At 38.8% G+C, this 144179-nt stretch overlaps 4 protein-coding genes across 16 annotated transcripts in view; 2 read left to right on the forward strand and 2 right to left on the reverse strand.

Annotated features, from left to right (window-relative positions):
* Positions 1 to 8872: 8872 nt before the first annotated feature.
* On the reverse strand, positions 8873 to 94455 carry CFI (complement factor I). 3 transcript variants are annotated; one of them, XM_066384802.1, is made up of 14 exons: positions 94297 to 94455; positions 67215 to 67262; positions 58851 to 59130; positions 56277 to 56430; positions 43722 to 43903; positions 42387 to 42500; positions 42132 to 42242; positions 37074 to 37097; positions 29038 to 29073; positions 26805 to 26917; positions 26535 to 26638; positions 16171 to 16448; positions 11236 to 11340; positions 8873 to 9205 (listed from the first exon to the last, which is right to left on the reverse strand). In XM_066384802.1, exons 1-14 carry the CDS (start codon positions 94351 to 94353, stop codon positions 8988 to 8990), a joined length of 1824 nt encoding a protein of 607 aa, XP_066240899.1. In that variant the 5' UTR covers positions 94354 to 94455; the 3' UTR covers positions 8873 to 8987. The 3 variants fall into 3 exon arrangements, with proteins under 3 accessions (XP_066240899.1, XP_066240900.1, XP_066240901.1); XM_066384803.1 differs by lacking the exon at positions 37074 to 37097; XM_066384804.1 differs by lacking the exon at positions 67215 to 67262 and having other exon boundaries at positions 94297 to 94452.
* A 3558-nt stretch (positions 94456 to 98013) lies between these two features.
* LOC136405346 (protein FAM200C-like) lies at positions 98014 to 107839 on the reverse strand. 5 transcript variants are annotated; one of them, XM_066384662.1, is made up of 3 exons: positions 107735 to 107833; positions 102232 to 102389; positions 98014 to 101183 (listed from the first exon to the last, which is right to left on the reverse strand). In XM_066384662.1, exon 3 carries the CDS (start codon positions 100508 to 100510, stop codon positions 98564 to 98566), a length of 1947 nt encoding a protein of 648 aa, XP_066240759.1. In that variant the 5' UTR covers positions 100511 to 101183; positions 102232 to 102389; positions 107735 to 107833; the 3' UTR covers positions 98014 to 98563. The 5 variants fall into 5 exon arrangements, with proteins under 5 accessions (XP_066240759.1, XP_066240758.1, XP_066240760.1 ...); XM_066384661.1 differs by having other exon boundaries at positions 107668 to 107764; XM_066384663.1 differs by lacking the exon at positions 102232 to 102389 and having other exon boundaries at positions 107735 to 107839.
* Positions 107787 to 122865, forward strand: GAR1 (GAR1 ribonucleoprotein). Of its 7 annotated transcripts, none has more exons than XM_066384666.1 (7): positions 107787 to 107911; positions 108435 to 108638; positions 110454 to 110608; positions 111167 to 111226; positions 117490 to 117634; positions 122139 to 122216; positions 122593 to 122865. In XM_066384666.1, exons 2-7 carry the CDS (start codon positions 108443 to 108445, stop codon positions 122604 to 122606), a joined length of 648 nt encoding a protein of 215 aa, XP_066240763.1. In that variant the 5' UTR covers positions 107787 to 107911; positions 108435 to 108442; the 3' UTR covers positions 122607 to 122865. The 7 variants fall into 7 exon arrangements, with proteins under 7 accessions (XP_066240763.1, XP_066240762.1, XP_066240761.1 ...); XM_066384665.1 differs by having other exon boundaries at positions 107902 to 108016; positions 108431 to 108638; XM_066384664.1 differs by lacking the exon at positions 107787 to 107911 and adding an exon at positions 108027 to 108164 and having other exon boundaries at positions 108431 to 108638.
* A 4547-nt stretch (positions 122866 to 127412) lies between these two features.
* RRH (retinal pigment epithelium-derived rhodopsin homolog) overlaps positions 127413 to 144179 on the forward strand; it is a 19392-nt gene continuing 2625 nt past the window's right edge. Inside the window, exons 1-5 of the mRNA XM_066385189.1 lie at positions 127413 to 127589; positions 135593 to 135783; positions 137939 to 138038; positions 138526 to 138679; positions 139574 to 139742. Coding sequence (XP_066241286.1) covers positions 127484 to 127589; positions 135593 to 135783; positions 137939 to 138038; positions 138526 to 138679; positions 139574 to 139742 — 720 coding nt within the window. The 5' untranslated portion in view covers positions 127413 to 127483. The remainder of the gene's footprint in view (positions 127590 to 135592; positions 135784 to 137938; positions 138039 to 138525; positions 138680 to 139573; positions 139743 to 144179) is intronic.

Below are 144179 nucleotides of genomic sequence, written 5' to 3' on the forward strand. Positions count from 1 at the left end.
TGGTGAGGGTGAGCTACACTGTTCACAAAAGTTAAGGGATCAGGAAATGTGCAGATACTCTAGTACTTTCAGCATTTTGTATAGTGCATTTTCACCAATGAAATGAAAGTTGGTTTTGCATCTCATTTGCATAATTGAACAACTTTCTTATACTTATCCTTTGCTTTTCTGATGTTCTTATTTAATAAAAAGAAACCAAATGCTTTTTTTTTTTTTATCACTTCATATTCATTTTGAAATATCTCCTAATTTTTGTGACAGTATAGATGCTGGTATAGAAATTCTGGAAGAAAAAAGGGGTTTGTCAATAATTAACACTCCAGTCAAGGAAGAAAGTTTTAACACTTGAATGCAGTTTTTAAATCTTAGGGAAATTACTGTTTTCTTATTCAAAATATTTTGTAACTTGATAGCTCCAGTGAGGTTTCTTTGTATTTTTTTCCCCACCGCTCTGCAACATCCTTAAATAACAATTGCCAATAATTTTTACCGGAGCTATGGATATCCCGTTATTTTAGTATGCTGCCAGTTTCCAAGAATTTTCCAGTAACACCTGGACAGTATCTCAAATGTTTAGAATAGGTGTAGCCTTTCTGTAAGAATTATGGATAAATTCTAGGTTGGTGTTTTGTGTCTGTAACAAGCTTCATGGGTTTATAATAATTGTGCAGTGCAGAATCTTAAGAATAATATCCCTCTGTGTTGAGAGCTTACTCTGTGCCATGCATGCACTTCACGATCATGATCTTTCACATTCACAGCAGGGCTTTACAGGGATGCAGGCTTTGGGTCAGTTAGAAAAAGGCACCTCTCTCCACAGATAGATGTAGCTCACCCCCAGACCCCAGCTTTACTCAGACCTTCAGCAGGGTGCCCTTGGGCTGTAATCAACTGGCACCATAGTGGAGGAAGAGGAGAAATGTGACTAGCAGGTATTATCCTTTTTTGGTGGAGTTGAAATGCAGAGTAGTGACATGGCAGTATCCAAACTGAAGCCTCTTTCTGCCCTCACAAGATGCCAAAGATTGTTTTCCCTTAACTTTGGGCAGCACAAGTCAACACATTTGGGAAAAGGAACATACACAGATTTATCCTCTTTAGCTTTGTGGAGTATTGGTTTTCTTTTTTCTTTTGTTTAGAGAGAGAGAGAGAGTGAGAGAGAGAGAGAGAGACAAAGACAGGAAAGGAGAGAGATAAAAAACATCAACTCCTAGGTGCGTCACGTCACTTTAGTTGTTCATTGATTGCTTCTCATTACATGCCTTCGGGGTGGGGGTTTCCTTTAGGCTCAAGCCAGCGACCATGGGATCATGGTCCCATGCTCAAGCCAGCAACCCCATTCTCAAACTGGCGAGCCCGTGCTCAAGCTGGCAACCTCAGGGGTTTGAACCTGGGACATCAGCATTCTTCTACCCACTGTTACACCACTGGTCAGGCAAGTATTGATTTTTTCATTTCTAAAATGTGCATGTGGGACTGGATTACTTCTGAGGTCCCACTACCAGAAACCTTACACCAGGCTTGATTCTTTCCAGTCTTCAGAGAAACTACCTGGTGGGGGAAAAGTCTCCTAAAAGGAAAGACGGAATGTAAGGTAACCTAGTTATAGCCCTCAGTTACGGAAGGCCTTCCTTCCTTTTTCCTTTTTTCTATATGTTTGCTCCTTGGTGATCTCATCTAATTTCTTATGTCTTAATTATAGATAGCCTCAGCTTCGTGAACTAGGTCTTCTGTTTCATTTCTCCTTAGGGATTAAATCTTCAAACTCCAGTTACTTGGCTCATAGAGCTGTTCTCTTTTTATCTCAAACAGATCTTTCCCACTGTATTCCCACTGGAATAATCACCATCTTTCCAGAAAACAAGATTCAAAGTTTTGTCACATTTTCTTCATATTCAATCATTAGATGTTTGTTATTCTGCTGCAGTAATTCCAAGATTTGCTTTTTCCTCCTAATTCCTGCTGTCAGACACCGGAGTTTGGCATGACCACAGGACTATCTACACAATTTGCAGGGCTCAGGACAAAACAAAAATGCAGAGGCCCTTGTTCAAAAATTATGAATGTCAAGGTGTTGACAGGAAGGCATCAAAGCAAGTGTGGAAACCTCAATTAATCAAGGGTCTTCTGCATCTATATATGCACATATTTGCTCCGATTGACCAAATCACGTATCCACCTTCATCTTTTCCTCCTAAACAGCGTAAAATGTTTGAAAAGAGCCTCTTTTATACGCACTTTCATTGAATCAGAAAAACCTGTTGTTTTTGTGACAGACACTATTGGTCTTCCAGGTCTTTCCTGCTAGCAGATGGCTAATTTGTGTATAAATGCTTTGACTCAATGGCAGGAGCGAAAGCCAGGAAGCCAGTTAGGACATAGTAAACTAAGTAAGACCTTATTATGGTTTGGCTCAGGCAGGGAGCAGTGGAGGTATGAAAAGTGGTCACATTGTAGATATAATGATGGTAGAGCCAACAGGATTTACTAATGGACTGAATATTGTATATAAGGGAAAAGAGATATCAAGGATGACTTTAAGGTTTTGGCTTAAGTGATTAGAGGGATAGAGAGTTCTCACTAATTAAATGAGGGCCCCAGAGGGGCGGATTACAGGGAAAATTTAGGAAATTAATTTCAGACATGTTTGAGAAGCTTGTTCAGAGATACGATGGGGGCTAGAGATGAAGTCGGGTCTGACCTGTGGTGGCGCAGTGGATAAAGCGTCGACCTGGAATGCTGAGGTCGCGGGTTTGAAACCCCAGGTTTGCCTGGTCAAGGCACATACGAGAAGCAACTACCACGAGTTGATGCTTCCCTCTCTTCCCCTACTTCTCCCCCCACCTCTAAAATCAATAAATAAAATCTTTAAAAAGAAAGAAAGAAACTTGGAAGCACCAACATAGAAATGGCTTTTAAAGCCATAGGCCTAAATGCAATCCTCTAAAAAGTGAGCGTGTAAAGAAAAAAAAGAACAAGGTCTAAGTCGTGGGAAGCGGAGGAACTGAGGCCCGGCGTGGGAGACAGAGCAGGAGCGGCCAGTGCAATAGGGGAGTTCCGTGTTCCCGTATATCTAAGACAGCCGCGGACTCAGCTGACGTGAAGGAAGAGGAGGACTGGCTATTGAGCACTGGGTTTAGTAATGTGGAGGTTATTAGTGAACTTCACAAGAGCAGTTTCAGTGGAGTACTGGGGACAAGCACAGTTGTAGTCAAAAGGAAAAAAATAGAAGAGGAATTGGGAAAAAGCAATTATAATCAATATTATCAAAACAAAATTATGAAAATATAAAACGTGCCATACTTGTGCTGATTCTTGTCTGAATCTGAATGAGTGCCCTGGAATGTGATCTTCTAGGTAGTTGACACTAGGCAATTGTAAGGATACCAGTCAGCTACCCCTTTTAGAAGCCCCTAATGGTCTCTTCTCTGTAGAAGGATCATCATGGATCATGATTGTATTAATGAGGTAAGAATGCAAAACGTATTGGGTTTAATGTAAAATATTAACTCAGAATACTTGGAAACTCGAATATTATGTAATCCTTTGTGTTATTTGAAATGACCCAAAATCAACAAAATACATAAGGGCAGTTTCAGCCCTGACCAGTTGGCGCAATGGTAGAGCGTAGACCTGGCATGTGGAAGTCCTGGGTTTGATTCCTGGTCAGAGCACACAGGAGAAGCAACGTCTGCTTCTCTACTCCTTGCCCTCCCCCTACTCTCTCTGCCTCTTCTCCTCCTGCAGTCATGGCCAGATTGCTTTGAGTGGTTGGCCCAGGTGCTGAGGATGGCTCCTGGAGTCTTACCTCAGGTGCTAAAAATAGTTCAGTTGCCAGCATCAGCCCCAGGTGAGCAGAGCATTGGCCTTAGATGGGGGGTGCTGGGTGGATTCCAGTCGGGGTGCATGTGGGAGTCTGTCTCACTATCTCCCCTCCTCTCATTAAAAAGGGGGCACAGTTTCTATTTTTTAATCTTTCCCAGTGTCTTCCTAAATGATCTTAGCAGGGTTATTGTGATTAAAACTGTTCCAGCCATAACAATCTTTGCTTAGTGCTTAGGTTGGAAGTTTAGTTTCTATAAAGGGGCTCAAATTAAGGGGAAATAAATGATATAGATTTAGCCTCTGCCAAAAGAAATCAATGGCATGAATAATTCTCAAGCTAGGGCTGAAGTGAAGGAGAGGAGATGGCTGCACCATATCCGTGAGCACGGGTTGATTTCATGATACGCTGAGGATAATGGCTCTCTGCCTCAGAAGGTCTGCCATTAGCAAATTTGATAAGTATCTTAGTCCATTTGGACTCCTGTGACAAAATACCACAGACTAGGTGGCTTATAAACAGAAGTTCATTTCTCGCAGTTCTGGAGGCTGGAAATTCAAGGTCAGGGTGCCAGCATGGTTGGTTTCTAAGAAGAGCCTTCTTCCAAGTTGGAGACTGTTGACTTCTTACTGTGTCCTCACATGGTGGAAAAGGCATGGGATCTCTGGGACCTTTGTTATAAAGACACTATTCTCATTCATGAGGGATTCATCCTCAAGACCTAAGACCCCACTTCCTAATACCATCCCATTGGGTATTAGGAGTTCAATACATGAGTTCGGGAGGGACACAAGCATTCAGACCATAGCAGCCAGGGAGAGAGATTTCCCACAGAGAGATAGAAAGGAACCCACTTAGGGGACATTGCAGCGCTTTAGACCATCAGGATAAACCCATGTGTGATTTCTCTAGGTAGGGTTTCTGGCTATTTCCAAACATGGTTGATTACCAACCTCATATTTTCTACTGCACATGACACATATTCCTGAGCTCCCATAGTTTCAACATTCCCCTGAATAAACCTACTTCTGTTCCTCTCTTTGTTTCTGCAGTGGCAGCACCAATCACATCATTATCCAAGAGAAAACCTGGGAGTTATCCTAGACTCGTATCTCTCTCCCTGGTGCTTTGTCCTCTCTTCTGTCCCCAGTGCCATCTATCCACTCCTTTACATATCTAGAATCAGTGCCATTCTCCTTAAAAGTACCCTGCTCTAGTTCCTGCCTTCATTTTTCATTTGGTTTACTCCAATAGTCTCTTGATTCTCTCCCCTCTTCACCCTCCTCCAATCCACCTTCCTCAGTGGACTTTCCAAAGTCCTTCAGTGGCGCCAACTCTTTGGCACGAGGCCCTCCCTGATCTTTCTCTCCCTCCCCAGCTCCCCAGCTGTGCCCTGGGCTTCAGTCTCACTGAACTGCTCTCCATTCCCTTGTGAGATTGGCTCCTTAAACCACAGGGCCCTGTGTTTGCATCTGCCTGGAAATTTCTTCCATAATTCAGATTAAACTCACCTCTGGGGAAGCCTTCTTTGATACTTCAGGCTGATTTGTGAGTCTCCTATGAGTTTTCCTCACCATTAGACTGGGCCAAGTACAGCATTATAAGTTCAATTTCTGTCTCCCTTGTGAGACTGTGAGCTCTGAGGCCAGAGTTAAATGTCAGGTGATGGCAGAGCTCCACGTCTCTGAGCTTTGTTCGTTGACCACCATCAGGAAGACCGTGCTAACTCACAGAGGCAGTGGTAGCAGGGGTCAAGCAGCAGGGGCCAGTGCCCAGGCTCAGCAGTGAGCTGAACCCGGTGCCTGGGACCTGAGCTGGTGGCACTGGAAGTCTCCGATGAGCAGTCCTGCAGCAGTCTTTGAGCATTATGCCCAGATGCACAGCCTCCAATTTCTGGCTTTCCTGAAAATTCTGTTAACTGCATAATATATTTGAATAAACCAGCCTTTGTATTAAACCAATGATTGGCTTCTCTTTGCAAGTATGAGCTTCCACACAGTCCCCTAGCCCTTTGAGTAGTGAGTTTTTTGTTAACCCTTTGAGTGAGGACATACATGAAAGTTCATACTACTCAAAGGGCTCAACAGAGAGCCCTGGAGCCAGGTCATCCCACTCCTGCTGTCCTTAGTCTGTGCCACATGGAGTCATTAGAGCAGCTGGCTCTTCACTTCAGACTCTACCCTGGTCTACTCTGTCTGCTACCAAGCCTCCAGGTTCCAGGTCACTGTGCATACTGACTGGCGTGGTCCTTTGAGTGGCCACAGTGACACTCCTTCCTACGTCACCTAAGGGTGCCCCATATGTTGGTTTCCCAGCATGAAGCTTAGTGCTCTGTCTGTCCCATATGCAGATGTCTTCTAAGTTGCTACATGCTCCAGGTTTGCTGAATCAAGAGAAGGTGGTTTTAAAACATGCCACAAATTCTTTGATACTTTTTGGGCAAATGAGTTTGTAAATTTTGTATTTTTTGAGTTTTCTCACTTTTATTGTTAAAAAATCGCGCTGGGCAGCCAGCCATGTGTGTGCTTGCCCTCAGAGCAGGGCAGTTGATTGCAAATTGGAGATTACTTTCCTGCTTGGGAGAGCCATTGTTTTTGCTGATGTTTGCTGGAGGAGGGGTCTTCGTGGGCCTAGGTAGTTTTGCAGAGAGAACAGAGAGAATGCAGGGTGCTAAAGAAGAAGCCAATTTTGTGCAGAGAGAGAGAGAGAGAGAGAGAGAGAGAGAAAGAGAAGGTGTGCAGATGGGGAACCAGAGCTGAGGGGCTTTGGGAGCCCTACTGAGGCTTGTGGGGGCCTTTGATTCTAGGAGAAACTGGAAAAGATTCTCCTGGTTGTGGAACCAGAGAATGCATCAGGACTTTGGAAGCTCTGAATGAGAAGGAAGTGTTATCACTGCCTGTTTGCTCATCGTCCAGTGCGAGACGTTAAAAAAGGAAAGGCCCACCATTTCTTGGCTCCACTGCTTCTTTACCATCTGTCTGAATTCACTGAGAACCTGTATGGCCACAACGGTGGTGGCCACTGGCCCTACAATACTCCTCCCATTAAGAGATGAATTATATTTCCTTTCTTTGAATCTATTCAGGTCTTTGTGATGGAAGGCTAAGTGACTTCCAAGGCTAAGTTTAGAAAGTTTGTACAGGTGCTTTAGGTTCTTCTGGGACACTTATCCGTGTGGTGTAAGAAATCAGGTGATTCTGAGTCACCATGTGGAGAGACCATGCAGAGAAAGAGTTCTAAAAGTCCCAGCTGAGTCCTCCCAGCCCAGGCACCAGATGTCTGAGTGAAGGAGTCTGAGATGACCCTTACCGCAGCCCATCCATCTGAGGGCAACTGCAGGAGAGGATGGAAGAACTGCCACTTGGGCCCAGGCGGTTCCCAGATACAGCAGCAAAGTAACAAACCATTGTTACTTAAGTGACTGGTTTAGAGTTCTTTCTTACATGGCTATAGATAAACAGATATTCTCCCGCATTCAGTGACAAAGGGAGTTAAAAATCTGGGCAGTGTTGGGAGAAAGGAGGAATTACTGTTTCATGAGCAGAGTTTCATTTTGGGAAGGTAAATTTCTGGAGATGGAGAAGGTTATACAACAATGTGAATATACATAATGCCACAGACTGTATACTTCAAAATGTTAAAATTTTTATGTGTATGTTACCAAAATTTTTAGAAAGAAAAATAGGCAGTAATCAATTTTGGAATATATGTAGAAACAGGCATTTATTTCAATTATTAAAAGAGCTGGGCTCTACCAAGGCCTGGACCCCAGGAACTAAAGGTAATATTTATGTAAATAATATACTTCTGCCTTCAGGTACAGCTGTGCTTTAAGAAAATAATGCTAAAAGTGGTAATGTGGACTCATGGAGCACCTTCTATGAACCAAGTGGTAGGGATGCAGAAGAATGAACATAGTCTCCTTGTCCTGTGTCTTACGGTGCAATGGGAAGCGGGAGACAGACAACAACAGAACATGTTGGCTGATGACTAGTGCTATGCTGAGATTAAAGCAGGGTCATGTGATGGAGCCTGAGTGCCTCCTGGAAACTGGGTCCACAGGGGAGCTCTGAGTGGGGGTCGGTGCCATTTACTAAGGAGGGAGGAACAGGTTTAAGCAGGGTCGGATGTTTGGGGTGGCCATGTTTCTTTTGAAATACTATGAGATAGATACATAGGTGGAGATGTTAAGTTCGGAGTTCTAGGAAAGGTCACAGCTAACAATGTGAATTTGTGAGTCATTGGACTGTGGGTTGGGTTTAAAGCTGAGTCTAGATGAGGTCACCAGGGAAAGGGCACAGAGAGGAAAACAACCAGAAAGCACAGGCTGGGAAGGAGGCTGAGACCAGCAGCCAGAGAGGCAGCAGGCCAGGCAGGAGAATGTGATGCCCTTGGGGGCTGACTGTGAGGTTTGATACAAAGGATGTTAGTAGTTGTGTGTGGTGTCTGTGGAAAGGGTTAAAGACAGGGTCAAGGAGAACTTGTGTGATGAGGAACAAAAGACAAATTTTTCAAGAACTTTTAATTCTTTAAAAATTTTTTTTAATTTACTGATTTTAGAGAGGGAGAAGAAAGGAGAAAGAGAAACATCGACTGGTTGTTCCACTTGTGCATTCATTGGTTGATTCTTGTATGTGCCCTGACCAGGCATATTGGGACAGCACTCTAATCAACTGGCTACACAGACAGGGCAAGAAGTTTTAATTCTTAAAAGAGCAGAGAAATGGGACAAGAACTGTGAGATCAGTTATTTCCCTGTGACAGGTATGATACCAAATATTTCAGTGTGTTTTCTCAAAATTTCAGGTTTCATTTAAATATGGAAAATGAGACACAAAGTGATAATAAATCATCCAAGTTCAAGTAATTAGAAGGTGGTAGAATTAAGGTTTGAAAGGAGGCTTAGGTGACTCCAATGTCACTCAATGGAGAGATAATTAAACCCCATTTCTAATAAATAAAACATATATGCTTGACTAAAATATTTATTTGAGAATTACACAGCAGAATTCCAATATGGCATAAACTTTGTAGAGAACTTTAAAAATATCCAGTAAAATTTGCTTTATTTTTGTCCTAAAGAAGTACTAATTGTGCAGTATCATTTTAGTTAAAATGGAACTCTCGAGAGAAAAAGAGTGGAAAGAAGAGAGAGAACACAGTTTTATATATTGTACTGAGAAATAAGAGGCCTTCCCACATGATAGGAAATCCAATCAAAATAATTGGCCACTTTGGTATAAACTCCTGGGAACTCTGATTTCCCACATTGTTCACCCCAACTCACAACACCCCAAACATAAGTCACATTGTTGGCATCCTGACAGACTAAGGGGCCTCCAGAGTCCCCTTTACAGGCATCGATGGAACCGTCTTCTGTACCTGGGAAAGACAACAGAAAAGGAAAGTCACACATTCCCTTACGTTTGTCAAGGCGGCCATGCTGCCTTTCTGCCTCTTCCACCAATGAGTGTGATGGCTTCGCCTCCTCACACTTTCCTAACAGGAAGGACACCTCCCCCTTGCAGACCCCGGCTGGGCCCTCAGAGTTGTAGCACTGTGGGCTGGGAAATAAGTTTGTTTTCTACTCATTCTCTAAATTTAGCAAGTGCTCTCCCGGCTTTCTCTACTCTATGTAGGTATATATTATGATGAGATTGCCTTCTAAAAGTACATCAAATGCTGACTGGGAAAATAATAGGATAGCTAGTGCTTACTGAGTGCTTTTATATACAGTATTAGTTGTTTGTTACTTTAAGCCTCACCAGGACCCTATGAGGAAGCATCATTACTATCCCTACTTTAAGATGAAATAAGTAAGGCATAGAGAGATTGTAAATATTCACCTCTTGTCCAAGACCATCCAGCTAAGAAGCGGCAGAGTCTGGACCTGGCAGCCAGACCTCAGAGCCTGTCCTCTTCACTGCAGTGTTGCCTCTTGGTAGCTTTTGTGCTATTCTTTCCTGTTGTCCTCTATAATCTTGACCTCCATTTTAAGATGAGAGGGCACAAGAGATGGTCTATTTACTTTCCTCTCACTCTTAAGACTTTCTAAGATTTTAAAACCACTGTATTCAGGAATTTATAAAATATCAATAACTTCCTTCCCTGTGATACCCTACTTATAGGTGGTTTCAATAAAGCATCATAAACGTACTACCTGGCTGGTGCCTGGCCTTCGGGTTACCACCCAAAGTATTAGGTATGGGCGTTGGCATCACTAGCATATCAATGGAGACAGTGGCAGGTATAGTAAGAAGTGCAGTGGGATTTCTGAGGAGGGAGAATTTAATTGCAACTGAATGCATTTGAAGTGAGATCATCTGGATTTTTATTTAGAAGTTTGGGTTCTGATCCTTGTCTGTAAGACTTTGGACAAATTATGTAACTGCTCTGCATCTTAGTGTCCTCATCTATTAAGAGCCTCAATTTTGTTTTTCCTTAAGTGAGAGGAGGAAACATAGACTTCGCATGCGCCCTGACCAGGATCCACCCTGCAACCTCTCCTGGGGCTGGCACTCCGACCAATCTAGCCACTGGCTGGGAGGGAGGAAGAGAGAGAGAAGGGGAGAGGGAGGGGAAGAGAAGCAAATGGTCGCTTCTCCTGTGTGCCCTGATTGGAGATTGAACCCAGGAGGCCCACATGCTGGGCCGATGCTTTATCCACTGAGCCAACTGGCCAGGCCCAAGAACCCCAGTTTTGCTCTTAAGGAAACTTGCTCAAGGTCACATAAGTATTAATCGGTAAAAACAAGGATGTAAACTCACACAGTCTGTGCTCTTAGTCCCCTTGCTATACTGCTGTATAATAGCTTAAGGAAGGTTTCACCTTTTACTATTAGAATGAGGAAACTTGAACTACAGGGGAGGGACAGCCAGAAGGCCAAGTGAAAGGGTTCAGGGTCCTGAGCAAGGGGCTAATTCGATGGGGAAGAGGAGACACGTTTCTTAAGGAGTATATATAAAAATATATCAGAGAGCCCTAGCTGGTTGCCTCAGCGGTAGAGCGTTGGCCCAGCGTGTGGAAGTCCCAGGTTCGATTCCTGGTCAGGGCACACAGGAGAAGTGCCTATCTGCTTCTCCACCCTTCTCCCTCTCCTTTCTCTCTGTCTCTCTCTTCCCCTCCCACAGCCAAGGCTCCACTGGAGCAAAGTTGGCCTGGGTACTGAGGATGGCTCCATGGCCTCTGCCTCAGGTGCTAGGATGGCTCGGATTGCAGCAGAGCAATGCTCTAGATGGGCAGAGCATTGCCCCCTGGTGGGCAGGCGCATGCGGGAGTTTGTCTGTCTGCCTCCTCACTTCTCACTTTGGGGGGGATATATATATAAATATATTCTCTGATTATATATATATCTATAATATATATATCAGATATATATATATATCAGAGAAACCACTTAGTATATACTTACCTGCACATTCCATTTCATTTTCAAAATACCGATCTGGGTAAAACTTAGAGCAGTTATTTATTAGGTGAACTTGGCCCCATTGAAGTACATAGACTTTTTCATTATCTAAACAAAATGGGAAAACAAATAAACATTTAGAAGATACAAATGAGAAATCTAAAAACTTAGTCTTATAGATTAGTAAACCATTAAGAAGATAGATAAATATATATATTCTTAAACACATATATGAACTTTTGAGGATAATTCACTAGCATATTTAATCCTCATATCTTCAGTTTCTATATTTGTCTTTCATTTCATTTCATTATTTTATTTCAGTTTTTTAGTGAGAGGAGGGGAGGCTAAGACAGACTCCCGCATGCACCCAGACCTGGATCCACCCAGCAGGCCCACTAGGGGGCAATGCTCTGCCCATCTGGGGCCATTGCTCTGTTGTAACTGGAGCCATTTTTTAGCACTTGAGGCAGAGGCCATAGAGTACCCAGGGCCAACTTGTTCCAATTGTACCATGGCTGCAGGAGGAGAAGAGAAGGAAGAGAAAGAGAGAGAGAGAGAAAGAGAAAGAGAGAGAGAGAGAGAAAAGCAAAGCAAGAGGGGGATGGGTGGAGAAGCAGATGGGTGCTTCTCCTGTGTGCCCTGACTGGGAATTGAACCTGGGCATCCACATGCTGGGCCTATGCCCTACCACTGAGCCAACCAGCTAGGGCCTATATCTGTCTTACTAAAAATAGTCAAGGGGCATTCTGAAGTCACAGTCTTTAGTCCACAGCTGGGTACTCTGAGATGAAGGAGACAAACTCCTTCCCTCTGGTTGCCTAGTCCAGTGGGGGAGTTGGGTAGGAATCAATCCAGGTTTTCTCACCTGAGTAGCTCCTATTTTTTTAGAGTCGTTTATTCCCTTGAAAATGCTTGTTAGAATGAAAACAACTTTTAATTTAAGAAGTTAAAGAAAATACATACGAAATTATCAGTGTGTATGTATTTTTGTGTATCTGTGAAGTGCTCCATCTGAGTAATCTGAAAGTGACTGAAAGAGGATTCAGGAGTTCTTTTTCATTAAGTTAGAGATTTGGGGCTTGGATATTTTGGGTCCAGGGAAAGAGAAGGACCAGATACGGTTGCTGATTGACAGTCCAGGGAAGATGAGAAAAATCTAAAAATGCAGGGCGAGATGTCTCTGGTGTGAGGAACGAATCTTTGTCTATCTCCCCTCCTCCCTTTTTCCCAGCCTGCAGCAACTTGGATGCTCTAGGAGGGCAGAGGCCAGGCCTCTCATTCACTGCTGCACCAGCACACAGCCTCATGCTAGCACATAGTAGTTGATTAATAAAAACTACATAATTAATTCATACATCAACTCAGTAATTCAGTTAAACACTAAACATGACAAATGACTTACCTTCTCAATTAATCTATAAGCTACCTGGGGACAGAGCTCTCTGGCTTCTCCTGAGAGGACAGCCCTACTTAGCTAGCATGTGGTGAGCACCAACTGAGTAGTTAACGACAGAACTAACGTTCTCATCTGGGAAGCAGAGGGAGACAAACCCACCAGGGTACACAGCAAATCAGTAAGGAGTTTCTTTTTTTTCTCCTTTGTCTAAGCTTCAAGTTAGTCTCAAGATAGCTATCTTTCTGAGGATAAGAGCTTTTTAAAAATTTGTAATTTGTCACTTCCCCTAACTCAGGAGAAGCCTTTAAAAGCTGGGAACTCCTGTACCACGTGAGAAATTGTTACTCACTGAGGAAATTGCTCCCTCCCTGAATTCCTGTTTTGAATGGTTCTTGAGGCACCTGTCGCCTCCTGCTGCCCGATGGCAGTATTCATGACCAATGGCTCTTACAGAGGGGGCAAGGAATGCCTGGAGAGCTGTAGGTCCCCTGAGAACTGGCCTTTGTCATTCAACCCTGTAGCCTCTGCACTCCCTGTGTTTTGACCGGGTTCATATTTTTCATTAGTGAAATCCTAGCACTTTCACACTACTGTCTTGCACTCAAAGTAAGGGCTCAATGAAGGTGTCAAGCCATATTTGATTAATAAATAAACCAATATATAAGAACATATCCACCATTTATAGAACATACACAGACTAGAAAATGATTAATGCCATAATCAGCCAAATTCAAGATATGGAAATTCTAAAATAAGAACGATCTAGTTTCTTTAATAAATATATTTAAATGGAAGGAGTAATTGTTTTAGATTACAAGAAATTCTATTTAATGAAAATAGCCACAGATGCAACTTGTGGACTTTGTTTAGATTCCAATGGAAATAATCTTACTGTAACAATATGGTATAAGTAGCAGAGGAATATTAAACATGGGCTAGTTATTAGATGACATTGCCAAATTACTTTCATTTTGTTATGAAGTGATGGATTTTTATTTATTTATTTTTTTTAAGTCCTTACCTGGTAAAGATAGTTACTGGAGTATTCATAGGTGAAATTATATGATAGCTGGGATTTATTTAATATATTACAGGAAAAAAATAAGTGTGTGTTTGGAATATGTTGAATAACTCCTGATTTTCCTACAGTCTATTCTCCACCCTCAGTGCCCTGCTCCCTGCCCTAAGAGCCTGGCCTGGAGGAATCCTTCAGCCTCTGGTTTCCAGCTGGTTTCCAGCAGAAGGGAGGGAGGGAAGGAGAAGTTAGCAAGATTGGGGCAAGCTATAACCTTCAACTCAAGGTCACTGCATCTCTCAAAGCAGCCTGCAGTACCTAGGGCTCTTTCTCCTTCCGGTACCTTCTCCTTCCCTCGGGCCTTCGATCTGGGAGAGGTCTCAGTTCTGGTACTGTTAACCTTGGGTTTCTGCCTAGCCTCATGGTTTCCCCACCCCACACCCACTTCTTTGTAATTAACCCCTTTATAAATGAACCTTCCTAATTATTCTATTGAAATAGTGATTGATTCAATGAGATAAAACAAGAATGGTAGAATGTTGATACCTGTAGAAACTGGATAATGAATAATTAGGTTTATTATACTTTTATCTCTACTTTTAAGTACACTTGTAAATGTATATAAAAGTTTTTAAATTAAAAACCCAGCAAATATAAGGACATAATGTGTTCTGGATGAATTAATTACTAATAAAATTTAATATTTTGTATGTCTTGGGTATTCAAATATACCACAAATCTAGGTTAATTCATACATATATTTTATAGTTTCCAGTGTGACAATTATTTTATTTATTTGTTTTTGTTTTTTGTGACAGAGACAGAGAGAGACAGGGAGAGGGACAGACAGACAGGAAGGGAGAGAGATGAGGAAGCATCAATTCTTTGTTACGGCATCTTAGTTGTTCATTGATTGCTTTCTCATATGTGCCTTGAACAGGGCTACAGCAGACCGAGTGACCCCTTGTTCAAGCCAGCAACCTTGGGCTCAAGGGTGAGCCTTGCTTAAACCAAATGAGTCTACGCTCAAACTGGCAACCTTGGGGTTTTGAATCTGGGTCCTCCTCGTCCCAGTCCGATGCTCTATCCACTGTGCCACTGCCTGGTGAGGCTCAGTGTGGCAATTATAAAGAATGTGTTAGAATATAAGTCTATAAGACCAATGCAATGAAGTTATTTACAAAGAGTTTTAAGGGTCATAAGGAAGCTAAATTTTAAGGCTAACTCTTCAGGATGAAAGAAAACTGGCTAATTTAATTCTAATCTAACCTCTCATTTATCAGATCTTTCTAATAAATTTTCTCTAAATGTCCATATCTCTTATTAGTATGAATGTTCATCTCAAATCTCAGAGGCTCAAAAAATGAATTCTTCCTGTGTCTTTTTCCTTTGTGGAATGTGGGGAAGTTTAGTGCATGGAGACTAGGGTAGGGGAGAGGAGACAGCAGAAGGCTGTGGGATCACTGACTCAGCATATACTGTGACTGTACCTTCCAAACCTGTTTATCTTCCACCCAGATCCCTCCAACAAATTCCAAAGCCATGTTCCATGTCCCCCTGTCACTATACCTTTTCTTGGTAAATTGTTACCCCTCAGTGTATGTTTAGGATCACAGAGCGTAGGTGTCCTTTGAAAATCTGGATCAGGCCTGACCAGGCGATGGCACAGTGGCTAGAGCGTCTGACTGGGATGCGGAGGACCCAGGTTCGAGACCCCGAGGTCTCCAGCTTGAGCGCGGGCTCATCTGGTTTGAGCAAAGCTCACCAGCTTGGGCCCAGGGTCACTGGCTTGAGCAAGGGGTTACTCAATCTGCTGTAGCCCCATGGTCAAGGCACATATGAGAAAGCAATCAATGAACAACTAAGGTGCTGCAATGGAAGATTGATGCTTCTCATCTCTCTCCCTTCCTGTCTGTCTGTCCCTATTATTGTCCTCTGTGTTTCTCTCTGTCTCTGTAAAAAGAAGAAGAAGAAGGAAAAAAAGAAAATCTGGATCAGGATCAGCTACATAATTTGCGAAGGCCAGTGAAAAATGAAAATGTGAGGTGCATCCTCTGCAAAAATTGTTAAGAATTTTATGATGGTGACAGCAGAGCAGTAAATACAGCATGGCCTCTCAGAGCCTAGCTTGTGGGGCAGCTGCATAGGTCCCACGCCAGAAGTCAACCTAGCTGGATGTTTATGTCTCTAGATTTGATGCTATGTTCTTTCTGAGTACTAGGAGGTTAGCTCCTATGCATTTCAATTCCCATTCATTTTCAACCCCTAGATCCTGAACAAACTGTAAAACATTCCTGGCCTATGATGGCACAGTGGATTAAGCATCAACCTGGAATGCTGAAGTCGCTGGTTTGAAACTTCGGGTTTGCCCTGTCAAGGCACATTTGAGAAACAACTACTATGAGTTGCTACTCCTCGTCCCCCCCCCCCCCCCCGCCCACCGCTCCTGACCCCTTTTCTCTTTCTCTCTCCTTTCTCTAAAATCAATCAATAAAATCTTTTTAAAACATGGTAAAACATGTACCTTTATCTCGGCCCCAGCCAGAAATGATGCATGTGTCATTCGGTTTGAATAAATATGGAGACCAGGGGACACAGGCAGGGATGGAATTAGGCATTTCACATTCCTTTCGGCCTGCGGGTAATTTCATTTCAATCAAAGCTATGTCATTTTGGTAGGTGGCTCCATTGTAGTTTTCATGGATAATAACTTTGTTGACATAACGGAAAACTATCCCACGGTTATACTTCACCCGGTCTAGTAATGATGTCCATATTTGGTAACGGTGAACTTTACTGGCTCTGTAATAGAAAAAGAAAAAGGGAAATAAAATATGTTGAGGAAAAAACCACAACAATAAACATGGACTTCTGATACTTCATGTTTATATTTTTTCTTCTAAAGAACATTTTTCACTTGCTCAGATATTTTTTTTAAATTTTTTTTCATTTTTCCGAAGCTGGAAACGGGGAGGCAGTCAGACAGACTCCCGCATGCGCCCGACCGGGATCCACCCGGCATGCCCACCAGGGGGCGATGCTCTGCCCATCTGGGGCATCGCTCTGTTGCAACCAGAGCCATTCCAGCGCCTGAGGCAGAGGCCACAGAGCCATCCTCAGCGCCCGAGCCAACTTTGCTCCAATGGAGCCTTGGCTGCGGGAGGGGAAGAGAGAGGCAGAGAGGAAGGAGAGGGGGAGGGGTGGAGAAGCAGATGGGCACCTCTCCTGTATGCCCTGGCTGGGAATCGAACCCGGGACTCCTGCACGCCAGGCCGACGCTCTACTGCTGAGCCAATCGGCCAGGGCCTCAGATATTTTTTAATCCTTGCCGTCATGAAGCAGTGTGCTTAAGTTCACTTAGGGCAGTGTCAAAGTCCCTGGGTAGATGAAGAGAGGAATAATCCACCTAACCACTCAGTGTTGGGAACATAAAGAATTTGCTAACAACCAGAGATGCCCACAAGTAGAATGAGTTAGCTGCCTCTGGAGTGAGAGGCATCTCACTGAAGGTGTTTGCAGAGATGAGACAGTATCTAGCCAGAAATGGAGAGTCAGATTACACACTCTCATCACCCTGCTAACCCCAGAGGTTCTCAAAGTGAAGACCACAGCCATCGTTATCCTGACCTTTAAGACCTCATCCTAACTCTGCATTATATGATTCTTCTTTGCTCTCAAGCCTTGAAGTCAAACATGGAGTCTTATTAATCTTTGGATAGATGCCTATGTCTAGTATTGTATGTGGGACATAGTTGCTTTTTGAAAATCTGGTTGAAATGGTGAATGAGCTAAACATTGCCTGTTCTTATGCCTCACTCCCTTTCATACCAATTTTCACGTCTTGATTTCCAGCAAACTGGGCATCTACTATCATTTTTCTCAGGTAATCAACAGTGATATCCTAGGAGCTACTAAGTTGTTTGGGATGCTTTTAGTTAATACTTGGTGTTCCAAGAATGCTGTTTTTCATATTAATTTTGGTTATTTTGGGGGATCAGAGGTCCTGAATATAGTTGAAGGGTTAACCCTGCTTATGCATTCAGTTTACTACACAAATACTTAATGTGTACTACAATATACCAGATACTGTGGTAGCCGTTGCGATACAGAAATGAGCCAAAGCAGAAATAGTTCCTGCCCTCATGGAGCTCTGGGTTTAGGGAAAGATGTAGCATTAAACAGATAATCACACTTATAAAGATACATACTCTACTGTGAAAAGTGAGAGGAAGGAAAGCAGATGGGTTCTAAGAGTTTATCAAGAAAACTTCAGGGATTAGAGAAGGTTCTCTGAGGAAGTGAAGATTGAGCTGAGATCCGAATGATGAGTAGCGCTAAGCAGGAAACAGAACTACTCAGGCAGGGGAGGCAACATCTGATGGTCTCTGTCACAAGGAGAGAGGTACACACAGAGGCGGATTAAGGTTGATTGAGACCCCAGGCACAGAAGGAAATATGGGCCCCTTGTCATTAGAAAAAAGTGTAAAGTTAGGGTTTTGTGGGGCCCTTCAGAAGTAGGGGCCCAGGGCACACACCAGGTGTGCCTGCCGTTAAATTGCCTCTGCGTGCACATGAGTAGCTGAAAGAAGTCCCTAGTGGGCAGAGCAGAGAGCAGGAGGTGAAACAGTGGGGCAGTATGAGCTTGACTAAGATAATTAGGGCTCAGGCCATATGCGGCCTAATGGGCCAGGTTATGTTATTGTTTACTTGTTATTTTTAACTCTTTGAGTAGTGAATTTTCTTCATGCTCACTGACCCCGGGAATATTTTTTCAAAAAATGAAATTAGTTACAGTTACAGTTTTATTAACTTAATATCATGTTTATTTATTTTTATTTCTTGCGGTTCTTTTTTTTTTTTTTATTGATTTTAACTTACTGTGCTTACATAGATTCAAGTGTCCCCACTGAATATATCTCTCTCCCCCACCCCCATGTTCCCATTGATACCCCTTTTGTTCCCTCCCCCCAAGGCCCTCCCCCTTTCCCTCCAGGATTTGCTGTCCTGTTCTCTATAACGCTGTGTTATGTATATATAATTTCACCAATCTCTTTCCCTTCTCTGATCCCATCCTTTCCTCCCCCTTCCCTCTGGTACCTTTGATCCGCCTCTGCCTCAATTTTGTTCCTCAGTTCACATTGTTCATTAAATTCCTCAAATGAGTGAGGTCATGTGATATTTTTCTTTCTCTCCCTGCCTTATTTCACTTAGCATAATAGTTTCCAGGTCCATCCAGGTTGTTGCAAAAGGTAAGATTTCCTTCTTTTTCTACAGCCGCATAGTATTTCATTGTGTATATGTATCACTGCTTTTTAATCCACTCGTCCACTGATAGACACTTGGGCTATTTCCAGATCTTGGCTATTGTAAACAATGCTGCCATAAACATGGGGGTGCATTTCTTCTTTTGTATCAGTGACTTGGTATTCTTAGGATATATTCTTAAAAGTGGGACAGCTGAATCAAAAGGAAGTTGCATTTTTAATTTCTTGAGGAATCTCCATACTGTTTTCCACAGTGGCTGCACCAGTCTGCATTCCCACCAGCAGTGCAGGAGGGTTCCCTTTTCTCCGCACCCTCACCAGCACTTATTCTGTGTTGTTTTGTTAATGAGCGCCATTCTGACAGGTGTGAGGTAGTATCGCATTGTGATTTTAATTTGCATTTCTCTAATAATTAGTGATGTTGAACATTTTTTCATATGTCTTTTGGTCATCTGTATATCCTCTTTGTAGAAGTGTCTATTCAGTTCTTTTGCCCATTTTTTGATTGGGTTGTTACTTTGTTGGTGTTGAGTTTTACAAGTTCTTTATAAATTTTGGTTATTAACCCCTTATCAGTCGTATTGTCAAATATGTTCTCCCATTGTGTGGTTTGTCTTTTTATTTTGTTCATATTGTCTTTAGCTGTGCAAAAGCTTTTTAGCTTGATATAGTCCCATTTGTTTATCCTGTTCTTTATTTCACTTGCCCGTGGAGATAAATCAGCAAATACATTGCTGTGAGAGATGTCAGAGAGCTTACCGCCTATGTTTTCTTCCAAGATGATTATGGTTTCATGTCTTACATTTAAATCTTTTATCCATTTTGAGTTTATTTTTGTGAATACTATAAGTTGGTGGTCTAGTTTCATTTTCTTGCAAGTACCTGTCCAATTTTCCCAACACCATTTGTTAAAGAGGCTATCTTTACTCTACTGTAAGCTCTTACCTTCTTTGTCAAATATCAATTGTCCAAAAAACTGTGGGTTTATTTTTGGGTTCTCTGTTCTGTTCCACTGATCTGTATGCCTATTCTTATGCCATAGCTGTTTTGCAGTACAATGTTTTGAGTACAATGTAGTATCAAACTGTTTTGAGTACAATGGCCTTGTAGTATGACTTGATATCAGGAAGTGTGACACCACCCACTTTATTCTTTTTTTCTAGATTGGTGAGGATATTCATGTCCTTTTTTGGTTCCATATAAATTTTTGGAATATTTATTCTATATCTTTGAAATATGCCATTGGTAATTTAATAGGAATTACATTAAATTTATAGATTGCTTTGGGTAATATAGACATTTTAATGATGTTTATTCTTCTTAACCATGAGCACGGTATATGCTTTCACTTGTTTGTCTCTTCCTTGATTTCTTTTATCAATGTTTTATAATTTTCCAAGTACAAGTCTTTAACCTTCTTGGTTAAATTTACTCCTAGGTACTCTATTTTTATTGTTGCAATAGTGAAGGGCATTGTTTTCTTAATTTCTCTTTCAGACAGTTCATTGTTGGTATATAAAAATGCCACTGATTTCTGAACATTAATTTTATATCCTTCCCCCCTTGCTGAATTCATTTATCAGATCCAGTAGTTTTTTGACTGTGACATTAGGGTTTTTATGTACAGTATCATGTCATCAGCAAATAATGATAGTTTTACTTCTTTTCCAATTTAGATGCATTTTATTTCTCCTTTTGTCTGATTGCTGTGGCTAGGACTTCCAGAACTATGTTGAATAAGAGTAGTGAAAAGGGGCATCCCTGCCTTGTTCCTAATCTTAAGGGGATTGCTTTTAATTATTGCCCATTGAGTATGATGTTGGCTGTGGGTTTGTCATAGATGGCCTTTATCATGTTGAAGTATATTCCCTGTATTCCCACTTTGCTGAGGGTTTTGATCATAAATGGGTGCTGGATTTTATCAAATGCTTTTTCTGCATCTATTGATAATATCATGTGACTTTTCTCCTTCCTTTTGTTCATGTGATGAATCACATTGATCGTTTTGCGAATATTGTACCATCCCTGCATCCTCAGAATAAATCCCACTTGATCATGATGTATGATTTTTTATAATGTATTGCTGGATTTGGTTTGCTAATATTTTGTTGAGAATTTTAGCATCTAAGTTAATCAGGGATATTGGCTTATAGTTTTCTTTCTTTGAAGTGTCTTTACCTGGTTTTGGAATGAGGACTATGCTTGCCTTATAAAAGGAGCTTGGAAGTCTTCCCTCCTCTTGAATTTTTTGAAATAGCTTGAGAAGGATAGGAGTTAGTTCTTCTTTGAATATTTGGTAAAATTCACCTGTGAAGCCATCTGGCTCAGGACTTCTGTTTGTTGGGAGTTTCTTGATAACTGTTTCAATCTCATTTGAAGTAATTGGTCTATTTAAGTTTTCTGATTCTTCCAGATTGATTTTTGAAAGATTATATGTTTCAAGGTATTTGTCCATTTTATCTAGGTTGTTTAATATTTTGCATACATTTCTTCATAGTATTTTCTTACAACCCTTTGTATTTCTGCTGTGTCAGTTGTTACTTCTCACTCTCATTTCTAATTTTATTTATTTGAGTCCTCTCTGTTTTTCTCTTGGTGAGTCTGATTAACGATTCATCAGTCTTGTTTACCTTTTCAAAGAACCAGCTTTTGGTTTCATTGATCTTCTGTATTGTTTTTTTAGCCTCTATGTCATTTCTTTCCACTCTGATCTTTATGATTTTCTTCCTTCTACTTCCTTTGGGCTTTGTTTGTTGTTCTTTTAGATGTATGACTAAGTTGTTTATTTGGCCTTTTTATTGCTTCTTAAGGTATGCTTGCAATGCTATAAACTTCTCTCTCAGGACTGCTTTTGCTGTGTCCCATAAATTTTGAGTTGTTGAATGTTCATTTTTATTTGCTTCAAGGAAATTTTAGATTTCTCATTTGATCTCATTGTTAACCCATTTGTTATTTAATAACATGCTGTTTAGTTTCCAAGTGTTTGAATTTTTTCAGTTTTTCTATTGTAGTTGATTTCTAGTTTCATGCCATTGTGATCCAAGAAGATGCTTGATATGATTTCAATCTTCTTATTTTATTGAGACTTGTTTTGTGTCCTAGCATGTGGTCTATCCTAGAGAATGTACCATGAGCACTTGAAAAGAATGTATATTCTGCTGCTTTATGGTCAAAGGTTCTGAAGATATCTATTAAATCCAGTTGATCTAGTGTGTCCTTTAAGGCTGCTGTTTCTTTGTTAATTTGCTTTATTGAGGATCTATCCATTGATGTTAGTGGGGTATTAAAATCTCCTACTATTATAGTATTGCTGTTGATCTCACCCTTAATGTCCCTCAAAATCTGCTTTATAAATTTAGGTGCTCCTGTATTAGGTGCGTAGATATTTATAATGGTTATATCTTCCTGTTGGATTGCTCCCTTTATCATTATGTAGTGACCTTCTTTATCCCTTACTATAGTCTTTGTTTTAAAGTCTGTTTTGTCAGATATAAGTATTGTTATTCCTGCTATTTTTTTCTTTTCCCTTTGCATGAAATATTTTTTTCCATCCCTTCACTTTCAGTCTGTGTGTCTCTTTTGTGTTGAGGTGGGTCTCTGTAGACAGCATATGTACAGGTCCTGTTTTCTTATCCACGCAGCTACCCTATGTCTTTTGATTGGAACATTTAATCCATTTATATTTAAGGTTATTATTGATATGAGTTGTTTATTGAGATTTTATTTTTTAAATCTACATTCTTCTTTTTCTAGATTTTTTTCCCCCTTTGTTCTGTTTACAACAGGCCCCTTAACATTTCTTGCAGCAGTGGTTTGGTTGTAGTGAATTCCTTGAGGTTTTTTTTTTTGTCTGTGAAGCTTTGTATTTCTCCTTTAATTTTAAACAATAGTCTTGCTGGATAAAGAAGTCTTGGTTGTAGGCTCTTGTTTTGCATTACTTTGAATATATCTTGCCATTCTTTTCTGGCCTCTAGTGTTTCTGTTGAGAAGTCAGATGTTAGCTTTATGGGGCTCCTCTGTAGGTAATTGACTGCTTTTCCCTTGCAGCTTTTAGTATTTTTTTTTATCCCTTAATTTTGGTATTTTAATTATGATGTGTCTTAGTTTAGGCCACTTTGGGTTCTTCTTTAATAGGACTCTGTTTGCTTCTTGAAGTTGTGTACTTTTCCCTTCATCAATTTAAGGAAGTTCTTCAAAGAGGTTCTCTATTCCTTGTTCTTTCTCTTCTCCTTTAGGAACCCCTATGATGTAAATGTTGTTTCTCTTCATGTTGTCACAGAGCTCTCAGAGTTTCCTCAGACTTTTTGAACCTTTTTTTTTTTTTGCTGCTCTGCTTCTGTAATTTCATTTATCTTGTCCTCTAAATCGCTGATTCGATCCTCTGCTTCATCCAGCCTGCTTTTAATTCCTTTTAATATAATCTTCATTTCTGATATTGTATTTGTCATTTCTGACTGGTTCTTTTTTTATGATTTCAATATCCTTTTTGATGCTTGCTATCTCTTTATTTAGGTGCTCATTATGTCCATCCATTGTAGCTCTAAGATCTTTGAGCATCCTAACAATCATTATTTTAAACTCTGCATCTGGTAATTTGGTTATTTCTATTTCATTCAGTTCTTTTTCTGGGACTTTCTCTTACTGATTCATTTGGATTGCATTTCTGTGTCATCCCATTTTATCTGTGTATAGACTCCTTCTTTGGATGTGTTGTTTGTGTAGCTAGCTGAGTCTAGGGTTGGTATTGTCTGCCTCCGATTTCCAGTTGTGTTGTTTCTAGATTTTCTTGGGTTGGCATCAGCTGTTGTTTTTTAATCATCTGTGGGCTACTTGTCTGCTATCACTGTTCTTTTTACTATTTGTGTTGGCATTTTCTATGTCTTATCTGGGTCAGGTGTGAGGAGCCCTTCCTTAAGATTCCACTCTAACAAGGGTTGCTGGGTCCTGAACTGATGCTCTCCATATTTGGCTGCTGGATGTGCCCGCCCTGGGAAGTGGGAGTTGAAATGTCCACCTACTCTGTCGCCATCTTGCCACTTGTAAAATCATGTTGTTTGATAACCAATTTATAGAAACAAGAACATACATTTGCCTTTTTTTAATGTTGCCTTACACATTTTTAAAATAAAAATTTTTGTACAATCGTACTCTGGATGGTCAGGAGGTGCAAAGACATACATGAACATTCGTACTACATAAAGCATTAATTCAGTGAGAGAGGGGGCGGCAGAGAGACAGACTCCTGCTGTGCCCTGACCAGGATCCACCTGGCAAGCTCACTAGGGCTAATGCTCTGCCCATCTGGGATGTTGTTCCACTGCTCAGCAACTGAGCTCTTAGTGCCTGAGGTGGAAGCCATGGAGCCATCCTCACTCAGTGCCTGGGCCAACTTGCTTTAATTAAGCCATGGCTACAGGAGGGGAAGAGAGAGAGAGTAAGAAAGAGAGAAGTGATAGGAGAAGTAGAGAGAAGCATATGGGTGTTTCTCCTGTGTACCCTGACCAGGAATTGAACCCAGGACATCCACACGCTGGTCTAATGCTCTACCACTGAGCCAACCAGATAGGGCCTATTTAGTTTTTTATCCTAAGGGGAATGCAAGGCCATTGAATTTTGAGCAATAAGTGATCAAAGCCACATATGGAAATACTGCTCTTGCTGCAATAGAGAATGGATAGATGAGGGAGGCGGTGGCAGAGTGAATGTAGGTAAGTGAATTAGGGGGCAGTTGGTATAATCCATATGAGAGGCAAAAGCAGGGTAACCACGGAGATGGAGAGTTTTGAGAATTAAATAATTAGAAATAAAAAATGCCACCTAAAGTTGGTGATATATTGGCTGAGCTGTAGTAGGGTTGTGAGAGTAAAATGTGATAATGCTCATTCCTGCCTTGTGTCACTAGGTGAATGGTGTTGTTATTTGCTGAGATAGGAAACACTGGGACAGAACCATATTTGGGGAAAGGGGCATATCATGAACTCAGTCTTAGAAATTTTGAGTTCAATATACTTTTGGTATAGCCAAGAGAGTATACATAGAAGGTCAGTGGTTGGAGAGGTCCAGGCTAGAGATACTGTATCAGCATATAGCATTGTTTCAGAATACAGCACAGTTAATTTTAAGGAGAGAAGTAAGAAGAGAAGGGAAACCAGGCTAAAGACAGAAGAACTCCGTAATTACACTTGAACAATAATGCTCAGTCATAGGAGGGAGAAGCTGCAAGAAAAGGGTGAAGCAGGTGTGTACTCTACAGAGCATGGTAGAAAACCAGGAGAGTGTGCATCCCAGAAGCCAAGAGGAAAGGGTCATTCAGAAGGAGGAAGTTAGATCTGGCTCATTGCTCCAGTCCATGAGGACCTTTATGGGTATCATGAAGCATATTTAATCATTCAATTTGTCTTCCATCCCTCTCAACTTTGTGTCATCTGTAGATTTGTTAAATAGATCTTCATCTGAATTCCTGTCAGATATGTTGAAATAGATTTTATTCTGGCTCTGTTACTAACTAGTAGTGTAGCTTTAGCCAAGTTATATAACTTCTCACTTTCAGTCTGCTTATCTATATAACGAGAAGGTTACTATTTACGTCTTAGAAGTGTGAGAATATTAAAAGAAAATAACAGATGTGGAAGTGCCAGGCACAGCATTTGGTCTGTAAGAGGTGCTCAATAAATATTTTATTCATTCTTGAGATCAGAACTGAGGCCAGAATCCCAAACTCTGTCCTCCTTCAAGATGACCTTTATTCATTCATTATCAACACATTTTAGGCATTTCTCTGCAGTCACTGTTATGAACTAAATTGTGTCCCCTAAAATGTACATGTTAAAGCCCTAATCCCCAATGTGACTGGATGTGTTTGGAGACAGGTCCTTTAAAGAGGTTTAACTAAGGTTAAATGAAGTCATAAGAATGAAGCCCTAATCCAGTATGACTTGTTCCCTTTTAAAAAACAGAAAGAGACATCAGGAATGCAGGCACACGGAGAAAAGGACATGTGAGGATACAGCAAGAAGGCAGCTGTCTGCAAGCCAAGGAAAAACCACCCCTACCGGTATCTTGATCTTGAACTACTAGCCTCCAGACAGCGAGAAAATAAATTTCTGTTGCTTAAGTCCCCCATTCTGCTGTATTTAGTTATGAAAACCCTCACAGGTGAATAGAGACACTATTAACTTGCCTTATTGGCCTTTTATCAAAAATTATATTTTTGATCTGTAAGTAATTATGCGATATCTTTTGTTACATATTAATATTGAATCCAGACACACTATGCCTACCCCACTTCTCTGACCTGAGAATCCTGAAGCCTTATTAAAGGAAGAGATAAATGTAGGTAGTACCAACTTACTTTTCCACCATGCAAATGGGCGCAGTGAAGTCACATGGTACCTATAGGTTTGATCTGCCCTTGTCAGCGGGGATCAAGTTTGGGTCTGTGGGAAACACGGTAGGTTCTCAGACTGGCCTTATTGTGAATATCAGATGGTATTGGACAGTTAGTAGAGTGGAAATTGTCAATAACTTTTCTTAGCTATGTTTTTATCATCTATCAGAATTTCTATTACTCATTTTCATTGGTTCAGAAAATTCAAAAATCTATTAGAGACATTTTTTTTTTTACCTGACACAATGTGCAGCAGTCAGGATCCAACAGCCACCAATATAAACTCCTCCACAGTTGATTTTGTCATCCTCCCTAACTGCCACCTGCCATGGGAATTCTCCCTGTAAAGACATTTGTGTGGTCATTGCCATTCTACAAACAGGTGGCTCTAAGATATTTCCATTGCAAGATTCCAAGTTCCTTATAATTACATATTCCACCCTGTTTCCCCCGCCAAACTCAGGCTGTTCCCGGGAAATGACATGAGGACTTTTCGTGTAGGTTTACCTTCTCTGCTGGCTTCCCTCCTACGACTCGCTTCCTTCGAACGGGCACACTGTGCACACTGTTTTTAACTCCACAGGATAGTTTAGGAAGCAGTGACTTTATCCGTTTTCTTTCTTCAAGAAAAGAAGAGATTGTGTCAAGATTCTGAACCTATTATGGGCAGACAGTTCTTGATTATCGATGCCACAAAAAATGCAGAGTCACAGCTTATATGAAAGAGGCCAGATTCAGTATAAATTATTTTGGATGCTAAACCGTATTATTCATTTTGTTTAAGAATTCCGGTTTAATATTAAAATTGACTTCATTCTCTCAAAGTCTTCCTAAAGGTGAACTAGTGGCTGGCTGAGGAGTTGAATATTTACCAAATTCTGGCTGATGAGAGATGCCACATGCCCAGGCATTACTGCTGGGCCAGCTCAGGGTGGTTGGTAGTCTTATGGAAAACCCCTGTCTTCTTACTTTCATAGTTTTTACTTTTTAGAGGCTGTTTATATAGAAATATTTTCAATAATATTAATAGTAGTGATGTTAATATTAAATACTTTCTATGTGTCAGACTTTATGCAAAGTACTTTGTAGATGGTTATCTCATTTAAACATCATATTAACCCCAAGAGACAAGGTGCTGGGAACCCCAGACAATCATGGATCAGTTGGCCAGGAGAGGGAGTATGTATTTAGCTACCAGACATGCGATGACATTTCCTTCCTCTGTGAGCATTTAGATGTGGTACCTTTGTTACTGGGGAAGCAACATAGGAAAGCTAGGCTTACGACATGAATTTGCAAAAGAACACATGACAAAGAAAGAGAGTAACAGTGTAAGATGTTCTCCTTATTCTCTTTATATATTTTACCATGTCATGAAAATTTACAGACATGCTTCTTAGCCCCAAATGAGAAAGAAAAATTAACATCTCTGCCAATTGCTTTGAGCATATAAGAAGGAGGGTCCTCAAGAGAGACAAGTTGTAAACAAATATGTACATTTTTTTTAGAGGGGGGGCTCCCATCCTTCCTAAGGTTGGGGCAGTGGTCGGCAAACTGCAGCTCACAAACCACATGTGGCTCTTTGGCCCCTTGAGTGTGGCTCTTCCATAAAATACCATGTGTGGGTGCAAAGGCCAGCTTAGGAGTACCCTAATTAAGTTAATAACAATGTACCTACCTATATAGTTTAAGTTTAAAAAATTTGGCTCTCAAAAGAAATTTCAATCGTTGTACTGTTGATATTTGGCTCTGCTGACTAATGAGTTTGCCAACCACTGGGTTGGGTGAAGAGTGTGATGACAGGTTTTAAACTTCTGCTTGGGCCTTTGAAAGAAGAGAGATTTCATTGATTGAAGGCTGTGAAACCAGCTTGGTTGGTATCCAAATATTAGTGTTATTTGAGCAGAAAATAAAGGGCCTTTGTTTAAAATCCCTTCTGAGCATCTGTAGTTTTGAGATCTAAATTTTTAACTCATTGCCTGATTTTTAAAAATGTTATTTAATTTTGGGTCTTGGCAACTAAAGGAGAGTCTTGTATGAACTTCAGTTTAAAATATTCCCACAAAAATAAAAACAACAACAACAGAAAGCCAAAATGAAATGATAAGAAAAAATAGAAATAAAATACCCCTAAAGTAAGGAGTTATTTTATTACCAATTTGTATTTGAGGTTAAGTTACTCACCCGAGGTTAGATAGCTAATAATAATTGAGTCAGGATTTAATACAAGTCAATTTGACCTGAAAGCTCTAATCAATCACTGTCTTCCCAGGACATATTGGCTTTTAGTGCACAACTGGCCAGAATACAAATCTTCACAGACCTCCTATTATTATGGTTTAAAACATAGCAAAAGAATTAATTCAATTCATTATTTTTCTATTTCAAAATGTGTGTCCTGGGTCATGCTTGAAATTTTGTTGTTTTTGACAGAACTGACCAACAAAGCTTCTAACAAATAGAAAAACTTTATGTAGAATTAGAGTATTATTTTCACATCAAAATTAGTCAGATGCATTAATCCATTTTTAAAGCAGGTCTCAAGAAGGATTTATGCTTATTTTACTTAAAAGTGATAAGGAAAAAGAAAAAGTACTTTTATTTTCTCAATTTAAACTGATATCAAAGGTGATTGTTACTTGAATCAGTTATATTACATACACATACATATACACATACAACATTAAAATGTAAACTTAAATCAGTGAACCACTAGTAAAAAAGATTAATGTCAACTTACCAGTATCCATATTAGCAGTCAAAGTTTCTGGTTCTTCTATAATAAAACAAATTTCCAGTGTTCAAAGTTGTGTTAATAGTAAAAATTAAATCATTTAAACTTTGATAATAATTTTTTTTTCTTAAAACTTGTCCTCCTTTTAGAAAGACAAAATCCCCAAAGCACATCATCTGATTTCCTTTTTTTTTTTTTTTTTTTTACTAGATAATTGTGAAGGCTGCAGATGAACTTCATAGAATTTTATAGGCATGAACTAGAGGTGTCTATAGGTAAGTGAATGGTGATGTTCATGGTGCTAAGGTTTTCTGCATTTAGAACAAGCAAAACTCCCAGGTCAGAGAAAAACAAAAGCTGCTCTTTCAAAGGTTCTTACATAAGGTAGGAAGCAGTCACTGACACTGAGCAATATAGTTTCTGAGCTGACATTAAAAAGGCTCCTCTCCTTATATACATAATAAGGCACTTCTTTCAGGAGGCATGCAAGCAAAGATATTTCACTAGTTTCAGTATCAGGTATTGTTAATATTAGACATTTGAGATGCAGAAGTCCAAAGCAAAAAAAGAAAACAAACAGGAAGGATTCTTCTTTCTTTCTTCCTTAGATTTTGCTTAAAGGTATATGGAGTGATTTCATCTTCACTCTGCTGCCCTAGAACATTTAATCATGCACAGGATCCTGATTTCTTTGACCTACTGACCCAAAGATGGATTGCCACCAACATGTGGCTCTGTCTTGGATGAGGTTGCCCATCCAGAGGGCAATGGTACTTTGCTGTAGCAATCCTGTCTTGGCCCTGAATTCCCCAAGTTCTTTTTAGAAGAGACATACATGTATTTCTTATGCCAAACATCTAGATTATTTTCTGGGCAGAGAGGCTCTGCTTAGAACTTTCACAAAAGCACCCTCATGAATCAAAAAGGAGTCTCAAAATTCATGCTAAATGGTCAACAAAATTCATGCTAAATGGGGAATTCCAGTGTAGCTCAGGTATACTAGATATTATAAGAGCAGCACGAAGCTCTGACAGCTCTAACTATAAAAAAAATTAATAGCTCTGGCCAGGTAGCTCAGTTTGTTAGAGCATTGCCCTGACATGCCAAGGTTGTAGGTTCCATCCCCAGTCAGGGCACATACAAGAATCAACTAATGAAAGCATGGATAAATGGAATAACAAATTGATTTTTCTCTCAATCTCTGTCTCTCTCTCTTCTTCCCCCTTCCCTTCTATTTCAAATCAATAAATTAAAATATTTTAAAAAGAAAAACAATCAATAAAGATTAAAACAACTAATGAAGAGTAAAGATTTATATGCAACAAAGCTCACTATGGATAAAATAATAGATTGATGGCAGAGTGGAAGAAGACATATACAATCTCTTAAACTAAAAACGGATTAATATCTAGAATGCAAACCAACAAAGAAAGAAGACTGCAATCCCAACGTGAAATGAAGCAAAAGATGTTAACTGGTGAAAGCAAAGATAAAAGAAAAGAAAAAAACCTCAAAGCTAGCATGCACATAAAGAGATTCAAAATCATTGGCTATCACAAAAATTCAAAATTATAAATGATGTCATATCATCTGACAGTATGAGATTACCAAAACTAGAAAGCTAGATAATACTAAATGTTGGTTCACAGGCATGGCTGGTGGAGGTGAGACTGGATAGCTCTGCTGAAGAACACACAGACACTAGCTAATCAGACTAAGTAGATGTGTACCCCAAGACCCAACAATTCCTTACAAGCTAAATGACTCAAGGAAGTCTTCCTACACATCTCCAAGGAGAGGATATTCATTACAGTGTGACTGTGGGCTGAGAGTCCATTACTGAGAAAGCAAAGATTAAACTGAAAGATGAACAGCACAGAGTATTTTATGCAGCAGTTAGAAGCAATAGATTAAGGGGCCACATAACATGGACAGATCTCTGAAACATAATGCTCTGTGCAAAGGAAAAAAGGAAATGTAAGATCTACAACAAAATGCTATGTGAATTAAACATGTATGCTTACAATGTAACAATACACATTGGATGAGAATGCATACAAACAAAAAGATATACATGTTAAATCACACTAAAATGCTTGCTGTGTGAATGGAAATAAAGGAGAATAAATGAAACAAGAGTGGGGCTTTGCCTTGACCAGGAATGGTCATGTGTGATGATATGAGCAGTATCATTATCTCATCTCCATGCCCCTGAGCTCTGAAATTAGGAAGAAAGGAAGGAAGGGAAAGAGGGAGGTAGGTAGGAGAAGGAATCAAGAAGGCTGGTGGTGGTGGGAACAACAGCAGCCTTGGAGGACAAGACAGGGTGAATATGAAGAAATGATTGAGATTAGGCACTAAGGGGTGATCTTAAGCATGTAGAAGCCCCACCAGGAATCCTAAGAAATCTTGAGGGGAGACCATGGGTGTTTAGTAGTCATTTTATATGAATAAGAGAGAAAAAGGTGATCCTAAAAAGCAGAATTTGGTAACTTCTGGCTTACAAAATAAATTAGAAAGTCAGAATGCCTAGCTATGTCAACCCAAACAGGCCTTCTCCAAGGCACATTGTAATAATAATAAAAAAAGGCAAAAATCAGTGATAAAAAAAGAATCATCAAGGCAGTTAGGAAAAAGAAGAACTTAACATATAAAGGAAGTCCCATAAGGTTATCATAAGACTTCTCAGCAGAAACTCAACAACCCAGAAGAGAGTGGAACCAAACATTGAAGGTACTGAAAGAAGGAAATTACCAGCCAAGAATACTATATCCATTAACATTGTCCTTCAAATATGAAGGAGAAATAAAAACTTTTACAGACATACAGAAACTGAGGGAATTTATCACCAGAAAACTCCCACTGAAATACTCAAGGAAATACTCAAGGGGGTATATCTACCAGATACAAAGAACAAAACAACACAAAACTACAAGTAAAAGCTCCAACAGGGTTACAATATAAACAAGGATAATCTGTGACAATGAAAACATTAAAAGGGAGAGGATAAACGTCTGAAGTAGCAAAGGAGAATGAGTATAGAAGCACTCATAAGACAAAGGACTCTGTGAATATGAAACTTTTTCTATCAACAATCTAATGGTAACCACCTATGAAAAAACTAAACTAAAATACAGAGCTTAAAAAAAGAGAAATAGAGGAAAGAACCATGGAATACTACCAAGCAAAAACAACTGACAGAAACACAAAAGAAAAGAATCAAAGGAGACACAGAGCTACCAGAAAACAAAACATACATTGGCTACAGAAAATCCTCATATGTCAATAATTGCCCTAAATGTAAATGGACTAAACTCAACAGTAAAGAGGCAGAGAGTAGCAGATTGAATAAAAAAGCAAAACCCAACTATATGCGGCCTTTAGGAGACACATCTAAGGTACAGGGAGAAAAGTAGACTCAAATTGAAAGGTTGGAAAATAATTCTCCAAGCAAATGATACACAAAGAAAAGCAAGTGTAACCATACTTATATCTGACAATACCAATTTCAAGACAACAAGGTAACAAGAGACAAAGGTAGACATTTCATAGTGATAAAGGAAATACTATATCAAGAAGATATAACACTTCTTAACATATATATGTTGAATCGGGGAGCATCACAATATATATAGCATCTACTAAAAGATCTAAAAATAGATAGATACAGACAAAAATGCAATCATAGTTGGAGATCTCAACACACCATTAACAGCATTAGATAGATCATCCAAACAGAAATATTGGTCTTAAATGACACATTAAACACAAAGACATAATACACATATACAGAACATTTCATTCCAGAACATCAGACTATATATTCTTTTCCAGAGTGCATGGAACATTCTCAAGGATAGACCATATGTTGGGCCACAAAACCAACTTCAACAAATTTAAGAAGATTGATATACCAAGCATATTCTCTGACCATAAAGCTTTGAAATTTGAATTCAACTGCAAAAAGGAAGTAAACCCACAAAAACTTGGAAATTAAACAACTTATTTCTAAAAAATGACGGGATCAAAGAAGAAATAAAGGCAGAGGTCAAAAGATATACAAACAAGTGAGAATAACAACACAACATATCAAAACTTCTGGGATGCAGCAAAAGCAGTAATATGGAGGTTAATATCATTACAGGGTTATATCAAGAAACAAGAGAGATTTCAAGTAAACAACCTAACATCTCATCTTAAAGAACTAGAAAAAGAAGAACAAAGGAAACTCAAAGTCAGCAGAAGAAAGGAAATAGTAAAGTTAGAGCAGAACTAAATGAAATAGAGAACAAAAAAATTGTAGAAAACATAATACAACAAAGAGCTGATTCTTTGAAAAAATAAATAAAATTGAAAAATCCCTTGCTAAACTCACTAAGGAAAAAAGAGAAAGGTCTCATATAAACAAAATCTGAAATGAAAGAGGAGAAATTGCATCATAGATATACAAAGGATCATAGTAGAATACAATGAAAGACTATCTGCCACCAAATTCAACAACCTAGAAGAACTGGATAAATTCCTAGAACAATACAATCTTCCTAGACTAAGTCATGAAGAAGTGGAAAATCTAAATAGACTTATAAGCAGGGAAAAAAATATATACGCAGTTATCCAAAACCTCCCTCAAAATAAAAACCCAGGACCAGATGGCTACACTAGTGAATTCTACCAAATATTCAAAGAATTGGTACCTATCTTTTTCAAAGTCTTCCAAAAAAATAGAAGAGGAAGCAATACTCTCTAACACATTTTATAAGGCCAACATAACTCTGATACCAAAATCTGAGAAGAACAACACAAAAAAAGAAAACTAGACCAATATCTCTAATAATACAGATGGAAAAATCCTAAACAAAATGCTAGCAAATCGAATACACCAACACATTAAAAAATAATACATCACAATCAAGTGCTATTCATCCAGGAGCACAAAGATGGTTCAACATATATAAATCAATCAATATAATATACCACATCAAAACAAAATACAAAAATCATATGATTCTATCAGTAGATGCAGAAAAGGCATTCCATAAGAAACAACATCACTCTATGTTCAAAACAATCAATAAAATGAGTATAGAAGAAAAGTACTTCAACATATTAAAGACTATATATGATAAACCACTAGCGAATATCATACTGAATGGTGAAAAACTGAAAGCTTTCCCTCTAAAATCAGGAACAAGACAAGGTTGCCAACTCTCTCCACTCTTATTTAACATAGTTCTGTAGGTCTTAGCCAGAGCAGTCAGGCAACAGAAAGAAATGAAAGGCATCCATATTGGGAAAGAAGAAGTAAACATATCATTTATTGTCGATGACACTATCCTACATGTAGAAAACACCAAGGACTTCACTGAAAAACTATTAGAAACAATAAACACATTCAGTCAAGTCATGGGATATAAAATCAATATACAAAAGTCTACTGATTTTCTATACACAACAATGAAACTTAAGAAAATAAATTGAAAAAATTTCTTATACATTTGCAACAACAAAATAAAATACTTAGAAATAAACTTAACAAAGAATGTGAAGGACCTACCATATTCCCCCATGTATAAAATGCACCCTTTTTTGAAAAATTTGGGGTCTAAAAACTGGGTGTGTCTTATACAGTGGCTGTAGATTTTTTTTAACTTGCATTTCCCACTTTTTTGCATGGATGAGGAGTTGTATGAATTTTATAATGAATAAAACTTGAGTTCAATAACTTTATGTAATACATTTTTTTTCAAATTTTGGGCCCCCAAATTAAGGTGTGTTTTATACATCAGAGCATCTTATACATGGGGAAATATGGTATATACTCAAACTACAAAACATTATTAAAAGAAATTGAAAAAGACACCGTGAAATGGGAAAATAGTCTATGTTCATGGATTAGAAGAATCAACATAGTTAATTAAAATGGCCATGTTACACAAAGCAATATACAGATTTAATGCAACCTGCATCAAAATCCCAATGTCATTTTTAAAAGAAATAGAACAAAAAATCACCAGGTTTGTGTAGAACCATAACAAACTGTGAGTAGCCAAAGCAATCCTGAGGAAAAAGAATGGAGCCAGAAGTATTACACTACCTTACTTCAAGTTATACTATAGAGCCATGATAATCAAAACAGCATGGTATTGGCAGAAAAACAGATATACAGGCCAATGGAATAAAGTTGAGAGCCCAGAAATAAAACCACATATATATGGGCAAATAATCTTTGACAAAGGGGCCAAAAGCACACAATGGAGAAAAGAAAGCCTCTTCAATAAACGGTGCGGGGAAAACTGGAGAGCCACATGCAAAAGAAAAACTTGACTACCGTTTGTCCCAATGCACAAAAAGTAATTCAAAGTGGATCAAAGACCTAAATATAAAATCTGAAACAATAAATCACATAGAAAAAAACATAGGTACTAACTCTTAGACCTTGGCCATAGAGAAAATTTTATGAATTTGACCCCTAAGGCAAGGGAAGTAAAGGCAACAATAAACAATGGGACTATATCAAACTAAAAAGCTTCTGCACAACAAAAACTGACAACAAAACTAACAGACAGCCAAGCAAATGGCCATTGATATTCACAAACAGCTCCGATAAGTAGTTAATATCCAAAATATATAAAGAACTCACAAAGCTCAACAACAAACAATTCAGTTAAAAAATGAAGAGAAGACCTGAACAGACACGTCTCCCAAGAGGACATACAAATGGCCAACAGATACATGAAAAGATGTTCATCTTCGCTAGCTATTAGAGAAATGCAAATCAAAACTACGAGATACCACCTTACACCTGTTAGATGAGCTATTATCAACAAGACAGGCAATAACAATTGTTGGAGAGGCTGTGGAGAAAAAGAACCTTTTATGCACTGCTGGTGGAAATGTAAACTGGTACCGCCATTATGGAAGAAAGTATAGTTTTTCCTAAACAAATTAAGAATACAGTTGCCATATGACCCAGCAATACACTCTACTGCAGCGGTTCTCAACCTGTGGGTCGCGACCCCAGTGGGGTCGCCTAAAGCCATCGGAAAATACATAGTGCATATCAGGTATTTACATTCTGAATCATAACTGTAGCAAAATTACAGTTATGAAGTAGCCACCAAAATTATTTTTTGGTTTGGGGTCACCGCAACATGAGAAACTGTATTGTGGGGTCACGGCATTAGAAAGGTTAAGAACCACTGCTTTACTGGGTATCTACCCAAAAAACTCGAAAACATTAGTATGCAAGGACACATGCACCCCATGTTCATCGCAGCATTATTTACAGTGGCCAAGACATGGAAACAACCAAAATGTCCTTTGAAAGAGGATTGAATAAAGAAGATGTGGTACATATATACAATGGAATACTATTCAGCCATAAGAAATGATGACATAGTGACATTTATGACAACATGGATGGACCTTGATAACATTATACTGTGTAAAATAAGTAAATCAGAAAAAAATAAGAACTATATAATTTCACACATAGGTGGGATATAAAACTGAGACTCATGGACATAGGGAAAAGTGAAATGGTTACCTGGGACAGGGGCTGGTGGGGGAGAGAAAAGAGGGACAAATACATGGTGATGGAAAATAATTTGACTGGGTGGTGGGCAAGCAGCTCAGTCAGCACCTTAAAGGCTATAGAGATGTTCACCGAACCTTATGCGCTCTTGTTGATCATTGTCCCATTAAATTTAATTTCAAAATTTAAGGGGAAAAAAGCTGTGTTAATGTTGATGCATGGTCATATTCTCCTGTGTTAATAGTTACATGAAAATATAAGATAGCACCATCTTGGTTTTGTTTCAATTCTGTAATATTCTAAGAATTTACGATATTTATTTTTTACATTGAGTCACATATGAAAGGCCTGAAAAAATAAACAAAAAATTGACCAAAATAAAGGATACTTTTTATTTAAGAAAAATTCAGCTATATCAATACACTGTACATATATCATAAAGGTTTTAAAACTTCATTCTTATTTCCAATTCTTTAATATAAACTTTCTATTATAAAAATACATTTACCTTTAATTTCATGACGTTTATCTCCTAAAAATAAAACAAAATATCCATTGCATCAAAGAGATAATTTTCACTTTGTAACAACTTAAGTTAACATTTATAAAAACATAAAAGGGAACCACAGCATGCCACCTTCCTTTGATTTTTAATACTGCATAACAGATATTTCATCTTCCAATTAAACACACCAATTTCACCACAGCAAGGAAATCATTTTAACTTGAGATTTAAAAAGTCTCATTTGTTTTTCAAATATATCTGAACCATGTCCACCCAACAGCAGACTTATACAGTTGTGAAAAATTGATAACTCTTTAATTTATATTAATAAAAGGTTGGCTTATGGAGGACACATGAAGTTAAGATATACTTCAAATGTCCCTTGGTGTAGTGATTCTGATTGTTCACTGAAAGGAGAAATCAATGAATATACTAAGATATGTTTTTTCTTTTTTTTTTAGAAGAATAGAATTTAAAAAAAATTGATTTGAGAGAGACAGAGAGAGAGACATGAAGGGAGAGAGAGGAAGGAGAGATGAGAGGCATAAACTCGTAGTTGCTTCACTTTAATTGTACATTGACTGCTTCTCATACATGCTTAATGAGGGGGGATTTCAAGCTGAGCCAGTGACCCCTTGCTCAAGCCAATGACCTTTAGCTTCAAGCAAGTGACCTTTGGATCATGTCAATGATCCTAGGCTCAAGCCCATGGGCCCACACTCAAGCTGGCGACCTTGGGGTTTTGAACTAGGGTACTCAGTGTCCGGAGTTGACATTCTAACCACTGTGCCACCACTGGTCAGGCTGTATTAATATACATTTTACATTTCTCCTCTCACTTGCTCTTTCCTGGCGAGGAAAAAAATTACACCCATTATGGAAATAGAAAGGTAAATTGAAATAACAACGACAGTTGACTGAATATAGTTTTGGATCAAGATTCAAGAAGTTAATAAGAAAAGTAAGCTTATGTTGTAGATATCTCCTTGCAACAGAATTTTTTTTTCCCTGATAAACTAACAAGGTTCTTTGACCTTAAACTTTAGAGTTTTGAATCAGGCTCAGAAGGAGGGAAGAGAGGGAATGGGGAAGGAAAAGGAGAGAAGAAACTCAAAATATTATACTGAAGAAGTGAAATCAAACTGTATAGCTTCAGAGAAAGACAAATACTGTATGAACTCAGACCTCAAATCTAAAAAAACCAAACTCATAGACACAAAGATCGATTTTTGGTTATCAGGGGCAAGAGACGGGAGAGGGGACTGGGTGAAGGTGGTCTAAAGGTACAAGATACCGTAGTTTATTTATAATCAGTTATAAATAGTACTGGGGATGTAATATGCAGCATGGTGGCTACATGCTGTATGGCATATTTCAAAGTTGCTAAGAGAATAAACCTGAATAGTTTTCATCACAAGGAAAAAACACTTTTTTGTAACTATATGAGGTGATGTTAATTAAACTTATAACCATTTCACAATATATGTGTATCCAGTCATTGTGCTGTACACCTTAGACTTACACAGTGCTGTGTATCAATCATATCTTAATAAAACTAGAAGCATCACTGACACAAGCCATGCTTCATTATCCTCCTCTCTGGAAAAGTATTTGAAATTTCTTTCTCCCTTCTCTTTATAAAGAATTTAACTACATTTAATGAACATAAAAGTATTTTTGCTCAACTGCTTATATAGTCTTCAAAAAAATAATATTTGTTGAAATCCTAAGAAGTATGTTTTATTTTATTTTTTTAATTTAAGAAGTGATAGCAATGGAAAATTAAACAAAATTTCTGTGAAGTCAAATACTTGGTCTACCAAGTATTGACAAAATAAAATTAGTGTTAATTCATTTATCCATACATATCTTCAACATTTGTTTAATGCTTATGTGTAAGTTTCTTTACCTAGGACATTTAGAATATAAAAATAATGAGATAGGTTCTGTTTTCAAGGTGTTGAGAAAGGAAGGTAAAACAAGTACGAAACACGACAATAAACAGTTCGCCGTTGTTCAGTTGTGTCCTGACATGGACTCTCCCAGTACGCGAGAGGCTGTTGTGTCGCTTCCCAGCTTGTGTCCTGTGACATCATGGCAATGGCTTGAAATCACCCACGGTGGGAGCATGTACACCACAGAAATTGGCAGAGGCTACAGATCAGGGCTTCCCTCTCCCTCCCAAGGCCCGTTGTTAAACACTTGTCAGCACACCCCCGGATAAGTCCCACCTGTGAGGTGGAGCTAAGTACAGCACGCCTCTCACAGCCCTCCCCAGTCCCAGGCCCAAGCCCCTGGACTCCTCCCTGACTGCTCCTGTGTTCTCATGCCCCATCCCATCTATCAGCAAATCTTGTTGACTCTCACTTCAGGATAGATCCAGAATCTGACTGCTTCTCATCATTCCCTTCCTATCCGCTTGTCGGGGTCACCGTTGTCTGGATTACTGGTGCCCCCGCGTCTCCCTCACCCTTGTGCAGACTACTTCCCACTCAGCCACCGGGTTACTCCGTGCTTCAGATGCAGTTCAGATCGTGTCACTCCTCTGCTTAAAGTCTCCATTTCACGAACAGGCCCTGATCTCCCCCACCCCAGCCACCTCCCCATCCTCTCCCACTGTTTGTCCTTTAATCTCCATCGCCACCTGCAACACCTGCTCTCTTAGCCTCCTGACTGCTGTTCCTCCAACGTACTGGAATGTTCCTGTCTTAGCAACACTGCCCTGGTTGTTGCTTCTGCCTAAACAATCTTCTGCAGATATCTGCATGACTGACTCTTTCATTTTGTTTTTCAAATTTTATTTTTTCCTTACAGTTTACATTCAATAATTAATAATTCAAAAAATAATTATAACATTATTTTGTATTCATTTCAGATGTACAGCATAGTGGTTAGACAGTCATATACTTGACAAAGTGTTCCCCCGATGTTCCTAGTGCGCACCTGGCTCCATGCAGTTATGTCCATCATTCTCTTTGGCTTTTTACCCAAAAGTTACCTCAGTGAATGAGCCTTCCCAAGCCACATTCGCTAAAATTTTAAAACTTAACCTTGACATTATATATCTTCCTTCCTTGCTTTATTTTTCTTCTTAGTACTAATTCTTTTATGAGCTATTTTATTTATTTCTCTTACTTATTGTCTCCCTCATCTAGTAGAATGTAAGATCTATGAAGGGCAGGGATTTTATTTTATTTTTTTGTACTTTTCTGAAGTGTGAAGGGGGGAGGTAGAGAGATGGACTCCCACATGCATCCGACCAGGATCCACCTGGCATGCCACCAGGGGGCGATGCTCTGCCCATCTGGGGCATTGCTCTGTTGCAATGGGAGCCCTTTAGGGCCTGAGGCGGAGGCCATGGAGCTATCCTCAGCACCCCAGCCAACTTTGCTCCAATGGAGCCTTGGCTGTGGGAGGGGAAGAGAGAGACACAGAGAGAGAGAGAGAAAGGAGAGGGGGAAGGGTGGAGAAGTAGATGGGCACATTTCCTGTGTACAGTGACTGGGATTCAAACTCGGACTTCCACACACCCGGCCGACACTCTACCGCTGAGCCAACTGTCCAGGGCAGAGATTTTTGAAATATTACTCACTATTATAACCCTAGCATCTAGAACAGGGCTGGGCACATATGACATAGTAAGGACTTAATAAATATTCATTGAGTAAGTGAATGAATGCAATAACTTAGAAAGCTTCCCCTCTCACCCACCTGAAACATTGATGGGAGCAAGGTCAGTCGGTGTGGCAGAGTAGTTACCTAATAAATATATGTATTTCACACTGGAGATTATTCAATGAGCACCAAAAAATTAAGACCGTCAACTCATTGCTTTGAGAGATGTAGTAAGTAAAGGGAAAGAATTAAACATGATTCTGCCTTTCTATTATGAACTGAATTTCAGGGAAACAAAATAATTGATACAGAAAGTTCTTCTGTATAGAAGTTAATAAATATGGAAGTAATGTTGAATTAGAAATCTCCATTTTAGAGTCCCTATTGACAATTGGCTCTAGGCAACGATTACAAAGGCTGCTGAAAACCATTAAGGTGAGAAGTTGTGGGAGACTATTTCAAAGGAGCCGTAGGTGATCCAGTAATAAGTCTTAGCATCACTAAAAGTGGGATAACCAGACAACAAGACATTATATTAATAGGAACTACACAGCACAACCTATCAAGAATTCTTGCCTAAAACATTGAACTTTGCAGCTAATCAGGCCTCTATAAATCCAGAATAAGGAACATCCTGTAAAGAAATGACTCAGTTTCTCTAAAAAAATTAGTAGCATGAAAAAAATTGAGGGGTGGGTGTGGATAGATAGGTGATTCTGAAAGAATAAAAAAGACCAAAACTTAATAATCAAACACAACGTTAAATTCTTTTGTATTCTAATTCAAACACATTAATTCTAAGAAGGCATTTTTGAAACAGTTTGGAAAACTTTACATGGACTGATACTAAACAGTGTTATGGAATTGTAATTATTTTTAGGTATACTAATGAGGTTATTGTTGTAGATAAATATGTTGCCAATGCTAGAGATATATGTAAGTGAAGTTATATGATAATCTGAAATTTGCTCTAAAATACTAAAAAAACCTGAATAAGACTGTTAAAATATTAATAATTGTTGAATCTGGGAGATGTAGACATAGGGTTTCAGTCTAATAGTCTATTTTTGTTATATGGGAAAATTTTCTAATAAAATGTTCTGAAATATCAGATTAATTAGTAGAAATAAAATGTTATTAATATTATATTATACGTCTACTTTGGTATAAGTTTTCACTCTTCTTTTACATGATGGCTGTCATATGTGTTAATCAATAAATATTGGAGTAGTTTTGGAGTTTAAAAGAGTTCTGAAATAACAGATAAATATTTAATCACTAAAAATATGAGAGAAGAACATGCCGTGGTTCTGCAAAAGCTCACTCAGTAGCACTCTTCCTGCCACACCTTCCTATGGTCACTTAAGATTACAATGCACCTTTCAAAAAGTGTTAGAATCGTTGGATCAAATAATAAGAAAAAGTAATCACAAAACTTTAAATTACCATTGCAATTAGCTTCATCGTCTCCTGCGATGCAGTCCACCTCACCATTGCACACATACTCTCTTGGAATACAAACTCCCGATCTACACAGGAAACCGTTGCGTTGACACCCTATGCAAACATAAATAGAAGAATTTTATTTTTTTTTAGTCTTAAAATGGAATGAGATGGAATCTTCAATTCAATGGTAAGGTTGTCTCTACATCTTTAGCGGGAAGGATGCACTGGGGGACGGCAAGGCTGGATTTCTCTTACCTGTACAGCAGAGCTCATCACTCTGGTCCCCGCAGTCGTTGAAACCATTACAGGCCCTCTTTTGAGGAATGCGTTTCCCATTCACACACTGAAAGGAATCATTTGTTGAAGTAGCTGTAAAGTAAGGATTATCTTTGTGAATTTTATTTGTGGAGTTGTGGATAACATCTTAATCACGTTGTTGGAATAATGGAGACATTAAGATAAAGTCAGGCATCAAATAAAAATTGATATAAAATGTATTGGTAGCATCCACGTAGTATATATTGTTAATAGGGAAAGTAAGTGCCAAAACTGGGTTTCGAAGGCCCTGTCTCTGAAAACCAGTATTTACTCTGGAGGTCTGTACTTGCTGAGATTGGGGGAGTGGGGTTCCAGAATCAGAAGCATGGCAGACAGTGGCAAACACTGGGGCTCACTTTTTATTTTCATCCTATTATGTTCATCCCCACCATCGCCCCAAGGCTTACTTGGGCACTGCTGTTTACATTTTGATAGTACATTTTTTTGTTTTTGTTTTTTGTATTTTTCTTAAGTGAGAAGGTGGGCAGGCAGAGAAACGCATACGTGCACCCCACCAGGATCCACTCCGCAAGCCCAGTAGGGGGCAATGCTCTGCCCATCTGGACTGTTGCTCCCTCGCAACCGGAGCCATTCTAGTGCCTGAGGCAAGGCCATGGAGCCATTCTCAGTGCCTGGGGCCAATTTGCTCCAATGGAGCCTTGGCTGCAGGAGGGGAAGGGAATGAAAAGGGAGAGGGGAAGGGGTGGAGAAGCAGATGGGCACTTCTCCTGTGCGCGCTGACTGGGAATTGAACCCAGCACATCCACACGCGGGGCCGATGCTCTACCACTGAGCCAACTGGCCAGGGCCAAGAGTACATTTTTTTAGCACCATAAAAGGCTTTGGCCTTTAATGCTATATGTATGGCTAAAATATCCCAATGTCATGATGAAGGAGATAATGTAGTCCGGAAACTGAAACACAGGTGTGGTCACTTAAATATGTTAAAGAAGGTGTAGAGGCTGGACATCTCAAAGGAGATGCTGAGGTTTCTTTTGATGTTTGATTGACTTATGTTTGCTATATTAACTTTCACCCAGATGTTCAAGAAAGCAAAAGGAAGTCAAGTAACTTTGCTTCCCATCTAGGAACCTGGACAGAATTACTATTTGAGTGGCAAAAAGGTACAATAGGGGGAGAACACCAATTTAAGGTCTAAAACCCAAAACATGATTTTGCTTTGGTGACTGCAACTGAGTATGCATCATTTGTTTGTTTTAAAGACTTGGTTTGAAATAAACAATCCTGAAGGAAAGAAAAAACTCTACCAACCTGCATCCTGTGTGTAACACACCACACCAGCAAAACGCTGGTAACTTCTAATTATTTTCTTAGTGAAAGTACATTCAGATAAACTGGACTCAAATCCTCGACAATGCACGTGCAGACATTCAGTGGAATTTAAATGGAGATCCTCTGGAAAGTGAAACCTTCCTTTGATATCAAGAGCACCTCTGAAATAGAGTAAGTGAAACATTATGGTAGAATAGCGAATACTTTGTGTTTATAGCTTTATTATAGAGGAAAAGAACTAGACTTAATTTCCTCTTATTTTCTATATATGAGTGATAGGTTGGGCAAGATACTTAAATCTCTGAGCCTCACAGTCAGCACCTGTAAAAGGTAATATAACTATCTCACCAAGTTTTGCAATGATTAACTATAGCAATCAATTTAAATGACTAGGCAAGCACTCAGCAAATACTGGTTTCTTCTCTGCTGTTCCCTTTCCTTTCCTTTCCTTTCCTTTCCTTTCTCCTTCCTTCCTTCCTTCCTTCCTTCCTTCCTTTCTTCCTTCCTTCCTTCCTTCCTTCTTTTCCTTCCTTCCTTCCTTCCTTCCTTCCTTCCTTCCTTCCTTCCTTCCTTCCTTCCTTCCTTCCTTCCTTCCTTCCTTCCTTCCTTCCTTCTTTTCCTTCCCTTCCTTCCTTCCTTCCTTCCTTCCTTCCTTCCTTCCTTCCTTCCTTCCTTCCTTCCTTCCTTCCTTCCTTCCTTCCCTCTCTTTCTTTCTCTTTCTCTCTTTCTTTCTGTCTTTCAATTCAGTGAAAGGAGGGGAGGCAGAGACAGATTCCAGTATATGCCCCAACTGGGATCCACCTGGCAAGCCCACTAAGGGGCGATGCTCTGCCCATCTGGGGTGTTGCTTTGTTGCTCTGCAACCAAGCCCTTCTTAGCATCTGAAGAGAAGGTCATGGAACCATTGTCAGTTCCCCGGGCCAACTTGCTCCAATTGAGCCATGGCTGCAGAAGGGGGAGAAAGAGAAAGAGAAAGAGAGAGAGAGAGAGAGAGAGAGAGAGAGAGAGAGAGAGAGAGAGAGAGAAGGAGAGCAGTAGAGAGCAGCAGATGGGCACTTCTCTTGTGTGCCCTGACTGGGAATCAAACCCGGGACATCCATATGCTGGCCTGATGCTCTACCACTGAGCCAACCCGGACAGAGCCCTTCTCTTCTGCTTCTTGTTAAGAAGATTGCTTTTCTTCCTCATTCCTGATGTTTCCTTTCAATTTGAGATGTGTCATTCTTGAACTCTCTCCATCTTCTTTTTTGTATTTTTCTGAAGTTGGAAACGGGGAGGCAGTCAGACAAACTCCTGCATGCGCCTGACCAGGATCCACCTGGCACACCCACCAGGGGGCGATGCTCTGCCCATCTGGGGCATTGCTCTGTTGTGACCAGAGCCATTCTAGTGCCTGAGGTAGAGGCCATGGAGCCATTCTCAGCACTTGGGCCAACTTTGCTCCAGTGGAGCCCTGCTGTGGGAGGGGAAGAAAGAGACAGAGAGGAAGGAGAGGGGGAGGGGTGGAGAAGCAGATGGGCGCTTCTCCTGTGTGCCCTGGCCAGGAATCGAACCCAGGACTCCTGCATGCCAGGCCGACGCTCTACCACTGAGCCAACCAGCCAGGGCCAACTCTCTCCATCTTTTAATTTCTCTTTTGCCCAGGTAACAGAATGAGTTAATTTGACCAGGGAATTTTGGAAATATAAATCAGACAAGGTCAGCCCAGCTTTTTTATTTTGAGGAGGAGGCAGGGTTGGCCTCTTTGCCTGCCCCATGCTGTAAGGCTTACCATGTTGGCCCCATTGTTGCCTAGGATTTGGGAGGTTAAGTTGGTTTATTTCTAGCAGGTTCATTTTGCTTTTACATTAAGCTACATCCTCAATTCATCTTTAACAGTATTAAGGTGATATTTTGGCACTTATACACCATTACTTGGACTTCTCAACTTGTTCAAATTTTGTGTGGGCAAGAGGCCATCTCAATGACCTCATATCCTAGAGGTGATGAGTTACAGTGAACTACTCTTTCGGGACATTCAATTGTTTCCTGCTTCTCTTTAAAAATAAATGAAAAAAAAAATGGCTTAAAATGCAAAGTTGAGGAAAGATACATCAAGCAATTATAAACAAAATTAAGCAGTAATGGCAATATAAATATCAGATAAATTAGAATGAAAGGCAAAACAAAGAGAACAAAGAATGTATTTTTAATTGTTTCAAACCCATAATGAAGACACAATAGTTATAAAACTGTGTCAAACAGCATCAAATATGAGAACAAAAGAACCATTTGATGTAATCTGACAGATGAATAATCTGCAAAAGCTCTCAACCTAAAACAATCGAAAAATACTAGATAAAATGTAATAAACGCCTGAAATGAGCTCTTAATTAAAGAAGTAAGGGGAATACTCACTGGCTGTAATCAGAAATGTCTGTCCATGAGCTTATGCAAAATATGATAAGAAAAAAATACTGAGAGATCAAATACCGAGAGAGTTTACCGTTAGGTTAAATCATAGGTTGTAGGTGACAAACTGTTGAAAGTCCTAAATACTCTGTAGCTCAAGTTAATGACAAGAGATCTCACTAATGAACTACTAGCAGATATGGTTTACGAAGAAGAAAATCAAATCCAGAATTATGGAATGAGATACAAGAAGTAACAAAAACTGACAAGTTGATAAACATCAAGTAAATCTGAGTAAGCATTAATGGAATGACAGTCAATAATATAATATTAAAATGGTAATATATATTTTATAATATATAATAATTTAATAATAGCAGCTTAATATATAATGATAGCAATTAACTTCAAGGACACATTAAAATAAGGTGGAACTAAATACTAAAAACTTAATAGGGTAATGACTTTCTTTTTATTATTCCTGAAGAGGGTGAGGACTTGCTAAGTCAAACATCCATGGTGTTAATGTAAAGATAGACACTAAAGAAATAGAAATAAAATGTATAATTTCCAAAGCACATAAAGGGAGAAAAGGGAGGAGATTAAAAAACTTTTTTAATCTAACAGAAGTTAGAAAAGGAGGAAACAAGAGCACAGAAAAAGGGTAAATAATAAGCCCAGAATAAGAAAGAAAAAATAAATTTAATAATGTAAATAATTACAACAGTGTAAATGGACTACACTCTTCAGCCAGTGATTGTCATATTGGATTAAAAAATATAGATATATGCTGTTTGTAAGGGACACACTTAAAAGATAAAGACACAGACAAAAAAGATAAAGACACATAAAACTTATAAATAAATGTATAAAAATTTTTTAACAAGGCCATTAACAAGCTGGCTTGTTCTAATGAATAACATATCTGTTATATTTATTAAATATGAAACATTTAAAATACATTCAGCACAAAACAAGTCTCAACAAATATTTAAACAATTGTCATCACGTACAGACATTCTCTGACCACAATACAGTTAAATAGAAAATCAAAAACAAAAAGTTGGGAGATGACGTCAGAGTAATGGTGAGGTAGGAAGCGATACCAATAAATCTCCCCCAAAACTCAACAAGATCTTCAACCAGAAACAGAAAAACCTATCCTTGGAGCCTCCAGATGCTTCGCAAAACACCCAAAGGTATGATCGAGCGAAAAATTGGCTAAATATATAACCAAACCCTGAAGGAAATAGGGAGTAAGAAATGCTCCGCCTTCCTCACTAACCTAAACAGGGCAGCTTTCACTGGAAACTGAGAATATAGAAACTAAGGCGGGCAAAGGGGGTGAATAGATCCAGGCCGTGGCACAATCGGCCGAACCAGGCCGTGGCAATGAGATCCAAGCCGAGGAAATACTGTTCCTGTGACAACCCGGGCAATACAGCTAACACTCGTACCAAACCCAGACAAAGAAAGACAAGCGGGGCAGCCATTTTACCCGATCTCCTGGTCGGCGCGCGCAGATAGTGGGCGAGAGATTCCTTCCAAAGCCCCGGGAGTGTGCGCCCGTGTTGTCCCACAGAGAGGCAGAGTCAGAGGCATTTGTGTGGGCCGAAAGTGGAATATCCAGGCCACCCCAGCGCCCTGGGGGAGCTGCGCATAGGGAGTGAGTGAGAACTAATTCCAACGCTGGAACTTTTCCGTGGGAGGAGGTTTCACTCAGAGGGTGAGACTTCCGGCCTGACATCCTGGTCTGCGCGCACGGAAAGTGGGCAAGAGACTCCTCCCAGCACCTCAGGAGTGGAAGCCCGTGTTATCCCACAGAGGGGCAGAGTCAGGGGCCTTTGTGTGGGCCAAAAGCAGAATCTCAGGCCGCCCCAGCGCCTTGAGAAAGCCGCACATGGGGATGGAGCGAGAGCCAATTCCAACGCTGGAACTTTTCAGTGCAGGCAGGGGGTTTCACTCAGAGGGCGAGACTTCCGGCCTGACATCCTGGTCTGCGTGCACAGATAGTGAGCAAGAGTTTCCTCCAAGCGCCCCGGAAGTGGGTGCCCACCTGTGTTACCGGACAAAGTGGCAGAGCTAGAGGTCTTTGAGTGGGTGGAAGCCCGGGCTGATTATGCTAGCAGCTCTGACTGACTGAGCCTTACCCAGAGCCCTGTGCTGAGTGGGAATAGAGTGGGGAGTGGCCAGGTCTTTGAGCCTCTTACTATCCAGGCAGAGGCAGCAGCAACCCCATAGCTGGATTATCAGGCTACTAATTGAGGAAGGAAAGAGTAGGAGAAAGACTCCAGGAACACGGACTCTCTCACTGTTGGAGCCTATAAATGAGCCTCGACTGCCAACATGACTAAAGCACAATACATGACATTGCCATAGAGACTTATCAACTGCAAACCTCTACCTGAGCGTGCCAAAGGGGCAAAACCTGGGGTACAGAGTCACCGACCAGGAAGAGGGAGAGAAAAGGAAAAGCAAGAAGATAACCTCTCAAAATCAAGAATAATCCGCAGACTTTATAACCTATCCCATAAGTGTTACATCCCCCATTATCTTTTCTTTCCTCTTCCTTTCTCTCTATGAGGGTTGCACTCCAAAACCCTTAACTCTCTCTTTCTCTCTCTCTCTCCTCTTTTTTCTTTTTTCTTCTTTTAGTGGTTCCCTCTTTTTTTTCTCTCTCTCTCTTTCTTTTCTCCCTGTATATTAGTTTCTTCCTTTCTCTTTTACGTCTCCTCTCATTCAAACCTCAATAACGAACAAATTATCTTATCTGGGACTCAAACTTATATTTGTGGCATTTTGGGGGGTTTTTACTTCACCTTTTTAACTCACTAGCAGTGCTCCCATCCCTGGCTCTCCATTTTATCAAGCTCTTGTTCCACTAAATACAATAGTAATTTTTTAATTTGTCCCCCCATTTTCCTGTTTCCCTCTTATTCCTCTCATCATAACTCTTAGTCAATCAACACCTAAACGCAAATCATTTTATTCTTGATCCAAATTTTTTCATTATTTGCTTTTGGTGGGTCCATACCCCCCTTATTTATTTATTTATTTATTTATTTATTTTGCCCCTTTATTACTTTTCCCCAATTCAGGCCCTCCATTACAGGCATTGTTTGTTCTATTAAATACAATATAATTCACAGTTCACCACAAGATTTTCTCAAGAAAGAGGGGAGAGGAGAAGAGAGGAAAAAAGGAGGGGGAGAATAATTTCCTTTTTTAAAATTTTTATTTTATTTTATTTTTCTTTATTTCATTATTAATTTTAAAAAAAACAACTTTTTTCGATTTTTTATTTTTTTAACTTTTTATTCTTTATTAAATCTCATTAATACTATCAACAAAACCACCCGCAGATGCCATTAAGGAAGAGAAAATTGAATATCATGGATACAAAAGAAAGAGAGGTAACACAGATAGATGAGGAAAAATCTATGGAGAAAAAATTTAATATATTGGAAACCTTGGAGCTAAATGACAGAGAATTCAAGATAGAAATCCTAAAAATACTCAGAGAGATACATGAAAACACAGAAAGGCAATTTAGGGAGCTCAGAAAACAACTCAATGAACACAAAGAATATATGTCCAAGGAAATTGAAACTATAAAAACAAATCAAACAGAGATGAAAAACTCAATTCACGAGCTGAAAAACGAGGTAACAAGCTTAGCTAATAGAACAGGTCAGATAGAAGAGAGGATTAGTGAAATAGGAGACAAGCAACTTGAGGCACAACAGAGAGAAGAAGAAAGAGACTCAAAAATTTAAAAAAAATGAGATAGCCCTACAAGAATTATCTGACTCCATCAGAAAGAATAACATAAGAATAATAGGTATATCAGAGGGAGAAGAGAGAGAAAATGGAATGGAGAACATACTCAAACAAATAATAGATGAGAACTTCCCAAGCCTGTGGAAAGAACTAAAGCCTCAGATTCATGAAGCAAACAGAACTCCGAGTTTTCTTAACCCCAACAAACTTACTCCAAGGCACATCATAATGAAATTGGCACAAACCAATGGCAAAGAAAAAATTCTCAAGGCAGCTAGGGAAAAGAAGAATACAACATATAAAGGAAGGCCCATTAGAATATCATCAGATTTCTCAGCAGAAACTGTACAAGCTAGAAGAGAGTGGACCCCAATATTTAAAGTCCTGAAAGAGAGGAACTTTCATCCACGAATACTATACCCATCAAAGCTATCCTTCAAATATGAAGGAGAAATAAAAACATTCACAGATACAGAAAAGATGAGGGAATTTATCATCAAAAAATGTAATTCCCCACTCCAGGAATTACTAAAGGGGGTTCTCCAATCAGATACAAAGAACAAAAAAAAAACAGAGCCAGAAGTAAAAGCTCCAAGAAGAACACAATAAAACCAAATTTAAACTGTGACAACAACAAAAATAAAGGGGGGAGAGGATGGAGATTAACAGTAGCAAAGGACGATGGAGTGAAAAAGTACTCACAAAATAGTGCACTACAATGAACAGGGTAGGAACCCTTTTCATTACTTAAAGGTAACCACCATTGAAAAAACCACCACAGAAGCACATGAGATAAAAAAGATAGCAACAGAGGAAAGATGTATGGAATACAACCAAATAAAAACAAAAGATAGAAAAACAAAAGAGAAGGATCAAACAAGACACAAAACTAACAGAAAGCAATCTATAAAATGGCAATAAGGGACTCACAAGTGTCAACAATTACACTAAATGTAAACGGATTAAACTCACCAATAAAAAGACACAGAGTAGCAGAATGGATTAAAAAAGAAAATCCAACTGTATGCTGCCTACAGGAAACTCATCTAAGTAACAAGGATAAAAACAAATTCAAAGTGAAAGGCTGGAAAACAATACTCCAAGCAAATAACATCCAAAAAATAAGCAGGCGTAGCAATACTCATATCTGATAATGCTGACTACAAGACAGCTAAAGTACTCAGAGACAAAAATGGCCATTTCATAATGGCTAAGGGGACACTGAATCAAGAAGACATAACAATTCTTAATATATATGCACCAAACCAAGGAGCACCAAAATATATAAGACAGCTACTTATTGATCTTAAAACAAAAACTGACAAAAATACAATCATACTTGGTGACCTCAATACACCGCTGACGGCTCTAGATCGGTCATCCAAACAGAATCAACAAAGATATAGTGGCCTTAAACAAAACACTAGAGCACCTGGATATGATAGACATCTACAGGACATTTCATCCCAAAGTGACTGAGTATACATTTTTCTCCAGTGTACATGGATCATTCTCAAGAATTGACCATATGTTGGGCCACAAAAACAACATCAGCAAATTCAGAAAAACTGAAGTTGTACCAAGCATATTTTCTGATCATAAAGCCTTGAAACTAGAATTCAACTGCAAAAAAGAGGAAAAAAATCCCACAAAAATGTGGAAACTAAACAACATACTTTTAAAAAATGAATGGGTCAAAGAAGAAATAAGTGCAGAGATCAAAAGGTATATACAGACTAATGAAAATGACAATACGACATATCAGAATCTATGGGATGCAGCAAAAGCAGTGAATAAGAGGGAAGTTCATATCACTTCAGGCATATATGAACAAACAAGAGAGAGCCCAAGTGAACCACTTAACTTCACACCTTAAGGAACTAGAAAAAGAAAAACAAAGACAACCCAAAACCAGCCGAAGAAAGGAGATAATAAAAATCAGAGCAGAAATAAATGAAATAGAGAACAGTAAAACTATAGAAAAAATTAATAGAACAAAGAGCTGGTTCTTTGAAAAGATCAACAAAATTGACAAACCCTTGGCAAGACTTACCAAGGAAAAAAGAGAAAGAACTCATATAAACAAAATCCAAAATGAAAGAGGAGAAATCACCACGGACACTGCAGATATACAAAGAATTATTGTAAAATACTATGAAAAATTATATGCTACTAAATTCAACAATCTAGAAGAAATGGATAAATTCCTAGAACAATACAACCTTCCTAGACTGAGTCAAGAAGAAGCAGAAAGCCTAAACAGACCTATTAGTAGAGAAGAAATAGAAAAAACCATTAAAAACCTCCCCCAAAATAAAAGTCCAGGCCCTGACGGCTATACCAGCGAATTTTATCAAACATTCAAAGAAGACTTGGTTCCTATTCTACTCAAAGTCTTCCAAAAAATTGAAGAAGAAGCAATACTTCCAAACACATTTTATGAGGCCAACATAACCCTCATACCAAAACCAGGCAAGGATGGCACCAAAAAAGAAAACTACAGACCAATATCTCTAATGAATACAGATGCTAAAATACTAAACAAAATACTAGCAAATCGAATACAACAACATATTAAAAAAATAATACATCATGATCAAGTGGGATTCATCCCAGAATCTCAAGGATAGTTCAACATACGTAAAACGGTTAATGTAATACACCATATCAACAAAACAAAGAACAAAAACCACATGATCTTATCAATAGACGCAGAAAAGGCTTTTGATAAAATACAACACAATTTTATGTTTAAGACTCTCAACAAAATGGGTATAGAAGGAAAATATCTCAACATGATAAAGGCCATATATGATAAACCATCAGCTAACATCATATTAAATGGCACTAAACTGAAGGCTTTCCCCCTTAAATCAGGAACAAGACAGGGTTGTCCACTCTCTCCACTCTTATTTAATGTGGTACTAGAGGTTCTAGCCAGAGCAATCAGAAAAGACAAAGAAATAAAAGGCATCCATATCGGAAAAGAAGAAGTAAAGGTATCACTTTTTGCAGATGATATGCTCCTATACATCGAAAACTCCAAAGAATCCACAAAAAGACTACTAGAAACAATAAGCCAATACAGTAAGGTTGCAGGATACAAAATTAACATACAGAAGTCAATAGCCTTTCTATATGCCAACAATGAAACAACTGAGAACAAACTCAAAAGAATAATCCCCTTCACAATTGCAACCAAAAAAATAAAATACTTAGGAATAAACATAACAAAGAATGTAAAGGACTTATATAATGAAAACTATAAACCATTGTTAAGAGAAATTGAAAAAGATATAATGAGATGGAAGAATATTCCTTGTTCTTGGTTAGGAAGAATAAATATAATCAAGATGGCCATATTACCCAAAGCAATATACAAATTTAATGCAATTCCCATCAAAATTCCAATGACATTTTTTAAAGAAATGGAGCAAAAAATCATCAGATTTATATGGAACTATAAAAAACCCCGAATAGCCAAAGCAATCCTAAAGAAAAAGAATGAAGCTGGGGGCATTACAATACCTGACTTCAAACTATATTATAGGGCCACGACAATCAAAACAGCATGGTATTGGCAGAAAAATAGACACTCAGACCAATGGAACAGAATAGAAAGTCCAGAAATAAAACCACATATATATAGTCAAATAATTTTTGATAAAGGGGCCAACAACACACAATGGAGAAAAGAAAGCCTCTTCAATAAATGGTGCTGGGAAAACTGGAAAGCCACATGCAAAAGAATGAAACTGGACTACAGTTTGTCCCCCTGTACTAAAATTAACTCAAAATGGATCAAAGATCTAAACATAAGACCTGAAACAATAAAGTACATAGAAGAAGACATAGGTACTCAACTCATGGACCTGGGTTTTAAAGAGCATTTTATGAATTTGACTCCAATGGCAAGAGAAGTGAAGGCAAAAATTAATGAATGGGACTACATCAGACTAAGAAGTTTTTGCTCAGCAAGAGAAACTGATAACAAAATAAACAGAAAGTCAACTAAACGGGAAATGATATTTTCAAACAACAGCTCAGATAAGGGTCTAATATCCAAAATATACAAAGAACTCATAAAACTCAACAACAAACAAACAAACAATCCAATAAAAAAATGGGAAGAGGACATGAACAGACACTTCTCCCAGGAGGAAGTACAAATGGCCAACAGATATATGAAAAGATGCTCATTTTCATTAGTTATTAGAGAAATGCAAATCAAAACTGCAATGAGATACCACCTCACGCCTGTTAGATTAGCTATTATTAACAAGACAGGTAATAGCAAATGTTGGAGAGGCTGTGGAGAAAAAGGAACCCTCATCCACTGTTGGTGGGAATGTAAAGTAGTACAACCATTATGGAAGAAAGTATGGTGGTTCCTCAAAAAACTGAAAATAGAACTACCTTATGACCCAGCAATCACTCTACTGGGTATATACCCCCAAAAACTCAGAAACATTGATATGTAAAGACACATGCAGCCCCATGTTCATTGCAGCATTGTTCACAGTGGCCAGGACATGGAAACAACCAAAAAGCCCATCAATAGATGACTGGATAAAGAAGATGTGGCACATATACACTATGGAATACTACTCAGCCATAAGAAATGATGACATCGGATCATTTATAGCAAAATGGTGGGATCTTGATAACATGATACGAAGTGAAATAAGTAAATCAGAAAAAACCAGGAACTGCATTATTCCATACGTAGGTGGGACATAAAAGTGAAACTAAGAGACATTGTTAAGAGTGTGGTGGTTACAGGGGGAGGGGGGAGAGGGAGAGGGAAAGGGGGAGGGGGAGGGGCACAAAGAAAACTAGATAGAAGGTGACAGAGGACAATCTGACTTTGGGTGATGGGTATGCAACATGATTGAAAGACAAGATAACCTGGACTTGTTATCTTTGAATATATGTATCCTGATTTATTGATGTCGCCCCATTAAAAAAATAAAATTATTAAAAAAAAAAAACACAAAAAAACCCCCCAAAAACACAAAAAGTTAACTAAAAGCAAAATAATATATTTATTAGGAAAGAAAAATACTACTAAATTACATATGGGTCAGAGATTCAATTATGTTAAAAATTAGAAAATATTTTGAACTCAACAATAAATAAAATACCACTTTTGGGGGCTAATGCCATGCAAACGAAGTATTAGCTAGGGGGAAATTTGTACCTTAAATCAGTGGTCCCCAACCTTTTTTAGGCCACGGGTCGGTTTAATGTCAGAAAATATTTTCACAGACTGGCCTTTAGGGCGGATAAATGTATCACATGACCGAGACTAGGGTCAAGAGTGAGTCTTAGACAGATGTAACAACGGGTATCTGGTCATTTTAAAAAAATAAAACATCATTCAGACTTAAATATAAATAAAACGGAAATAATGTAAGTTATTTATTCTTTCTTTGCGGACCGGTACCAAATGGCCCACGGACTGGTACCGGTACCGGTCCGCGGCCTGGGGGTTGGGGACCACTGCCTTAAATGCTTATCTTAGAAAAAAAAATGGAAAATCACTGACTTAAGCCTTTAACTCAAGGAATCTGAAAACTAACAATCCAGAAAAGAAGAGAGAGCGCCAAACATAACAGCAAAAGTTAATGAAGTTGAAAAAAAAAAGAAACAAGAGACAGTTTACATATTGGAAAATCAAAAACACTAATCAGCCTGACCGGTGGTGATGCAGTGGCTAGAGCATTGACCTGGGACACTGAGGTCCCAGGTTCAAAACCTCAAGGTCACTGGCTTAGCGTGGGATCATCAACATGATCCCATGGTCGCTGGCTTGAGCCCAAAGATCACTGGCCTGAAGCCCAAGTTTGCTGGCACATAGGAAAGCAATCTATGAATAACTAAAGCGATGAAACTATGAGTTGATGCTTCTCATCTCTCTCCCTTTCTGTCTCTCCCTCTCTCTCTCTTTCTCTGTCTTTCTGCTTGCAATACACTCACTGAAAAAACAAACAAAAAACACTACTCAAATAGACAAATCTATGCAAGGTTAAAAAGAGAAAAGGCAAAAGTAAATGATATTGCGTATGAAAAGTGGACATAATTATAGATGAATAGCGACAAACAGTACTGAATATTTTTGCAGCTCTCCAAATCAGCAAAGAATTTGCAACTTCCAGTTGCTCTGTGCTCAGCAACGTTCTAAGTGCTAGTCAATCATGAGCACCTTTAATCCTCATAACAATGCTGAATTGAGACAGGCAGTTAATGTTCTCAGGTTGCATATGAGGAAATTGAGGCACAGAAAGATTAGGTATTCAAAAAACAAACAGTTGAAACAAGAAAATCAACTCTGAGAAAATCCCCTGCTAGAGGCACACTCACTGTTGAAATCCAAGGTCAAGGCAGGCCACATTGGCCTGCGTTATGCTCCAGCGGTTATCACATATGAACATTTTCTTATCTTGGTTTACAAGTTTTACTTCAACAATTCCTTCTGAATCTCTATTTCCATACTTCAAGGACACATTAAATCTTCCTAAAATAGAACCAAAAGAATGAGCAACATTTAGGAATTCACTTTGCTCCTCTTTAAAATAATAAAATACATAATTTCAAGTTAATTTTAAATACCATGAAGATTTTAACAAGTAACAATTATTTTATGAGGGTTTATTATGTGTCAGTGGCTGTACTGCCAAGTTACATAGACTATCACAGAATCCTCATATCAGCCCTGTGAAGATTAGACTGATATTTATTGACAATTTTACGCATGAGGAACCTACCGTGTTTCCCCATGTATAAGACGCTCCCATGTATAACACACACCTTAATTTTGGGGCCCGAAATTTGAAAAACAATGTATTACATAAAGTTATTGAACTCTTTGTTTTTGTTTTTTTGTTTTATTTTTACAGAAATAGAGAGAAGGAAAGATAGGGACAGACAGACAGGAAGGGAGAGAGATGAGAAGCATCAACTCTTGGTTGTGGCATCCTAGTTGTTCGTTGATTGCTTGTTCATTGATTGCTTTTTCATATATGCCCTGATGGCGGGGGGCTATAGTAGAGTAAGTGACCCCTTGCTCAAGCCAGTGACTTTGGGCTTCAAGCCAACAACCTTTGGGCTCAAACTGGTGAGCCCTCACTCAAGCCGGTGACCCTGGGGTTTTGAACCTGGGTCCTCCATGTCCCAATCCGTGCTCTATCCACTGCGCCACTGCCTGATCAGGCGAACTCAAGTTTTATTCATCATAAAATCCTTACAACTCCTTATCACTGTCAAAACTCCCATCCATTAGCTTGTTCTCATCTGTGTCTGATGATGAATCACTGTCTTCAACAATGAGTGCAAAAACAAGCACGAAAAAGCAGGAAATGCAAGTAAAAAAAATCTACAACCACTGTATAAGACACACCCAGTTTTTAGACCCCAGATTTTATGGAAAAATGTGCATCTCATACATGGGAAAATATGGTAAGTTCCTCCATTTATACATGAAGTTAAGTTACTTGCTCAAGTGGTAATGCCAGGAATCTGAACTTACTATATAAATGATTTTCAACCAGTGTGCTATAAAAATTTTTTAAACATGCAATACCTATTTAGTCAGAGGCACTGAACTCTTTTCCCTTAGATTTTCAAATAAAAAAATGGCAACAGCCAACACAACAATAGCCATGTGGTGTGACTGAATCAAAATTATACCTATTTTTTTTTTGTCAGGCAAAAATTACATTGGCATGCCACAGAATTTTAGTAGTTTATATATACCAGGAGATGAAAAATTATAAAAATCTTCGTACTATATCAATCTCACTCCAAAGTCTGTGCTCTTAAGAACGTGCCAAACAAATAATAAAAATGTAAGAAAAGTTTGTGTAGTCTTATATATTTAAGGCATTTAATGCCTCAAGGGAACAAAAATCTGACACTGATGAAATAATCTCTGCTGTTGCTTTCTTCCTCTCCAACAGGTCATAAAGACGGCTCAAACAGGGAGCTTTCTTGCTCCTTTCCACAGCACCTCAACATCTTAGCTCAGCACCACAAAAATATTTAGGCAGCTGTGAGCTGTTGTATCTCATGATGCCTTAAAAAAAAAAAAAGAGTTCAGCATTCCTCTGTAAATTCATCAAGTGCCAGTGATAATTGACATTAGAAGACAATAAGCCTGAGATTTGCTGTCAAGTAAAATTTCATGAGCACTTTCTTTGTGCCAAAACTGTGTGAAGAGCTTTACATACATCATTTTTATATAATTTCCACAAGAGTCTACGAGTTAAGAATTACTATTTTCACATCTTGCAAATGTGGGAACTGGGGCCCAGAGAGGTCACACAGTTTGTCAATAACCCAGGTAAGGTTTGGAGAGGTTTGCAATGAAATCTGACCTACAGTGAGATCCTTAATCTTCATCACCCCACTAACCCACATATTAGCCTCCTTACTACCTTAGGTACTTGTAGACAAGCTCTCTCATCTGATGTGCCCAGTTTGCTAGGTCCTACGTCAGCAGCGGCCTGGGCTCCCCTTGGGTCAGGGCCAGTGGGGCTGGAGCTGGGAGAGGGATAGGGGTTGGTGGGATGAATGGCAGAAGAAATTATTGGGGTTGGAGGCCCACAGGGGGGCTCCATATCAATACCAATCTCATGCAAAGACTTTTTCACTGGGTTCTGAACCAAGTTAATGACCCTTTAGCTAAGTAGAAGTGAGGGTGGGGACAATTCTGAAAGGTTGGGTGGCAAAGCATCGCATGGGCACTGAAGGGAGGACTGGCCTCAAGTCCAAAGGCTCTGGCTACATTCTGGTGCCCCTGATTTCTTTAGTTATCACCCAAATTACTATTGAGATTAGAGAGAATTTTGAATTATCATACCATTTCATAGGAAAAGTATTTTCTAATAGATAGACAATTTCTTTCTTATACTGTACAATAAATTAGGCTTTTCCTACCATTAGCTGTACATGCTCCACGATTTAAAAACTTGGCCCCTGGACGAAGACATTCGAAACTCTTTTGCTGACAGTAAGTCGGGTAGCTTTTCCCATTAGTCGAACACACCGTAGTACCATTCCTTGGGCACTGATAAGGGAGTTTACAAATACAGGTCCCTTCGATGCATTTCTGCCATGGTTGGCAGAAGACTTTTTTGCAAGAGAGATGTGTATAGTTTTTAGTTAAGCATTTTTTGTCCACCAGATCGTTTTGAGATGTGTCTAATGTTGAAGTTACCTAAAAACACAAAATAAATATTAACTTAGCAATAAACCCAAATCTTCTTCTCGGAGATGAATAAGTGAAGGAAAGGAAGAAAACACACTCGCTAACCGTGCAGTACAGGTAAGGGGATGTGGTTTGGTTTTTTTCAGAATTAGATAAACCTGGTTTCTAACCCTGGCTTTAACATTTACAGTCATCTGGTCTTGGGCAAGTTACCCTCGTTAATGTGAGTTTCCTTATCTGTAAAATGGGGACGAGCTTTTCTATTTTGCAAGGTTATCACAAGGATTAGAAATGCTATGCATATAATGTTTGACAGGTACTAGGCATGAAATCAATGAGAGCTATTATTATCCTAAAGACGGCATAAAATTCTGTCTTCAAAGAAATCAATATCTCCAGTCATGTTAAGGAGTAACAAATATGATACTAAATATTGTCTTGGGGAATGAATTGATGAATGAAATTGATTAAATCTATTAATAAATCCAAAACTCTTTGTTAAACTCTGACTGTGTGCAAAATTCTTCCAAGATGAATATGACATGGGCTTTGTCTTCCAAGGGCTTGGTATCTAGACGAGAAGATAGAAACACACATAACTGAGATATGAGTACGAGGCAGACTGTACTAAGTGATTTGGCAGTGGTACAATTAAGCACAGTGCTCCTGGAGTGGAAAAATAAGTTTTTCATGGAGGAGTTTAAAAGGCCCTATGGGGGTGGTAGCAGTTGAGTAAGAGGAGGAAGAGCTGGTGCTAGCAGAACCCAGGAAGGATGGTGCAGACTGTATTTAGGGAATTGTGAGCAGTCTCAACTGATGGACGTGCAGGCAGTGTGTGTGCTTCAAATTGGGTAGTCATTGGCCAGAAATCTGGGGAGGAAGAGGCAGCAGGAATAAGCACAAGGAAAGTTTGGAAAGACATTTGAGCAAGCAAAAGCAGTGAGATTGGACTACTTATTCCATGTAGGAGTTGAGGTTGGATTTTAGGTGTTGAGGTTGAGTGATAGTAAGGATGTGTAATGACATTAATCAAAATAGATATTAAGTTAATTTAGAGCATTATGAATTCAGTTTGAGACCTGTTGAGTCTGAGGTGCCTGAAGGACATGTCTCTGGAGATACTATGTAAGAAAGGGAAATGTGCATCCGAAGCTTGCAAGACTGATCATTAGCTCATTTATCAGTTAATTCAATAAATGAGTCAGTAAGCAGCACTCTATGCCAGGGAGCAGCCTCAGGCAGGAGGAGTGAAATTCCCTGTCCTTGTTGATGGCCTGGGGTAGGGCAAGGGTGTAGGGGAGGAATGGTGATGGATGGAGACTTGACTTGGGGGGGTGAACACACAATACAGTGCACAGATGATGTGTTGTAGAACTGTGCACCTAAACCTGAGTAATTACTAACTGTCACCCCAATAAATTCAATAAAAAGGAAAATAAAAGTTGCACTCCTAATGAGCACACTAACCTGAAGGGAGACAGACAAGCCTGACTGGTGAATTTCTGATACACATGGGCCAGGTTGCCATTAGGACAGTGTTCTGGGTCCCTGGCTGACTAGCAGACTTGGGACCATTTCCTGGAAGAGCTGATGTCTGGGCTGAGTCTGAGGCTGAGGGGCTGAGTCTGGGCTGAGGGTGCCGAGGAGGCTGCTGACAGAGGGGTGGTGGGTAGGTCCTCCAGGCAGGACTGAGGGAAAGAACAGTGTGCTTGAGACCCAGAACAGAGTGAGAGGTGGTGGTGGGGGGGAGGGATAAGTGAGCAGGTCCTGAGGGAGCCACTGAAGGACTTTAAGCTGGGAAGTGAATTTGTAGTTTAAGATCTTTCTGGAGATGGATCAAACAGGAGAAAAGCCAACTAGACCTGCAGGGATCCAGAGAAATATGATAAGGGCTGGGGACAAGCCAACTGGGTCAAACGTCGGTTCTGGAAAGCCAGCCCTCTCTCTGTGTCCTAGTCACCCCCTCTGGAGAATGGGCATCCCCAGCCCCAAGCACTGAGAGCCCCCTCTCTCTCCAGCTGTGGTGACAGCAATGTGGGGCAGAAACAAGTCAAGCAATCTTTATGTGCTATTATGAAGCCATAAAAAAATTGCAAAGCTATGAAAGTCATCTTATCCAATATGCTTTTCAATAAGCTTTATTAACTAGCCATAAAAACAAGAAAATTGGGCAAATTTGTCATTCACTACACTGGCTTTTGACACGCTGATCTAGAATGAAATCAACCAGTTACATACATACTTTTCCTGGTTCAATGTACCAGGTAGTGGAGTTGAAATTTTATAGTTACTTAGCTCCTATATCTGCCTACTGACAGTATTGTAAGTGCCCTGCCAGCAGAGACTGTCACTCTTCTGTGTGTCTCCCTTATGTTGAAAGAGTGGTATTTTAAACGTGTGCAAGGAGAAAACAACTTGATTTCCACCTTTATCCTTAAAAAACAACAAACAAATATAAAAGTAAACAAACAAGGGGTTGGTTAAAAGAAATAGGTTTATGAACATGTTATTAAGAAATCTGATATAAATAGTAAAAAAACCCAAAAAACAAACAAACAAAAAAAACAGCAAAGCTTTGGAAGTGGTTGTCACTGGACAGAGAAGCACAGACAGAACCAAGAGTGAGGAAAGGTATGATAGCAGCATTTTATGTTATAAGCAAGGATAATTGGTTGGTGATATTATCTATGCCCAGTCAATTATTAAACATTTTCAATATCACCATAGGTTTAAGCCTTATGGCATTGCTTGCCTTTGTAAACTATGATATATACTATACATGAATTTATTTGATAAAAATAATGAAAAAGAATGTTATGGCTATCAGAGAAAAGATTAAGTGTTAGGCTTTGAAAGAGAAAGAAATGAATGGGATAGTAGCATAAAAGGACACAGAATAGAGATAAATTTTGTTGTTGAGATAGAGATTTCATCAGTATAGGCTAAAGTTGATATTCTAACAGACTAGGATAGATTGAAGCTTTAAGAAAATGCAAAATTGTTGAAATAAAGTTGAGGAGGGAATCCGAAAAGATGTAATCAGAGCATTATGGAGAAGATTGCCTTAGAAATCAATCATTGTCTGTTTCTATACTTTGTTGTTGTAAGTTGGAATCAATTTTATAACAATATTATCATTTTAAACATTAGTTTGATGGCAATGACTAATACCAACACAGTGGCTGCTGACAATAATCGAAAGAGAAATAAAGATGATTGTGGGGCATGGCTGGGGACAGTAAGCCTAAGGTTTGTTTTTTTTTATTGATTTTAATTGATTATGTTTACATAGATTCTAGTGTCCCAAATGCATCCCCCCTCCCCCGTATTCCCCTCAACATCTCCTTTGCCCCCCTCCCCATAGCGCCCTCCCCCTTCCCTTCAGGTTTATCCCATCCTATCATCCCCTTTCCCTCTGTCTTCTTTTCCTCTGGTCCCTTTGATCCCTCCCCTGTCTCAATTCCATTTCTCAGTTCACATTGTTCTTTGGATTCCTCAAATGAGTGAGCTCATATGATATATTTTTTTTCTGCCTGGCTTATTTCACTTAACATAATAATTTCCAGGTCCATCCATGTTGTCGCAAAAGGTAATATTTCCTTCTTTTCTATGGCCACATAGTATTCCATTGTATATATGTAACACTGCTTTTTAATCCACTCGTCCACTGACGGACACTTGGGCTGTTTCTAGATCTTCACTATTGTGAACAATGCTGCCATAAACATGGGGGCACATTTCTCCTTTTGGAACAGTGCTATGGTGTTCTTGGGGTATATTTCTAACAGTGTGATAGCTGGGTCAAAAGGCAGTTCCATTTTTAATTTTTTGAGGAATCTCCATATTGTTTTCCACAGTGGCTACACCACTCTGCATTACCACCAGCAGTGCAGGGGGGTTCCCTTTTCTTCACATCCTCGCCAGTACTTATTCTGTGTTGTTTTGTTAATGAGCGCCATTCTGACTGATATGAGGTGAAATCTCATTGTGGTTTTAATTTGCATTTCTCTAATGATTAGTGGTGTTGAGTACTTTTTCATATGCTTATTGGTCATCTGTATGACCTCTTTGGAGAAGTGTCTATTCATTTCTTTTTCCCATTTTTTGATTGAATTGTTTATCTTCCTGGTGTTGAGTTTTACAAGTTCTTTATAAATTTTGGTTATTAACCCCTTATCAAACATATTGTCCAATATGTACTCCCATTGTGTGGTTTGTTTTTTTATTCTATTTTTATTGTCCATACTGTGCAAAAGCTTTTTGGTTTGATATAGTCTCATTTGTTTATCCTGTCTTTTATTTCCCTTGCCCGTGGAGATAAATCAGCAAATATATTGCTGCGAGAGATGTCAGAGAGCTTACTGCCTTTTTCTTCTAAGATGCTTATGGTTTCATGACTTACATTTAAGTCTTTTATCCATTTTGAGTTTATTTTGTGAATGGTGTAAGTTGCTGGTCTAGTTTCATTTTTTTGCAGGTAGCTGTCCAAGTTTCCCAACACCCTTTGTTGAAGAGGCTGTCTTTACTCCAATGTATGCTCTTATCTCCTTCGTCAAATATCAGTTGTCCGAGGTATTTTTACACACAGTTTAAAACATTATATTTGAGGATGTTACTAAAGGGATTTGCAAATGCATTTGTACACTTTGCTGGAAGACAGAAATAAACTATGCCTGATGCATTGATGTATACCTATCTTTCCAATATATGTAGACACTATTAAGATTAATAAGCAAAATTATTTAAATCTTCACTGATTTAACTGTGTCACTTCCTTCCCACAATAACAGATACTAAAATAACAACCACTACTATGTGTGCTGTTGATGAAGGGTGGTAGATCTAAGTGTTTTTTAAATGTTTATATTTGTTGTAGACATTAATACTGTTTATTAGAATCTTATTTTACTCTATTTCTAGGCAAATGAGAAAATTGCATTTTCTTCTTGAGATTGAACATGGTGGTGACTTGTTTTGGCCAATAAAATATAAGCTGAAGTAATATGCATTGGTTTCAGGTAGAAACATAATTACCAGTGCTTAGTGATCCAACTTTCTCTTGCCTCGCCAGGATACATGTGTTGCAGAGATACTGTAGAATCAAAGCAGCCAAGAATGCTGGGCCAATACATGGAGGATACTTTTTCTGGAGAGTCACTCAGACTCAGTACAATCCCCATGAACAAAAATGAACTTTTGTTGTTGTTAAGCCACTGGGATTTGGAGATTGTTTTTATACTGCTGCATACCCTAGCCAATACTGACTAATAGAGACTGGATATCTAAATATAGTCTCCATAATCCAAAACCTTGAGAACCACTTGTCTAGGAAGCATGGAACCTAAATCATTGTGTGTAAGAGCTGACTGATTCTTTTTTTTTTTTTTTTTTTTTTTTTTTTTACAGAGAGAAAGAGAGAGTCAGAAAGAGGGACAGATCGGGACAGACAGACAGGAAGGGAGAGAGATGAGAAGCATCAATTCTTTGTTGTGGCTCCTTAGTTGTTCATTGATTGCTTTCTCATTTGTGCCTCAACCGAAGAGCTCCAGCAGAGCGAGTGACCCCTTGTTCAAGCCAGCGACCTTGGGCTTAAGCCAGCAACCTTTGTGCTCAAGCTAGCAACCATGGGATCATGTATGTCTATGACCCCAAACTCAAGCCAGTGATCCCACGCTTAAGCTGGTGAACCCGCACTCAAGCTAGTGACCTCGGAGTTTCAAACCTGGGTCCTTCACATCCCAGTCCTAAGTTCTATCCACTGTGCCACTGCCTGATCAGGCTCCATACAGTTTCTTATGCTCCCCAAAGACTGGAAATCATTCCTGTTGACCAATACGGTTGTATATACCCTGGAAGTGTAAAGATAATCCAGTGGGTACAATAAAAGAAACTTGATTAATTTGCAAGTTTTATTGGAAAAGTAGGAAGAAAATAATTGTTACTAATATTTAAATATGGATTGGCACTTGTGCCTACATTCATAACATACTCATTCAATATTTATTGAGAACCCACTATATGCAAGGTACTGTTCTAACTCCTGGGGCTACAACTGTGAACAGTCCAAAGTCAAAGACTTTACATTTCTAGTAGGAGAAGCAGACAAACATGAATAAATAATAAATACATAGTATGACAAATGCTATGCAGGGTGGGAGAGATGGAGATGGTGGAGAGAGGTGGGGAGGATTGCTCTTTTGTATAGTGTTGTCAGGGAAGACTTTGGGGAGACGTTTACCTTAGAGCAGAAACCTGAGAGTGAGCAAGTCATGCAGATACCTAAAGGTGAAGTGTTGTGGTCAGAGGAAACAGCTAGGGGAAAAGCTGTGGGGTAGAAGCACATGTGCTGTGTGGTGTGCACTTGGTTTGGGGGACCAGTGTGGCTGGAGGGAAGTAAGTGGCTGGAGGGAGAAGAGGAAGATAGGAGGTCAGAGTATTGGAAGGGTCAGCAATTGATCATGTACAGGGGTCGTCAAACTTTTTATAAAAACCGCCCACTTTTGTAGTGCTGGTCAACCTGGTCCCTACCTCGCAAACAAACGGCGCTGCGATTGGCCCACCATGAAAACTGGACCGCCCACTAGTGGGCCGTAGGGACTAGATTGACCAGTACTGCAAAAGTGGGCGTTTTTTATAAAAGGTTTGACAACCCCTGATAGAACTTTCTAGGCCCGTGACAGCAAACATTTTTATAAAAACTGCCCACTTTTACAGTGCTGGTCAACCTGGGCCAATCACAGAGCTGTTTGGTTGCTCCACTACCCTACAGCCCACCATGAAAGCTGGAACGCCCACTAGTGGGCGGGAGGTTGACCAGCCTGCAAAAATGGGCGGTTTTTATAAAAAGGTTCGCCATCACTGTTAAAGACTGGCTTATTCTGTGAATGAAATATAATGGCATTGCAGGGGGTGAGACCTCCAACATTCAGAGGTTGGGCAAATGTTGAAGATTTAACAGAGGAGATGAGAAGATGTGGCCAGTGAAATAACAGACAAATAAACAGAAAATGGTGGCACAAAGACAAAGAGAAGGAAGGCGCCATCAGCAGTTGTGTCTAATACATCTCCAGTAGGATGGTAACCTTGACAAAGGTAATTTTGGTGAAATGGTAGGACCTCAAGCCTGAGTGGGTTCAAGAAAGAATGGATAAAGAGAAATTGAGCACAGGACATTTTTCAGAGTTTAGATGTAAAGGGGCATGGAGAAATGGGGTGATACTGGAGGGGGGGATGGGGTTAAGAGCGTTTTTGTTTTAAGACAGAGGATCATATATATGCATTTGATAAAGAAACATTATGGATCTGGAGCATATGAGCTAGTGTTAGCTAACATAATCTTTAACATAATCATCACAAACAGACAAGTGGCTTAGACATTCTTACAGTGAAATTACTGTTGGTGAAAATAATGTCAAAATGCAACATCAATGAATAAGAAAATGGTAGAACCCCAGTAGAAGCTGTTCATCAGCCACATCATGGTATTAAAAACCATGAAAAGCTGATCAGTCAAGACAGGAGGCCAGTCCTGCCCCATAATTAGGCTGTTTGAAACAGATTACAACTACTATCGTTAATGATGAACCTCTCTCTATGTGTTTGTGTATGTTGCTCTTTGCAAGGTATCTTTTCCAGATAATATACCATTAATATAAAATAAAAATTTTCAAAACTAATTAACTATATTTAGTGACATTATGTCATTAAAGATTAATGGTGAAAGTATTAAAATATTTATGTGTTTAAAATTTTGTTTGGTTTTAAGGGGCATTCATTTGGATATCAGTGTATTTATTATTTAAAAGTAAATATATTCACATATACTGGTAGCACATGTTCAAAAAATTTAGCAATTATTACTATAGCCTAGTCATTTATAACACATGATTTAACTTTTTTAGCTGAGGCTGCTTTTTTGTGTATATAGATGTGTGTTTTTGCTATTGTTTTTGGTCCTTTTCTTGGTATTTTCAATAAGCTAGTAATTATTTTGATGTGAACTTTTTGTCCTAGACAGGACTACAATGAAACCATTTTAGATAGATAGTTGGTCACTGGAAAACAAATAAGAGACAATCTCCAGTACGCTTTACCTCTGGTTTCTTAATCTTCTCCTCTTCTTTTGGTTTTAGGTCTCTAATCTATAAACAAAAGAAAAAGAGTGCTCAGGTATGACCAAAGCAAGGAAAGTCCACCACATTTCCATTCTACTGTCTTTTGTAAAAAAGTAGAAAGTTTCTTTCTATTGCTAACTAAGCTGTGAGTGACTTTACTTTTCTACTTTTATTTTTAATTTTATATTTTTATGTAATTTATTGTGTTTACATAGATTCTAGTGTCACCCCAAATCCATCCCCCCGTATTCCCCTCAACATCTCCTTTGCCCCCCTCTAATAGTGCCCTCCCCCTTCCCTTCAGGTTTAATTTTGTTCCTCAGTTCACATTGTTCCTTGGATTCCTCAAATGAGTGAGGTCATATGATATTTTTCTTTCTCTGCCTGGCTTATTTCACTTAACATTATAGTTTCCAGGTCCATCCATGTTGTTGCAAAGGTAATATTTCCTTCTTTTTCATGGCCCCATAGTATTCCATTTTGTATATGTACCATGGCTTTTTAATCCACTAGTCCACTGATGGACACTTGGGCTGTTTCCAGATCTTTGTTATTGTGAACAATGCTGCCATAAACATGGGGGTGCATTTCCTTTTTGAATCAGTGATATATAGTGTTCTTGGAATATATTCCTAAAAGTGGGATGGCTGGGTCAAAAGGCAGTTCCGTGTTTAATTTTTTAAACATACTGTTTTCAGTATGAGTCCCCATACTGTTTTCCACAGTGGCTGCACCAGTCTGCATTCCCACCAGCAGTGCAGGAGGGTTCCCTTTCTCCACGTACTCGCCAGCATCTATTATGTGTTGTTTTGTTAATGAGCACCATTCTGACCGATGTGAGGTGATATCTCATTGTGGTTTTAATTTGCATTTCTTAATGATTAGTGATATTGAACATTTTTTCCTCTATCGGCCATCTGTATGTCCTCTTTGGAGAAGTGTCTATTCATTTCTTTTGCCCATTTTTTGATTGAATTGTTTATCTTCCTGGTGTTGAGTTTTACAAGTTCTTTACAAATTTTGGTTATTAACCCCTTATCAGATATATTGTCGAATATGTTCTCCCATTGTGTGGTTTGTCTTTTTATTCTGTAAATATCGTCTTTAGCTGTACAAAAACTTTTTAGTTTGATGTAGTCCCATTTATTTATCCTGTCTTTTATTTCACTTGCCCGTAGAGATAAATCAGCAAATATATTCCTGCAAGAGATGTCAGAGAGCTTACTGCCTATGTTTTCTTCTAAGACGCCTATGATTTCACAACTTACATTTAAGTCTTTTATCTATTTTGAGTTTATTTTTGTGAATGGTATAAGTTGGTGGTCTAGTTTCAGTTTTTTGCAGGTAGCTATCCAATTTCCCCAACACCATTTGTTAAAGAGACTGTCTTTACTCCATTGTATTCTCTTACCTCCTTTGTCAAATATCAATTGTCCATAAAGGTGTGGGTTTATTTCTGGGTTCTCTGATCTATTCCATTGACCTATATGCCTGTTCTTATTCCAGTACCAAGCTGTTTTGAGTACAATGACCTTGTAGTATAACTTGATATTAGGAAGTGTGATACTTCCCACTTTCTTTTTCTTTTTCAAGATTGCTGAAGTTATTCGTGTTCTTTTATGGTTCCATATAAATTTTTAGAATATGTGGTCTATGTCTTTGAAGTATGTCATTGGTATTTTAATAGGAATTACAATAAATTTATAAATTGCTTTGGGTAATATAGACATTGTACTGATATTTATTCTTCTTATCCATGAACACAGTATATGCTTCTACTTGTTTGTATCTTCCTTGATTTCTTTTATCAATGTTTTATAATTTTCCAGGTACAAGTTTTTAATCTCCTAAGTTAAATTTACTCCTAGGTACTTTATTTTTTTTGTTACAATAGTGAAGGGGATTGTTTCCTTAATTTCACTTTCTGACAGTTCATTGTTGGTGTATAGAAATGCCTCTGATTTCTGAGTATTAATTTTATATCCTGCCACCTTGCTGAATTCATTTATCAGGTCCAGTATTTTTTTTTTTTTTTGTATTTTTCTGAAGTTGGAAACGAGGAGACAGTCAGACAGACTCCCGCATGCGGTCAGACAGACTCCCGCATGCGCCCGACCAGGATCCACCAGGTATGCCCACCAGGGGGCGATGCTCTGCCCATCTGGGGCTTTGCTCTGTTGTGACAAGAGCCATTCTAGCGCCTGAGGCAGAGGCCATGGAACCATCCTCAGCGTCCGGGCCAACTTTGCTCCAGTGGAGCCTCGGCTGCAGGAGGGGAAGAGAGAGACAGAGAGGAAGGAGAGGGGGAGGGGTGGAGAAGCAAATGGTCCCTTCTCCTGTGTGCCCTGGTCAGGGCTCAAACCTGGGACTCCTGCACGCCAGGCCAATGCTCTACCACTGAGCCAACTGGCCAGGGCCAGGTCCAGTAGTTTTTGATTGAGACTTTAGGATTTTCTATATATAATATCATATCATCTGCAAATAATGATAGTTTTACTTCTTTTCCAATTTGAATGCCTTTTATTTCTTCTTCTTGTCTGATTTCTGTAGCTAGGACTTCCAGAACTATGTTGCATAAGAATAGAGAAAGGGGGCACTCCGCCTTGTTCTTGATCTTAAGGGGATTGCGTTTAATTTTTCCCATTAATTATGATGTTGGCTGTGGGTTTGTCATAGATGGCCTTTATCATGTTGAGGTATGTTCCTTGTATTCCAACTTTGCTGAGAGTTTTGATCATAAATGAGTGCCGGATTTTATCAAATGATTTCTCTGCATCTATTGAAATTATCATGTGGTTTTTCTCCTTCCTTTTATTTATGTGATGAAAAATGTTGATTGATTTGCAAATATTGTTTCAGCCTTGCCTCTCCAGAATGAATCTCACTTGATCATGATGTATGATATTTTTCCTGTATTGCTGGATCCGGTTTGCTAATATTTTGTTGAGGATTTTAGCATCTAAATACATCAAAAATATTGGTCTATAATTTTCTTTCTTTTTGTTGTCTTTGCCTGGTTTTGGAATCAGAATTATGCTCACCTCATAAAAGGAGCTTAGAAGTCTTCCTTCTTCTTGAATTTTTTGAAATAGCTTGAAAAGAATAGGAGTTAGTTCTTCTTTGAATATTTGGTAGAATTCACTTGTGAAGCCATCTGGCCCAGAGCTTTTGTTTGTTGGGAGTTTTTTGATAATTTTTTAATCTTGTTTGTTGTAATCTGTCTGTTTAGGTTTTCTGATTCTTCCAGATTGATTTTTGAAAGATTATATGTTTCAAGGAATTTGTCCATTTCACCTAGGTTGTTTAATTTTTTGGCATACAATTCTTTGTAGTATTTTTTTAAATAATATTTTGTATTTCTGTTGTATCAGTTGTTATTTCTCCACTCTCATTTCTAATTTTATTTATTTGAATCCTCTCTCTTTTTTTCTTGGTGAGGCTGGATAAAGGTTATAGATCTTGTTTACCCTTTCAAAGAACCAGCTCTTGGTTTCACTGATCCTCTGTATTATTTCTTTATCCTCTGTGTCATTTATTTCTGCTCTGATCTTTATTATTTCCTTTCTTCTACTACCTCTGGGGTTTACTTGCTGTTTTTTTTTTTCTAGTTATTTTAGATGCAGGGTTAGGTTTTTTATTTAAGCTTTTTCTAGCCTCTTAAGGTATGCCTGTAATGCTATGAACTTCCCTCTCAGGATTGCTTTTGCTGTGTCCCATAAATTTTGAGTTGTTATATGCTCATTATCATTTGTTTCTAGGAATTTTTTTATTTCCTCTTTGATCTCATTGTTAACCCATTCATTATTTAGTAACATGCTATTGAGTTTTCATGTGTTTGAGTATTTTTCAGTTTTTCTGTTGTGGTTGATTTCTAGTTTCATGCCATTTTGATCAGAGAAAATGCTTGATATGATTTCAATCTTCTTAAATATGTTGACACTATGGGCCCTGGCCGGTTGGCCCAGTGGTAGAGCGTTGGCCTGGCGTGCAGGAGTCCCAGGTTCGATTCCCGGCCAGGGCACACAGGAAAAGTACCCATCTGCTTCTTCACCCCTCCCCCTCTCCTTCCTCTTTATTTCTCTCTTCCCCTCCCACAGCCAAGGCTCCACTGGAGCAAAGTTTGCCTGGGAGCTGAGGATGGCTCTGTGGCCTCTGCCTCAGGCTCTAGAATGGCTCTAATTGTGGCAGAGTGATTCCCCAAGATGGGCAGAGCATCGCCCTCTGGTGGTCATGCTGGGTGGATCCTTGTCGGGCGCATGCGGGAGTTTGTCTGACTGCCTCCCTGTTTCCAGCTTTGGAAAAATACAAAAAAAAAAAAAAAATTTGTTGACACTGCATTTGTGCCCTAACATGTGGTTTATCCTAGTGAATGTACCATGAGCACTTGAAAAGAAGGTATATTCTGCTGCTTTCGCATGAAAAGTTCTAAAGATACCTATTAAATCCAGTTGATCTAGTGTGTCCTTTTTTTTTTTTTTTTTTTTGTATTTTTCTGAAGCTGGAAACAGGGAGAGACAGTCAGACAGACTCCCACATGTGCTCGACTGGGATCTACCCAGCACGCCCATCATGGGCGACACTCTGCCCACCAGGGGGTGATGCTCTGCCCCTCTGGGGCATCGCTCTGCCGCGACCAGAGCCACTCTAGCGCCTGGGGCAGACACCAAGGAGCCATCCCCAGCGCCCGGGCCATCTTTGCTCCAATGGAGCCTTGGCTGCGGGAGGGGAAGAGAGAGACAGAGAGAAAGGAGGGGGGGAGTGGAGAAGCAAATGGGCGCTTCTCCTATGTGCCCTGGCCGGGAATCGAACCCGGGTCCCCTGCACGCCAGGCCAATGCTCTACTGCTGAGCCAACTGGCCAGGGTCTCTAGTGTGTCCTTTAAGTCTGCTGTTTTCTTTGTTAATTTTCTTTCTTGAGGATCTATCTAGTGATGTTAGTGGGGTATTGAAATCCCCTACTATTATAATATTGCTTTGATTTTGCCCTTTATATCCATCAAAGTCTGCTTTATATATTTAGGTGCTCCTATATTAGGTGCATAGATATTTATAATGGTTATCTCTTCCTATTGGATTGCTCCCTTTATCATTATGTAATTACTTTCTTTATCTCTTACTATAGCCTTGGCTTTAAAGTCCATTTTGTCTGATATAAGTATTGCTACCCCAGCTTTTTTTTTTTCATTTCCTTTTGCATGAAATGTTTTTTATCCATCCCTTTACCTTCAGTCTATATGTATCTTTTGTTTTGAACTGGGTCTCCTGTAGACAGCATATGTATGGGTCCTGTTTTCTTATCCATTCAGCTACCCTACATCTTTTGATTGGAGCATTTAATCCATTTACATTTAAGGTTATTATTGATATGTAGTTGTTTATTGCCATTTAATTCTTTAAAGCTGTATTCCTCTTTTACTATATTATTTTCCCCTTTTGTTCTGTTTACAACAGGCCCCTTAACATTTCTTGCAGCATTGGTTTTGTTGTAATGAATTTCTTTATTTTTTTTTCTGGGAAGGTTTTTATTTCTCCTTCAATTTTAAATGATAGCCTTGCTGGATAAAGTAGTCTTGGTTGTAGGCTCTTGTTGTGCATTACTTTGAATATTTCTTGCCATACCCTTCTGGCCTCAAGTGTTTCTGTTGAGAAGTTGAATGTTGTCCTTGTGGGGGCTCCTTTGTAGGAGATAGCCTTTTTTTCTCTAGCAGCTTTTAGTGTTTTCATTTTATGTCTTTGCTTTGGTATTTTAATTATGATGTATCTTGGTGTGGATTTCTTTGGGTTTCTCTTTAATGGAATTTCTGTGCTTCTTGAACTTGTGTGACTTTTTCATGCATCAATTTAGGGAAGTTTTCAGCTATGATTTGATTGAAGAAGGTCTCTATCCCTTGTTCTTTCTCTTCTTCTTCAGGAACCCCTATTATGCAAATGTTGTTTCTCTTTAGGTTGTCACAGAGCTCTCTTGTTAGAGTTTCCTCAGATTTTTTTCAGCCTCTTTGCTTTTTGCTATTCCACTTCTGTGTTTTCCTTTATCTTGTCTTCTAAATTGCTAATTTGATCCTCTGCTTCATCCAGCCTGCTTTTAATTGCTTCTAGTGTAGTCTTCATTTCTGATATTGTATTTGTCATTTCTGACTGGTTCTTCTTTATTATTTCGATGTCATTTTTGATGCTCATTATCTCTTTATTTATGTGCTCATTGTGTTTCTACATTGTTGTTCTAAGATCTTTTAGCATTCTAATCATCATTATTTGAAACTCTGCATCCTGTAATATGCTTATTTCCATCTCACTCAGTTCGTTTTCTGGGGATTTCTCTTGTTGATTCATTTGGATTGCATTTCTCTGTCTTCCTATTTTGTCTGTGTATAACCTCCTCATTTGAGTGTGTTGTTTTTAGAGCTAGCTAAGTCAAGGATTGGTGTTGTCTGCCTCCAATTTTCAGTTGTGTTTTTCTTGGTCTTCTTGGGTTGGCATCAGCTGTTGCTTGTAATCCTCTGTGGGCTACTTATGTGCTATCACTGTTCTTTTTGCTGTTTGTGTCAGAATTTTCTATGTCTTAGCTGGGTTCAGTGTGAGGAGTTCTTTATTAAGCTTCCACTCTAACAAGGGTTTTTAGGTCCTGAACTGGTGCTTTCCATATCTGGCCACTGAATGTGCCTGCGCAGAACCTCCTTGGCTGGGCCTGGAACAGATCAATGGGGGTCACTGCCTATGAGTAGTTCTTATTCACCTTTTGGGAGCTACAGGTTATCTAGGTTTTGTGGCTGCCAATGTGGGGTCCAGTTGCCGTTGTAAATATCAGCTGCACTCTTATGCTTGCTTTTACCTACTCTTGGCCTGGGAGAAGTTCCTTTTAAAGTTCTAGTTTTCTTAAAATCTGCTTTGTGTTGCCTCTTATTGCTTGCTACTTTTTGGGCTCAGTACTGTAATTTAGTGATTAGGTACGGTATTAGATGTGGCCTACTCCTTAGCCTCAAGTGTTATTATATCCAGACATTTTATTTACTTATTTTATTTTCTTTTATTTTGCTTCTTCTTTTTCAACACTCAGTAGGGTGTAGCCACAGGGGTCCAGTGGGTGTGGCCCCTGTGCCTTCATTGTGTGGTCTATTGGGCCACTGCCACTGTTGTTTCCCCAGGGCTTTTAGGATCAGGTGCTGTTGGTGCCAGCCCGCTTTCTTGGCTGCCACTGCCCTGGTCAGGCTCCTGCATGCCTGCGCTCCAGTTTGGACTGCTTCCATGGCCGCCCCAGCCTCCGCTGCCTCTGAGAGCTGGTCTGTGTCATGGGCACTTTTGCTCATAGGCTTGGGCATCTGCCCTGGATTTCACCCCTATGGGTGAGGCTGCTCATGCCTGCTCAAACCACTTCCCAGGCTGCCTTGGCCTTCGCTATTGTGCAGTGCTTGTCAGCATCACCGGAAGTCTGTGCACTGCCTCAGACTTCAGCAGCTGCCGCAGGGTGGCCACACGCACCCACTCGGATCACTGCCAAGGTCGTCCTTGCTTCTGTTGCCGTTAAGGGCATGCCAACACCCCAGGCAGGTTTGCACATGGGCCCGGATCCCCGCAGTGGCCGCCGTGACTTCTGCCCTTACTGACAGGCTCACGTGTGTCCTTACATACCCCCTCTGCTGAAACTTGGGCCTCTGCCCCCGCCAAGGGCGGGCCGTCTAAGCGAGCAGGACTGTGTGTAAGCCCGGACCTCTGCAGCGGCAGTGGCGGTTCCCAGCTCTGCAGGCCAGCTTTGCGCATGCTCGCTCAAACTTCTGAAGCCATGCTCTGCTGCCTCTTTTCTGCCTGCCCCATGCAAGCACTCAGCAGTGAGGGTGGTGGTGTAGCTTAGACCTCTGCCCTCCCTATTTGTGTCCCTAACTTGGCGCCTGGCTCTAAGCACCTTTGTTCTAGCTAAGGCAGGGGAGCCTCTGGTGGATGGAGCACTTTCTTTCCTTTGCTGGTGATGCTGTTCTCAGGAAAAATGTTCACTTTAAATTTGGGGAGTTTCTCAGCCCAGGGGTTAGAGTGTCCTCCTAGAGCTCCAGGAAATTGGCTGTGAGTGAGGCTCTCTGTGCAGTTCCTTTAATACGGAGCCTGGATCTGAGAATCTTGCTTCCTCTCAAACCATTTCTAGGCTTTTTTTCTCAGCCAATTTTTTTCTGTAAGCCCCTTCCAGGATCCGGGTGTCTAGGCTGGGATTTAGGTTTTGGTGATAAGGAGCTACAACTTGCTGGACAGCCCTCCACATGGTGAAAGTCCCTCTTGGTCACCGCTTGCTCCTGGGAGCAGGGCAGCCCTTTCTGTGTCTCCACCTTTCCTACCAGTCTCAGTGTGGATTCTTTGGTGATCTTTGGCTGTAGAATCCTCTTAGTTTAGTCAAAAGTTTGTCTTTCATGATGAGTGTTCTCAGATTTAAGTTGTAATTCACCTTGGTTTTGGGAAGTGGGAGTTGGAGCATCTGCCTACACTGTGGCCATCTTGGAACTCTGACTTTACCTTTCTGATTATTTCCTCTTCTTTAAAATGTGGAAAATAAAAATAATATCCTCACAGAGTTGTGAGAATCAAATGAAAAATACATGGGACTGGTTGGCAAGATGACGACAGAGTAGGTGGACATTCCAACTTCCAGTTCCCAGAACCAAAGTGGATTGCAACTTAATTTTAAGAACAATCATCTGGAAAAACCAACTTTGGGCTAAACCAAGAGGAATCTATAACCAAAGATCACTGAAGAAGACAAATTGAGACTGGCAGGAAAAGTGGAAACATGAAGAGGGCTGCCGGGCTCCCAGGAGCAAGTGGTGGCTGGAAGGACTTGTGTGGTGGTGAAGCTTTATCGGAGAGGGGAGAGTCCTGGGCCCCAGGACTGAAGCCCCAGACTGCAGTCCCAGAGACTAGAAGAGGTGTACGGATAATATTTAGCAGCAAAAGAAGTCAGGATACTGTTTTTGAGGAAGAGATAAATTTCTCAGACCTAGGATTCATCTTAGAGGAATTGTGTAGAAAACCTCTTTCACAACCACTCACCTGGGGCTCCAGAGGATTGGGAGAGCTAAGAGGACTGGCATAGCAAGAAGAGAGTATAATCTAGGGGACACAGGAAGAAACACTTTGAGAGACATCCACCCTAACCCCTGGGCTGAGTCATTACCCAAATCTAAAGTAAATTTTTCCTGGAACCAGCAATACCAGCAAAGGGAAGCAGGTCACCAGCCAAACGGAAGCTCTCCTGCAGCACTCAGAGCAGAGTCGCTTAGAAGCAGGGAGCCCGTCAGGGATATAGTATTGCAGTGCCACCTGCAACTGCTGTGTGCTAGCCGGAGGGTGGGCAACATGGTCCTGTCCACTGGGTGCAAACTGGGAACTGGTCACAGCTGTGGCTCAAGCATGTGAACACAGTCCTGCCCACAGAGTTGGAGCAGAGGCCAGGGGCTGGCCAAGGCTTGAAGCCCAGACACGTGAAAGCAGTCCTGCTGGTGGGGGCAGAGCAGAGGTGAGGGCCAGCCAGGGCTTGCAACCAGACATGTGCATGGAGTCCCACCTGTGAAGGTGAGGCGGAAGCCTCAACGACCACAGGTGTGGGCCAGGCCAGTGCTGACAATGCCCATGCCTGAATGCCCGAGGCAGCAGCAGCAGTGAGGGTGGGCCTGTGGCCAGACCACACCTGGGAAACACAAAGGCCACACTAATTGGACTTCTGTGGCCACACCCTTATGAGGGTTGAAAAGAAAGAAAAATATAAAATAAAATAAAAATAAAAAAGGTGATTGGATAGAACAACACCTGAGGCTAAGGGACAAGCCACATCCAATACCTTACCTAACCCCTGATTTATAGAACTGAGCCCAACAAGTAGCCAACAATAAGAGGTGGCAGAAAGCGGATCTTAGAAGAACCTGAATATTTAAACAAACATCCTCCAGGCCAAAAGTAGATAAAAGCCAGCCTAAGTTGATACTAATAACGGCAACTGGGCTCAGCAGAGGCAGCCACAGGATCTGGATTGCCTGTTGCTCCAAAAAGATAGATAAGGGCCAGTCAGAGGTAGCAACCCCCAATGGTCTGTGCCAGGCTCTGGCCAAGAAGTTTCAGGGAGGGCACATCCAGAGGCCAGAAACAGAGAGCATCAGTTCAGGACCTAACAACTCTTATTAGATTGACTTCTTAAGGAAGGGTTCCTTAAACCTGACCCAATTAAGATATAGAAAACAAAAAGCAGCTTTACTAGTTAAGACCACAACTCAAACAAGCCTGCAAACCACAAACAGAAACAATGAGAAGAGAGAGGAACGTAAGCCATATAAATCAACAAGAAAAATCTCCAGAAAAAGATCTGGATGAAATGGAAGTAATCAAATTACTGGATGCAGAGTTTGAAATAATGATTGTTAGGATGCTTAAGAATCTCAAAGCTACAATGGATGAACTAAATAAACACCTAAATAAAGAAATTGTAAGCATGAAAAAGGACATAGAAATCATAAAAAAGAATCAGACAGAAATGACAAACACAATATCAGAAATGACTACACTAGAAGGAATTAAAAGCAGGCTGGATGAAACAGAGGATTGAATCAGTGAAGCAGAGGACAAGATAAGTGAAAGCACGGAAGCAGAACAGCAAAAAATTAAAAAATTAAAAAATTCCTAAAACGAATGATAACGAGCATACAACAACTCAAAATTTATGGGAAACAGCAAAAGCAGTGCTGAAAGGGAAGTCCATAGCACTACAGGCACACTTTAGGAAACTAGAAAAAGCTCAAATAAACAACTTAACCCTGCATCTAAAAGAACTAGAAAAGAACAGCAAGCAAAGCCCAAATGTAGTAGAAGGAAGGAAATAATAAAGATCATAGCAGAAATAAATGACATAGAGGCTAAAGAAACAATACAGAGAATCAATGAAACTAGGAGCTGGTTCTTTGAAAAGGTAAACAAGATCGATGAACCTTTAACTAGACTCACCAAGAAAAAAAGAGAAGACTCAAATAAATAAAATTAGAAATGAGAGTGGAGAAATAACAACTGACACAACAGAAATACAAAATATTGTAAGAAGATACTATGAAGAACTGTATGCCAAAAAACTAGACAACCTAGATGAAATGGACAAATTCCTGGAAACATACAATCTTTCAAAAATCAATCTGGAAGAATCAAAAAACCTAAACAGACCAATTACAACAAATGAGATTGAAACAGTTATCAAAAAACTCCCAACAAAGAAAAGTCCTGGGCCAGATGGCTTCACAAGTGAATTCTACCAAAAATTCAAAGAAGAACTAACTCCTATCCTTCTCAAGCTATTTCAAAAAATTCAAGAGAAAAGAAGACTACCAAGCTCCTTTTATGAGGCGAGCATAATTCTGACTCTAAAACAAGGCAAAGACAACACAAAGAAAGAAAAGTATAGGCCAATATCCCTGATGAATATAGATGCTAAAATCCTCAACAAAATATTAGCAAAATGAATCCAACAATATATGGAAAAAATCATACACCATGATCAAGTGGTATTTATTCTGGGGAGGCAAGGTTGGTATAATATTCGCAAATCAATCAACGGTTTTCATCACATAAACAAAAGGAAGGAGAAAAATCACATGATAATTTCAATAGATGCAGAAAAAACATTTGATAAAATCCAGTACCCATTCATGATCAAAACTCTCAGCAAAGTGGGAATACAGGGAACATACCTCAACATGATAAAGGCCATATATGACAAACCCACAGCCAATATAATACTCAATGGACAAAAATTAAAGGTAATCCCCTAAGATCAGGAACAAGGCAGGGGTGCCCTCTTTCACCACTCTTATTCAACATAGTCCTGGAAGTCCTAGCCACAGCAATCAGACAAGGAGAAGAAATAAAAGGCTTTCAAGTTGGAAAAGAAGAAGTAAAGCTATCATTATTTGCAGATGATATGATATTGTATATAGAAAACCCTAAAGTCTCAGTCAAAAAACTTTTGGACCTGATAAATGAATTCAGCAAAGTGGCAGGATATAAAATGAATACTCAGAAATCAGAGGCATTTTTATACACCAAAATGAACAGTCAGAAAGAGAAATTAAGGAAACAATTCCCTTCACTATTACAACCAAAAAAATTGGCCCTGGCCGGTTGGCTCAGCGGTAGAGCATCGGCCTGGCGTGCAGGGGGACCCAGGTTCGATTCCTGGCCAGGGCACATAGGAGAAGCGCCCATTTGCTTCTCCACCCCCGCTCCTTCCTCTCTGTCTCTCTCTTCCCCTCCTGCAGCCAAGGCTCCATTGGAGCAAAGATGGCCCAGGCGCTGGGGATGGCTCCTTGGCCTCTGCCCCAGGTGCTGGAGTGGCTCTGGTTGCGGCAGAGCTACGCCCTGGAGGAGCAGAGCATCGCCCCCTGGTGGGCAGAGCGTCGCCCCTGGTGGGCATGCTGGGTGGATCCCGGTCGGGCACATGTGAGAGTCTGTCTGACTGTCTCTCTCCGTTTCCAGCTTCAGAAAAAAAAATTAAGTACCTAGGAGTTAATTTAACCAAGGAGACTAAAGAGTTATACTTGGAAAATTATAAAATATTGATAAAAGAAATCAAGGAAGATACAAACAAGTGGAAGCATATACTGTGCTCATGGTTAGGAAGAATAAACATCATTAAAATGTCTATATTACCCAAAGCAATTTATAAATTCCATGGAATACCAATTAAAATACCAATGACATACTTTAAAGATATAGATCACATATTCCAAAACCTTATATGGAACCAAAAGATAACACAAATAGCCTCAGCAATCTTTAAAAAGAAGAATAAAGTGGGAGGTATCACACTTCCTGATATCAAGCTATACTACAAGGCCATTGTACTCAAAACAGCCTGGTACTGGCATAAGAACAGGCACATAGATCAGTGGAACAGAACAGAGAACCTACAAATAAACCCACAGCTCTATGGACAACTGATATTTGACAAAGGAGTTAAGGGCGTACAATGGAGTAAAGACAGCTGGGCAAATTGGATAGTTACCTGCAAAAAAAATGAAACTAGACCACCAACTTACACCATTCACAGAAAGACAAATGTAAGCTGTGAAACCATAAGCATATTAGAAGAAAACATAGGCAGTAAGCTCTCTGACATCTGTTGCAGCAATATATTTGCTGATTTATCTCCATGGGCAAGTGAAATAAAAGGCAGGAAAACAAATGGGACTATATCAAACTAAAAAGCTTTTGCACAGTATGGATAATAAGAATAGAATAAAAAGACAAACCACACAATGGAAGAACATATTGGACAATATGTCTGATAAGGCGTTAATAACCAAAATTTATAAAGAACTTGTAAAACTCAACACCAGGAAGATAAACAATCCAATCAAAATATGGGCAAAAGAAATGAATAGACACTTCTCCAAAGAGGACCTACAGATGGCCAATAGGCATTTGAAAAAATGCTCAACATCACTAATCATTAGAGAAATGCAAATTAAAACCACAATGAGATATCACCTCACACCAGTCAGACCGGTGCTCATCAACAAAACAACACAGAATAAGTGCTGGCGAGGATATGGAGAAAAGGAAACCCTCCTCACTGCTGGTGAGAATGCCGACTGGTGCAGCCACTGTCGAAAACAGTATGGATATTCCTCAAAAAATTAAAAATCGAACTGCCTTTTGACCCAGCTATCCCACTTTTAGGAATATACCCCAAGAACACCATAGAACTGTTTCAGAAGGAGAAATGCACCCCCATGTTTGTGGCAGCATTGTTCACAATAGCGAAGATCTGGAAACAGCCCAAGTGTCTGTCAGAGGACGAGTGGATTAAAAAGCTTTGGTACATATATACTATGGAATACTACTCAGCCATAAGAAATGATGACATCGGATCATTTACAACAACATGGATGGACCTTGATAACATTATACGAAGTGAAATAAGTAAACCAGAAAAAACTAAGAACTATATGAAGCCATACATAGATGGGACATAAAAATGAGACTCAGAGACATAGACAAGAATGTGATGTTAACGGGGGGTGGAGGAGTGGGGGGTGGGGAGGGGGTGAGGAAAGAGAGAGAGGGAGTGGAGGGAGAGGAGTGGCACAAAGAAAACCAGATAAAAGGTGACCGAAGACAATTTGACTTTGGGTGAGGGGTATGCAGCATAATCAAATGTTAAAATAATCTGGAGATGTTTTCTCAGAACATATGTACCCTAATTTATCAATGTCATTGCATTAAAATTAAAGAAAAACAAACAACCTAAGTAAAATGGACAAATTCCTTGAAACATATAATCTTTCAAAAATCAATCTGGAAGAATAAAAAAACCTAAACAGACCGATTACAACAAATGAGATCGAAACAGTTATCAAAAAACTGCCAACAAACCAAAGTCCTGGGCCAGATGGCTTCACAGGGAAATTCTACCGAACATTCAAAGAAGAACTAACTCCTATCCTTCTCAAGCTATTTCAAAAAATTCAAGAGGAGGGAAGACTTCCAAGCTTCTTTTATGAGGTGAGCATAATTCTGATTCAAAAACCAGGCAAAGACAACAAAAAGAAAGAAAACTATAGTATAGGCCAATATCCTTGATGAATTTAGATGCTAAAATCCTCAATAAAATATTAGCAAACTGATCTAGCAATACATGAAAAAATCATACATCATGATCAAGTGGGATTTATTCTGGAGAGTCAAGGATGGTAGAATATTCACAAATCAATCAGTGTGATTCATCACATAAACAAAAGGAAGGAGAAAAACCACACGATAATATCAATAGATGCAGAAAAAGCAATTGATAAAATCCAGCACCCATTCATGATCAAAACTCTCAGCAAAGTGAGAATACAGGGAACATACCTCAACATATTAAAGGCCATCTATGACAAACCCACAGCCAACATCATAATTAATGGTCAAAAATTAAAAGTAATCCCTTTAAGATCAGGAACAAGGCAGGGGTGCCCCCTTTCATCGCTTTTATTCAACATAGTTCTAGAAGTCCTAGCCACAGCAATCAGATAAGAAGAAGAGATAAAAGGCATCCAAATTGAAAAAGAAGCAATACTATCATTATTTGCAGATGACATGACAGTTTACATAGAAATCCCTAAAGTCGCAGTCAAAAAACTACTGGACCTGATAAATGAATTCAGCAAGGTGTCAGGATAGAAAATTAATACTCAGAAATCAGAGGCATTGTTATACACCAACAATGATCAGTTTGAAAGAGAAATTAAGAAAACAATCCCCTTCACTATTGCAACAACAAAAAAAAATAGAGTACCTAGGAGTAAATTTAATCAAGGTGGTTAAAGACCTGTACTCAGAAAGTTATAAAACATTGAAAAAGAAATCAAAGAAGATACAAACAAGTGGAAGCATATACCGTGCTTATGGTTAGGAAGAATAAACATCATTAAAATGTTTATATTGCCCAAAGCAATTTAAAAATTCAATGCAATTCCTATTAAAATACCAATGACATACTTCAAAGATAATGAACAAATATTCCAAAAATTCATATGGAACCAAAAAAGAACATGAATATCCTCAGCAATCTTGAAAAAGAAGAATAAAGTGGGTGGTATCATACTTCCTGATATCAAGTTATACTACAAGGCCATTGTACTCAGAACAGCTTGGTACTGGCATAAGAACAGGCATATAGATCAATGGAACAGAACAGAGAATCCAGAAATAAACCTGCACCTTTATGAACAATTGATATTTGACAAAGGAGTTAAGGGCATACAATGGAGTAAAGACAGTCTTTTTAACAAATGGTGTTGGGAATATTGGATAGCTACCTGCAATAAAATGAAATTAGACCACTAACTTTTACCATTCACAAAAATGAACTCAAAATGGATAAAAGTCTTAAATGTAAGTTTTGAAACCAGAAGCATCCCAGAAGATAACATAGGCAATAAGGTTTTCGACATCACTCGCAGCAATATATTTGCTGATTTATCTCCACGGGCGAGTGAAATAAAAAACAGGATAAACAAATGGGACTATGTCAAACTAAAAAGTTTTTGTACAGCTAAAGACAATATGAACAGAATAAAAAGACAAATCACACAATGGGAGAACATATTCGACAATACATCTGATAAGTGGTTAATAACCAAAATTTACAAAGAACTTATAAAACTCAACACCACGAAGTTAAACAATCCAATCAAAAAATGGGCAAAAGAAATGAATAGATACTTCTCCAAAGAGGACATACAGATAGCCAATAGGCAGATCAAAAAAATGCTGTACATCACTAATCATTAGAGAAGTGCAGATTAAAACCACAGTGAGATATCACCTCACACCAGTCAGAATGGTGCTCATCAACAAAACAACACAATAAGTGCTGGCGAGGATGTGGAGAAAAGGGAACCCTCCTGCACTGCTGGTGGGAATGCAGACTGGTGCAGCCACTGTGGAAAACGGTATGGAGATTCCTCAAAAAATTAAAAATTGAACTGTCTTTTGACCCAGCTATCCCACTTTTAGGAATATGTTCCCAGAACACCACATCACTGTTTAAAAGGAGAAATGCACCCCCATGTTTATGGCAGCATTGTTCACAATAGCGAAGATCTGGAAACAACCCAAGTGTTCATCAGTGAATGAGTGGATTAAAAAGCTGTGGTACATATAAACAATGGAATACTATGGGGCCATGGAAAAGAAGGAAATCTTACCTTTTGCGACAACACAGATGGACCTGGAAACTATTATTTTAAGTGAAATAAGCCGGCAGAGAAAGAAAAATATCATATGTCCTCACTCATTTGAGGAATCCAATGAACAATATGAACTGAGGAATGGAATAGAGGCATAGGTGGATCAAAGGGACCAGAGGGAAAGGAGATGATAGGATGGGATCAGAAAAGAGAAAGAGATTAGTGAAATTATATGTACATAACAGTGTTATAGAGATCAGAAAGGCAAATTCTGGAGGGAAAGGGGGAGGGAGTTGTGGGGAGGTAGGGAAGGGGGATATTGTGGGGAACACGGGAGAGGGGGGATGCATTCGGGGACACTAGAATCTAGTCCTAAACTGTGCCTTACAGTGGAGGGAGGGTGTGTTTCCTACCTCTGGGCCTGGTCATATGACTTGCTTTGGTCAATTGGCTTTAAGAAGGTGGGACACAAGAGATGCTTGGAAAGCAGTTGTTCAACTGAGTTTGTCCTTTTGCTTTCCTGCCACACCTCTGAGAAGAACACGGCCAGGTTAGCAAAGAAGAACCATTCCAATAGAGCTCAGCTTAGAGCAGCTGATCCCCAGCCAACCTGAAGACTAGTATAGTACTCAATAAAGTTGTATGCCACTGAGGTTTTATGGTGATTATATCATTAGGGTATTAACCAACTGGTATAGTCATGATTTTCCTGGAAAACTTAAAGAAAAAAATAGAAAAGTTTCAAAAAGAGTAAACAATATAAAACTTTGTCTTGGACTTGACCTGTGGTGGCACAGTAAATAAATTGTTGACCTGCAATGCTGAGGTTGCTAGTTTAAAACCCCAGGCTTGCCTGGTGAAGTCACATACAAGAAGCAGTTACTTCAAGTTGATACTTCCTGCTAATCCCCCCCCTCCTTTTTCCTCTCCTTTATCTAAAACTTCAATAAATAAAATCTTTAACAAATAAAATAAAATTTTATCTTTCTTCCAGAAATGTATACAATCTCATATCCTGAAGTTAACAACCGTATCAGAAGCCCATACATTGAAAGAGTTTTAGGCTCCTTGTGGCCTCAGTTTCTTCTCATCATGGTCTTCTTCAGCAATTACTTTCTCCAAATTTTCCCTCTCCTTTTATCTGCCCATCATGTATTATACCTGTTTCTGATATAAAGCCATGCTCCAACACCCCAAACCAGCTCCTTAACCAGAAGCATTCTATTCAGATAAAAGTAATAGAGAATGTTTATTAATGTCTAATGATGAATTGTTTCAATTCACATAAAAAATTTGATAACGTCTTGTTATTTTTGTTGTTTATTTTTATTTAAAAAATAACATCTCACTTTTCCCAGGCCCATTATGTTATAATGGAAATAGGAAAATGATTGTATGATGTATGCAGATAGCATGTGCTCTTGTATCCTGTACTCTTTTAAAAATTGGATATATTGTTTTGGGGTCAATTCCAATTTTTTTTTTTTTTTTTTTTTTTTTGCTTCAGAGATGAAAAAAAACTATTGGCCTAGTTTCTTGGTCTTTATAAATATGTGTATATATAATAAATATAAGATGGCTGAAATTTTGTTATTTTCATTTTTAACTGATTTTTTTAAAAATAAGGAACACATAGAAATGTTACAAACAGATTTAAAAGGGTGCCTGGAAAAATTCTATTTCTTTCCTATGTCAACACAATAAATTTTTTTTAAATTGAAATAAAAAGCCATATGGGAAAAAATTGTATTTCCTTCATTCCCTTATCCCTTCAAACTACCCCGGCCTACCCCAGAGTCAACCACATAATAGTGCTTTGTAAATATTTCCAGAGATCATATTATGTGTATGAGCCTTTATTTTACTTTCTAACTCTGCCCCCAACACTGCAATTTGCAGACAGTGGCCCTGTAACTAGCCCCCCAATGAGCATTTAGATATTTTCCAATGTTTTATTATTATAAACTGCTGCAATTAGCCTTTATATATAGCACACATCATTTCACATATTACTAAGTACTGACATTACTTACCTGAAAATAAAATTTCTCAATCAAAGGAAAGAGTAGTTTTAATTTTGAAAGACATTGCCTAATTTCTCTCTATTGAAGCTGTTTTCATTTGCAGTTTGGTCATTGATATACTATAGTGCCTATTATCCACACTCTTGATCACAGCACATATACCTTATTAAACTTTTTTATCTTTGCAAATTTGATATTTAAAAGTGTTATCAGAGTATAGTTTTATTTGCATTTTTCCCAATGAATGAAGTGGAACATCTTTTAAAATGCTTAAACTTGAGATTTTCTTTCTTTCTCCTCTTACTAATCATATCTTTGGTGATGTATACTGGATCTTTTTCTTTTCTTTTTTTTGGTAGGAACTCTATGTGTTAAAAACAAGAACTTTTTATGAAATATTAGTTGCAAGATGTTGTCTATTGACAATTGGCAAGGCTGGTAGATTTGTCACATGGAGCAGATATGTTTTAAACCAGTGGTAGTCAACCTGGTCCCTACCGCCCACTAGTGGACGTTTCAGCTTTCATGGTGGGCGGTAGCGGAGCAACCAAACTATAAATAAAAAGATAGATTTAACTATAGTAAGTTGTTTTATAAAGATTTATTCTGCCAAACTTAGTGAAAACCTGACATAAAGTACTTGGTAAATAATTATTATTATATGCTTTAACTTGCTGTAACTCTGCTTTATAAATTTTATAAAGTAAAGTTACTTTTCTACTTTATAAATCACCATTACTGTGGAACCAGTGGGCGGTGAAAAGTTTACTACTAACAGAGATACAAAAGTGGGCGGTAGGTATAAAAAGGTTGACTACCGCTGTTTTAAACACTCCCTTACACAACAAAATTATTTTAGTAAAAATCTTAAAAGGAATAAAAACAAAATTATGCAGAAAATGTAAAGAGCACATACTTTCTTCTACTGGAATTCACATACACTAGTCAACCATAGCAGTAGGTTCACTTTCTGTGGCTAGAGTTATCCAGAGTCAACTGAGATCCCAAAATATTCAATGGAAAGTTCCAGAAATACATAATTAATGAATTTTAAATGTCATGACGATCTTAGTAGTGTAATGGAATCTTGCATTCTCTCACTCAGTCCCGCTTGGGATATGGATCACCCTTTGTCCAGTATATCCACACTATACAGGGGGTCCTCGGATTGCGACACAGTTCCGTTCTTACAACCGTGATGTAACCTGAATTTTGGTGTGAGTTGAAACATGCCCTAGCCTAAGTCACTTACCTATCAACACAGTTGTAAAATTTTAATCTAGAACATAAAAACACAACTAAGCCACTGAAAAAGGAAAAGGACATAAATATATTGTACTGTGCTCTGTACTGCATATTCTTCAGCAGCACGCAACCAAATTAGTTCACAAATGTAGTCTGTAAGTACGACACAAACGGCGTAAGCTGAAACTTTCACATCTCAATTTTTTAAAAGTTTTTATGGGAGTGAGTGTTGTAACTCAAAACGTTGTATGTCAAGACTGTTGCAACCAGAGGACCTGCTGTATATGCTATCCACCATTACTCAGTGGGTTATCAGATTGACTATCAATGGTACTGCAGTGCTTAAGTAACTTAATAATGTTAATATTGCTCAAGTAATTTAATAATGGCCAAAGCTATTCACATAACTTTGACTACAATATATTGTTCTATTTTATTATTAGTTGTTGTTAATCTCTTACTGTGCCTAATTTGTAAATTAAACTAGACTCTATCATAGGTATGTATGTATAGGAAAAAAAACATAGTATATATAGGGGTAAGTACTATCTACAGTTTCAGACATCCACTGAGGTTCTTAGAACATATCCACCATGGATAAGGAGGATATATTTTTTTAATTTTTAATTTTTTAAATTTTTTATAGAGACAGAGAGAGAGTCAGAGAGAGGGACAGACAGGGACAGACAGCAGGAAGGGAGAGAGATGAGAAGCATCAATCATCAGTTTTTCATTGCAACACATTAGTTGTTCATCGATTGCTTTCTCATACGTGCCTTGACCGTGGGGCTACAGCAGACCAAGTAACCCCTTGCTCAAGCCAGTGACCTTGGGTGCAAGCTGGTGAGCCTCACTCAAACCAGATGAGCCCATGCTCAAGCTGGTGACCTCGGGGTCTCGAACCTGGGTCCTCTGCATCCCAGTCTGACGCTCTATCCACTGCACCACTGCCTGGTCAGGCGATAAGGAGGACATTAAAACCCCCTAGTGAGTTTTTTTTTTTCATTTCCATGATTATACTTTCAGCTTCAGAATTTGTTCCTTTTAATAACTTTTATCTCTATTGAAATGCTCTATTTGTTTATATATCACCCTTCTGGTTTTCTTTAGCTATTTGAATGTGTTAAATTTCAAGTCTTTGGTAAGTCCAAGTCTGCTCTTCCTCAGGGACCATATCTGTTACTGTCTCCAGTGAATAGGTCACATTTTCTTGTTTCATTGTGTGCTTCATAATCTTTTGTTGAAGACTAGACATTTTGAATATTACAATGTAGTAATTCTTGAAATAAGATTCTTTTTCTCAAGGTTTGCTTTGCTTGCTGTATACTATAGCTGTTAGTTTAGTGACTTTTCTAAACTTTTTGTGAACTTTCTTTTTTGTCATGTGTGGTGTCTGAAGTTGCTGTTTCTTTACCTTGTATTCAGCTAGTGTTTAGACAAAGATCTCCTTGATTACAAGGAGCCAGAGAGAAGAAGAGTGAAAGAAAAATAGAAAGAGAGAGGAGAAAAACAGAGAAAGAAAAAGAGAGAGAGAAAGAAAGAAAGAACAAAAAAAAAAAGAAAGAAAGAAAGAAGAAAAGAAGGAAAGAAAAACAAACAAACAAATCACTAGGTCAGAGTAATTAATGGTGGCATGAAAGATACTCCTGTTCTTTCCCTTGAAATTTCTACAAATTGAACACAGCAAAGGAATCCCCGCTGGGCTCACAGGTGTGCCTGAAAAATTCATGCACCGAATGGACTAATGATGGGATGGATTTAAAAGGGGGGCAGAAGATAAAACACACTTGCAGTCAGCTTCAGAGAGGAGGGAAGCCTGGAGTGACTATTGTTTTGGCCAGGACTACGGGGAGGTGGGGCTTGGGCTGCTTATGTTTGTTTGTTAAGATATGAAGAGGGAAGCCTGGAAGTTTGGGCCTCCTTATGCTGGGGGGAGCAGAGAGATTAAAGGGCAGAGGGGGTGATACTAAACCAAAGTGATGGCAGAATGAGGGATCATGGCCAATGTTCCCATGGTCTTTCCACAGCCCACACTCCGTGCAGAGACAGAAAATACCAAAGTGTGGCAACCTCTGCCTCCCATGTCCTGCCTCCCTCCCCTTGTAGGTATGGAGAGTGGGAGAGACAAACCTCACAGATAACTCTCCAGAGCCACTCTTTCCCCTGAAGAAAAGAGGTGCTCCGTGTCTGGTCCCCTGGTCTGTTGGATGTGGGGAGGAGCGACCCAAGATTGTCACTGATAAAGCTATAAAGCTGTAAAGACCTCACAACATGCTCCACCCACCAACACTACTGAAGCCCCACCTACATCTTTGCAACAGAAACATCTCAGCAGAGGTCAGCCCAGGAAATTCACAGAGCTAAAACTTGTAATACAGTGATACCTACTGAAAAAAACAATAACCTTTCAAAACAAAAATTTATTTTTCCTTTTATTTTGTTTTTTCCTTTCTTTTTAATCTTTCTTTTTTTTCTCTTCTGAATTTCATTTTCTTGAGTTTCTTTTTTTTTTTCTGAAGTGAGAAGCCGAGAGGCAGACAGACAGACTCCCACATGCGTCTGACGGGGATCCACCTGACATGCCCACCAGGGGGCAATGCTCTTGCCATCTGGCCATTGCTCCATTGCAACCAGAGCCACTCCAGCACCTGAGGTGGAGGCCACAAAGCCATCCTCAGCATCCAGGCCAACTTTGCTCCAGTGGAGCCTTGGCTGCGGGAGGGGAAGAGAGAGACAGAGAGGAAGGAGAGGGAAAAGGATGGAGAAGCAGATGGGCACCTCTCCTATGTGCCCTGGCTGGAAATCGAACCTGGGACTTTCACACACTAGGCCTATGCTCTACTGCTTAGCCAACCAGCCAGGGCCAAGTATCTATATACTGAAAACTACAAGCCATTATTGAAAGAAATTGAAAAAGACATAATGAAATGGAAAAATATTCCATGTTCACAGAAGAAGCAACATAGTTAAAATGGCCATATTACCCAAAGCAGGGGTCGGGAACCTATGGCTCGCGAGCCAGATGTGGCTCTTTTGATGGCTGCATCTGGCTTGCAGACAAATCTTTAATAAAAAAAAAAATGTTAAAAATATAAAACATTCTCATGTATTACAATCCATTCATTTCCTACTGCTCATGTTCATGGTTGTGGGTGGCTGGAGCCAATCACAGCTGTCCTCTGGGACAACATCAAATTTTTATTGGATAATGCGTAACGTACATGAGTTGTTGTATGGCTCTCACGGAATTACATTTTTAAATATGTGGCGTTCATGGCTCTCTCAGCCAAAAAGTTTCCCGACTCCTGACCCAAAGCAATATACAAATTTAATGCAATCACCATCAAAATCTCAACATCATTTTTTAAAGAAAGAGAATTTAAAAATCACCAGGTTTGAATAGAACCATAAAAAAACCCAAATAGCCAAAGCAATCCAGAGGAAAAAAATGAAGCTGGAAATATCACACTACATGACTTCAAATAATACTACAGAGCCATGATAATCAAAACAGCATGGTATTGGAAGAAAAACAGACATACAGACCAATGGCACAGAACCGAGAGTCCAGAAATAAAACCACATATATATGGACAAATCTTCTTTGACAAAGGGGCCAAAAACACACAATAGAGAAAAGAGGCTACTCTTCGATAAGTGGTGCTGGGAAAACTGGAAAGCCACATGCAAAAGAATGAAACTTGACTACAGTTTGTCCCCCTGCACAAAAATTAATTCAAAATGGGTCAAAAATCTAAATATAAGATCTGGAACAATAAGTCACATAGAAAAAAACATAGGTACTGAATTCTTGGACCTTGGTCATAGAAAACATTTTATGAATTTGACCCCTAAGGCAAGCAAGGGAAATAAAGGCAACAATAAATAGGCACAGCAAAAGAAACTGCCAACAAAACAGACAGCCAACTAAATGGGAGTTGATATTCACAAACAACAGTTCTGATAAGGAGTTAATATCCAAGATATATAAATAACTCACAAAGCTCAACAACAAACAAACAAACAATCAAATAAAAAAACGGGGAGAGAACCTGAACAGACACTTCTCCCAAAAATACATACAAATGGCCAACAGATACATGAAAAGATGCTCATCTTTGTTAGCTATTAGAGAAATGCAAATAAAAACTACAATGAGATACTACCTCACATATCTGTCAGACTGGGTATTATCAACAAGGCAGATAATAACAAGTGTTAGAAAAGCTGTGAAGAAAAAGAAACTTTCATTCACTGCTGATGGGAATGTAAACTGGTACAGTTATTATGGAAGAAAGTATGGTGGTTCCTCAACAAATTAAGAATACAGTTGCCATATGAATCAGCAATCCCTTTACTGGGCATCTACCCAAAAATCTAGAAATCATTGGTATGCAAAGACACATGGATCCCCATGTTCATTACAGCATTCATGTATGGTGGCCAAGATATGGAAACAACCAAAGTGTCCTTTGATAGAGGACTGGATAAGAAGATGTGGTACATATATACAATGGAATACTACTCAGCCATAAGAAATGATGACGTGTTGCCATTTACAACAACATGGACCTTGAGAATATTATACAGAGTGAAATATACTGCTCACAAAAATTAGGGAATATTTAAAAATGAATATGAAGCTATAAAATATCCCCTAATTTTTGTGAGCTGTTTAAGTAAATCAGAAAAAGCTAAGAATTATATAATTTCACACATAGGTGGGATATAAAACTGAGACTCGTGGACATAGATTAAAAGTGAAGTGGTTACGAGGGGGCGAGGCAATGTGGGAGAGAGGGTGGGGGAAAGGGCATCGAGAGGGACAAATACACGATGACGGACAAGGAAAATGATTTGACTTTGGGTGATGGGTATACAACATAATCAACAGTTCAAATGCTATAGAAATGTTTACTTGAAATCTGTGTACTCTTATGAATCAATGTCACCCTGTTAATTTTCTAAAAAAAAGAAACAAAACCCAAAACAGGAACCTCTCCTGGACTTTGCAGATTGCCTCTGTGCTGGAGTACTCCCTCAATGCTTAGCCAGGCGCCTCTGTCTTTGAAATAATCCATGCCCAAATCAGTTCATCAGAATATTTCGTTATGGAAAGGGAGTGGGGCTCTTTATACCTAGAAAGAAACCTGCTTCTAGTTTAAAAAATAAAAATTTCTTCCAGCTGTATATATTTTTATTTTGTTCTGAAAATATATATACATTTTACTTAATTGAATCTAATAGGGTGACACTGGTTAACACAATTATAGGTTTCAGGTACCCAATTCTACACCGCATCTCTGTACACCACATTGTGGGTTCATCACCTCAAGTCAAGTCTTTGTCCATTCTCACTTACCCCTTACCCTCCTCCACCCCCACATCCAGGAATCAAAATTTCTTTGAACATATTTATGTTGTCTCTCTGGTAACCTCTATTTAAAAATAGTTATTTCTTAGATTCCATTTTCTTTTATAGACTAATATTTTAAGAAATTATGAAATTTTCACAAATATATTAACTTCTCTCAAAATGCTGTTAAATAAATGAAAAAATACAACTTTATTGTTGGATAACTGTTCAGTAAAAAAAGGTTCTTTTCATAAGTAAAAACTAGTATTTTCATTTTTTTATTCTATATTTGTTTCAGGAACTGAAAATGTGGCTGAAATGTCTTTTTTTTCAAAAATATTTTTTCTTATAAATCAACATATTTATATGGTATTTAAAAGAGAAATATGAAGAATGAATAAAACAGAATTCTGAATTCTGAAAATTCATAATGTATAAAATAGAAAATAAAAGTCACCAGGAATCCCATCACTCAAAGATACCAACTGTTACCTATTTGATATGTACCCTCGAAGAATTTTTAAATTTCCATTTACATAAGAAGCTATGAGTGTGTATTTGTGTGTGTGTGTGCATATTTTTCTTTAACAAAAATTAGATTTTAGTAAGGTTTTTTCTTTTAGTAAATATAGAATGCATCATTTTAATGGGAACATGGTAGTTCATTTATGGATATACAATAATTTCTTGAGTTTCTTATCAATGAACACGTAGTTTATTTCCATTTATTCTGTTGTAAATATTGCATATATATTTTAGAAGTTATAGGAAACTTAAAGTATGTAATTCTGATTTCTTAGGTAGTTTTCTTTAAATATTTGCTAAACTGTCACCAAGACAAAAAAGTTTTCAGAATCTTGTTTCAAAATTCTTTGGTCACAAAAGTAGGCAATCCTCGATAAATATCTAAATTCTCTTAAACATTTCTAACCTTAACAGACAACCTTGCAACCTGGCTACAATCTACCATTTCAGGCTTAACTCTCTGAATTGCCCACAAGTTCTCCACTCTGATCAAATGGGGTATTCATCTGTAGGAGCCTGTGCTTTGTTATCTTTCTGCCATAGCACTTGCTGCTTCTCGGGGCTGGAAAGGCTGGAAAGGCTGGAAAGGCTGGAAATCACTTTCTTTTTCTCTCCACTGGACAAATCTAATCCAGAGTTATAGGTCTAGCTCAAATCCCACTTGATCCACAAACTCTTCCTGATCTCCTTGCAGGAAGGATTTCTTCCTTCCATTAAAGTCCTTTGGCACGTGATATTTGCACCATTTTTTTTTGTAATTAAATATATAGTATCTTGTAACAAACAGTTCCTTCTCTTGTGTTTTTAAATGTTATTTAGATCTCATTTCCTCATTGGTATATTTATATCACCTTACTATAACTGAACCAAAAGGCTACTGAAGGAAAGATCAGTCTTGCCATCTGCTCAGCGCTATACTTTGCACATAGAATGAGCTTGGTAGATATTTATTTAATATGATCACCATAAATTATAGATCCATATTACTAAAATTTTCATTCAGTTTAATTTCTATGCACAGATAGAAACATACAAAAAAAAGCACTTCCTTAAAGTTTTCTCATCAAGATAATAACAAAGATTTTTGTTATTAACTATATACTACTGTTATTGGTAACTGAACTATGTAATATTTAAATCAAAGTAGTGTCTCAAGATTCTTATGTTTTTATAATATTTAAAATATTTTCTTAAAATAGTTTGCATAAATATTGAATTACTTACCGTGCAGAAACTTAAGTGGGAGCACAAAAGTAACAGAGTAACATGAGCAAGCTTCATATTGGAGACATTCAGGGTCTGCGACTCTACTGCCTACTGCAGATGCTTTTTCACCCCCGATAGTTTTTTCAATTTTAATTTTTAACCTCTGAAGCAATATTTAAAAAGAGCAAGCCTCCTAAAGAGCTTTGTACTTTTGAACTCCCAGAGAGTTTGGCTACAATCCAAAGAGTTTACCGTAACTGAAACCAAAAGACAACCAATGGGGACTGCGTTTTCTCCAGAGGAAACTGATTGTCTCACCTATTACTGAATAATACCTCCATTCTGTTTTCTAGGATGGAGGAACTCCACTGGAAGACAATTTTTTATGCTTTTGGTCAAATAAAATGATAACATTTCCCTCCAGGTTGTGGAAGGGTGTGCTGAATACATTAAAAATCCTCAACAAAACAGTTTCTTTAACCATGCATTGGCTGTGCTTTGATCAAGTTATATTCTCTGGGTGCTAAAAACTTTTAAAAAAATAAATATTTTTGCCCTGGCACCAACTATAGTGCAGGATTCATTTGTATTTGTAAAATAAGAATCAACAGTGAAAGGAAGAGAGGAGGAGCAGGGAAGACCAGAGGGAGGAGTCGGACAGCCATGCAGGTTTGTCAAAGCCTTGGACAGCTTTTGGGGAGCTCTGGAGTGAGTGTGACCTGTCACAGTGTCCCTGGGTCAGGCAGAAATGACTGCACCATTAAACGTTGCCTTACTCAGTCACGTGGTGTAGGTTGCCCAGGAAAGACATGCCCTTGGGTGAGGCCGTTTTCTGTAGCTGAGGCAGACCCTGAAGGAACTGTCAATTAAATTCTGTCAGAAGAAAGTGTCTGCTGACCAAGCTCGTCATAGCTAGGCAGCAAAACCTTCCTTGAAAGGGGGACCTGGGAAAATCATTTCCCTCTATTTCAGAGTCCACCATTTATATCTTTTAGATCTACTTACCATATATGTTCCAAGTGGCTCCTTCAAAACTGCAGTGGGCATCTCTTCCTGAGGGAAAATTTAGAGGAGGGAGGTGGTGGGGAAAACTGTAGCCCCTACCCTTGTCATGGATCTTGGGGCTACAATTGATACTCATTCTATCCATTCTAGATTCCCTTCACCTTTGCTGGCTTCAGTGGCTTACGTGACGGTATGACCCACAACCTCTCCCAGCACTGGTCTAAGCCTTGGTTATCATTCCTTCCTCGTTGCTGTTTCTATCCCTTTCTTGTCACAAGAGGCACCCAAGTAGATCATATAGACCCATACATATTATATAACAGTAGTCCTACTTCCTCTAATGATCAGGGCCAGTTACCCCTGTCAAGGTAGTGACTTCCTTCTCTGCTGGTCTCTAGACACCAGGAGCCCAAATGTGTAACAGGTAGAATGCTTATAGTTTAGTGTGATTCTTCTTGTGCCCCTTGGCAAAGGTGTGCTTCCTATGGGAGACAAGACCTTTAATCCTGCAGAGTTCACAGTTGTGGGGACAAAAAGCAGAAAGTTCCCAACTGGTCACCAGGAAGAAAGAGAATTGTTAAGATGTCATTGTACAGATAGTGTATGATATAGTCTAGGAAGAAAGAAGGGAAAGAGCTTTGGGGCACCTCCTAAATTTATACTTCCGTTAGTGAAGACCAAGAAGTAACTGCCAATAAAGGAGAAGGCAAACCAGGAGAGTTTCATAAAAATGATGGTGTGGTCATTCATGATTCTATTACTTGGCTCCCAGATCTGTGTTTTACCTCACTTGAGGATACAACACTATATGAAAGTCTTTGAGTCAATGCATATACTGTTTCCAGGAGGGTAACACCCAGTCTTCACAGACTATTGTCTTTAACTAGCACCGCAGCTCTGACTTCAGCAGGCTGTTCCGATGTTCCATAAGGCTTCCAGAATCTGAGTATTGTTGTATGTGATGACCAGTGAAGCATGGTCATAGGCCCACTCTCACATCTTCTCTGCTGTAAAGTGGGTCCCCTTGTCTGATAGGATGTCATATGGGATCCCGTTAAAATAGTATTTTGTAATTCTTTGGGTCATGATCCTAGCTGAAGCCCTGCAGACAGGAAAGGGGCATCCTAACCTGGGATATATGTCTATTTCTGTAATAATGTACCAGAGGCTCTTTTAAGATCAAAAGGACAGATTGTGTTAATTTACCATCAAGAACTGTGCCATCTTGGGGGATCTGCATTGGCCACTGTTGCTGTCAGATTGAACATGTTGATGGCAGTAGCTAAATAAACTTTGAGGGTCCATGCTAATGGCTTCATGGTAGCCTCCATCTCTGCCAACATGGCCACTTTATTCTTGTACCCCTTGAGCTAGCTTTGGGGTGGCTGATGACTGAAACCGATAGCCACTGGCAGAGTTGTTTTATTATTTAGTGCCTTTTCTCTGGTGGGTGTTAATATGTGATACAAAGATTTTTATACTTCATTCCCAGTCCTACGTGTACATCCTTCATGGTTCTACCTCAGACCTTCCCGTTCTTAATCTTTTAATATTTTTTATTCTATAAGAAAGTAGTCGGACAATTACTACTAAGATTCCATGTATGACCTAATCTTAAGCCATTTATTTTTCCATGGATGAAAAAGTAGCCAGGTGTTTTAGAGAAGCTCTGCCCACTGGGAGAACTTTCCCTCACCGCTGTCTTTTAAAACCACTTCTAACTGTGGCTATAATCAGTGGCTTTTTTTTTTACTTATACCTACACACTGAGCCAACCCATCTGTATGCCAAACAAAGTTTTTCTGTCCTCCTTTAGTTGGTCATATCAGATTCCCTATAGAACCATAGGCGTGAGATGAGAGAGGGGCACAGTACAGCAATTTGGATTCGGGGTGGGGAATAGGAAATCTGGGCTACCTGCTCACGCACTTCTTGTGCCCTTTGGTCCTTGTGTTTGTTTCTGGATCCAACACTTCCATTTTATATTTTTACTAGGCTTGCTCATGGCTCTGTTAGGATCCAGCTCTTGGAGGACATTTCTGTCCACATGGTGAACAGTGTCCCGTGTTCAGTTGTTCCACATTTACTAGGATCCAATAGTGCACAAGTTGTTTTTCAAAGAGTACAATTCTTTGCTGCAGATAGCATGGCCTTGCTCCTAAACTCTAAGGTCTTGTATTGTAATTCTCCCACTGGATCTTTCTCAAACACTATGCTGTTTTTTTCCACCACTGACACCTCCAACACCATAGGGTCCTCTGATCACTTCAGAACCCTTTCCTGTTCTGGCAGCCGAAGCAATATTTTTCAGTGTGAAATATTCCCTGAGAAAGCAAATATTCGCCAAAGGGAATAGTTTCCAAAAAGCTCACTAGGTTTTATGCAAATGATAAAATAATTTGTCTTTTATTTTAGAGACTATGTCCCGGCAGGTTTCTGAGCACTGGCTTCCTTAAAATTTTACCGAACTGTCAGGCCTTATCTCCTGCCCGCTGGGTCATGTGTGTCTTATGAAGGCATTCAGCACGCTGGGCCTTGGAGAAAGGCTGAGGGAGGAAATGTAGAAATCAAATAGACATTTTGTGTCAGAAAGCAAGAAAGCTGTCAGAGGCCACTGAGTAGCATTAAAATACATAGAACTCAACTTGAAGGGGCTCTCATAAACCAGAGAGGAAACAATATAAGCATCCAAAATAACAATAAAGGATTGAAATAAACATTAAAACATAATGATGAAAGGTTCTTTATTTTAGCTAATAATTGCTGAAGAAATTATAAAATCAGCATATCACCATTTTGCAGTCCCTTCTGAACTAATGAATCTAGGTGGTGATCATCAATAGCTGCTAAAACCATCAGATGAAAGCAGGCAGAATTTTTTTTTTCTTACAGTGCAAAAATTTTTATATTTAGAATTAGCCAGCTGGACTCAGTTTAGATGATCCCATTTTGTTGGCAACATCCAAAGCATCATAGTTGGGAGCCAGTGGAATGAACATATGCCTTCTTTTCTCCATCAGGTCTGTTCAGGGTGTTGACCTTGGCCATGTTGATGTGACAGAGCAGAGGTCAGGAACCTTTTTGGCTGAGAGAGCCATGAACACCACATATTTTAAAATGTAATTCCATGAGAGCCATACAATATGCTTAACACTAAATACAAGTAAATGTGGGCATTTTATGTAGACCAACACTTTTAAAGTACAGTAAGTCTCTGAATTCTTTTTAATAACGTTGTTATGCTGTTGCTAACCAATGATGAATAAAGTACTTCTTACCATTAATGCGACTTTTGGTGCTGCATGGTTTTGCTGATAGCTTTGTAGTCTGGTTGATATGTGGTGAGCTTAAGCTTCATGCATGCGTTGAGACTTCCATCCATTAAACGTGATCGTAGGTTGGTCTTAACGTTCTTTAGATGTGAGAAAGATTGCTCACATGCATACGTAGAGCCAAACATTGTCAGTACAGCAATACTCACACGCTGCAGTGTGTGGTATGTGACAGGAAGTGCATTCCAAGTTTTGACAATCAGCTGGTCTGCAGGTTGAAGTTTTTTCATTTCTCCCCACTTGTGTTCGCTCGCCAACTCTGCTTGCTGTCGTGCAAGTCTTTCCAAATCTTCATTCAGTGACTTGAACTTATTCACCCACATGTCTGAGGCCTTCAGGTCAGCAGTTTGTAGCTCAAAATCTCTGACGGAGACACCGGGGATGTAACTTAGGTCGGCGCTGTCCACTGCACACTCATGTGGATGGGTGATGAACTTAAAAAGACGAGTGCGCTCACGAAGTTCTCCAAAGCGTGCTTTGAATGACTGCAGGAGATTAGCTGTGAAGCCTGCTAGCTGCTGGAGATCAAGATGTTGAGCAGGGTCACTTGCTGTACATGCATCTTTAAACTCTCCCAGTTTTTCAAAGTGTAGTAAACGACCTGTTTCAATGTCTGCAATGAAGAGTTCCAGCTTGTTTTCAAATGCAAACATTGCTTGTTGAAGGGATAAGACTGTATTTCCAACGCCTTGCATTTTCACACTGAGCTGGTTCAGATGTTCAGTCATGTCCACGAGATAGTAGAACTTCAGGAGCCACTCAGTGTTAGCTAACTCAGGATGCTCGATGTTTTTCATTTCAAGAAAAGTCCGAATTTCACTCAGACAAGCCGCAAAACAGCTGAGCACCTTCCCTCTTGACAACCAACGCACATTGCTGTGCAAAAGCAGACCAGGATAATTATTCCCAACTTCATCCAGCAGTGTTTTAAACTGGTGATCATTTAAAGCTCGGGCAACAATAAAGTTGACCACCCGAATGACCAGCGACATCACCTCACCAAGCTGCTCACCACACATCTGAGCACAAAGTGCCTCCTGATGTAAGATGCAATGAAAACTTAGGATTGGCCTCTTTTCATGTTCACGAAGAAGCGCTACAAATCCTCTGTTTTCCCCCACCATGCATGGAGCACCATCAGTACACACTGAAATAAGTTTATCCATCGGCAGATTTTTTTCTTTAGCGAACTCAGTGAAAGACTTGAATAAATCCTCCCCTCTTGTTGTCTCTTTCATAGGCAAAACAGCAAGACTTTCCTCATGTAGTGTGTCACCGACAGCATACCTTGCAATCACGCTGAACTGGGATAAATGGCTTACGTCTGTTGACTCATCCAAAGCAAGAGAAAAGAATGGTGCTGCATTTATGTCCTTCATTTGTGTTGCCTCAATTTGACTTGCCATCATGATGGTACGATCATGAACAGTTCTTGCCGATAGAGGCATGTCTTTTATTCGTTTGATTATCTTTTCTTTATCTGAAAAGTCATCAAAAAGTTCATTGGCAACATCAAGCATGAATGTTTTGGCATACTCCCCAACTGTGAATGGCTTTCCGTTTCTCACAATTGCTAAAGCACCAGCAAAGCTAGCAGAAATCAAGTCACCTTGTTGGGTCCAAACATGCAGTTGCTGCTGACTAGCTTGCACTCTGCACAGTAGCTCTTGACATGCTTTCTTCCTGCTGTCCCCCACTGGATATTTCCATGCGAATGTAGTATGGCGTGTGTTGAAGTGCCGCTTTATATTTGACCGTTTCATTGATGCAATTTTATTATTGCATATTAGACACACTGCAGAACCTGCTCTCTCCACAAAGGCGAATTCCTCTGTCCATTCCTGCTGAAAAGTACGATACTTCTCATCTTTTTTTCTGTTAGCCATCTTCTTCATCAAAAGGGTTTCTGCAATTAGCTAGCTGACTACTTGATTAAAAGGTGGGAAGTTTACTTCCTGACTTCACAACGACCCGTGTACATTACGCATTATCCAATAAAAATTTGGTGTTGTCCCGGAGGACAGCTGTGATTGGCTCCAGCCACCCACAACCATGAACATGAGTGGTAGGAAATGAATGGAGTGTAATACATGAGAAGAGAATGTTTTATATTTTTAACGTTATTGTTTTTATTAAAGATTTGTCAGTGAGTTGGATGCAGCCATCAAAAGAGCCACATCTGGCTTGCGAGCCATAGGTTCCCGACCCCTGTCATAGAGCCTCTTCATAGCCTGTTTGCTCTGGTGCTAGTTGACCTTTACAACTGCAATGGACACAGGTACATTGTTGTCTTCTATCTTCTTCATGGCTGACTCAGTATTCAGGGGGAACTTTATGGCATAGTGGTCAAGCTTGTTTCTCCTGGGATGCTGTTCTCAGTATATTTGGGCTGCCACTGGAGCCACAGTGTCCTGGGCAGTAGGACGGTGGGTGATGAATGGATCTTCTTTCTTTCTTTATTTTGTGGCTGTGGATGCCTTTCAGCACTGCTTTCTTTGCCTTCAAAGCCTTTGCCTTGACTCTGCCTTTGGGAGGGGCAGGGGTTTCCTTCTTCACTTTTAGTACCACCTTTTTGAAAGAAAAAAAAAGGAAAATTTCCAATAGATGAACCAGGTTGATACTGATCCCACTGACCAATCTTAACATTGCCAAAAGAGAGATAGCCACAAATCGTCTGCCTCCTCATGTGATAAGACATTATTTTTTTGGGGAAAAAAAATAAGCCTGAACACAATTCTCTAGGTTTTACTGTTAGTTAGCCACCAGTTTATTAGAAATACAGAGAATAAACATGGTTTATATCACCAAGAGGAAGGAAAATTGTGCAAGCAAAAAGTTTCTTCAACAAATGCCATAGGAAAAAAACCAAGCAGAAACTGGTAAAGAATAAAAGACATGTAAGAGATATAGCAATCAAATGTAATGCATGGGCATACGCTGGATCTTCACATGATCAAACCGAGACATTTTGAAATTATTTGGGAAAATTCTACATGAACTGTTATGAGAGGATACTAAGGACTTACTACTTTTGCTAGATGTGATAATGGTATGGTACTTATGTTTAAAAAGTACTCTGCTGGAGATTTATGGGTTAAATACTATCTGGGGCTTACTACAAAATACTCTAGCAAAAATATATACTTTAAAAAATATACAGGGGTCTGTAATGAAGCAAGATCTACAAAACGCTGGTAATTATTGAAGCTGGATTATGAGTACATAGAGGTTCATTATACTGCTTTCTCAACTTTTGGTTATGTTTGAAATTTTAATAAAAACTTTTATAAAAGAAAGTCAAAGGTTCATATTAATGTTTCCAATTTAATGGCAAGTTGGCTAAGTCCTTTAAAAATTTTGTTCCAATAGTGTTAAGACCTTCCTTTTCTTGTCATTTATATCTCATCAAGTATTTTAGATTTCCTAACCTTTCACTAACACAATTGGATGTATGTTTTTTTAGATCCCATAATTCAAATGTATCTCTGTATTTTCTCTTGCTCCCTTCTTTTAAAATTTCTTTGACTGTTCTATTGTCATTTGTTGACAAGCAGAAGCTTAATGAATGGGCAGAAATTCAAAGAATAGGGTTCAGTTAAGTTCAATGAATACTTACTGAGCATCAGTTTTGTTTTTGTTTGGTTTTGTTTTACAGCTCTGTGCTAAATTCTTAGGATAGCAAAACAAGATGTAGTTCCCACTCTTCAGGAATTTAGTCTAGTGTAGATCTCTCAGTTGGGGTCTGAAGATGTCATTAGGGGTTCAGTGAGGTTACTAGGTGTTTTAGAAGAGAATGGAAAAAATTTTTTTAATTTCCTTCTCCATGCAGTACGAGCACTTGCAGTGATGAACAGATCAAGTAGCCCTGTTACTAATCTTGCTAGAGATGGTTCACCTATATGGCAGTGGACTTCATGATTGTTCATTTGTTTGAGTCTGTTCTCAGCTTTTGATGTGAGCTAGGGAAGGAAGGCTGTTGATAATTGGTGAGTGCTGAATTGTACCAAGGGAGGGGTGATTTTGATATCATCAGCCTCTCCCCCTTGAACTCTATCTCCTATCTTCCCCCAACGTAACTTTACGCACAGTCAACTGAGAGTAAACAAGCTGTCCTGATATGTTATCAACTCAAGGGGCAAATTTTAATTCTATGGAAAGACTTTGTAAACACTATGACTCAGATGGCTCCCTATTCCTTTGTCATGTTGTAAAGATTGCAAAATTTGGAGCTTGTAGGTTAAAAGTGAAATATATTTTTAAAGATTTCATTTTTCTTCTGTGATTCTCTTATTTTGTTTTCTTCTTTTACATTCTACTGGCACCTATTTTACAAACATGACTTAAGAGTCCAATATGGTAATTTTTGAATACAAAGTAGGAGATAGGAGAGAATTTTAGGCCTAGGTAATTCTGATAAATAATGAAGAACCATAACTTATAAATGCAGCAATGGCTCCAGGAAAACTGAAAAGACACATCTGCAAATCATGTTAAAGGAGCAAATAATTTTAAATGGCCTTTGAATTACCAGAGTAAAAATTTGTTTAAAAAGTTAGTCATCTTCAGTATAAAGGTCCAAAAAGAAAGGTTTTTTTTTGTTTTTGTGTTTTTTTAAGTGAGAGGGAGATAGTAAGATAGACGCTCACATGTACCCCAACCAGGATCTATCCAGCAACCCTCATATGGGGCTGATACTCGAATCAATCGAGCTATCCTCAGTGCCTGAGGCTGACACTTGGACCAACTGAGTTATCCTCAGTGTCTGGGGCCAACACTCAAACCATCTGAGCCACTGGCTGTGAGAGGGATGAGGGAGAGAATAGGGAAAGAGAGAGAAAGAGAAGCAGATGGTTGCTTCTCGTGTGCCCTGATGGGGAAATCAAAGTTGGGATGTCCATATGCTGGGCCAATGCTCTATCCACTGAGCCAGCCCGCCAGGGCCATGCAAGTTTTTAAGTAGACTCTTTAACTAAAAAAGGAAAAAGCCCCACAGTTGGTAAGACCCTCACAATTCTAGTATATAAATTTAGAGAATAAAATACTAGGAAAATACATAATGTAAGAAATTAAAAATGTTTCATTGTCTAAGTTTGATAAATTGATGACATGGCACATGATGCTTAAGAGGTTTTGTGTAATAAACCAAAAAACCTTTTATCCACAATGATGGATCAACACATTTCAATACAAATGTCGGTATGTTAGCATTTGCAAGATATGTAAATTGTGGTGAAATTCAAGAAAATTTTCCCATGATAATAAAATGCTGCCTCAAACAAAGGCCAAACTACATTTATTATTTTGTCTTCATATTAGATACAAAAGGTACATTTGGGAGAAAGTGTTTGCCACCTGCATTGATGGTACCCCATATATGATTTTAGCATCACTCCCTAAGAAAAAGAAAATCCTGATGTATTCACTACATACTGTTTTCCTCCCAGACAAGGGCTGGTGCCAGACATTTTTGGAGCTGAAATGAAAAAAATTCTGGGAGATGCTACAAAAATGACTAAAATTATCAAATGGTTAAATTTATCGAGAATGTTTAAAAACCTATGTGGAAACCTGGACAAAGACCACATAAATCTACTGCCACATGCAGAAAATCTGGCTTGGGAGATCATTCATTCTTGGGAAAGCCAGCAGCCTTGTCATGAGAATGCTTAAGCACTCTGTAAACAGGCCCATGTGGCAAGGAACTAAGTCCTCTTGGCAAGAGACAGCATTAGCTTGCTAGGTACCAGTGAGCTGTCTCCAAAACCGATTCTCCATATCCAGCTGTGCATTCAAAGGATGGCAGCCCAGTCGACACTTTGCAACCACACGAGAGACCATAAACCAGGACCAGCACACGAACCTGTTTCTGAATTTCTGACCTAGAGATTATGAAAGGTATTGTTCATTGTTTTAGGCCCTAAGTGTTGGGGTAATATGCTACACAGTAAGAGAAAATAATACAGATTTTGGTTCTTAATAGGATTCTTGAGCTAAGAAGTGAATTGCGGGAATATTTTCAGGAAAATAGTCTAGATTTTGCCAAATGTTCTGAAGTTCAAGAATGGCTGCAGAAACTACTCAGACTTTTTCTATCACATAAACTAGTTGAACAAGTATCTTCAAAAGCCTGGAGAAATATTTTGATTTCAAGTGACAAGATTCTTGGTTTTAAATAGAAATCTAAACGTTGGAAAAATCATACGGCAAAAAGAAATCCTGAAATATACTGCTCACAAACATTAGGGGATATTTCAAAATGAATATGAAGTGATAAAAAAAAAGCATTTGATATATCACTTGCTACTCAATCACAAAAATTGAGTTTGCATCTCATTTGCATAATTGAACAACTTTCTTTGACTTGTTGTTTGCTTTTCTGATGTTCTTGTTTAATAAAAATCAAATGCTTTTTTTAATCGCTTCATATTCATTTTGAAATATCCCCTAATGTTTGTGAGCAGTCGGTTTCCACTGCTGCTTGCAATTGAGAATGAGAAAGTCTCAAGTATCAAATTGAAGCCAAATTGCAGTAGAAACTGGAGAACAAAACTGAACAGTATTTTCCCTCCCTTTCAACACAAGTGTATGACTGAATGAGGGCTCCTTTCTCCGCACCTTCTCTTCAGCCTCAGCATCTGACTGAGAAGGAACTTTGTGAGTTGATGATTATAAACATAGTATGAAATTTGCTGATCTGTATTTCTACAGGTTCTGGATTTCTGTGAAAGAGCATTTTGCCTTTCATAGGAAAGTAAACATTTTACTGTACTTTTCAACTTCTTACTTGTGCATCTTTTTTGTGTATAATAATAAGCATTAAGAACAAAGACAGAAATCATTTCATTTTGGCTGCAAATGAAATCTGTGTATGCCAGTCTTAAGATTGACTCAGACCTGAGAATATACACACAAAAGACAAGCAAAGATTTCATATTAAATAGGTACATTTCATTATTTTTAGTTTTAATACCAACACTTTTATGCATATATAGGCCTATAGAAAGAGATTAACATTCACTAAAATCAATTTGCAACCTTGCCTAAATTAAAGGAAAAACTAGTTTCCTCTGTCACTTAATTTGCATCAGAATTGATATTGTTTGTGAGGAGGGGAAAACTGCAGAGTTGAATAAAAATAAATTCACAGAGAAACCTTCTCTACTCAAAAGAGCACAGAGTTGTACAACAATGTGAATCACTGAACTACATGTTTAAAAATGATAAAGATAGTCAAGTTTATGTTATGTGTATTTTATCAGTTAAAAAAAGCACTGACAGTCATTATTGGGTCATTATGTCAACTTGCTAGCCATGTTTATATATATATGCAGGTGTTAAATATATATTTATGCAGGTGTTTAAGACATGAAAATTATTTCAAGGGCTCCTCCAGGGTAGAAAGACAGAAAAAGACTGGTCCCATGAATGAATGGGATATGGAGCTTTTTCCAAGCAGAAAGTGTTCAATTGTGCAATGAATGGCAGATAAAGAGAAATAAGGCAATAATATTGGCGTGATGGGGCAGAGGGAAGGTGTAGAGGCAGGGGAGAAGTATTACTAATTATATAGAAGGCCTAATCAATAAAGAAATTCTACTTTAGATTTGTTGCTAAAGGAAATGGGGAGCTATTTGGAGTACTGAGGATGGCTGTGGTATGAGGAAACTTTTAGTAAGGTCAATATGTCATCACATGCAGTATAGATAGGAGGAAGAAAAGTTAAGCCTGGAAGTATTTACTTTAAAACAACAAAGATGCTGAGAGTGTGAGTTGTAATTCACTGCTGTTATTGCTGTACTTTTGAATGCTTATAGGTTGTATTGGGTGATTTACGGTATGAATAACACAAGAAAGTGTGGTTGTGATAATAGGAGGCCTGGAATGACAGTACAAAAAACGACCTTAGACGGAATGAATAGAAATTGATGGCTTTGGATAGAAGAGAGTGCAACCAAGGCTGGGTAGGGATGTTGATAATGATGATACGAGAAGAAGAAAAGTGCTCAAAGGTTCAGAAACCAAGAGTTCAACACTACCATGAGGACAAACAGAACTGGAGTGATGAACAATTTGGGAAGTGGAAGCGGGGCCCAGCGAGGTCAGCCGCAACCCCTGCGGACCAAGGACCGCCGGAAAAGGACTAAGGGCTGGGAGAACCCAAAGTTCTAGGTTGTCCCTCTAATTAGCTGGGGAAGTTACTTCACTTCTCTGAATGTCAGTTCCTTACATGTAAAATAAAGTGGAACCAGGTAATCTTGAAGGCCCCATAAAAATTCAGCGGTTTCATCACACTGAGCTGGAGATACTAAGTGGAACACCGATTACACTGAATATAAATAAACACTAAATGACACAAAGCAAAATAGAGCAGGTGAGTTATGAATAATTCTACCTCTGTATGATGTATAGAATTATTTAATTCCTTTCATATACAGGACTATTAAGTGCTTTCTCAAGCAGCTTACACTTTATTGTAGAAGACATGTTGTGATTCCTCATATTTCCATAGTGAAGTTAACAAAAATTCTTTCAAAATCAAAACAACCCTCTTACTAGGTACCACCACCCTTCACTCTTTCGGAGATCGGCTGTACTAAATATCAAGGTAAGGTCTCAGAGGGTGTAAAAGCGACAAACCAAATTAAATAAATAGGTCACTAGCTTTCTTTGGGTGAGAAGTTTCAGTATAAGCTTAGGTCAGATATCAAGGGCTTAAAGGAAGAAGGGAAGAGGGACTTGTAGTACAGCCTGGCAGAGCTCAACACGTACTTGACAAATGAATCAACTACCCGGTACAAAGGATAAAATACGGTCTGGTTTCCTATCAGGTTAACAGTTTCTTTAAAAGAACACGGGCATCTTTTTCTTCTAGTGAAACCACAGAGCAAAAATATGGGCACACAGTTGAGCCCATAATCGTGCGTACTTCAACTATAAGAAAGGAAAAACAAAACAACTCGGAAGAACGCGCGCACACCCCGCACCCCACCCCCAAACCGAAAACAAAAGGCGGACAAGCCCTCACACGGGGTCCCGACGCGCCCTCATCCACCTCTGGGCAGAGCGCGGCGCAAAGCTCCTCAGAGACGTGGCAACGAGCTGACGGCCCAGGCGATCACCTCGCAGCCGGGTAGGCGGGGCCCAGCGAGGCCAGCCGCAACCCCTGCGGACCACGGAGCGCCGGGAGAGGGCCCGGGCTCCCGCCCAGAGCCTCCGGGAACAGCGCCGCGGAGACACCCGGGCAACGTCAGGGCGCGGCGGCCGCCGCTATTCTACGTAACTTCCTTGGCAGGCAAGTGGACTTGACTGTCGTAAACCAGGGGTTGAAGTTGGGTATTATTGCTACTCTTTCAGCGCCGGAGGCTGTTTTGGAAAGTTTCACAGCATCGTTAGTTCTGCCAGTGAGTTTTTTTAAATTCTGTAAATAAGTTATTCGTGTGTTCTGTTGTCTCCCCAACTTGGCGCCGGTACGGGGGCCGAGGAGGCTCAAGACCGGCGGAAGTGCCGGGCGGGGGTGTGCGCGCCCGGCCCGAGGCGCACGTGGAGCTGGTGAGTGCGACAGAGAGCAGGGGGCGCGGCGACGCTGGACGGGAGCCCAGCTGCGGGAGGGAGAAGGAAGGAAGGAAGAGACGGCGGCGCGAAGGTCTTGCTGTCTGCAGGGGGAAGCACCAACTGAGGGCGACGGGTCTGGCGGGTCAGGAGGCAGTGTCCTTACTACTGTCCCTTTTATGCTACGCTGACCGGTGCTCACAGATATTAGGTGGTGTACCCAGAGGCCACAGTAGCCAAATGGCACGCACTGTCTTTCTCACCAGGTAGGAGCAAGCATGTCTTTTCGAGGCGGAGGGCGTGGAGGCTTTCATCGAGGTGGTGGCTTCGGTCGTGGCGGCAGCGGCAACAACTACTTCCGAGGTGGAGGTGGCGGTAATTTCAGAGGCGGCGGCAGAGGAGGATTTGGACGTGGGGGTGGACGCGGAGGCTTTAACAAAGGCCAAGACCAAGGACCTCCAGAACATGTAGTTTGTATGTCGGTGTGAAAGCTTAGCCTCCTTGGGGGGAGGGAAGGGTTGCGGAGGTTGGGGGATTGTCTTAGAGTAGTAAGTGTGACTGGGAGTCCGGTGCTGTAAGATAGATTCAGCAACCTGCTGCAAGGTTGGGGAGCCAAGTCTGTGGAGATGCTGTAAACGGACTTATAACCATCATCAGCGTGTAAGGGTGGGAGTAAGAAAGCTGAAGGACACGTAGAGTGCATCGTGGAGTTGGAACTTGAACTTAGGCCGAAAGGAAGATATTAAATAGGTCATATTTTGTGCTTACCCCAGTTGTCCCCATTTTACAGATAAGAAAACTGTGGTTCTGAGTTAAGTTTCTTTGTCAGAGTCATAGTTAGGAATAAGTGATCAATCAGATATATTTGAGATATAAAGCAAAGCAGCACATTGTCTGACTTGATCTTACTCAGGGAAGAGAAGCGAGAAAAAGATTTTGTTTAGAAGGGAAACTACACAAGGGCAGTCAAGCAAAAGATCAAATTAGAGCAGTTTTCTGGAAATTACCAATGAAGTGGGATGGAAGTCATGAAAAGCGAGACAGGTTTGACAGTACAAGCCTATATCGAAGAGGAGAAAGGATGAACACAGTCTCACATAAATAGTAAGTTGGATCAGTATGTAAGGTGGTTTGAAGAGGGTGATGGCTGGAGTCAGAGATGCTAGCCCAGAAGCTATTTTAACAGTCATGCATGAAGGAAGTTGTGCATGGTGTAACTGAGAGGAACAAGGAAGGGTTAGATGGAAGAGTGATTTTTTTTTTTCTTTTTTTTTTTTTTTTTGATGCAGGAGGGGAAGAGAGAGAGGAAGGGAGATAAGAAGTATCAACTTGTAGTTGTGTCACTTTCATTGTTCATTGGTTGCTTCTCATGTGCCTTGACTGTAGGGCTCAAGCCGAGCCAGTGACCCCTTGCTCAAGCCTGCAACCTTGGGCTTCAAGACAGCGACTGTGAGATCATGTCTATGATCCTACACTCAAGGCAGTGATCCCACGCTCAAGCTGGCGATCCTGCACTCAAGCTGGCCTTGGGGTTTTGAACCTGGGACCTCAGCACCCCAGGTTGACTCTCTATCCACTGTGTCACCACCGGTCAGGCTAGGAGAGCTATTTCAATGAAAACAAACTTTGTAGAACTTGGCCATTACTGATGATTGATAAAAAGTTCCAGGTTTTGAGCCTGAGTGGTAAGGGTGGAAAGTTGGTTTTGTAGCATTGTGATGAGTATTTTAGTTTGGGTGTCAGGAATAAAGGTAATTTTGAGATTCCACAGTTTTCTGGAAAAGATTGAAGAATCATTGGTGAAGAGGTAGTAGTGACAAAGTATAAAAGGAGAGAGAGATAACAGGCAAACAACCAAGACTGATTTTACAATTAGAGATTGATTAGAAGGAAGAATAGACAGTAAAATGTTTAACCAAATAATAGTAGTTATTATTATCATAAAGTCAATGTTATAGGTTGAGTGGTCTTAATGTGCCAGGTATTTTTCTAAGCACTTGATATTTAATGTTGCACTTAATACTAACAATACAGTACTACAAGTTAGGTGTTGGAACTGTTCTTATCCCTGTATTAAAGATAAGGACACTTTAGCAGAGAAGAGGTGAGACCCTTACTCCAGGTCACATAGCTAGTATGTTGTGGATTGCTGTACCAACTCAGGAAGGCTTTTGTGCCTCAGTAGAATAGATATGGTGAAATCCTAGATAGCCAAGAAGATACCTTCCAGAAGAAGTTAGTATCATTTGAAATTATTGTATATTTTAATGTTTTCTTGTCCTGTTTCAGTATTAGGAGAGTTCCTGCATCCTTGTGAAGATGACATAGTTTGTAAATGTACCACAGATGAAAATAAGGTGCCTTATTTCAATGCTCCAGTTTATTTAGAAAACAAAGAACAAATTGGAAAAGTGGATGAAATATTTGGACAACTTAGAGATTTTGTATCCTTTTTTAATAAAAGAGGCAGTGATCTCATTGAAAGGTTACTATTTGCTTTTTCTGGAGCTAAGTATTAATTAAACTTGTTGCTTCTTGAAACTATACAGAGTATTGGTAAGATTGGATCCTAAAAGAGAATCAAAAGAGAATGTATTACCATATATATAGGGGTGGGCAAAGTAGTTCTATAGTTTGTATGGAAAATACAATAATTAATAAATAATGCAAGAATACACTGTTTTGTGTACTCACAACTGTAAACCTACTTTTGCCTACCCCTATATTGTAAAGATAGGTCCTTTTGGGGGGGGTTAGAAATGATTGCCATTTGGGTAAGTTCTGTAGGACTGAAGTACTTCGCTTTGGATATGATGGTGCCACTGGAATAGTATGGTGGAACTGGAAGTTTTAAAACAAATTACTAATTTTTGCTTGGAAACTCATTTCTTACTTTTCTTAAATATTTTCATATATTCTAACCTTGTTTTTAAAGTTACACCTTAATTCAGGTTATCTTTTTTAAAAAATCTTGATTCTTTTCTCCTTAATAAAATTAATAGTATTTTTCAGTTAAGTTATCAGAAAACATGAAGGCATCCTCCTTTAAGAAACTACAGAAGGTAAGTCAGGCTTATGATACCTAGGATCGAGTGAATGACCTACCTCAGGGCAGTCCTGTGTAGGGCGCTTGAGGCTCTTGAAGTATAAAGTGCATCACCAGTGAAGCTCTTAAACTGACCTCTTCTGTTCTTCAGACATTGAACTTACTTATCTTTAAGAGTAATTTATTTAATACAGGCTTTCACAAAGTATTCCTTGCTCATATTAGCAAATTCTGTAACTGCTAGAGGATGTTTTCTAGGTAATGTAAAATTCTCTTACTAAAAAGCCTTGCATGACCAAATATTTTAAGTAAAACAGTAAATTATAAAACTGATAATTGTTTGGGGAAGTCAGATATTAAATGACTTCACCAGTCTTTCTTTTTTTTTTTTTTTTTTTTGTGAATTTTCTATTTTTTTTTTTTTACTAATTTTATTTTTTTAATGGGTTGACATCAATAAATCAGGATACATATATTCAAAGATAACAAGTCCAGGTTATCTTGTCATTCAATTATGTTGCATACCCACCACCCAAAGTCAGATTGTCCTCTGTCACCTTCTATCTTGTTTTCTTTGTGCCCCTCCCCACCCCCTTTCCCTCTCCCATTCCCCCCTCCCCCCCGTAACCACCACACTCTTATCAATGTCTCTTAGTTTCACTGTTATGTCCCACCTACGTATGGAATAATACAGTTCCTGGTTTTTTCTGATTTACTTATTTCGCTTCGTATCATGTTATCAAGATCCCACCATTTTGCTGTAAATGTTCCGATGTCATAATTTCTTATGGCTGAGTAGTATTCCATAGTGTATATGTGCCACATCTTCTTTATCCAGTCATCTATTGATGGGCTTTTTGGTTGTTTCCATGTCCTGGCCACTGTGAACAATGCTGCAATAAACATGGGGCTGCATGTGTCTTTACGTATCAATGTTTCTGAGTTTTTGGGGTATATACCCAGTAGAGGGATTGCTGGGTCATAAGGTAGTTCTATTTTCAGTTTTTTGAGGAACCACCATACTTTCTTCCATAATGGTTGTACTACTTTACATTCCCACCAACAGTGTATGAGGGTCCCTTTTTCTCCACAGCCTCTCCAACATTTGCTATTACCTGTCTTGCTAATAATAGCTAATCGAACAGGTATGAGGTGGTATCTCATTGCCGTTTTGATTTGCATTTCTCTAATAGCTAAAGAAGATGAGCATCTTTTCATATATCTGTTGGCCATTTGTATTTCTTCCTGGGAGAAGTGTCTGTTCATATCCTATTCCCATTTTTTTATTGGATTGTTTGTTTGTTGTTGAGTTTTATGAGTTCTTTGTATATTTTGGATATTAGGCCCTTATCTGAGCTGTTGTTTGAAAATATCATTTCCCATTTAGTTGGCTTTCTGTTTATTTTGTTATCAGTTTCTCTTGCTGAGCAAAAACTTCTTAGTCTGATGTAGTCCCATTCATTAATTTTTGCCTTCACTTCTCTTGCCTGTGGAGTCAAATTCATAAAGTGCTCTTTAAAACCCAGGTCCATGAGTTGAGTACCTATGTCTTCTTCTATGTACTTAATTGTTTCAGGTCTTATGTTTAGATCTTTGATCCATTTTGAGTTAATTTTTGTACAGGGGGAGAGACTGTAGTCCAGTTTCATTCTTTTGCATGTGGCTTTCCAGTTTTCCCAGCACCATTTATTGAAGAGGCTTTCTTTTCTCCATTGTGTGTTGTTGGCCCCTTTATCAAAAATTATTTGACTATATATATGTGGTTTTATTTCTGGACTTTCTATTCTGTTCCATTGGTCTGATTGTCTATTTTTCTGCCAATACCATGCTGTTTTGATTGTCGTGGCCCTATAATATAGTTTGAAGTCAGGTATTGTAATGCCCCCAGCTTCATTCTTTTTCTTTAGGATTGCTTTGGCTATTCGGGGTTTTTTATAGTTCCATATAAATCTGATGATTTTTTGCTCTATTTCTTTAAAAAACGTCATTGGAAGTTTGATGGGAATTGCATTAAATTTGTATATTGCTTTGGGTAATATAGCCATCTTGATTATATTTATTCTTCCTAGCCAAGAACAAGGTATATTCTTCCATCTCATTATATCTTTTTCTATTTCCCTTAACAATGGTTTATAGTTTTCATTATATAAGTCCTTTACATTCTTTGTTATGTTTATTCCTAAGTATTTTATTTTTTTTGTTGCAATCGTGAAGGGGATTATTCTTTTGAGTTCCTTCTCAGTTGTTTCATTATTGGCATATAGAAAGGCTATTGACTTCTGTATGTTAATTTTGTATCCTGCGACCTTACTGTATTGGCTTTTTGTTTCTAGTAGTCTTTTTGTGGATTCTTTGGGGTTTTCGATGTATAGGATCATATCATCTGCAAAAAGTGGTACCTTTACTTCTTCTTTTCCGATATGGATGCCTTTTATTTCTTTGTCTTGTCTGATTGCTCTGGCTAGAACCTCTAGTACCACATTAAATAAGAGTGGAGAGAGTGGACAACCCTGTCTTGTTCCTGATTTAAGGGGGAAAGCCTTCAGTTTAGTGCCATTTAATATGATGTTAGCTGATGGTTTATCATATATGGCCTTTATCATGTTGAGATATTTTCCTTCTATACCCATTTTGTTGAGAGTCTTAAACATAAAATTGTGTTGTATTTTATCGAAAGTCTTTTCTGCGTCTATTGATAAGATCATGTGGTTTTTGTTCTTTGTTTTGTTGATATGGTGTATTGCGTTAACCGTTTTACGTATGTTGAACCATCCTTGAGATTCTGGGATGAATCCCACTTGATCATGATGTATTATTTTTTTAATATGTTGTTGTATTCGATTTGCTAGTATTTTGTTTAGTATTTTAGCATCTGTATTCATTAGAGATATTGGTCTGTAGTTTTCTTTTTTGGTGCCATCCTTGCCTGGTTTTGGTATGAGGGTTATGTTGGCCTCATAAAATGTGTTTGGAAGTATTGCTGCTTCTTCAATTTTTTGGAAGACTTTTAGTAGAATAGGAACCAAGTCTTCTTTGAATGTTTGATAAAATTCGCTTGTATAGCCGTCAAGGCCTGGACTTTTATTTTTGGGGAGGTTTTTAATGGTTTTTTCTATTTCTTCTCTACTGATAGGTCTGTTTAGGCTTTCTGCTTCTTCTTGACTCAGTCTAGGAAGGTTGTATTGTTCTAGGAATTTATCCATTTCTTCTAGGTTGTTGAATTTAGTGGCATAAAGTTTTTCATAGTATTCTACAATAATTCTTTGACCAGTCTTTCAATAACATTATGGTGGTATATGCTGTGCAAGAGAAATACAGGTAGCTCTGAGAATGTTACAAGTGGGACCAAAATTTAGTGTATTGGCTTTCTGAGGAAGTGAGCTTGAAGCTGAGACCCGAAAGCTGACTAACAGTTATTCCCAAACCTGGCTTCACATCAGAATTATCTGGGGGTGCTTTTAAGAAGGTGTATTTCTGGGTTGCACTCTTAGAAATTTAACTCAGTATGTCTTAGGTAGGGACCAGGACCCCCAGTTATAAAAAAGAATGCTCTTGGTTGACTTTGATGTAGTTAGGCTAGCACTTGGAAATACTATGCTAGTTAAAGAGGAGGGAGTGCATTACAAGTAGAGAAAGAGTATGTGCAAGTCTCAGACAGTAAGGCACTTGAAGGATCCAAAAAATGCAAAGGTGTAGCTTGGACATAGAACATTTAGGAGTGAGAAGCTGTGAATTAGGACTAGAGGTAGGCAGGGGCTAGATTACTTAAAGCCTTCAGTTTCTGGGAAAGAGTTTAGACTTCAGTTTTAGTTTTGATTATAAATGTTAGGGAAAATGATTAGATTTATATTTAAGAGCCTTGGAGGCACTGGCCGGTGGTTCAGTGGATGGAGCGTCACCCCAGCATATAGACGTCTTGGGTTTGATTCTGGATCAGGGCACACAGGAGAAGCAACTCTCTGCTTTCCCCCTTCCCTCTTCCCTTTCTCTCCCTCGTCCCCTCCCGCAGCCAGTGGCTCAGTTGTTTCGAGTGTAGCCCTGGGTGCTTAGGATAGCTCTATTGGAGTACATCAGCCTCAGGTGCTAAAAATAGCTTGGTACTCCAGCATTGGCCCCAGGTGGGGCAGCCAGGTAGATCCTGGTTGGAGCACATGCTGGAGTCTGTCTCACAATCTTTCCTCCTCTCACCTATTAAAAAAAAAGAAGAAGAGCACTGGAAAAATAAAAGAGCATTCTGGGGAGGAGGGCAGACTCCTAATTGAAGGGGTCAGTTTGGAGTCCCAAAAGATGTTTTGGACTAGGGCAGTGACAATGGAAGTGGAGGAAAATGAATGAGTTTATGAGAGATATGGGAAGTAGAATTGATAGGCCTTGGTAATTGATGAACTGTTGAAATTGAAGTAAAATATCCTATCATTGTTCAGGGTTTCACCATTTTCTGAAATGGGCAGCACTGGAGAAGAAGGGAATTGGGGGAAAAGAATGAGTTCGGTTTATATTTGTGAGATACTCACATAGGTGCTCAAAGGGTGGATGGACTAGAGATAGAATTAGGAAGTAGTCCTTGTACAGACATAATATGATACAGTCTAGCAATCAAGAATGAGAGGAGGAGCTTTGGGGCACCCCCAAAATTTATACATCTGTTATTGGAGATGAGATGTAATTGCCAATAAATGAAAAGGCAAACCAGGAGAGTTTCATAAAAGTGATATCTTAAAAGTTAAGAGAACAGAATATTTCCAAGAGGAAGTGCTTAATTATGGCAAATGCTGTTGCAACGTGTTCATTGGATTTAGTAACATGGAGGTCACCAGATCATGGAGCCAATGCAATGGGGGGCCCAGAAGCCAGCTTGGGATAGGAGGTGAGGTGAGGATGCCCGGTGCTTTGGGTGGGCCAGGTTTCTCATTTGATGACCTGAAAAAAAAATGCCCATATAATATCCATTTAAATAAATTTGATCTGGATGCCTGCCTTTTTTCTCAGCATTATTTGAGAATTTATTGAGTGTTTTTTAAATCACAGGTGTTAAAGTGGTACATTCTACCACCTCTTCCCATTTCTAGATTCACTGTTCAGTTTCAAGCCTTCCTGCAGTACAGTAGCCAGTAGCCATTTGTAGTTTTTGAGCACCTGAAATGTGGTGAGTGAACTCAGGACCTGAGTTTTCAGTTGTTAATTAACTTAAATTTAAATAGCCACACGTGGCTAGTGGTTGCCATATTGGACAATACAGAACTAGATAATGTTATTGAGTGATGGGCTCTGAAGGGAAGAAAAGTGATAAGGTTATATATCTAAAGCAGGATTCAGACATCTTGTTATAAATAATATATTATAATTTTGAAATCCTCACTGGTGTTTTGTGTAAAATATACCCTATTATGTTGCATTATTATAAAAAAAATTTTTAACTCTTAATTATAGGGTGGGTTTAGTGTCTGCAAATCTGTTATATATGTTCAGTAAAAAGCTATTGATCCTTTATTAAAGTCTTGAAATAGCTAGTATGTCAACGTTTTATTTTGTATTTTAATGCTGAATTTTTAATAGTTTTATTTATCTTATAGCAATTCTGTTGAGTTAAAATGTTAATTTTTGGAAGGCATTCTCTATTTCTAAGGAGAAATGAGATTGAGTTATATGCATGTTATGCTTATTTTGTGCCAAATTTTAAGTGCTTGAGGTACATTACCCTTTCGATCCTCACAAAGGACTATGGGAGGTAAATACTTTATTATTTTGATTTTACAGATCAGAAAACGGGTACAAAGATACTAAGTCCTTGCCCAGGGCTACACAGTAGTGTGTGGTCGAGTTGGGATTTGAACCCAGGCAGTTTTTGTAGGTTTTCTTTTTTTTTTTTTTTTAACAGAGACAGAGAGAGAGAGAGAGGGGGGTAGACAAGGATGGACGGACAGATAGGAACGGAGAGATGAGAAGCATCAATCATTAGTTTTTCATTGTGTGTTGCAATACCTTAGTTGTTCATGGATTGCTTTCTCCTATGTGCCTTGACCGCAGACCTTCAGCAGACCAAGTGACCCCTTGCTTGAGCCAGCGACCTTGGGCTCAAGCTAGTGAGCTTTTACTCAAACCAGATGAGCCCGTGCTCAAGCTGGTGACCTTGGGGTCTCGAACCTGGGTCCTCCGCATCCCAGTCCGACACTCTATCCACTGCACCACCACCTGGTCAGGCAGTTTTTTGTAGGTTCTTAATGATTATACTATAGTACTCCCAAGTCATTACACTAATTGTTTCTTTTATACTTCTAGTTTTATATAGACCCATATAAGTTGCTGCCACTGCAGAGATTTTTACCTCGACCTCCGGGAGAGAAGGGACCTCCAAGAGGTGGTGGCAGGGGTGGTCGAGGAGGAGGAGGAGGAAGAGGAGGAATTGGCAGAGGTGGTAGAGGTGGTAAGTTACTTGTGGGACAGAATTTATAATGAAATTTCAAAGTTGCAGCCAATTCATATAGTACAATTAAATTTTGCACATATGCAGACCTTCCTAATGTTTATTTTTTTAGTAAAGCTATCTTCAAATCTTGGCAAATTGCCATAGTAATAATGCTTAGTTTCAATGATTTATTTAAAAAGAAAAATTCTAATAAAGTATAATTTTGAGGGATTTCATCTCTTTGGGTTATTCATGTTTGGTTGGGCATTTTTATAAAGTGTAAGATTATTAGAACTGAATTATAGTTAATGTCATTTAGATTGTATGCTGAAAGTTGGTCATATAATCTCTTTAATATCCAGCAACACCTTGCAAGGTAGGTGATACCCTTATTTTGTGGATGAGGAAATAGGGGCTTACAAAAGTTAATTTGCTCTAATCAAACAATCGGCAGCCCAGAAATAAAATGTGTCTTCTGATATCATGCCTAGACCGTTATCAGTAAATTAATTGCTTTGAGTTCAGTATTTTGTCACGTATATCTTCAAAGCTTTGGTACATTCGTTGTTATGGACAGCCAGAGGATGAGCAGGGTTGGGGATGAGATGGGGACAGTGTTGGGGGGCTCCAGTCTGAATGGTGTGGTGGCCGGATGCCTGGAGGCAGGGCGGAGCCAGCGAGGTCAGGAAGAGGAGCTGAAAATGGGGCTGGGAGGCTTCTGCTACTGGAGCAAAAAGACGGTGGAACTCTGTTTTCACCTTCGCCTTTTCTTAATTTAATTACCATTTTACTCTATAAGTGTACTTTTGGGGTCTAGCTATCTAGGAGATAATTTATTAAGAGATCAAACATTTAAAATATTTTTGGGAGTACCCCTTTGGGTATTTGATGAAAGGAGATCCCTCATTCCTACTCTATATTTAGTCTCATGTATAACATTAAAAAAATTCACTCTGGTCTACTTTTAGAAAATATTTATATTTTTATACCAGTACTTGAAAGTATATATTTTTTTTCTTTTAATAATTTCTCTAAAATTTTTTTGTCAGTTACAGTTGATTTTCAATATTATATATTTTATGTTAGTTTCAGATGTACGGCATAGTGGTTAGACATTTATATAACTTATGGAATGATCCTCCCATAAGTCTAGTACCTACCTGACACACTTATTACAATATCATTGACTATATCCCGATGCTGTACTTTACATTCTTGTGACTCGTTTGTAACTACCAATTTGTACTTATTAATACCTTCACCTTTTCCACCAGTCCCCCCACTCCCTCCCATCTGTCAACCATCAGTCTGTTCGCTGTATCTATGAGTCTGTTTCTATAATATTTGGTTTGTTCTTTAGATTCCACATATAAGTAAAATCATACAGTATTTGTCTTTCTGTCTGACTCATTTCACTTAGTATAATACCCTTTAGGTCCAGTCGTGTTGTCGCAAATTCTAAGATTTCATTCTTTTTATGGCACAGTCATATTCTATTGTGTATATGTATTGCATCTTCTTTTTTTTATTTCTTTTTTTCTTTTTCCAAGTGAAAGGAGGGGAGACAGACTCCCACATATGCCCTAACCGGGATCCACCCGGCAACTTCCGTCTGGGGCCAATGCTCTGCCCACTTGGGGTCATGCTCACAGCCAGGCTATTTCTAGTGCCTGAGGTAGAGGCTTCATCCTCAGCGCCCGGAGCCAATGCACTCGAACCAGTTGAGCCATGGTTGCAGGAGGAAAAGAGAGACAGAGAGAGTGAGAAAGAGAAAGAGGAGAGGTGAAGAAGCAGATGGTTGCTACTCTTGTGTGCCCTGACTAGGAGTCAAACCCAGGACATCTACTCGCCTGGCTTACCCTCTCCCACTGATCCAACCTGCCAGGGCATGTACCACATCTTTAATCATCTATAGATGAGCACTTAGGTTGCTTTCCTATCTTGGTTTTGGCTTTTGTAAATAATGCTGTAGTTAGTATATGGGTGCATATATCTTTTCTAATTAATGTTTTGGATTTCTTCAGATAAATACCCAGAAGTGGAATTGCTGGGTGATATGGTAGTTCTACTTTAAACTTTTTGAGAAGCCTGCATATTGGCAGATTTTCCATAATGGCTGTACCAATTTGCCATTCCCAAACAATGCACAAGGGTTCCCTTTCTCCACATCTTTGCCAACATTGATTGTTGATTTATAGCCATTCCAACAGATGTGAGGTGATATCTCATTATGATTTTATTTTGCATTTCTCTGATGATTAGTGACATTGAGCATCTTCCCATATGTCAGTTAGCCATATGTATGTCCTCTGGGAAAATGTTCAAGTCCTTGCCCATTTTTTAATTGGATATTTTTTTGGTGTTGTATGAATTTAAATTTTGGATCTTAATCCCTGTTGGACGTATCATTGGTAAATATTTTTCTCCATTCGGAAGATTGTCTTTGTGTTTTACTGATGGCTTCCTTTGTTGTGCAAAAACTTTTCAGTTTGATGTAATCCCAGTTGTTTATTTTTTCTTTTTTTCCCCTTGCCTGAGGAGATATATCAGGAAATAAAATATTACTAAGAGCAGTGTCAGAGAGTTGACTGTGTATGTTTTCTAGGCGTTGTATGGTTTTGAGTCTTACATTTAAGTCTTTAATATCTTTTGAGGTTATTTTTGTATATGGTAAAAGTTGGTTGAGTTTAAATTTATTTTTTTGCATGCATCCAATTTTCTCACCGCCATTTACTGAATAGACTCTGTTTTTTTACTGCACTGTTTATTTTTGCCTCCTTTGTCATGGATTAATTGACCATATAGGCATGATTTTATTTTTGGACTATATTCTATATTCTTCATTGATCTATGTGTCCTTTTATGCCTATTCCCTGCTGTTTTAATTACTGTGGCCTTGTAGTATAGTTGGATATTGTGCAGTGTGATACTTCCAATTTTGTACTCAAGATTGCTGTGGCTATTTGGGGTATTTTCTGGTTCCATATACATTTTAGAATTATTTGTTCTAGTTCTGTAAAAAATACCATTGGTATTTACAGGAATTGCATTAAATCTATGAATTGATTTGGGTGGTATGGACATTTTTTAACAATGTTAATTCTTTCTATCCATGAGCACAGTATGTGCTTTCATTTATTTGTATTTTATTCAGATTCTTTGTTCAGCTCTTAAAATTTTCTGAGTACAGGTCTTTTACCTCCTTGGCTAAATTTATTCCTAGGTATTTCATTTTTGTGGTGCAGTTGTAAATGGGATTGTTTTCTTAATTTTATAGTTCATTAGTGGTATATAAAAATGAACTGACTTCTGAATATTAATTTTGTATCCTGCTACTTTACTGAATTCACTTATCAGTTCTAATTGTTTTTTGGTAGAGACTTTAGGGTTCTCTCTATATAATGTCATCTGCAAATAATAAACAGGTTTTTTTTTGTTTGTTTTTTTGTTTGTTTGTTTTTTTGTATTTTTCTGAAGCTGGAAACGGGGAGAGACAGTCAGACAGACTCCCGCATGCGCCCGACCGGGATCCACCCGGCACGCCCACCAGGGGCGACTCTCTGCCCACCAGGGGGCGATGCTCTGCCCCTCCGGGCGTTGCTCTGCCGCGACCAGAGCCACTCTAGCGCCTGGGGCAGAGGCCAAGGAGCTATCCCCAGCGCCCGGGCCATCTTTGCTCCAATGGAGCCTTGGCTGCAGGAGGGGAAGAGAGAGACAGAGAGGAAGGAGAGGGGGAGGGGTGGAGAAGCAGATGGGCGCTTCTCCTGTGTGCCCTGGCCAGGAATCGAACCCAGGACTTCTGCACGCCAGGCCGACGCTCTACCACTGAGCCAAACGGCCAGGGCTAATAATAAACAGTTTTATTTCTTCCTTTTCAATTTGGATGCTTTTTATTTCTTGTCTGAATGTTGTAGCTAGAATTTTCTATAATTTCTCTTTTTATAATTCATCATTTCTTACAAAGTAAGCCCCCAAAATAAGTAAAAATGGAGACTGAAATAGGAAGCCTGTATGTGTTGGATAATAGAATTCTTTACAGATTTAAAATTTCAAGGCTCTTCAACATGTGATTATCAGTGTTGGTCCATAGGCAGCTCAGTTCATCTTAAAAGGTGTGTCCATTGTGGCATGCTTGGATGAGAGCTGCTCTGTATCTGCTCCGCCTTGTTCTTGGATAAAAAGCCTTTCTTCAGTCAGAAAAGTATTCTCCATAATCAAAAGTTAAGGTGCTTATTCACTTAACAATAGGGCTAAATCAAACTTTAAAGTAACAAGCTTTTCTATTATAATTCATTGAAACAGAATACTTGTTTAAGAAGTTGTAATCTAGGATTTTAGCCTGCTACTCAGTTGGGACACTTCCACAGTTTTTTCATTTTTACCTTTTAAAAATATTCTGCAGGATAAATTTGTGAATCTATGTTTATTTTTCTTTATAATTATAGGAATTGTATTGATATTTGTAGGCTTTTCAGAATATGATAGACTACAGTTATCAAGTAAATGTTTCTTTTGTTTTTAGGTGGTTTTAGAGGCGGAAGAGGAGGAGGTAGAGGCGGAGGCTTCAGAGGCGGACGAGGTGGGAGTGGTGGTTTCAGAGGTGTGTGTGGAAACAATCTTAAAATGACTAACTTTCTAGAGTGGTATTGTCTGCCGTTTTAAAGTTTGTCTTTAGTTTTATTTCTGTTTGCCAGGAAGTCTATGGAACACCATGATGTTCTTTGCTTTAGCCTAATTTATAGGTTTATTATATTCCTTGATTTCTCCTTTGAGTATTTTAATCTACTTCTAATTTATTTTGCTGTGCTTTTAATTGGAAAAATAAAAAGGTGTAATATGAATGACAGCTAAATTTGGTAAAATATATTTGCTAAACATCATAAGAACTAGTGCTGATTTTAAACTTGAGACTTGGTTTATAGTGCTATTAAAAATTCATTTCTGTACCTTTACTACTTTCATTTTCTCTTAATCAGGGAGAGGACATTAAGTGTTAACAGTTGGTGGAGGAATTAACCAGTTGATTTCTGCATTAACCTGTATAATCTACTGTGGATCAGGACCTTCTTTCTTGAGTAAATCTCGAAGTACTGGTTGTTATATGACAGTGTCACTCGGATGTCAGCGCCATACAAACATGAATGCAAGACAGTAGGCACTAATGTTCTAAGTTTGAACAAGTGTTTTAAAGTTTTGTATAATCCTTGAAACTATGGTTGCTTAATAAACATATTTTTCATATAAGCATATTTGAATTTCTACAATAAATTGTTTTTTTCCTTTAAGTTATTTAGAGCTTTATTTATTAAACCAGAACTATTTCTGAAGTTAAATAAACAATTAAAGCTTAAACCCAGTGGTTTCCATTGTAGAAATAAATGATTGTTTATATATGTAAGGCCAGTAGCCACCTGGCCCATACAGGTTCGCATTTGATTTGGACAGAAGGTAATGAAACAACAGAGCCAAGACCTGGTGGGCCATTACCTTTAATCCTAGCTCGCACCTGGTGAGCGAGAAATACACACAGTAGGAAAACACTTCCTTTTCCATTCAGGGCTCCCAAAGCCACTGACTCATCCGAGTATTCCTAGAATCAAAGGTTTCTCCCTCACCAGCTTTATTCTGTTCCCCATCTCCTTCTTTCTGCACAAACTGGCTTCTTCAGCATCCCGCCATCTTGGCTGCCTCTCCTTGCAATGCTAGTTTCAGGAACCGAGAGAGAGAAAACCCAGGTCTGTCTCCTTTATAGTGTAGAAATCAAAACCTTTAAGCCAATATACAGATAAGGCAGTCTCTGATACAAAGTCACTTACCTGAGGCATGAGATTCCTCGTAAGAGTGCACCACCGCACATCATGCAATAGTCAAGAGTGTAGGGAAAAGCTTAAGTGTTGAGAAGATCTTAGTATCGAAAGGGTGGTAAAGGCTTAGTCTTAAAACAGCCTTAGGCTATAAGGATCCTGCCTGCTTACAGCCTGTCCCCCACACCCAATGCAAATTATAAGAGAGCAAACATATTTGCAAAACTTATTTGACCCACAACATATATAACTGATCTTTTAAAAAATAGCGAAACAGTACTTTAATGTTATTTATAAACTAACATCCCCTTCAGAGTATTTACCTTTTATATATAAGAATGTCAGCACCCTTTATTATACATTTGTGTGTTAAAGCAATTTCTCTAATTGTAATGCTTAAGAAAATTTTATTTTATTTTTATTTTATTTTATTTTATTTTTTTGTATTTTTCTGAAGCTGGAAACGGGGAGAAACAGTCAGACAGACTCCCGCATGCGCCCGACCGACCGGGATCTACCAGGCACGCCCACCAGGGGTGATGCTCTGCCCACCAGGGGGCGATGCTCTGCCCCTCCAGGGCGTCGCTCTGCCGCGACCAGAGCCACTCTAGCGCCTGGGGCAGAGGCCAAGGAGCCATCCCCAGCGCCCGGGCCATCTTTGCTCCAATGGAGCCTTGGCTGCAGGAGGGGAAGAGAGAGACAGAGAGGAAGGAGGGGGTGGGGGTGGAGAAGCAAATGGGCGCTTCTCCTATGTGCCCTGGCCGGGAATCGAACCCGGGTCCCCCACACGCCAGGCCGACGCTCTACCGCTGAGCCAACCGGCCAGGGACGCTTAAGAAAATTTTAATATTGATTACAACTATTAAAGTTGGAAAAGGCCTGTTCAAAGTGAGAACTAAAGTTCAAGAAATTTCTGAAGAAGCATTTAATTTTTCTCATTCAATATAAATTGAACATTGAAAGTTTTACTGATTGTTCTTCTATTACTTTTTTAAAGGGACTCTATAAATGTTTAAGATGTATTCACCTTAAATATTTGATTTCCTGCTACACATTCATATTCCTGATTAGAGACACTGCACGTGAAATTGGTTTTGGCCCCTATTGCTGTTGTCGTATCAAGAAGTAACCATGATAGCAGGTTAGAGTACTGTGATAGGAGACCGTTTATCCTGCCATCGCCCCGCACCCCACCAGCACTTGTGTTTTTTCTCAGAAGGAATGATGTGGCCATATCATTTCCTAAATTTTTCTAACCTAATTCTCATTAGAATAGCGTATAGCATTACCTGTCATTATTGTGGATTTTACTTATCTCTTTTGATTAATGGAATTGTGGCAGGATAAGTAAATATGTAGGCCATAAATATACATGATGAACAAATACCATATTTGTCGCTCTGTAAGAGACGTACCTGACCGTAATACACGCCTAGGGTTTTGAGGAAAATAAGAAAAAAAATATTCTGAACCAAATGGTATGTTAAAATATTTAATAAAATACCATATTTTTTGCTCTATTAGACACAGGCATTTTCCCCTCCACTTTTTGGGGGAAAAGAGTGCATCTTATGGAGTAAAAAATACAGTATGTTGAAAATTAATGTTTCACAGGAAGAAGCAGTTGTGCTTTTACAACATGGGAAAGGAGCCTATTTGATTTAGAATCTTTTGAGTTGAAATTGTTAGAGTTAGGGCCAGGGTTTCTCTTCTTGATTTGTAAAAGGCTTGCCAAGCTTTAAAGCAGGGGTCCCCAAACTACGGCCCGCGGGCTGCATGCGGCCCCCGAGGCCATTTATCCGGCCCCCACCGCACTTCCGGAAGGGGCACCTCTTTCATTGGTGGTCAGTGAGAGGAGCATAGTTCCCATTGAAATACTGGTCAGTTTGTTGATTTAAATTTACTTGTTCTTTATTTTAAATATTGTATTTGTTCCCGTTTTGTTTTTTTACTTTAAAATAAAATATGTGCAGTGTGCATAGGGATTTGTTCATAGTTTTTTTATAGTCCAGCCCTCCAGTGGTCTGAGGGACAGACTGGCCCCCTGTGTGAAAAGTTTGGGGACCCCTGCTTTAAAGGGTACATGACATTCCCAAGGACAAATAATAGTACAACATTCCCACACTTAATTTTTTTTTATTGATTGGGGAGAGTCAGGAAGGGAGAGAGGGAAGGATTCATTTGTTGTTCCACTTTAGTTGTGCATTCACCGGTCACTTCCTGTATGTGCTCTGACCGGAGATTGAACCCACAACCTCCGTGTTTCAAGACAACAGTAACCACTGACCTAACTGGCCAGAGCTCCCACACTCTTTGTTATACTATTTTAAAAAAGTCTTCAAGTGGCTGTGTTGGAACTATCCTACTGGTCTGTAGTCAAACCACTTGGAGATTTCACCTCATCCCAATATAGTTTTTCTGTGTCACTCGTGAAGGAATTATGAAAAAATACTTTGAATATACCTATCTACAATAAATAGCTGGCCATTTTTGGAATCATCTAGTTTTTATAAATGGAAATAATTATTTCTGGAAAATTTAAGTGAATGCTATTAGGTATATAATCTTTCACAGAAAAGGAAGACACTGTGAACCAAAACACTAAACATTTTTTGTTTTATTCTGCATACTAAATGTAAAAAAAAGATTTAAAACCTATCAAAGGTTTTAAAAGGGAGAGTTCTACTTAGGTATTACAGTCATTGCTCTGGGGTTATTTGAAAATATTTTGTTATGGGAATATTCAAATTTACTTGACTAATATTGATATTCTGGAGTATTAACATTTATTAAAAATTTGAGTTCTGGTAGCTATAAGATCTGGGACAGGTCACTGAACCTGATTTGACTGCTTCAGTTTTGGCTAGCTGAGAGAATTGAGGAAAAAGATTCTCTTCGGTCCCTTCTCTCTCTGCCCTTGTAAAATTTATAAAATGGAGTTAAATGGGGAAATATAGCCCTCTAGTGGTTCTGTCATGCTTACACTGTTGACTTGGGTGCATCTAGCATTTCTCTCAAGTAACTGACTTTAAGAAATTCATTATTGAGAAGAGTCATATTTTAATATTACATGGCATAAAAATATGGGGGAAATGTGTTAAGGATATCTTATTCTAACAATAAATGCTCATGTTAGATTGTAACCCATTTATGTAACCTAACTTTTAAGTTCTAACAAGATGGTCCACAATATTAGAATTGCCCTACACTTTATGATTGATTCCAGGAGCGTGGCTGATATATACTATAATTATTATTATTATTAGATAATTGTGCATATTAAAGTATAGGGTAAATTTTGAAGTAGATCATGTTATATCCATGCTATGACATATAAAGCAATTAATAAGTTAGACTTAGGTTTACAGACTATGGCTTGTGGAAAACCAGTTACAGAATGATTTTATAATTACATCTCCCCATTTTTGCTTAAAAGAAAGTTGGAGGAGGAACCTCAAACCCTTATATGAATATATGTTTGCATAAGCAAAGGAAAACAGGATATAAACCAAATGATATTATTACATGTAGGGGCATGAGATTTGGAATGATGCTGGGAGATTACTTCTTTGTGTCTATTAAATTGTTACGGAAAAAACCCCCAAAAGGAACTGAAATGGAAAAACTTTAAAGGTTCAGCCGAAAACAGGGACTTGAAGTAGTTTTAGAAGAGTAAGCCTAGCTCCTAATTTCTGAACTGATTCCCAGTAGAGAACAGTAAGTCAGCTCCTGCACAGTACGTTTGTTTGCTGTTTAAATAGGATGTTAGCACTTGATAATCTCTTTATATATATATAAGGCTGATTATCCAAATTGGTTAAAATGTGTGGTTTAGTATTTCCCTTTATTTTGCTAATAAGCTTTTCTCTTGCTCTGGGAATTACTGTAAGATCCTTCCCTCTTTAGCCCAATCACATTTGTTGAGGGCCTTTATGAAAGGGCCATTCTTTGAGGTCTTGAAGTGGAAATGATTGGTTCTGAAAATTCTTCCCTGTGGCATTTCTAACATTTTATTATTATTGAAGGCTTATTATGAAGCCTATCTCAATATCTTTCTTCCAAAATGCTAAGGAATAATTTAGGTAACAGTTCAGACCCTGTTAATGAAGATGACTCTGTCTTTTCACAGACTGAACACAATATTGTTGCAGCTTACTTGATTATGGCAGGTATGGATGTTTACTCCATTAACAGTGCTTTTGGTTTTGAATGGGTGAAGAAAAGCCGAGGTTTTCAGCATGGGTTCAGAGATAATGTTTCAAGTTCCATATTGTTGGCCAGCCTCCCAAAGCTACTTATGCTTTCTGAGTTAGGGTCTCATGTAAATCAGGGTGATACTTGCTCTATTTTCTGACTATAGAGATTAAATAAGAATATAGGTGAGGGGATAAATGAAAGCATTGTTAATGGTGGTTAATGACACAAGTTAACTTTGAATCTTGCTAGGCAGTGTGTGAGAGCGGTGAAGTGGAGCTAAGTTTCCTATAAAATTAATAATTCTTTTATAATTTAAATATTTAGTTACTATATTGTTAAATGAGGGGTTTTTTTTGCAGAAGACTGCACCAAGGCAGAAGTGTATTTTTTATGTCATTTACTATTCTCATACATGGTTTTTGTAGTTTTGTCTTTGGTGGTAAAATATAATTAAGGTTGAAAGGTCCTGAAAGAAAAATTAAAGTCATAAAAAGAGAGCAGAGTGTATTGTCGTTTACTGAAGATGGAGTTGGAACATTTAGCTCATTCCGGAGGGCTGTACTGAAAATGTCTCGAGCTTTGGATTGCATCTTTTAGTATCTCTACAACAGTGAGAATTCCTTTCACCATTTTTGTTCTTTCATTTTTGTATCTGTAAAATGGGGATAAGAATAAACTACCTGTCATGATTGTTGAGAAGAGTAAAATTTAATGACAATAAATGCACCAAAATGACACAGACAGTAGGTGTTAGAAAAATATTTGTTTCTTCCCACATACACATACTCATTGATGCATATATTAGATTAAGGTAAAGATTTGTTTGCCAAAAAAGAAGGGATGTGGGAAATGACAATAGTGCTCTGATTATCTTCTTTAGGTAGACGTTGAGTTGTGGTTTAAGTTTTATACTGAGCAGTCACACTAGGTATTTCTAACTACACTCAGTGATGCATTTTAGAAATAAGCATGATTTTTGGATTGATTTATAACATTTTTCAAATATATTCACAAACAGAGTGAAAAGTAAAACATCTTACTGTACCCAGTTTATACTTTCTAATTCTTAGTTTCCCCATAATTCAAAGAGTATTACTTCTGAGCCAGAAATTATGGTTGCTCAATTAATTTTTGTAAATTTTAGAGACATGCTAACTCGTTCATTTGAATAGTCCTGTATGGTAAGTAATGAACAAGTTCTATTTTTGATTTTTTTTTTTCCTGTGGCAACTATGAGAATACAAAAGCATCTATTACAATTATATAGAAATACTTTGTATACAAACGTTTGGTTTAGTTTTTGTAGATGACCAAGAAAAGCTAACATTTTTGATCTGGTTAGAAAAATAGTGTGCAAAAAAATTTCCTGTTGAGAAAATGTTCTCTGTGGTTCTTATCTCTGTAGCATTAAGGATAGAATCTTACTGTTGTGACTCCAAAGACTATGACTACCACCACCACTACCAGCACCTCCACTACTGCTGCTACTACTGTCATTGTTTGAATTGTTGGTATATACCAAGCACTGTTCTAATATTTACATGGACAAAACAAGTCATCCATACACTAATTCAGTAAATGAGTAAGTTTTATTTTACCCATATTTATAGATGAGGAGTTTAGGTAACTTGCCCAACACATACATCTACTAAATAGTTAGATCAGGATTTGAACTCAGGCATTTTGGTTCTAGAGCCCTCACATACAACCACAACAGTGTGTATTATTAAGAAATGCAATGAATAGGTTTTTGGTAGATGATCTGAAGGTAGTATATCTAACTTCTGTATGCTTTTGTTTAAACATTTATTATTCTTAAGTTCCCCTAATTTTCTGCCTTAAACAAAACACACTTTCCAATTAAATCCAAAACAATGAGGAAAAGAATTGAGTCAAAGCATTGATTTCATGTGTTACTTTTACTAAAATCCTATTTAGATTTTTCATTTTAAGTCTAATTTTTAATTTACTATTTCTCCTCGATGTTTGGTTTTATAAGCTTTTACCAACTTGAGAAATCTCTTTCTATAATGAAGGCTGGGAGGCCCAAGGGTATGGTGAATTAAAGATCTGAAGTAAATTCATTCTGAATGAATGTAAAATCAAGGGTGAGAGATACTAGGCTGAAGAGAATGGCTGTGTCAAGAGGTTGAAGAACCACATAAGTTGTAACGGCAATAGGAGTCAGCAAATGACATGATTCAATTTGTACTTCAGAAATATGTTATAGTGGTATCTAAGAGACCACGTGGGAGGTCCTTGTGTGACTAATATTAGGAAGGATTCTGAGGAGGGAGTAGTGGCAATGGGGACAGAAAGACAGATTTAAGAGCTAGAAGTTAGATCGATGATTAGATGTGGAAACTGGAGGATCAAAGATGACAAACAGATCTCCTTTTCAGGCTACTGGACAGATGGTGAAGCTCTTCACCAAGACAGGAACACACGTGGGGAAGAACAGGTTTGGGGCAGGAGGAGAATTTTCTGGGTTCAGCTTGAGAGATGTCCAGTACAAAGCATAGATTTTTATTTTGTGAGATTGATTTGGAAAGTATCAACATATAGCCTCGAATATGTGTGAAATCAGTGTATGTACTGAACATGAAAAGAGGAGACTAGGACAGAAACTTGCACAATGTGCATGTTTAACAAGGTAGAGATGAAGAAAGAAAGGCCGGGAAGGAGGTTAAGAAGGACCTGCCAAAGAGACTGGAGAACAGTCACAGAAGCCAAGGGGAATTAAATGAACTTAGACTTAGCTATTGAATGCTCATTGTCTATTGATTAGAAAATACCTACAGCAGGTGAAATGAAGCAGAGTGCTTGAGACAGCAGCAGAGAGAACAGAAAAAGGCTAAATTGCTTACCTCACACCACCCATGATATCTAAGACATCCCCCAACATAGTTACTGTACTTTATTATGGTTGTTTGCTTGGTAGGCAGCAATTTATTTCACTGTTTTTTTACCTGACCTTTTAAAATCGTCAAAATTGTAGCTAGCCCAGAAAGAATCTTCAATTCATTAAGCTTTTTGGTTTATTTCTTGTACACATGCTACAATAGTAGATGCTAAAAATAGAGCCAAAGGATCATCAAGTTTGATGTCATTGTACCTCAGTTATGATTTGCAGAAATAATAGAAATTAAACGATTTGAATTTTAGTTGTAGTCCGTTTACTAAATAAATCCGTTATATGCCACATACTCAAAGAACATAGAAGTCATTAGGAGCCTGAAATCCACTTGAGAAAACTAGGAATTTAAAAAGAGTATACTGTAGGTAGAAGACTTTGGGGCAGAAATGGTCTTAAACAGAACTTTGAAGGACAGGCAGCATTTGTATACACTGAGGAAAGAAGTAAGGAGTTCCAAGTGGGAGAGATACGAGTCAAAATTTACAACAAGCCTGGTGTATTTGGTAAATAGAATTGAGGGATTGTTTGACAAGTGTGGAAATTTGGTTGGAGAGTGTGAAACTAGACCAAAGCAAAGAGCCTGGAATATCAGGTTGGGACTTGTAGACTTTTATGCCACAGAGTGGAGAGTACAGGAAGTTTGAGAAAGAGAAGAGCTGAGTTTAATTCAATGTTGTTGCAAGCTCATTCTGCCAGCAGCATGGAGTGGGGAAGAACAGGAATCTGGAAAATTAGTGTAACAGGATGATAAAAATGGAAGTTAGGATGGTGCCAAGATATAATAGAAGTTCTTCCTTAGCTGATACTTATGTGTGTTGATTCTTGGAAACCTTCGCTCTCTCAGACAATAGCTAGGGGTTGCTGACCAGTTTCTCTTCAGAGTAGTGAACACAACTCTACTTCTTTTGTTGCTTATCCTCCTTTAGCCCTTAGGAATCCACTAATGGTTCTAGTATCTCTCAGCTAAAATCAGTTCATCCTTACCCCCACCTTTAGCACAGAGTATGGCCCACATCAGGCTTATGGGAAACTTACGCATGTAGGAGGTGTTAATCAGGCTAACATGCACATCTGATTCACTCAACAATATTTCTTTTTGTAAATTAATAAATTGGCGTTCTGATTAAGAAGCTCAGTCATCTATCTTACCCAAGTTCAGCCAATTTTGGGATACCAGCAACACTGAGTTTCCACATCTTGAAGGCTGAGTCAGACTATAAACTTGACTAGGGTGATAATACCTGTGAGTCTTCTTAATGTACTTGAAGCCAGCCTGACTTCCTCCCTGGATAGCCAAACCTTGCAGTGTGTGTTTGATGAAGAACTCAGATTTGGACCTATTGAGTTTCAAGTAATATTGGAACCGTCATATGATCTTTAATTTTTTATTTTTATTTATTTATTTATTTATTTATTTTTTTACAGAGACAGAGAGTCAGAGAAAGGGACAGACAGACAGGAACAGAGAAAGATGAGAAGCATCAATCACCAGTTTTTCATTGTGACACCTTAGTTATTCATTGATTGCTTTCTCATATGTGCCTTGACTGTGGGTCTTCAGCAGACTGAGTAACCCCTTGCTCAAGCCAGTGACCTTGGGTTCAAGCTGGTGAGCTTTTGCTCAAACCAGATGATCCTGCACTCAAGTTGGCGACCTCGGGGTCTCGAACCTGGGTCCTCCACATCCCAGTCCGACGTTCTATCCACTGCGCCACCTCCTGGTCAGGCCCATCATATGATCTTACAAACATAATAGACACTTCATAAATGTTTGATGACAAGTATATAGTTGAATGAAAAGGGATATGGAACTGGAGCTTGGGTCAGGGCTGGAAAGTAACAGAAGAGCTTGTAGGATGATAGTATGACAGTTGAGTCTTGAGAAAGAAAACTATAGAGAAAGAGTCTTAGGTCTCAGGAAGGATAAGGAGAAAATTAAGCTACCAAAAGATTCTACCAAAAAAGTTCTACATATATCTAAAAAGTCAGCAGAAATGGTATCCTGAAAAGCAAGGGAAGAATTTCAAAGACTGTAATTAATAGTGATGACATTAAAACCTATTTTCAGTGCTGGGTTATGCAATTGGCAGATTCTTTACATTTTGGTTTTATTATTTCTATTTTACAGAAAGACTGTGAAGATAGGAAACTACACTGCTCACAAACATTAGGGGATATTTTAAAATGAATACGAAGCAATAAATATTCACTAAATTTTGTGAGCAGTATAGTTTTAAGAACAGCTAGAGCTCTTCAAATCAATGAATTAAAATAGATTTGCTATGTTTTTGAATGGGCTTTGAAATTTTATTTATTTATTTTTTACAGCTAATAATTTGATTTATTTGCTTCTATTCTTCTTAGCAAAAAAATTTTAACATAGTTAAAACTATGCTATAAATACACTATATATGCTCCTTTTTACATTTGATTTTGTATAAGCCTTTCCCTATTATACAATCCTATGTAAAAATACTTTTAATTAGTGTAAGATTCCATCACATAGCTGTACCACAATTTATTTAACCTCTCCAATCTTGAGCATTTAGTTTGTTTCTTTATTATAAATAAAGCGGTAATGAATGTCTTTGTGAAAAAAAACTGTCTTTTTATTTTTCAAATTACAGAATAATATATTATTATCATAAATTATTCAAACATTAGAGAAATGTATGACTCAGCGCAGTGTTTTTAAAACCGTGGGTTGGGCAATGTACTCTGTGGGAGCAATATATTTGGAGACAACTGGCATTTTGATGTTTTACTCTCTCACAAAAAATACCAAACATTAAAAAAAAAACTAGGGAAAATAGTATCATGAATTTCCACATATTCATCACCTGGATTATTTTTTTTTTTTGCTTTGTATTTACTTTTTAAAATTTACATGGAGTAAAATTTACTCTTTTTGGTGTGTTCCATGAATTTAGACAATGCATAGTTATGTTCCCACCACCACAATCAGGTGACGGTCTATCACCCCCTACCACCACCACCACCACCACCACCTTCCTCATTCTTCTCCTTGGTAGTCAACCCTTCACCATCCCAAGCCCTGGCAAGCGCTCATCTGCTTTCTATTCCCATTTTCCCTTTTGCCTTTTCCAGAATGTCACATAAATGGAATTACCACAGCCCAAGGCTAGAGTGAGGCATGTGATGTGCCTACCGCGCACGAGAGAAAGATGGTCCCTACTCAGGTTCTGACCCTGCACTGGCACCACTTTGAGCGTAAGCCTTTCCTCATCCAGCTCGTAGCCCTAGGAATGAGAGAGTATGTGACATTTTGAGTGTAGCTTCTTTTTTTTTGCCTCTTTTTCTAGCTCAGTCTTTTTATTTTATTTTATTTTATTTTATTAAATTTAATGCAGTGATATTGATAAATCAGGGTACATATGTTGAGAGAAAACATCTCCAGATTATTTTGACATTTGATTATGCTGTATACCCCTCACCCAAAGTCAAATTGTCTTCCGTCACCTTCTATCTGGTTTTCTTTGTGCCCCTCCCCTCCCCCACCCTTCTCTCCTTCCTCGCCCCATCCCCTCCTCCCCCTCAATCCCCCCCCAACCCCATTACCATCACATTCTTGTTCATGTCTCTGAGTCTCATTTTTATGTCCCATCTATGTATGGATTCATATAGTTCTTAGTTTTTTGAGTGTAGCTTCTTTAACATAACATAGTATGTTAGAGTCACCCATGCTGTTACATTTAATAATGGTTTATTCTTTTTTATTGCTGATTATTATTCTATTTTACCTCTTTTTAGAAATGCACTTGTCAGTTGACAGACATTTAGGTTTATCTCTACTTGTTGGCTATTAGGAATAGAGCTTCTGTCAACATTCATGTGCACTATCAAATCTTTGTGTGGATGTATATTCTCACCTATCTTGCATATATATCTAGGAGTGAGGTTGTTGGGTCCTGGTAAGTCTGTGCTTAATATTATGGGAAACTGCAGAAGTGTTTTCCAGAGTGGCTGTCGCATTTAGTATTCCTACCAGCAGTATATAAGAGTTTCAATTACTCTGCATCCTCAGGAGCTCTTGGTATTGCCAACTTTAAAAAAGTCATGTGTCATCACCTAGATTTAACAATCCATTTGAAGTACTTTAAAGTAAATATCATACATCCTGCCTTTTAAAATTTCAGTATGTATCTTTAAAATATATTTTCCTACATAAACACAATATCATTATTACACCAAATAAAGTCAACAATAATTCCTTAATATCATCTAAAACTCAGTCATATTCAAATTTCCCTGATTGTCACTAAATGTCTTCATGTACTCAGCATGAAAACAGAAACTAGGCTATACCATGTTAGAATATGCTTCATGTATTGATAGAAAGGGTAAGTAAATACTGTTTCTTGGAACTTTGTTTGTGGGAGCTTTTTTAACACAAGCTTTTATTTTTCAATTGCAGTTAACATGAAATATTATATTAGTTTCAAGTGTACAACATAGTAATTAGATATTTAGATAACTTATGAAGTGATCACCCTGATAAGTCTAGTAACCATTTACACCACGTATAGTCATTAAAATATTATTGACTGCATTCCCCATGACTGGTTTTCAACTACCAATTTGTACTTCTTATTCCCTCTCTCCTTGTCATTTATCCCCCAATCCCTTTTCATCTGACAACCATCAAAATGTTCTCTGTATCTATGAGTTTGTTTCTGTTTTGTTTGTTTATTTTGTTTTGTTTTAGATGCTGCATAATAAATGAAATTATATGGTATTTGCTTTTCTCTGTCTGACTTATTTCATTTAGTAGAGAACCCTCCAGATCCATCCATGTTGTTGCAAATGGTAAGATTTTGTTATTTTTTTTTATGGCTGATTTATATTCCATTGTATGTACCATATCTTTATCCCTTCACCTATTGATGGACATTTAGGTTGCTTCCATATCTTGGCTGTGGTAAATAATGCTGCAATGAACATATACATGCATAAAAAGGGCTTAAATATTTAATTTTAACACTACTTTTAAATATTTAAAGTAAACAAAGTATATAATATTTTTGTGTATGTTCTCAGGTATGATAAGTATTCTCAGCAACATAATAGTTCTGGGCATCTTCATTAAGTACAAGGAACTTCGGACACCCACAAATGCAATTATCATTAACCTGGCTGTTACTGATATAGGGGTCAGTAGCATTGGCTATCCCATGTCTGCTGCGTCAGATCTGTATGGACGTTGGAAATTTGGATATGCAGGATGTCAGGTATTGGAGACTTTTGGAATGAAAGCTAAATAAAGTAGATTCAAGAGATATAAATTTAAATGTCTAAAATATCACAAGGGTTTCAATCAAATAAGTTCATGTAAAATAATAGTTATTGTATACTTATTAAAACCAGTTTCAGGAGTGACTAGGAAATATATTCTTTAATATGAGAAATGAAATCACTAGCTATTGTTATGTTAAAAATTTTCCACAACCCAAAGGAAAATATAACAAACTAACCAAAAAATTAACATTCAACTAGAGAAGAAAAGCAAAAACATGTAAGTTCAAATGAAAACTTGCATACTGCAAATTCAAAAAGCAATATCTTGTGTTTTTTTTTGTTTTTTTGTTTTTGTCTTGTATTTTTTTGTATTTTTCTGAAGCTGGAAACAGGGAGTTAGTCAGACAGACTCCCGCATGCGCCCGACCGGGATCCACCTGGCACGCCCACCAGGGGGCGATGCTCTGCCCATCCGGGGCATCACTCTGTCGCAACCAGAGCCACTCTAGCGCCTGGGGCAGAGGCCAAGGAGCCATCCTCAGCGCCTGGGCCATCTTTTGCTCCAATGGAGCCTCAGCTGTGGGAGGGGAAGAGAGAGACAGAGAGGAAGGAGAGGGGGAGGGGTGGAGGAGCAGATGGGCACTTCTCCTGTGTGCCCTGGCCGGGAATCAAACCAGGGACTCCTGCACCCCAGGCCGATGCTCTACCACTGAGCCAACCGTCCAGGGCCAAGCAATATCTTGTTTTTATTTGAAACTATAAATATTAATGATATATCATAATATTTAAGTAATGTAGTTAAGCTATCTCTACCATGTTATTGATATATATATATATGCATATATATATATATATGGAAAGTCCTTCATGAGAACTGCTGTTAAATATATCAACTATTACTTTTACTGACAAGAAAATAAATTAATATTAATTTGCACTACAATAGTAGACAAACTTTTGGCCTGATTTTTTTTAACAGTTTACTATTTAAAACTATAAAACAATAAAGGGTAAAATAAGACTAATAAAAAATAATGTATACCCATGTGTGCACCAACAAGTTTTGTCAAGTCCTATGTTTTTATATATGTGTTTCAGGTTGTTTCTCTTTTTAAAGATATGAAACTTTACAGATACTGTGGAAGATCATTGCATACCATTCCAATCTTATTCCCCTCTCTCCTTGAAATGCTTTTCTATCTTACAGCATGTTTATGTGTACATAAACTAAATAATGTCTGAATATTTTAAATTTTGTATGAATAATATATCATTTGAATTATGCAACTTTCTCTCATTAGTTAATATTTTTGAGATTTAGCCATGTTAATACATGTAGCTGTAAGTCATCCATTTTATAAACATACCCCAACATACTTATTCATTTTTCCCGTTATTGAGCATTTATTCCCAATGGTTTTGTGTCATAAACAAGACTTCACTGAATGTTCTTTTGTATGTCTCCTACAATATGTGAGAGTTTCTTATGACACATTTCTTAGTTTGGGTTGTAGAAAATGTTCACCTTCAACTTTATCAGATGTGGCCAAATTACTCTCCAAAATGATTATGCCACTTACAAGAACTTCTGTTACTTCACACTACTTGGGATTGTCAGACTTTTAAATCTTTATCATTTTGATAGGTGTAAAATGGTATCTATTTATAATTTTCACTTTTTTGAATATGTAATGTGGTATACATCTTTTTTTTATGTCATAAACATTCAGGTCTACTTTTGAATGAATAGCTTATATTTCTTTTTTTTTTAGCTTATATTTCTGTTTGATTTTTCCCCTTATTGAATTGTCTGCCTTCTGAATACTAACGATTTGTTGGTTATATGCATTGTACCTAATTTATGGTTTGTTTTTACATTCTGTTTGCAGAGTATGTTGTATAGAAGTTTTACTTTTAAGTCTTAAAAATTAAAAACAGAGTTTACTTAAAAAAGAAAAGTCTCAAAACACTTTTCATAAATGTTTTTATTAAACCAGTTAACAATTTGACAATGGAAAATATATTTTAAAATTAGTACAATAAAAAATATTTAACGTATTTAAAATATATTCTAGCAACGGGATAAATATGTAAATGTCTTTTGGAAGGCATGTAGAATGATAAGTTCATTACAATTTTGATTTTCAGATTTATGCTGGACTGAATATCTTTTTTGGAATGGCAAGTATCGGCTTACTCACGGTCGTGGCCGTGGATCGGTACCTGACCATTTGCCGTCCTGACACAGGTGCACACTTTCCTCAGCTTTCCCAATGAATCCATACCTTGACTGAGTACCACCTGACACACATTCACTTTAAAATGTAAATGTGATGTATTGCAGTCATGGTCAGCTTTATTTCTCTGATAATCTTTGTTTAAAAGGTTAAATGATTTCTTATTATACTTAGAATAAAATTCAAATTTCATAACAGCCTCCAAGGCCCTGTTACTTTTCTAGCTTTGATGAGGGCCCTCTTGCTTTGGGGTCCTGGCCACCCTTTCTTCCCCACTTTGGGGTCTTTGCAGATGCTTGTTTTCTTAGGTCGAGAAAGCACTTCTCTCTGCTTCTTCTCTGGGTGGTCATTTTAATCATGTGGACAAGCCTTGAATGAGCTAAAGTGTTCTGTAAACAATCTACTTGATAACAACTTTGAACTGTCAGTTAAAACAAATTGAAGATATGAATTCCATTATTGGCAGATGATGCTAATATTTCATATGTTTGCTAATAGGAAGAAGAATGACCACCAACACTTACATCAGCATGATTCTGGGGGCCTGGATCAACGGCCTCTTTTGGGCTTCGATGCCTATCATAGGGTGGGCTAGTTATGCCCCAGATCCTACTGGGGCCACCTGTACCATAAACTGGCGGAAAAATGATGTGTAAGCGACACTTTTACACTTCATAATCAAATGCTTCTAATGTAGACATTTTCTCACTATTTCAAATTGACACTCCTACCGAATGTTTTCTGTACAGAGTGGTGAAAGGCTGCATTGTTAGTGGTGATGCAGTTCCGGCATTGAATTATGCTTGTTAGCAAGTAAAGGCCGCTCAGCTCCCCTTGCCCCCCTTACCCTGTCCCTTCTCTCTCCTCTGGCAGCAAAGGAGACACAGAGCACCTTCTGATACTTGCTGAGAAGCAGAGGGAGAATCTGAGAGAAAGAGGAGTGTTAGTATTGCCAGACAGCATGCAGCTTCGACGAAAGCTGAGGCTGACTCCTTTCTATCTTTCCAAATGAGCCGGTGATAAAGCATTTTCTGAGAATTATGTAGCAAAAGCACCATCACTGCAAGGAGTTGCTTGCTGGTTAATGATGTTCTTCAGTATTCACCAGGGAAAAGAGAAAAATTTAGTTAAAAAAAAATGAAAGATTACTCAGAAAAACAAACAAAAATTTTCTCATTCTCAAACTAAATTTAATTCCAAAGTTTATGCTATAAAGGGTTGACAAGTTAATAATTTAAGTATTTATAGGCAAGACTCTGTTACAACTATTCATTGTCTGTGAAAGTAGCCATAGATAGTATCTATCTATGTGGTTCCAACAAAACTTTATTTACAAAGATAGATGGCAGGCTGGATTTGGCCCATCGGCCATAGTTTGCCAACCTCTAGTCTAAATGGGCTAAAAGTCAAATATAGTTCTTAAGGTATTTAATAATATGACTGCTGGACAATGCCAGTATTATTTCTAATAATTATCCTGTTTCCCTTCCTCTATTTAGTTCATTAAACAAGTAGTGATTTAATAATTTTTCTTTTCAATTTTCAGATCTTTTGTTTCTTTCACGATGACAGTTATTGCGATAAATTTTATTGTGCCTTTGACAGTGATGTTTTACTGCTATTACCATGTCACTCGATCCATTAAATGTCATACTATTAGTAACTGCACTGAGTACCTCAACAGAGATTGGTCAGATCAGGTAGATGTAACAAAGGTAAGACATTAAAATCCTTAAAAATGTGTGTAATCAGGCTGTACACAGACGTGGTCCCTGACTCTGGCAGTCACCTCTCCCGCTCCTTCGATTCTTATTCACTGGCTCTTTTGTCTGGTGTTTTGCCTCCATATTTTCAAACAATGTACTTAACTGATGTTTTAAATATTTTATTTGCCATTATCTCTGATTTCCCACTACAGACAATGAGAATTTATTTTTCTTATAACAACCAATTTATTCTATTCCTCCCCACCAACCTTTCTCTCTCCTCATCATTTTTAGTTATACAAAGCATCAATTTTACATTATTTCGATTATCTAAATTTTATTTATTGAAAACATCTGTAGGAATCAATGATTTGTATTTCATTTTAAATAACTTTTAATTTTTTCAATTATAATCGATGTACAATATTATAATAGTTTCAGGTATCCAACCCAGTGATTAGACACTTATATAATGTAGTAATCACTGATTGATTTTTTATAAATTTTTTTCCCCGTGGAGTTAATAATTTGTTTATTTTTCCTTTCTCTTCCTCCATCCTCCTCTCTCTCGCTGTCCCTCCCTGATCCCTCCCTTTCCCTCTCTTTGTGATTTTGTTTGCTTACTGTTCTGTGTACCTGTCACTAATCATCTCTAATCTCTCCACCAGCATCCTCTATTTCCTCTCAGTATTTTCAACTACATCAGAGACTTTCTTCTTTTCTTGGCATTTTGCTTCCTGGCACTTGTGGGCCTTTTGCTCTGCTCTACATGGCTGTTCTATAAAACCATAGTCCAGAGAGATGGCATCCTCAGGTCTCCCTCATCACCGGCACTTCCAGCCCAGATCACCTGTTTTCTGGGTTGCATGGCTTCCTTTTTCTTGGTTATTCCCTCTTGTTTGGTGGAGTACATTCTCAAGAAGATTCTTGAGAAAGCTATCAGGAGGTAAATTTTTAAAGATTTTTGCATGTCTGAAAATGTCTAAAATTCTACTATCATATTGAATTGATTGTTTGCCTGGTATAAAACTCTAAGTAGAAAAATGATTTTCAAAGAATTCTGAAGACATACTCTATAGCCTCCTAGTTTCTGTGTTACTATGTTCTGACAGCATTCTCGTGACTCACTGACCCTCTGTAGCAATCTGTGTGTTATTTCTGGAGGCTGGAAGGGTTGTCTCTGTGTCTCTGGTTTTCTGCCATTTCCTACTGATGGGGCTTTGTGAGGCTCTCTATTCACCCGTGTGCTAGTGCGTGCAATGAGAAGGCCCAGGTCCTCGCTTTGGGAGAGTTCTTACATTATTTCTCTGGTGGTCTCCTACCAGCTCTGTTTTCTCTATTCTCATTTCCTGGAACTTCTTTTATTTTTTTAAAAAAATTTCCTCTCCTATGTTGTTCCTGTTTGGGTTGGTTTATTTGATTGTTTTCTTTTTTAATTTGTTTGTTTTTGTTTCTACTTTCTGAGCGATCTCCTCAATCTTGCCCTGGTCTGGGATTGGATGAGGAGAGCGAGGCTCAAACCTTGTGTGCAAAATTTAAGTAGGCACCAGAAAGCTCAGTAATAAGAAAAGCAGTTAATGCAGTATTTTTTTTTTATAAATAAGTTTTTATTTTAATGGGGTGACATCAATAAATCAGGGTACATATATTCAAAGAAAACATTTCCAGGTTATCTTGTCATTTAGTTCTGTTGCATACCCATCACCCAAAGAGAGATCATCCTCCGTCACCCTCTATCCAGTTTTCTTTGTACCCCTCCCCTCCCCCTCTCCCTCCTTCCCTCCCCCCACCCCCCGTAACCACCACACTCCTGTCCATGTCTCTTAGTCTCATTTTTATGTCCCACCAATGTATGGAATCCTGCAGTTCTTGTTTTTTTCTGATTCACTTATTTCACTTCGCATAATGTTATCAAGATTCCACCATTCTGCTGTAAGTGATCCGATGTCATCATTTCTTCTAGCTGAATAGTATACCATGGAGTATATGCGCTCCATCTTCTTTATCCAGTCTTCTATTTTTTTTTACAGTGATTAAAAGCCTTTAAGCAAACTCTTGGCCAATACAGCAAGAATCCATAAAAGAGTAGTGTCCTTAACATGTTCACCAAGTCCAAGTTGTCCCCATCACCATGCCAAATCCCTGAAAAATGCAACCCAACCACAGTTCAGTCTGTTAGGAGCTGTCACAGGGAGCAGGAGTCCAGGAAAAGTCCACATCCAGGAAAAGTCCGCATGGCACTGGAGTTGTCACCATTCTATACTTTGCAGCTCATGTCCAAGTCCCAATGACCGCTGCTTCTAGCTGGTAATGATTCAGGTAGACTGTAAAAGCCATTCGCAGCATGCGTGGATATGGAGCTTCTGTTCTCCTCTGCCTGGAGAGATGAGACCAGGTTGCTTTTCCCTGGAGCTCTGTGACTGTGGCCTGGTAAAGAGAACCTTGGGATACACTAAGCTGGGTGGCAAAGGTAGATTCATAATAGAAGTTGGCAAAAGGAGGAAAGCGAGCTCTAAATTAGGAGTAGGTCCCAGCCTGAAATATGAGTGGGGCATTGAGGTAGGAGGGATAAAGGAAACACTATATATTAAACAAAGCAGCAGAAAATAGGACTATCAACACCCACAACAGAGATCTTTGAGGGAAGAATAAAAAACCTGACTATTCAGGCAAAACATAGTTAAGTGGCCCTTGTGCAAATGAGATTAGTTTACCTGCTTCTTGGAAGAAATACCCTAGGCTTGTCCACAGTGTTGTAGATGGGGCCGACGGCCCTGGGCACCTTCAGCCTTCAGTGGCAAACCCCAGCTTTCTGGGCAAGGTTAGGTCATAGGTGGCTGGAGCAGGGCTGGAAGAGACTGAACCCTCCCTTAGAGGAGCAAGGGGGAAGCCTACCTTCCAGTGTCCCTGTTTCCTCACAGCAGAGGCATGTAAGCCTGGCAGGCTTTAGCTCAATGACCTTCCTTTCCACTATTGAAGCAGGATCCAGATGGCATCCTATGAGATCCCTTTGGGGCGTTGGAGCCTTTAAGGGTGTATCCTAAAAGCTGGTAGTTCCCCTGATCTCTATTGGGCTTTTTCTGCCTCTAGGTATCTTAAAAGCCATGCTCAGAAGATCTCGCTGAGGGGTTTGAGGATCCCCATCCACCTATATAAATCTTTTCCATATATCTGAAGCTATTTGGAAAAAGACAAAACAGTGTTATTAGCTGGATCTAATAAAGAAGGTAGTAGTTTGCAGGCGAAAAAGATTTGGTGTCTCCTGTTCATCAGCATTCAAAAGAAATGTAAATTTTTTTTTAAGTAAAAAGTATGATATGGTAGACCCGTAGGAGTTCCAGGATATGACTGCCCCCTTAAAAATTTTTTTTTTAATTGGCCTTAAAATGTTTGCTGAGTACACTTTAATAATACCTTAACTTTAAAGATTGTAAGCATGAAAAAATACAGTGAAGGCTTTTGCTCCATATGCAGGAGCATTTTCAGTTTAGCCAGTTTAGGAAATCCAATAATAGAACAATGCATACAGACAATGAGCTATAACATGCTTAGCAGCCTCTCCTGTTCTGACAGAGGTTACTATAGATCCGGAATATGTATCCACTGTAACGTGAACAAAGGACTGTTTGCCAAATGAAGGTATATGAGTAACATCCATCTGCCAAAGTTGTCCTGGTAGGGGTCTTTGAGGGTTAACTCCAAATGAAGGGGCAGTATAGGACCCCTTGGACAGGATTTCCCAATCTGCCGTGCTACTTCCCGAGAAAGTTGAAACTGTTTACACCAGGCTGCAGCGTTCTGGTGATGAATAGTATGAGACTGACTTGCTCGGTCTGTCATGGTTGCTCTATATAATTTTCTTTTGGGTAGCTTGATCAACAAGGGCATTCCTAGGCCCTGGCCAGTTGGCTCAGTGGTAGAGCCTTGGCCTGGTGTGCAGGATTCCCGGGTTCGATTCCCAGTCCGAGCACACAGAAGAAGCGCCCATCTATTTCTCCACCCCTCCCCCTCTCCTTCCTCTCTGTCTCTCTCTTCCCCTCCCGCAGCCAAGGCTCCACCGGAGCAAAGCCACCCCGGGCACTAAGGATGGCCCCATGGCCTCTGCCTCAGTCTCTAGAATGGCTCTGGTTGCAACAGAGCAACACCCCAGATGGGCAGAGCATTTCCCCTTGATAGGCATGCCAGGCGGATCCCGGTCAGGCGCATGCGGGAGTCTGTCTGACTGCCTCCCCATTTCCATCTTCAGAAAAACACAAAAAATAAATAAATAAAAGAAAAAATACAATAAAAAAAATAAAGAAAAGAAAAGAGAGAGAGAGAGAAAAAATAAAGGGCATTCCCTTGTGCTAAAGCTCCAGGCAGCATGGAGTGAGCTTGAGTATGTCCTATGAAACATGGAGCTCTATGTTGACATATAAGTCTTTGAAGAAGGAGGAACTGCTGAAA

Source organism: Saccopteryx leptura, chromosome 5, assembly GCF_036850995.1.
Source record: "Saccopteryx leptura isolate mSacLep1 chromosome 5, mSacLep1_pri_phased_curated, whole genome shotgun sequence".
NCBI lineage: Eukaryota > Metazoa > Chordata > Mammalia > Chiroptera > Emballonuridae > Saccopteryx > Saccopteryx leptura.

Excerpts from the sequence above, each read along its gene's own strand:
- LOC136405346 (XM_066384663.1), bottom strand. The coding sequence starts at position 100,510 with ATGAAGAAGATGGCTAACAGAAAAAAAGATGAGAAGTATCGTACTTTT.
- GAR1 (XM_066384666.1), top strand. The coding sequence starts at position 108,443 with ATGTCTTTTCGAGGCGGAGGGCGTGGAGGCTTTCATCGAGGTGGTGGC. Across the intron at positions 108,639-110,453 it reads ACCTCCAGAACATGTAGTTT|TATTAGGAGAGTTCCTGCAT; the intron begins GTATGTCGGTGT and ends GTCCTGTTTCAG. Across the intron at positions 117,635-122,138 it reads TGGCAGAGGTGGTAGAGGTG|GTGGTTTTAGAGGCGGAAGA; the intron begins GTAAGTTACTTG and ends TTTTGTTTTTAG.
- CFI (XM_066384802.1), bottom strand. The coding sequence starts at position 94,353 with ATGAAGCTTGCTCATGTTACTCTGTTACTTTTGTGCTCCCACTTAAGT. Across the intron at positions 37,098-42,131 it reads CGATGAAGCTAATTGCAATG|GAGATAAACGTCATGAAATT; the intron begins GTAATTTAAAGT and ends TTTTATTTTTAG. Across the intron at positions 11,341-16,170 it reads TGGCTGGGGCCGAGATAAAG|ATAATGAAAAAGTCTATGTA; the intron begins GTACATGTTTTA and ends CATTTTGTTTAG.